This window comes from Aotus nancymaae, unplaced genomic scaffold, assembly GCF_030222135.1.
Source record: "Aotus nancymaae isolate 86718 unplaced genomic scaffold, 86718_ANA_hifiasm-v0.15.2.pri h1tg000004l, whole genome shotgun sequence".
Taxonomy (NCBI): Eukaryota; Metazoa; Chordata; class Mammalia; order Primates; family Aotidae; genus Aotus; species Aotus nancymaae.
Window position 1 is genome coordinate 50,724,140 of NW_026988415.1, and position 144,179 is coordinate 50,868,318.

General features: G+C 34.8%; 1 pseudogene; it reads left to right on the top strand.

Annotated features, from left to right (window-relative positions):
* Window positions 1–62,912: 62,912 nt before the first annotated feature.
* LOC105725082 (zinc finger Ran-binding domain-containing protein 2-like) lies at window positions 62,913–65,013 on the top strand (annotated as a pseudogene).
* The last annotated feature ends 79,166 nt before the right edge of the window (window positions 65,014–144,179 follow it).

Genomic DNA, 144,179 nt, shown 5'->3' on the forward strand with positions numbered 1-144,179 from the left:
TGACCAGGATGGTCTTGATCTCTTGACCTCGTGATTCACCTGCCTCAGCCTCCCAAAGTGCTGGGATTACAGCTATACACTTTTAAGCAAGCAGATCTCACGAGAACTCTCTCACTATCAGGAGAACAGCACCCAGGAATATGGTGTTAAACCGTTAGAAACCCAACTCATGATCCAATCATCTACCATCAGGCTCCTCCTCCAACATTGGGGATTACAATTTGACATATTGGGGCAGAGCTACAAATCCAAGCCATATCAGTCTGCATATGGAATTCTCCATAATGACATGAATATAACTGAACTTTGTGAAAAATTACTTTCAGCTGGTCATGAAAACAATGATACTGGGAGATCCTCATCAGAGTGAATGCATTAGCCACACAAGAAAAATGTTGTACAGGTTTCCTGGAAAAGTACTCTAAAAATATAAAGCAGCATATTCTGAAAATAATGTTGTTGAATTCAGTGTAATCTTCAGAAAAATAGATAAAGGATATGAAAGAAAAGAAGGAATAAAAGGAAATATAGATAATGAGACCTCTTTTGATCTTATTGCCAGTGATAAAGGTGATTCTTGCTTTAGTTTATTCATTAAGGTGTAAAATTTTTGAGTTGTTATCTTTTTACTTTCAACAAATGGATCTTAGTTTTTTTTTTCCTTGCACATGGGCTTATCCAGTGTAGAGACATATCTATATATCTATGTGATAGTAAATTATGTGCATAAAAAGTTAAAATTCTTGCCCATTTAGCCATAGTGTTTGGTCCATGAAACACCAAATCCATCTATTTGACAGTACCAGGGAAATGCTTCACTGTCTTCCACACTCTGTTCCTCCTGGCCTTCTAGGCTGGTTGCACATTGGAGTACCAGTTGCCCATATTGATATAACTTCAACTGCCAACCTTAGCAAAAAAGCAAGTGAAGGAGGCTCCTTGTTATAACTCTTGAGGTCCCTCTGTTAGTCTGTGGTTCTTCAAAACTTTCTACAAGTCACTTGGGGAAATGAGGAAAGTAATTTACGTTTGTTACGTTATCTCTAGATGCAGCTGGGCCAGGATTTGGCTAATTTAGATGAATTAGAACATTTGAGAAAGATGATTATGTGGACAAGGATGAAGCAAAGACTAGGGAGATTCAAGTAGTAGGAGAAAGACCATTTGTGTAGGTGATGTAGAGAGACAGCGTTACACTGTAGACAGTTAGACCATCCAGGGTTTTAATCTGGGATCTACTTGTTACTAGTTGTGTAACCTTGAGCAATGACTTAACCTCTTTTGAGTCCCATCTGTGTAAAATGAGGATACTATTATGTAACTCACAGGATGCTGTAACAAAGAAATAAGAAACATGGTATGAAGTGAGCATTAAAAGGGCACCTTAGCTTATCTTAGAACACAGTATCCATATGGCATGTAAGATGCTGGTGCAGATAAGCAGTTATCTTCATGGTTATTGGGTGCTTTGATAGGCTAAATTGAGTAAGTGGTGGGGAGTGAGGAGGCTTTGACAGTGGAAGAAACAGCACAAGCAAAGATATAATGGTATAATGAAAAGGAGTCACTTGAACCAGGAAAAAAAAGTATTTGCAAATAATTTCTGCTTCATGCAGGCAAATCACAAGAAAAATAAAGAGACTCTTTTAAAATCAGTTTTTAGACATTACTTTTTATGTTTACCATTTCTATTGCCAGAAGCCTGATTAAGTTGAAAGTACAATCAGTTTTTAGGAAATAGTGTGGGTGTTAATTAGCGTGGTGTGAAGCTAGTGGGTCTCATGTATCAGTGAGGTCAATGAAACTTTAGTTACTGCAACTTTGAGAGCATTCCTCAAACCATGAAGTTAGCAAGTTTTTGCACATATCTTAAATAAGGAAGCTTATTGGCTACAGAGCCAGCTATTAGCAGAATAACTGTTAATAAGCACTTTCAGAAGTGGGGGAAGAGTCGGGGAATAGAAACGCTTAAAGTCTACCTCTGCTTACCCCAAAGGATGAGCAGAAGGAATATATGACATATTTCATTGTTTGAATGTACCTGTGTAGTGTTAGTCCAGTCTTTAATTTAATTTCACTTTTTTATTATACTTTAAGTTCTGAGGTACAGTCTTTTATTACAGGTTGAGCATCTCTAATCCAATAATCCAAAATGCAAAATGTTCCATATCTAATATTTTTTGAATACTGACAGGATGCCACAAGGGGAAAATTCCACACCTGACCTCGTGTGATGGGTGCACAAAATTAATAAAAAGATTTTATAGAATGACCTTCAGTCTATGTGTATAGGGTGAGTATGAAACATAAATGAATTTTGTGTTTAGACTTGAGCCCCATCCCCAAGATGTCTCATTATGTATATACAAATATTCCCAAATTTGAAAAGAATCTGAAATCTAAAACACTTCTGGTCCCAAGCATTTTGGATTAGGGGTACTAAATCTGTACATCCTAAGATGCATATTTAATGTTTTAAAGGGCCTCTGGAATGTATTGCTGTCCATGAGCATAGATAGGGGAGTTCAGAATGATGTACCTTACAGTAACACAAGTATACTCCCAAAGAGCTCCCTACTGGTGTTTGCAGTAATCATTAATCACTCTTCTGATGTGGAATTTTGATGCTATCCTTTAAGGTGCTGATAGCTCCTGGAGGGATAATGCATTAAGTAATAAAGTTATTAATCCTTAAGGGAGAATTAATTGATCAGATCTTTTGCAACAACAACAACAACAAAAAAAACAATTGGAAAGAGATTTTCCAAGAAAGAATACAGGACATTATCTGGTGGGAATGAGTTTGATTAGCTGGAGAATGATAAGGGCATGCAGCATAAAGATACTATGGAGATACCTGGATGATGGTACAAAGATATCTGTTAATAACAAACAAACAAACACAAAACACTGAAAACATAGGAATAAAGAGCCAGGGGGAAATTTTAGCAAGTGATTACTATGTGCCAAGGATTGGGTTGGACACATTCACATTTACTTTTTAATGCTGAAATTAGGCGTCACTCACAATTTTGCCTTGGGCCAGCTATGTATATATCTCTAGCTATTATTTTAAGAATTCGTTCACTTCTGTCTGTAAGTTTTGGTTCAAGTTCTATCCATAGTTCTTTTACTTTTCAACTATAAGGATGAGTAAAAAATAAGACCATATTTCCTAATGAGCAGCAGTAGCTTTCCTTTAGGAAATGGATTAGAAAATATTTGATCAGTTATACCCTGATGAAAGAGAAGCATTGCTCTGTATTTTTTTTTTTTCTGGCTGTTTTAAAAAGATCTTTTTCAAACCCTTCAAATCCTCCTGCCTTATCTGTAAAGGGATGAAGATAATTATGGTTGTTACATTGCAACCTGGGCATACGTTTTTAGTGAAAATTTAGGTTTGATAATGAGTACTTACAGCAGAAATACTAATTCTACTCTTTCAACCTGTGTTTGTGTGTTTGCTGTTAGAGAAACAAGAAAGGAATAATATTTAGTTTTGTAAAATGGACAAATGGCAGATCCTATTAGGGGTATAGACTTCTTTTAATCTGAGTGCTTTAATGATAAGCATTGTATTCAGAGCAAGTGATTTTCACTTTATTTTCTTCTTTCTCTAGAGCATAACACCCCAGTAAATAAACATATAGAAAGATAATGATTTAGTTTTATATGCAAGAGAGTGGGACTTTAGCCAAAGAATTTCAGCCTTCTGGGCTGTTTTCTTACCTGAGCCTTTTCTATGAATTGTGATGCTAGTATACTATGAATTCACATATCCACAAGTCTCTGGATTAATTAGGATCTGCATATATGAGTTTATAGAAAATTTATAGAGAAAACACAGTAGAGTGTTCACTTACATGGGCAAGGTAGCTATGCATACTTGTAAGTAAATTATACTCATACCTCAAAACTTAACTATGACATCAGTTTGACAGTTGAAAGATAATAATTCTGTGCCGTTAGCAGCAAAAGAGCATTTTGTTGTTCTTCAGTGAATAGGGGGCTGGGGGAGTAAATATGTTGGTGCCAAGAATAATTTCAACCAAGTATGACTATGTTTCATGTGCATAGCATCATTTGGAAATGATTTTAAACATTTGTTTTCAAATCAATCAGGTTAATGAACTTGGTCAATCATGGTTAGTTTGGAATTCATAATTTTAATTGGAACTCAGAGTTGAAATTGTGCTTTTGTGCAATTAAAATCTCCATTAGCTGGACAAATTGGACATTGCAAACAGGCAAATCATGAGATGAAAAGAAAGAGGAAGGAAGGAAATGAAGGAAAAAGCAAAGCTTCCTAGTGTGGTGCAATAGTTGTCATCTTTGAAGTGCATACCTGGAGAAAAAGAGCAAAAGACCCCCAAAGGGATAAAAATGTGTAATCCTGATAAAAATGCTTTGAGTATTTTATGTATGAACAGTCACTTATTACAATGTGCTAGTATGCTGGAATTTGGGGAAAATATACAGTTTTTGAGGCCAAAATATATAGAAAAGTAATGATCATCAGGAGATAATTTTGATCCTAACCCTGTAGAAACACTCAATATCACCTTTATTTTTATTATGAGATATTGATAGAGAGACAAGAATCCAAGACTTTGATACAAGTATCTACTCTGGAGCCTATAAAGATAATGAATTACTGTTAGTTTTCTCTACTGCAGCAGAATCTCTGTGAAATACAGTGAATTGTGAAGCTGCTTGTTGCACATCTGAACCTGGGGGCTCCTGACAGTGAACTTGCCAAAACAAAAGCACCAACATGAAAACTTCACTATAACTACAATCAAAAGTGAATAAGCATACTTTTCTTTATGCAGATTTTAATATAATTTAACTGAATCAGTTTATATTAAAATAACTTTTTCTTAAAAGACTATTTGAGAGAAGAAAGACAATAATAGGAGAGGAATGTGTGTTACTGAAGTTTGCCAGGATGTAATTTCTGTTCAGAGATAAAAATTTATCATTTGGAGATTAATGGAGTTTCTATATTGGGTTTTGCTCTGTCACCCAGGCTGGAGTGCAGGGGTGCAATCTTGGCTCACTGCAAACTCAACTTCCTGGGTTCAAGGAAACACTCTGCCTTAGTCTTCTGAGTAGCTGGGACTAGAGGTGAGCACCACTACCATACCTGGCTAATTTTTGTATTTTTTGTAGAAATACGGTTTCACTATCTTGCTCAGTCTGGTCTTGAACTTCTGGGTTCAAGCCGTCCTCCCACCTTAGCCTCCCAAAGTGTTGGGAATAAGGCAGGAGCCACTACTCCTGGCCTACACTATTTTCTAATTGTATAATTTATATTTCTTCACTCTCAAACATGGCATATTATTTATAACAAAATAAACACTATTTTGAGCACATGAAAGTGCTTTATAACAATAATAAGTAAAACGGAAGAATCCACCCCCGCCAGAAAAATATGGAACTTGTTTATTGTTTCTGCTTGTAGGAAAAAAAGTTTTTTATAAGCATGGGAGAATGAGAATTTATACAGCATAAAAGATGTCTTTTTCGGAATCTTTCTAAACAATATTAGAGTAAAGATCAGTAGGACTATGCCATTATTTTACTGCCATAAAAAGATGGCATATAATCATAGTTAAATTTCAACTCGATTATTTATTTGAGTGAGGACTTATTTTTGGGAGAGACATATTTGGAGAAATGAGGAAGGAGGTGGACTGTACCTAGCAAGCAAGATGCCCAGAATCAAACTTGGTGATCAATGTCATGACAGACAGATTGTGTCCAACCCACCTAATTATAAAATATGTTGACAGTTGTATTAGATGATGTTGTTTATATACAAAATTCTGTGTGATAGAAATAATAATTTTATGTGCATTTGAGAATGCTTTCCTGAAATGATGGCGATATGCACATTATATAGGTGTGTATGTGTGTCACATTTCAGAAAGATCTAAAGTCACTGAACTCCAACAAAGATCTTATCTCTATTTGTAAAATATTTTTAGTATTAATTTGGAGGAAGTATGTTTCTGACAAGTTATAGCATATCTATTTGGAAATCTGTATTTCCAGCCTATACCTATCCACAGAATTTCAGTTAAGTGTAGTCAACTGTCGTCTACTGAGTGTTTCTAACTGTATACCTAAGCTTGTTTTCCCTTTACTAGTTCCATTGTCATGGAGATAAAAACTTTTACATTCATTTCAAACCACTGCCTAATGATTCTACCTCCTTAGCATTTTTCGTGTATGGCACCTCCTCCATATACTCACTGCTACAACTTTAGTTCAGTCTTTACTCATCTCTTCCAGCTGTTCTGCTTATCTCCAGCCTTGCCTTCCTGAAAATCATTCTGTCCATAACACTGCTTATCTTTTATGAAATGTATATCTGATGATATAACTCCCCTAACTGAAGTATTTCAATGGGAATTTTAGGTAAACACATGTGTTTCCCAAGCCACTTCTTGAAGCTCATAGAGTATGACAATAAAAGCAACTTAAGAGGTATAAAAACCACAAGGACAAAGAGAATGGAAGAGGAAACCCAGAAGACAAGACATATATACATATTTTAGAAGATAGAAAGTAAATGGATGTGTAGTAATTATGTAACAGAGTAGGAAAAGATAAAACTTAAATATCTGCAGAGGGAGAAGTAAATTCCTATAACACAGCAGAAAGACTTAGGAAGGCTTATGTTTAGGAACTGAAGAGACTAAGTAACTCTGAAGGCAGATTTTACTGATTTTGGGTAAATAGAAACAAGTTGGTTGAAAGTCTGGATATGTAGTAAGATCCCAAATCCCTTTACAAAACCCATTTCCCTTCTTTTAGGCAACAGTCATGGAATAGAAAGTATATATTTTTCAAAAGTTATTTTATACCATAAAATCAAATGACACACATGTGGATATGTTTGTATAATTTCATTACAATGCACACAAAACTTATAATCGTTTGATAGCTTGGGCAACTCTGATTATCCACCACTGTTCTTTTGTAAGCTTTTTGTGTGCTTTTCAGGCAACACAGTGTGCAAAAAGTAGATTTTCAATAAAAAATAATTGACCTTCAATGAACACTGTGTGCAAAATGTCTTTTTTTTTTTAACCAAAGCAGAGTTTATGGGATGGGGGGATTTCTAGAACCTATAGCTTCCAAAATCTTGGATCTTTATTGATGAGGTGTAAGGAGGAGCAGCAGATGGAAACCATACATAAAGGGTGAGGATGCAGAGACCTGGGAGAGGTGACAAATTGTGTAGGAATCATCAGCTGCAGAATTACATAGCAAAGGTATAACATGCTTTGTATTTTGGTGGGTTGCAGAGAATGACTAGTGCAGCATGGAAATAGGATGCAGAAAATCCAGTCTTTGGGGGAATGGAAAGATAATGAGGCTTAGATAAAAGATAGGTGGGTTATAAAATAGGATGAAATTATATTTTATATGAGCATGTTCTTTGTTGTGATTTTGAATCCTTTTCAATTTTCATATCTCTCTACTGCCAACTTGGGAGACATTATCATGACTGAATTGGAGAGTTGACAGCATACCAGAAAGTGTCATTGTATAGTTTGGAAGATGGAAATCATAATACTTTTTTCCCACATAAGCACTCCAGGAAATTAACCTCCAAATACAACTGAGGAATAGGCACTGTTATGGCTTTTTTACAGATCAGTAAGCTGATGAATTATGGTGAAGCTATGTAAGTAGACCAAAGATGTACAAGAAGACACACATTGAGCAGAAAATAAATTTGAGCCCTGCTTCTCAACTCTTGATTTAACCAGAAACACTTCTATCTCAAACACGAGGTTCTATATGAGAGCAGGAAGGAATTAGGAAGTAAAATCTGGTGAGCATTTTTCCTGAAATATTACAGCTGTCATTCTCAGGGCCCTTGTCCTGAGATAGTGGCAGGTTAAGATATTAAATTTATATTTTTCTGGGAACTCTTCATGGACTATTGCCATATCAATGACAATGCAGACAGAAGTGCAGGTGATTTTACAGAACAGACTGCTTGACATACCCCGTGTATAGTACGGTTATACCCTAGAGCAGTTAGCAGTGTTTATCTGAATTCTTTGTCATTTGTCAAAAAGATTATTGTTTTCTGACACAATCTTTCTTTTCTAAGAAAAAAAAAAAGCAGTTTTACATAATCTAACTATGTTTTAGAATTCTGTCTTAAAGATCAAAATATCAAGATGACTCCAAAAGAAAAAAAAAAGTGATATGGATATAAGTCAAATGTTTTTAAGTTTTAAAAATGTGATATCCTGTTTCTCTTTCTCTGTTTTTTCTTTGAATACATTAAGCCATCATCTCATACAACCAGGAATGTAAACCGTGACCGGTTTACCAAGAAAGGCTATACTCAAAAGAACATATAATGATATATTTGTCTTTCCTTTATTGTCTTTGCATTTAATTTTCATATATATCCATATTTGTGCAGTGACTTTGAATTTGTCTCGTGGAGGCAGATGCTCATGCAGGTTTAACTACTGAAAGCACTAGATGAAAATGTTGATGACTAGGAGAGAATACACTGGGACATGTGGACAGGGCCAGAATATTTTGCATGAGCAGGAAGCAGGATTCTGTTATCAAAAAGAACCTGAGTATGCACTTTTGTTTGGTGAGGAAACTAGCCATAGATAAGAAACTCTTTTGATTATCTCCACTATATATTTAAAGGATGTCCTTTCCAATGAATTGCTCTAAGGGCTTTTCAGTGTAGTTTTAATAATGGTCGTGTCAACATTGAATCTTTTAAGATTATTGAAAGAGACCAGTTTGGGAGACTGTGACCAGTATGAGTGTTCACTTAACTGAACTATCTCTGCTGAACTCTGGGGATCTGCAGGTTGGGGGATGAAATACTCTGAAGGTGACACTGGAGGCAAATATTTTCCTTGCTACTCTTTTCTCTCAGCAAAGTGACTATAAGGTGTTATAGTCCATTACATAAATTAAGTAGCTGGGCATGGTGGCTCACACCTGTAATTCCAGCACTTTGGAAGACAGAGGTGGGCAGATCACCTAAAGTCAGGAGTTTGAGACCAGCCTGACCAACATGGTGAAACCCTGTCTCTACTGAAAATACAAAATTAGCCAGTCATGGTGGCTCATGCCTGTAATCCCAGCTACTCGGGAGGCTGAGGCACGAGAATCACTTGAACCCAGGAGGCCAAGGTTGCAGTGAGCCGAGATCGCGCCATTGCACTCCAGCCTGGGCAACAAGAGCAAAACTCCATCTCAAATAAATATATAAATAAATAAATAAAAATAGATCTGTATCCTTATGAAATCAATAATTAGAAAAAATAAGTAAAAAGAATAGATACAATGAGTTTTAAAAATTTGCTTGGCAATGATAATAGCAATGAAACTACTAATTTAGAGTAAGTCCTATGTGCCAGGCACTCTTAGAAGTACTTTGCATTTATCATCTCATCTCAGTCACAAAACCCTGTATGATGGATACTAATATTATCTTTATTTTATAATAGAGGCAGATTTGAGATTCAATCCCTGGTAGTGTGGTTTCAGAATCTACACTCTTTATTATCGAGGTACTGCCTCTCATCAAACTATGTGTTTTTGACTTGGTTTGATGACAGGACCACAGATCAACGTGGGCTTATCTAAGTTTATGCCCTTCTCAGTTTTATCTCATCTTGCTCTACCATTTCTTACCTTTCCTAAATGTTCTCACCCTACTCCCCCAGCCCAGTATCTCATGCTTTACTGCTTCCCTGTACTTTTAGTCTAATAAAAAAAGCACCTGATGAAATATATTCTCTAAAGTGTATATTATGTTATTCCTCTCAGAAGTCTTTTTTCAGGTATGTAAAATATTAACCTTCTCAGAAATATTCGCATTTTTCAAAGAAGATGCATGGAGAGGAGATTGGGAGAATATTATTGAGTAGGTAAGATTTCTAAGGGCTTCTCAAATCGCAAAAAGGTACATAATTACATACTTTCCCTACCTTTATGGACAGCCTAGCTTTATGGTGCTATCAGCACTTCCTTACCAGAAGTACAGGTCATAAGAAATTGGATAGTTTTCATATTACTTCAGAGGCTCCTACCTCTTCTATTAACACTGAATTTATTATTGCTCTCTGGATTTCTTTGGAAAGGATGGATTCTTGCCATTTTTGATACAATAAAGATGAATTCCTGGCTCACTGACTTGCCAGGTTTAGCAAATATAAATGCATGATTCCAGTGCAAATTTGAATTTCATAGAATAAATACTTTTTAGTGTAAATATATCCCATGTAATATTTAGGACATACTGATAGAAAACTTATTTTTCATTTCTCTTAAATTCAGATTTAACTGGACATCTTGTATTTTATTAGATATCTAAACTCAAGGTGGATTTTAATTGTCTGTAGACCACAAGAAAATTTTAATTGTCAATATATTATAGCAATTAATTATGAGGTGATGAAAACATGAAGAAAAGGAGGCCACTATAGAGGAATGCTCTGAAGGGCAAATCCATGTGTACAATGGAAGAAGAATCAAAATGTGGTGATTGCTTACTTTTGAAGGGGCTGATGAACAATGTTGTTGAAAGAAATCCCGGGTGTCCTGAAAAGAAGTTATAGGTTATGTGTTACACAGCAAAAGTCATTACAAATGACTAAGGACAGAAACTCAGGGACTTAGGTTCAGTTTTTGGGAGCAAATAGGTTACATAAAATAATCAGACTAGAGAATAACTTGAGTCTTGAATGTCAAATAAGGCTTAGGGGATTAAACGCACCTTAAATTATATTTTATGCCATTACACAGAAATCACAAGGGCAGTTAGTTTGCTATTGAATATCTAACAACCAGAGATACCATACTAAAGAGACAATGTTAGTCTTTTGACATTATATCATCATACTTCTATGTAAGTAAAAAATATTTCTTCTATTTAACACTTCAGTTAGGATAACTGTACAATCAAGCATGATAATTTACAATGAAAACTAAAATTGCAAAATGCTATACACATAGTCTGTTCTGGAAACAGTGAAAAGTTATGAACACTTAATGCCTATTTTATGATGTCACAAAATATTTGAAGTATAAAGGATAATTTCATTTCCCATTGGGTTATGAGTTTCCACTTCCCTCAGGAGATGATTCCTCAAAGAGTAGATGACAACTAGTGGTTAAATTAGGAAATACAAGTTAGATTTATAGAACTGGTTGTAACGTGAAATCTTATTTTCTCTTCCAGCCAGAATGCCTATTAGCTATTTTGATTTATTTAATTTTAGTTGGATTTCAAAAATTAATAAATCATTGTTCATATTGCAAGGTGAATACTTAATCAGATACCTCTTGCAAGATTCTGATGCTGAGATTTAGAATACAGTATAAGAAAAGCATTTTAAATGTAAAGAGAGTGTTGTAGAGCATACACAACAAGAAAAAAGCAGGGTTACTGTGGGAACCATAATCCTGAATTTCATGACTTGTGAGATTACAAATTTAATGCTGTAGGAAGGATTGTGTAACTTTTTCCTTTATTTTGAGGATGAGTTATTTGTGAATAATCAGGAAAGGATAAGACTTTGATATAACCTGAATTTGTGCAAACAGGGTGGATACTACATCTTTTAGGAAGGTAAAAGTAAAAGTAAAACAAAACAAAACAAAACAATATGGGAGGGGAGCACTATACACTGGGGTCTGTTGGCGGGGAGTGGGGGGACAGCGGGGGGTGGGGAGTTGGGGAGAGATAGCATGGGGAGAAATGCCACATATAGGTGAAGGGGAGGAAGGCAGCAAATCACACTGCCACGTATGCACCTATGCAACAATCTTGCATGTTTTTCACATGTACCCCAAAACCTAAAATGCAATAAAAAAAAAATATGGGAAGGCAGTCTCTTCAAAGTACACGAGTTCAGCACACTGCAAGTTTTCACTGTAGAAAAATACAGAAAACAAGTTTACACTTCGACTTTATTTGCAGCTGAGGATTTCCAGAAGGATTTGAAATGGACACAGAAACTGTGCCATGTTTCTTGATACTCCAAGGGGTAGTTGTGACAGTGAATGAATTCCAGGGCATAGCATGCAGCTGGCAGCAGAAAGCAAGGGAAACTAGAGGAATTTACTTTTGCTTGGATTTAACTGAATCATATCTTGAAACAGTGAAATATGAATACAGTTGTCTGAGAAATAACAGCAGCAGACAGGCAAACTGTGTGGTAGTCAATATATGAGTTATCTTTTATTAGGAAAGATCTGGAGTCAAATATGTGTATGAGACTGCATCTGTACATAGAAATGTGTCAAACTGATTATATATCAGCCTGCTATGTATGTCTACAAATCATGCAATTTAATGGAAAGGGAAGGATGCAATCAATTAATAAGGTGTTTTTACTACGATACTGACCATATAGATTTCTCTAAAGAGTTGAGTTCTTGACTCATTTTATATTGATTAGCTTATTTTTCTTTGGATATTCCCAGAGGCAATAAATTTTGAGACTATGCCAATTTTGGCAATAGATATTCCAAATAACATTTTCTGTGTTCAGTGGGTACTAAACAATTGATATGGCACTAAAGACCCATGCATACATGCACATAAAAGTTTGGATCATATTTAGGTCAGGGTCCTTTTGCGTCACTTTGGAGAAAAATTTAATATAGGTGGTGCTGCCCAAACAAATTTAGCTGAACTTAAAACACTGATTATTACTATTTGTGCTAATACCTATAATAACATGAATATCCTCTGATTTCATTGTATTTTCAGCCTGAGATGTAATATTACTAAAGTTAATCAGCATAAGCACCAGAGGCCTAGAAATGCAGCATGTACTCTACGGAAAAAGAGATATTGCTATAGATGATAAATAGGGAAGAAAATAGTGAATGGAATACAGTTTTAGAATAAAAAAGGTATAAATGAATGAATGAAATGAGTGAATAAAATTTGCACTTCAAGTCATGGAATACCAAGCGCCTCACTAGAAAATAATTTGGTTATTGGGGGGATAAAACTATTAAAAGTTTGAAAGAATGCTTAACATCAGTATAAAGAAGCAAACAATAATGAATGAATTAAAATGTAGAATGTCAGTCAAAAACAATAACTCTAGTCTTTCATGAGGAAGTAGTGAGAAAACTAATCATCTTGGTTTTGATCAATTTATGATAAAAGTGGTTTATTCTAGAGTGGGAGACAAAGGAAGCTGAGTTTTAAGTTTTCACTGACTACAAATAGATTGAAATGAGTAAGAAATGAAAGAAACAAAGGATTGTAAGGTCTAAGCACAACAAAATTAAAAACAGTTTGAGTGTAATATCTTTTGCATAAATAGACTATACTAACAATGAAATTCTAAAAGCATTTGAATGTAAAAGATAGGATGTTAGAGCTTCGAAATTTGATAAATATTTAGCATAATACAGTAGTTTCTTTGCCTGAGTGCTTGCTGCTTTTTATCACCATTTTCTCATGAAATGCCTTACCTTGTAGTGGAAAGCAGTGTTTTAATAAGATAAGCCATGAGTATTTATATAATTGAAACAAAAAAGATTGAGCTGTATTTCATCAGATTGCTAGAAACCAGGAACTCTACAAAATGAAAAAGGAAAGGGAAAGAGAATTCTCAGAATAAGAATGACATAGAAATAAATGCAATGTCAAAATTGATCAAAGGGGAAGAGTTGCTTTTAAATGTAAGTTTGGATGAAAATGATACGAAGAGACACAGGTAAAAGGAAGATCACAGTGAAACTGAGTCATCTATAGATGAAGGAAAGAAAAGGAATTTATATTAACAATGAGCATTGATGTCCAGTTAGTTTAAGTTGTGTCAGAAATTCCCAGAATATCCTTATTTGCAGTGGGTTTTAGAACTTAAGTATAATACACAGACTATCTCTACCTGCACAAAGGGGATTTTTATAGCCTATTCATAATTTAGAAAAAAAATCAATTTGGCCCCTTTGGCTTATGAAACTACACTTTTATGGAAGCTCTAGTGGATTTTAGACATTCCTATTCACATTTGTTAACAAAACAAAACAAAAGAAAAAAAACCTTTTCAGATAATATGTAAATTTGTTTTGAGTTTTGGGGCCCAAATCAAAAATTTGACAACATATTCCTGAACTAAAAAGACCTTTTGTTTTATCTATAAACTAGTGTTGCAAAGAATATGAAGGTCAGAATGACACACATATGCCTATACTTACTTTTTCATTTTTATTGTTTTGATTTTTAAAAAAAATTTCAATAGTTTCTGAGGTACAGGTGGTTTTTGTTTACATGGATAAGTTCTTTAGTGGTGATTTCTGAGATTTTAATACTTCCATTGCCCAAGCAATATACACTGTACCCAATATGTAGTCTTTAATCCCTTACCCACTCCCAACCTTCCCCTGAGTCCCCAGAGTCCATTACATCTTTCTTATGCCTTTGCATCCTCATAGCCTAGCTCCCACTTATAAGTGAGAGCATACAATATTTGGTTTTCCATTCCTGAGTTACTTCACTTAGGATAATTATTTCCAGCTCCATCCAGGTTGCTGTGAATGCCATTATTTCATTTCTCTTTATGACTGAGTAGTATTCTATGGCATATACATACCACATTTTCTTCATATACATACCCACTCATTGGTTGATGGGCACTTGCGTTGGATAGATATCTTTGCAATTGCAAATTGTGCTGCTATAAACATGTATATGCATGTGTCTTTTTCATATAATGACTTATTTTCCTTTGGATAGATAGCCAGTAGTGGGATTGCTGGATTGAATGATAGTTCAACTTTTGTTCTTTAAGGAATCTCCATACTGTTTTCCATAATGGTTGTATGAATTTACATTCCCACCAGCAGTGTAAAAGTGTTCCCTCTTCCCCACATCCATGCAAACCTTTATTGTTTTATCACTTTTTAATAATAGGCATTCTTGCAGGAGTAAGGTAGTATCTCATTGTGGTTTTAATTTGCATTACTGATTACTGATGTTGAGAAGTTTTTCTTATGTTTGTTGGCTGTTTGTATATCTTCTTTTGAGAAATGTCTATTCATGTCCTTTGTCCACTTTCTGATGGAATTTTTTTTTCTTGCTCATTTGTTTGAGTTCCTTGTAGATTCTGGATACTAGTCCTTTGTTGGATGTATAGTTTGCAGATATTTTTTTCCACTCTGTAGTTGGCTCATTGTTTCTTTTGCTGTGCAGAAGTTTTTGGTTTAATTGGGTCTCATTTATTTATTTATTTTTGTTTTTATTGCATTTGCTTATGGGGTCTTAGTCATGAATTCTTTGCCTAAGCCAATGTCCTGAAGAGTTTTCCTAGGTTTTGTAATAGAATGGTTATGGTTTCAGGTCTTAGAATTAATTCTTTGATCCATCTTGAGTTGATTTTAGTATAAGGTGAGAGATGGAGATCCAGTTTTATTCTTCTACATGTAGCCTGCTGCTTTTCCCAGCATGATTTATTGAATAGGGTGTCCTTTCCCCAATTTATATTTTTGTATGCTTTGTCAAAGAGCAATTGGCTGTAAATATTTAGCTTCATTTCTGGATTCTTCATTTCTTCATTTCTGGATTCTGCTAAACTGGTCTACATGCCTATTTTTATATAACAGTACTATGCTCTTTTGATAAGTATAGCCTTGTAGTATAATTTGAAGTCAGGTAATGTGACACATCCAGATTTGTTTTTTACTTAGTATTGCTTTCAGTGTGTGGGCACTTCTTTTGTTCCATATGAATTTTGGGATTGTTTTTCTCTATTTCTGTGATGAATAATAATGGTATGTTGAAGGGAATTGCACTGAATTTTTAGATTGCTTTGGGCCATATGGTTTTTGTTCACAATATTGATTCTTTCCGTTTATTTCCCTTTATTTCTTTCTCTTGTCTGATTGCTCTGGCTAGGAAATGCAGCAATGTATTGAATAGGAGTGGTTAAAGTGTGCATCCTCATTTTGTTTATTTTTTGGGGGGATGCTTTCAACTTTACCTCATTCACTATGATGTTGTCTATGGGTTTGTAATACATAACTTTTAAAAAATTATTCTTAAATTCTGGGATGCATGTGCAGAATGTGAAGATTTGTTACATAGGTATACATGTCCCATGGTGGTTTGCTGCAACCATCAACCTGTTACGTACATTAGGTATTTCTCCTAATGCTATCCCTCCCCTAGCCCCAAACCCCTGACAGGCCCCAGTGTGTGATGTTCCCTTCCCTGTGTCCATGTGCTCTCACTTGTTCAACTCCCACTTACGAGTGAGAATATGCAGTGTTTGGTTTTCTGTTCCTATGTTAGTTTGCTGAAAATGATGGTTTCCTAGGCAATACCATTCAGGACATAGGCATGAGCAAATAATTCATGACTAAAACACCAAAAGCAAGCAACAAAAGCCAAAATTGACAAATGGGATCTAATTAAACTAAAGAGCTTCTGCACAGCAAAAGAAACTATCATTGGAGTGACCAGGCAATCTACAGAATGGGGAATAACCAACAGAATAGGGCAACCTACAGAATGGGCAGTCTACAGAATGGGAGATAGTTTTTGCAATCTGTCCATCTGATAAAGAGCTAATATCCAGAATCTACAAGGAACTTAATCAAATCTACAAGAAAAAAACAACCCCATCAAAAAGTGGGAGAAGGATATGAACATACACTTCTCAAAAGAAGACATTTATGTGGGCAACAAATATATAAAAAAAAAGCTCATCATCACTGGTAATTAGAGAAATGCAAATCAAAACCACAATGAGATACCATCTCACACCAGTTAGAATGGTGATCATTAAAAAGTCAGGAAACAACAATGCTGAATAGGATGTGGAGAAATAGGAACACTTTTACACTGTTGGTGGGAGTGTAAATTAGTTCAGCCATTGTAGAAGATGGTGTGGTGTGGTGGTTCCTCAAGGTCCTAGAACCAGAAATACCATTTGACCTAGCAATCCCATTACTTGATATATACCCAAAGGATTATAAATCATTGTACTCTAAAGACACCTGCACATGTATGTTTACTTCAATGCTATTCACAATAGCAAAGACTTGGAACCAACCCAGTTGCCCATTAGTGATAGACTGGATAAAGAAAATGTGGTACATATACACTGTGGAATACTATGTAGCCATAAAAAAGGATAAGTTCATGTCCTTTGCAGGGACATGGATGAAGTTGGAAACCATCATTCTCAGCAAACTAATATATGGCATTTATTATTTTGAGGTAAGTCACTTCTATGCTCATTGTGTTGAGGGTTTTTTTTTTATCATAAAGTGATTCTGGATTTTGTCAAATGCTTTTTCTGCATAGATTGAGATGATCATATGATTTTTGTTTGTAAGTCTGTTTTTGTGATGTATCATGTTTATTGACTTGCATATGTTAAACCATCCCTGCATCCCAGGGATGAAACCCACTTGATCATGATGTATTATCTTTTTCATGTGCTATTTCATTTGATTAGCTAGTATTTTTTGAGGATTTTTTCATTTATGTTCATCAGGGACATTGGTCTATAGTTTTTTTTTATTATGTCCTTTTTTGGTTGATACTGGTTTCGTAGAATAATTTAGGGAGGATTCCCTCTATATCTTTTGGAATAGTGTCAATAGTATTGGTACCAATTATTCTTTGAATGTCTGATATAATTCACCTGTGAATTTGTCTATCTGGACTTTTGTTTTTGTTGGTAACTTTTTAATTACCATTTCAATCTCACTGTTTGTTATTGGTCAGTTTAGGGTTTCTATTGCATCTTGATTTCATCTAGGAGGGCTGTATATTTCCAGGAATGTATCCATTTCTTCTAGATTTTCTAGTTTGTTCATATAAAGGTTTTCACAGTGGCCTTTAATGATCTTTTGTATTTCTGCGGTCTCAGTTATAATATATCTGGTTTCATTTGTAATTGAGCTTATTTAGTTCTCTCTTCTTTTCTTGCTTAATCTCATTAATGGTCTATCAATTTTTTTCATCTTTTGAAAGAACCAGCTTCCTGTTTAATTTATCTTTTGTATTTTTTTCTTTCAATTTCATTTAGTTCTTCTCTGATCTTTGTTATTTTTTTCTACTGGCTTTAGGTTTCATTTCTTTTTATTTCTCTAGTTCCTTGACGTGTGACATCATATTGTCAATTTTTACTCTTTCAGATTTTTTTTGATGTAGACATTTAAGGCTATGAACTTTCCTCTTAGCACTGCTTCTGTTGTATCCCAGAGGTTTTGGTAAGTTATGTCATTATTATCATTCATTTGAAAGAATTTTTAAATGTCTATATTGATTTTCTTATTAACCCCGAAATCATTCAACAGCACATTGTTTAATTTTCATGTATTCGTATAGTTTGAGGTTCCTTTTAGAGTTGATTTCCAGTTTTCTTCCACTGTGGTCTGAGAAGATACTTGATATGTTTTTGATTTTCTTAAATTTATTGAAACTTGTTTTGTGGCCTGTTACATGGTCTATCTTGGAGAACGTTCCCTGGGCTGATGAGAAGAATGTATATTTTGCAGTTGTGGAGACAAATATTCTGTAAATATTTTTTCTAGGGTATAGTTTAAGCCCATTTTTTCCTTTTTTGACTGTTGACTTTCTGTCTTGATGATCTAGCTAGTGCTATCAGTAGAGTATTGATGTCTCTCACTATTATGGTATTGTTGTCTATCTCATTTCTTAGATCTAGTAGTAATTATTTCATAAATCTGTGAGCTCCAGTGTTAAGTGCATATAGATTTAGGATTGCAATATCTTCTTTTTGGACCGATTCTTTCATCATTATATAATGCTCTTGTCTTTTTTTTTTTTTTTTTACTGTTGTTGCTTTAAATTCTGTTTTGTCTGTTATAACAATAGGTACTCCTGCTTGCTTTTGCTTTTCATTTGCATGAAGTATCTTTTTTTATCCCTCTACCTTAAGTTTATATGAGTTCTTATGTGTTATGGTTCCTTTTTTTATGCATTCTGTCATTTTGTATCTTAAATGGAGCATTTAGGCCATTTACATTCAACATTATTATTGCGATGTGAAGTACTGTTCTAGTCATCATGTTAGTTGTTACCTAGATACTTTGTTTTTCACATTGTGTTATTGTTTTACAGGCTTTGTGAGATTTATGCTTCAAGGAGGTTCTATTTGGATGCATATCCCTATATTTATTTATTTTTAAAATGCAATAGTTTTTACAAGTAATTTAACATTATACTGTACTTACACCAGACTCATCAAGCTGTATGCATTAAATATGCACTGCTATTTATATTTTAATCATACCTGACTAAAATTATTTTTAAGAATAAAATTAAAATAATGAAAAAGAATAACACCTGGCACAGAGTATATATCAATAAATATCCACTGAATAAAAAGGAATTTTAACAAGTTTTAATTAAATAATGATAAGCCATCTTTTAAACTCAGTACATTAGCCTTATTTATGATTTATGAGTTTATCTTTAAAACTCAGTACATTAGCCTTATTTATGATTTATGAGTTTGGAGTATGTTAATTTAGATTTAACATAATGTATAATGATCTTAGAATAAACCATAAAAATGAAGTCAAGAAAGATTTCTTTCACTTTTGTAAACCATTTCTTTTTTTTTTTTTTTTTAAGGGTATCTATAATATTATACTTTATTTTAAAGTTATTTGAAGGAAACAGATATGGTTAAAATGATTAATTCTTTTTTTTTTATTTTTTTTATTTTTTTTTTATTTTTTATTTTTTTAAATTCTTTTTTTTTTTTTTTTTTTTTAATTGCATTTTAGGTTTTGGGGTACATGTGAAAAACATGCAAGGTTGTTGCATAGGTGCATACGTGGCAGTGTGATTTGCTGCCTTCCTCCCCTTCACCCATATCTGGCATTTCTCCCCATGCTATCCCTCCCCAATTCCCCACCCCCCCGCTGTCCCCCCCACTCCCCCACAACAGACCCCCATGTATAGTGCTCCCCTCCCTGTGTCCATGTGTTCTCCTTGTTCAACACCCGCCTATGAGTGAGAACATGTGGTGTTTGATTTTGTGTTCTTGTGTCAGTTTGCTGAGAATGATGGTTTCCAGGTTCATCCATGTCCCTACAAAGGACGCGAACTCCTCGTTTTTAATGGCTGCATAATATTCCATGGTGTATATGTGCCACATTTTTCCTGTCCAGTCTATCATCGATGGGCATTTGGGTTGGTTCCAGGTCTTTGCTATTGTAAACTGTGCTGCTATGAACATTCGTGTGCATGTGTCCTTATAGTAGAACGATTTATAATCCTTTGGATATATGCCCAGTAATGGGATTGCTGGGTCAAATGGAATTTCTATTTCTAGGTCCTTGAGGAATCGCCACACTGTTTTCCACAATGGTTGAACTAATTTACACTCCCACCAACAGTGTAAAAGTGTTCCTATTTCTCCACATCCTCTCCAGCATCTGTTGTCTCCAGATTTTTTAATGATTGCCATTCTAACTGGTGTGAGATGGTATCTCAATGTAGTTTTGATTTGCATTTCTCTAATGGCCAGTGATGATGAGCAGTTTTTCATATGCTTGTTGGCCTCATGTATGTCTTCTTTTGTAAAGTATCTGTTCATATCCTTCGCCCACTTTTGAATGGGCTTGTTTGTTTTTTTCTTGTAAATCTTTTTTAGCTCGTTGTAAATTCTGGATATCAGCCCTTTGTCAGATGGGTAGGCTGCAAAAATTTTTTCCCATTCTGTTGGTTGCCGATTCACTCTATTGACTGTTTCTTTTGCTGTGCAGAAGCTGTGGAGTTTGATTAGGTCCCATTTGTCTATTTTGGCTTTTGTTGCCAATGCTTTTGGTGTTTTGGTCATGAAGTCCTTGCCTACGCCTATGTCCTGAATGGTTTTGCCTAGGTTTCCTTCTAGTGATTTTATGGTGTTAGGTCTTATGTTTAAGTCTTTAATCCATCTGGAGTCAATTTTAGTGTAAGGTGTCAGGAAGGGGTCCAGTTTCTGCTTTCTGCATATGGCTAGCCAGTTTTCCCAACACCACTTATTGAACAGGGAATCCTTTCCCCATTGCTTGTTTTTATCAGGTTTGTCAAAGATCGGGTGGTTGTAGATATGTTGTGTTGCCTCCGACGCCTCTGTTCTGTTCCATTGGTCTATATCTCTGTTTTGGTACCAGTACCATGCTGTTTTGATTACTGTAGCCTTGTAGTAGAGTTTGATGTCTGGTAGTGTGATGCCTCCCGCTTTGTTCTTTTTGCTTAGAATTGACTTGGCTATGCGGGCTCTCTTTTGGTTCCATATGAAGTTTAAGGTGGTTTTTTCCAGTTCTGTGAAGAAGGTCATTGGTAGCTTGATGGGGATAGCATTGAATCTGTATATTACTTTGGGCAGTATGGCCATTTTCACGATATTAATTCTTCCTAACCATGAACATGGAATGTTTCTCCATCTGTTTGTGTCCTCTCTTATTTCGTTGAGCAGTGATTTGTAGTTCTCCTTGAAGAGGTCCTTTACGTTCCTTGTTAGTTGTATTCCTAGGTATTTTATTCTCTTTGTAGCAATTGTGAATGGCAGTTCGTTCTTGATTTGGCTCTCTTTAAGTCTGTTATTGGTGTATAGGAATGCTTGTGATTTTTGCACATTGATTTTGTATCCTGAGACTTTGCTAAAGTTGCTTATCAGTTTCAGGAGCTTTTGGGCTGAGATGAGGGGGTCTTCTAGATATACAATCATGTCGTCTGCAAATAGAGACAATTTGACTTCCTCCTTTCCTAATTGAATACCCTTTATTTCTTTTTCTTGCCTGATTGCTCTGGCTAGAACTTCCAGTACTATATTGAATAGGAGTGGTGAGAGAGGGCTTCCTTGTCTAGTGCCAGATTTCTAAGGGAATGCTTCCAGTTTTTGCCCGTTCAGTATGATATTGGCTGTCGGTTTGTCGTAAATAGCTTTTATTATTTTGAGATACGTTCCATCGATACCTAGTTTATTGAGGGTTTTTAGCATAAAGGGCTGTTGAATTTTGTCGAAGGCCTTCTCTGCATCGATTGAGATAATCATGTGGTTTTTGTCTTTGGTTCTGTTTATGTGGTGAATTACATTTATAGACTTGCGTATATTGAACCAGTCTTGCATCCCCGGGATGAATCCTACTTGATCATGGTGGATAAGCTTTTTGATGTGCTGTTGTAATCGGCTTGCCATTATTTTATTGAAGATTTTTGCATCTATGTTCATCATGGATATTGGCCTGTAGTTTTCTTTTCTTGTTGAGTCTCTGCCAGGTTTTGGTATTAGGATGATGTTGGTCTCATAAAATGATTTGGGAAGGATTCCTTCTTTTTGGATTATTTGGAATAGTTTCAGTAGGAATGGTATCAGTTCCTCTTTGTATGTCTGGTAGAATTCGGCTGTGAACCCATCTGGACCTGGGCTTTTTTTGGGTGGTAGGCTCTTAATTGCTGCCTCGACTTCAGACCTTGTTATTGGTCTATTCAGGGTTTCGACTTCTTCCTGGTTTAGGCTTGGGAGGAGGCAGCTGTCCAGGAATTTATCCATTTCCTCCAGGTTTTCTAATTTATGTGCATAGAGTTGTTTGTAATAATCTCTGATGATGGTTTGAATTTCTGTGGAATCTGTGGTGATATCCCCTTTGTCATTTTTTATTGCATCTATTTGATTATTCTCTCTTTTCTTTTTTATTAGTCTGGCTAGTGGTCTGTCTATTTTGTTGATCTTTTCAAAAAACCAACTCCTGGATTTATTGATTTTTTGAAGGGTTTTTCGTGTCTCTATCTCCTTCAATTCTGCTTTGATCTTAGTTATTTCTTGTCTTCTGCTAGGTTTTGAGTTTTTTTGATCTTGCTCCTCTAGCTCTTTCAATTTTGACGATAGGGTGTCAATTTTAGATCTCTCCTTTCTTCTCATGTGGGCACTTATTGCTATATATTTTCCTCTAGAGACTGCTTTAAATGTGTCCCAGAGATTCTGGTATGTGGTGTCTTCATTCTCGTTGGTTTCGAAGAACGTCTTTATTTCTGCCTTCATTTCATTGTTTATCCAGTCAACATTCAGGAGAAAGTTGTTCATTTTCCATGAGGCTGTGCGGTTCTGGGTTGGTTTCTGAATTCTGAGTTCTAACTTGATTGCACTGTGGTCTGAGAGACTGTTTGTTATGGTTTCCGTTCTTTTGCATTTGCTGAGGAGTGATTTACTTCCAATTATGTGGTCAATTTTAGAGTAGGTGTGATGTGGTGCTGAGAAGAATGTATATTCTGTGGATTTGGGGTGGAGAGTTCTGTAAATGTCTATTAGGTTTGCTTGTTCCAGGTCTGAGTTCAAGTCCTGGATATCCTTGCTAATTTTCTGTCTCGTTGATCTGTCCAATATTGACAATGGTGTGTTGAAGTCTCCCACTATTATTGTGTGGGAGTCCAAGTCTCCCTGTAAGTCTTTAAGAACTTGCCTTATGTATCTGGGTGCTCCTGCATTAGGTGCATATATATTTAGGATCGTTAGCTCTTCTTGCTGCATTGATCCTTTTACCATTATGCAATGTCCTTCTTTGTCTCTTTTGATCTTTGTTGCTTTAAAGTCTATTTTATCAGAGATGAGAATTGCAACTCCTGCTTTTTTTTGCTCTCCATTTGCTTGGTAAATCTTCCTCCATCCCTTTATTCTGAGCCTTTGTGTATCCTTGCATGCGAGATGGGTTTCCTGGATACAGCACACTGATGGGTTTTGGCTTTTTATCCAATTTGCCAGTCTGTGTCTTTTGATTGGGGCATTTAGTCCGTTTACATTTAGGGTTAATATTGTTATGTGTGAATTCGATCCTGTCATTTTGGTGCTAGGTGGCTGTTTTGCCCTTTGGTTGATGCAGATTCTTCATTGTGTTGATGCTCTTTACCTTTTCGTGTGTTTTTGGAGTGGCTGGTAGTGGTTGTTCCTTTCTATGTGTAGTGCCTCCCTCAGGAGCTCCTGTAGAGCTGGTCTGGTGGTGATGAACTCTCTGAGTTCTTGCTTGTTCACAAAGGATTTCATTTTTCCTTCACTTATGAAGCTTAGTTTGGCTGGATACGAAATTCTGGGTTGAAAGTTCCTTTCCTTAAGGATGTTGAATATCGGCCCCCACTCTCTTCTGGCCTGTAGGGTTTCTGCTGAGAGATCTGCAGTGAGTCTGATGGGCTTCCCTTTGTGGGTAACCCGACCCTTCTCTCTGGCTGCCCTTAGTATTTTCTCCTTCATTTCAACCCTGGTGAATCTGATGATTATGTGTCTTGGGGTTGCTCTTCCAGAGGAGTATCTTTGTGGTGTTCTCTGTATTTCCTGGACTTGAATCTTGGCCTGCCTTGTTAGGTTGGGGAAGTTTTCCTGGATAATATCCTGAAGAGCATTTTCCAGCCTGGATGCATTCTCTTCGTCACATTCAGGTACACCTATCAAACGTAGATTAGGTCTTTTCACATAGTCCCATATTTCTTGTTGACCTTGTTCATTCCTTTTTACCCTGTTTTCTCTAATCTTGCCTTCTCGTTTTATTTCACTGAGTTGATCTTCGACCTCCGATATCCTTTCCTCCGCTTGGTCAATTCGGCTGTTGAAACTTGCGCATGCTTCACGAAGTTCTCGTGTTGTGTTTTTCAGCTCCATCAATTCGCTCATATTCCTCTCTAAGTTGTCCATTCTTGTTAGCATTTCGTCAAGTCTTTTTTCAAGGTTCTTAGTTTCTTTGCATTGGGTTAGAACATGTTCTTTTAGCTCACGGAAGTTTCTTATTATCCACTTTCTGAAAGCTGATTCTGTCATTTCATCACACTCATTCTCCATCCAGTCTTGTTCCCTTGCTGGTGAGGAGTTGTGATCCCTTGTAGGAGGAGAAGTGTTCTGGTTTTGGGTGTTTTCATCCTTTTTGTGCTGGTTTCTTCCCATCTTTGTGGATTTATCCACCTGTTGACTCTGTAGTTGTTCTCTTTCTGATTTTGGTAATTTTAAGTCTGCTGTGGCAGAACTCATAAACCCCCTGCTCTTCCCCCCAGGTGTTCTGTCCCAGGGAGTTACAGTTTTATGATGTTCCCCTGTGCGGTTGCTGTTTTCCCTGCCCACAAGGTGGCAGCCTAGTCACACTCAGGTTGCAGAGGCTTCCCTAAGCTGCTGTGGGCTCCACCCAGCTTCCGTGTGAACTTCTTGGTGTAGTTAGAACTGCTTCCGCTATGTTGGCCCGCCCCTGTAGTGACGGAGTCTCTGTAGTGGCGGATTGACTTGGTAGATTGCCCTGGGAACAGCAGGGTGCCTATGGAGAACGCCCCTCCTCCACAGAGCTGGACCGTCCCGGTTTCAGTTGTGTTTCAGGTCTTCTTGCTGGGTAAGAGGGGACACCGTCTCATCTGATCTGCCTCCGGAGCCGCTGCGTTGGCTAAAGCCGCGGCTCTGAGATTCGTGGCGCTGGCCTGGCTCCCCGTTTCAGCTCCCCTTGCTGGCTTATAGGGAACTCAGACTCTCTCACTTTGTACAGTGAGCCGTTGCCTCAGGGTGCCGGCCCAGCGGCTGCGCCGTTCAAGCCAGCGGCGCTGGTGACCCGTGTGGCTTCTCTGCGTGTGAATCTCCTGGTCTGTGGGCAGTAAAAATCAGTCTGGAAATACGGCGTCCACTCACCCTCTGTGCTTTCTCTCGGAGCTGCATTCCCGAGTTCCTCCGAAGCGGCCATCTTTAAAATGATTAATTCTTGTTGACAAGGTTATTTTTTCTGTTTATTGTCCTCCTTATCTTCTGTAATTTTGAAATTTTCTCCAAATAAGTTTATGAGAAAAGAAATAACTACTCAAGCAATCTGAAACATAAGATATAGGTGTCGTAGCAGCACAGGCATATGTGAAATCACTTGGCCTGTTGTTTCTCTCTGCTGCCCAGGATCAATTGTTACTTCCTTCTTTTTCTTCCAAAATGATGGTGACAGCTGGTCTATGTATCCATAGGGCAAAATCAAAAGAGATGCGTACTGGTGTGGACTAACCGGCTGCCCTTGGGCATTCACTTACCTTCTATTCTCTCAAATTCCCGAGAATTAAATACATCTCCAGTCATTAATAATGGAGTTTCCCTTAAGTAGAATCCAAAGTTTTACTGGGGCATGCAAAACTCTGAAGACTCAGCTTCCTGTCTGTCACAAAGTCCATCACCTCCAAGCTCTCTCTCCGCTTTCCCTCTCCTTCTCTATCCTTCGGATATTATCTCTGGGAACAAAACCTGGCCAAGCCTGTGGGGTGGAAAGGGTGAGCACTCCCCATTTTCTGCTCCTTGCTGGCGAGGAACAGCGCAGCCCCAGGGCTTGTAAACCATTTCTTCCACTATTTCTGCTTTATGAATCATATTGGATGTTATATAAGATTAGAAAACTAGAACTTTTCATAAGATATGTTTGAAATAATATATTCCAAGAAGCACTTTGATTTAATCTTAAATAAACAGCAATGAGGTTATATTTTCTATCTAAAAAAGTTATCTGCCCATAAATGCCTAGATCATTCCCTTCACCCAATTCATCCAAGACAGACTTGTATCAAAATCTCCCTCTATCGTAGAGTATCAAGATATCTGTCCCCAAACTGTATATCCATATTCAGAAGAATGAAACTAGACCCCTGTCTCTCACCATAAACGAAATTCAAATCAAAATGGATGAAAGACTTTAATCCTAGACCTCAAAATATGAAACTACTACAAGAATATTGGGGAAACTTTCCAGGACATTGGTCTAGGCAAAGATTTCTTAAACAATAAGCACAGGTAACCAAAGCAAAAACGGACAAATGGTATCATAGCAAGTTAAAAAGCTTCTGCACAACAAAGGAAACAATCAACAAAGTGAAGAGACAACCCACAAAATAACAGAAAATATTTGCAAACTGACAATTGACAAGAGATTATTAACCAGAATATATAAAAGAGTTAAAACAACTCTTTAGGACAAAAAAAACTAATAATCTTATTAAAGATTGGGTAAAGATTTCAATAGACATTTATCAAAAGAAGACATACAAGTGGGAAACAGACATTTGAAAAGGTGCTCAACATCATGGATCATCAGAGAAATGCAAATCAAAACAAAAATGTGATATCATCTTACCTCAGTTAAAAATGACTTTTATCCAAAAAACAGGCAATAAGAAATGCTGATGAGGATGTGGAGAAAAGGGAATGCTCATACGCTGTTAATGGGACTGTAAATTATTAATAGTACAACCACTATGAAGAACAGTTTCTCATTTCCTAAAAGAAATGAGAAATAGAGATACTATTTGATCCAGCAATCTCCCTCCTAGGTATATATCCAAAAGAAAGGAAATCAGTATATTAAAGGGATAACTCTATGTTTATTGCAACACTATTCACAATAGCCCAGATTTAGAAGTGACCTAGGTGTCCATCAACAGACAAATGGATAAAGAAAATGTGGTACATATACACAATGGAGTGCTATTCAGCCATAAAAAAGAATGAGATCTTGTCATTTGCAACAGCAGTGATAGAACTGGAGGTCATTATGTTAAGTGAAATAAGCTAGGCAAAGAAAGACAAACATTGCACGTTCTTACTTATTTGTGGGAGCTACAAATTAAAACGGTTGAATTCATGGAGACAGAGAGTGTTAAGATGGTTACCAGAGGCTGAGAGGTGTAGTTGTTGGCAGGGCAGGGGAAGTGTGAGTGGAAAGGGCCAATGGTTAATGAGTATAAAAAATAGGAATAATAAATAAGACCTAGTATTTGCTAGCACAACAGGGTGACTACAGTAAAAACAAGTGTTATTTTTCATCTTAAAAAATCTCACGCCAGTTAGAATGGCAATCATTAAAAATTCTGGAGACAACAGATGCTGGAGAGGATGTGGAGAAAAGGAACACTCTTACACAGTTGGTGGGAATGTAAATTAGTGCAACCATTGTGGAAGACAGTGTGATGATTTCTCAAGGATCTAGAAATAGAAATTCCATTTGACCTAGCAATCCCATTACTAGGTATATATCCAAAGGATTATAAAACATTCTGTTATAAAGACACATGCACATGTATGTTCATTGAATCCCTGTTTACAATAGCAAAGACCTGGAACCAACCCAAATGCCCATCAATGATAGACTGGACAAAGAAAATGTGGTACATATACACCATGGAATACTACACAGCCACAAAAAACAATGTTTGTGTCCTTTGTAGGGACTTGGATGATTCTGGAAACCATTATTCTCAGCAAACTGACACAAGAACAGAAAACCAAGCACCGCTTGTTCTCACTCATAGGTGGGTGTTGAACAATGAGAACACGTGGACTCAGGGAGGGGAGCATCACACACTGGGGACAGTTGGGGGGGTGACTAGGGGAGGGACAGTGGGGGATGGGAAGTGTATGGAGGTATAACATGGGGAGAAATGCCAGATATAGTATGTACCTATGCAACAACCCTGCATGACCTGCACATGTACCCGAGAACTTAAAGTAAAAAAAAAAAAAAAACTTAATGAGTATAATTGTATTGTTTGAAACAAAAAGGATAAATGCTTGAGGTGATTGATGCCTGTTTACCCTGATGTGATTATTATGTATTGCATGCCTGTGTCAAAATATCTTATGTACCCAAAAATCCCATGCTCAGAGAGTTCTAGACCTCTTTAGTTATCACTTTTTCCCCTTAGTTTGCCCTGTTTCCATCTGATAAGCTCCATTTCTATTCTGAATATTTGATAGTATCCTTTTTATTAACTTTTATTGAATATCTCATTATCTAGTTTATGGATGATCTGTTCTTTGTTAATATTCCTCTTCTTGGATGAATATTTTTTTACCATTTTACCCCTTTTAAAGTTGTTAAATTTTATCTTTAGCATTTATTTAATTCTCAAAAAGATATGAGATAAAAATAAGTACAAATCAGTGTATTATGAATATTTACATACTGACCCCCAAGATAGGATACTCCTATATAGGCCATAGTATTTCCTTCTGTTGACAGTGATAAATCATAAGTAAGGCTAATGTACTGAGTTTTAAAGATCACTTAAAATTATTTAATTAAAACTCATTAAAATTACTTTTTTATTCAATGAATATTTATTGATATGTACTCTGTGCCAGGCATTATTCCTTTTTATTATTTTATTGTTAAAAATTGTTTTATTGAGGTATGATTAAAATATAAACAGCAGTACATATTTAATGCATACAGCTGGGATATGAATATACCTGAGTCTGGGGTAAGTATATACCTGTAAAACCGTCACCACTATTGAGACCATAAACACATCCATCACCTCCCAGTGGTTTTTCCTGCCCCCTTATTATTATTTTTGTAGTAAGATCTTACTTAAGATCTACTCTCTTAGCAAATTTCAAGTACACAGCACAATATTGTTAGCTATAGGCACTAAGCTGCATAGTGGACATGTAGAACTTATTTATCGTGCATAATTGAAACTGTCTCTCCTTTGAACATCACCTCTCTATTTCTCTCTTTCCTCAGCCCCTGGTAACCACAATTTTACTCTCTGCTACTATGAGTTTGACAATTTTAGATTTAATATATAAGTGAGATCATAGTTATCTTTCTGTGTTCAGAATATTTTACTAATCATAATGGCCCCCAGCTTCATACATGTTGTCACAAATGGCAGGATCTCAATTTTTTATTTTTATTTATTGACACGGTCTCACTCTGTCACCCAGGTTAGAGTCCAGTGATGTAATCACAGTTCACTGCAACCTCAACCTCCAGGCTTAATCAATCCTCCCAGCTTAGCATCTGGAATAGTTGGAACCACAAGCACACACCACCAGGCCTCGCTAATTTCTATTTTTCATAGAAATGAAGGCTCGCTATGTTTCCTAGGTTGGTCTCAAAGTCCTGGGCTCAAGCAATCCTCCTACCTTGGCTTCTCAAAGTGCTAGAATTATAGGCATGAACCACCACACAAAGCCTAGGATTTCATTTTTTAAGGCTAAGTAATATTCCGTCTTATCTATATCTCTATCTATGTCTCTATCTCTCTATCTTACATTTCATTTATTAATGCATCAGTAGACACTTGGGTTGTTTTCATAGTTTTTCTATTGTGAATAATGCTACAATAAACAAGGGAGTACAGATTTTTCAAGATACTGATTTCAATTTCTTTGTATATATGCCCAGCTGAGGGATTTCTCGGTCATATGATAGTTTCATTTTTAATTTTTTGAAGAACCTTCATACTATTATCCATAATGGTTGTACCAGTTTACATTCTTACTAACAGTGTACAGGGGTTCCCTTTTCTCGACATCCTCACAACCCCTTATCCATTAAAAAAAAAATAGCCCCCTAACAGATGTAAGGTGATTTGCATTTCCCTGATGACTAATGAGGTCATGCACCTTTTTTAATACCTGCTGTCTATTTATATGTTTTCTTTGTAGAAATGTCTGTACAAGTCTTCTCTACACTTTAATTGGCTTGGATTATTATTATTTTTTTTGCTATGGAGTTGTGTAAGTTCCTTACATATTTTGGATATTAAATCCTTATCAAAGAAATGATTTGTAAAGATTTTCTCCGATTACATAGGCTGCCATTTTTGTTATTGTTGATCGTTGTGCAGAAGCTTTTTAGTTTGATGTAGTCTCACTTACTTATTTTTCCTTTTAATGCTATGCTTTTGGTGTCTTATCCAATAAATCATTGCTGAGACCAATGGCAAGAAGTTTTTTCCCTATGTTTACTTTTATGAATTTTATGGTTTCAGGTCTAATGTTTAGGCCTATTACCCATTTTAAGTTGAACTTTGGGTATGGTGTAAAATAAGGGTCCAATTTTATTCTTCTGCATGTAGAATACATTGAAGTAACTATCCTTTTCCCATTGTGTATTCTTAGTACCCTTGTCAAAGATTAGTAGATAGCTTTTTTCTTAGTTCTATTTCTGGGCTTTCTATTTTGTTCCATTGGTCATGTGACTGTTTTTATGGGAGTACCATACTGTTTTGATTAATATAACTTTGTAATTGAATTTAACATCAGGAAGATTGATAACTCCAGCTTTGTTTTTCTTTGTCAAGATTACACTGGCTATTTAAGGTCTTACGTGGTTCCATATAAATTTTAATTTTTTTTTTCTATTTCTGTAAAAAATGCCATTGGAACTTTGATAGAGATGTGTTGAATCTGTAGATCACTAAGGGTGTTATGGACACTAACAGTATTAATTCTTTCAATCTGTGAACACAGGGTATCTTTCCATTTATTTGTGTTTTTCTTCAATGTCTTTCAACAACGTTCTATGGTTTAAAATGTACAGAATTTTTGCCTCCTTGACTAAATTTATTTCTATGGAGTTTATTTTTTATGGTATTGTAAATGGGATTTATTTCTTAATTTATTTTTTGGCTAGAAGCACAACTTACATTTGTATGTTGCTTTTGTATCCTGCATACAACTTTACTGATTTTGCTTATTAGTTCTAACAGATTTTTGGTGGAATCATCAGGGTTTTGTGTAAATAAGATTATGTCATTCACAAATAGATACTGTTACTTCTTCCTTTCCAATTTACATGTTTTTCACTTCTTTTTCTTGCCTAATTGCTTTGGGTAGGACTTCCAGTGGTATGTTGAATAGAAGTGGCATGGGTAGGCACCCTTGTCTTCTTTGATCTTAGAGGAAAAGCTTTCACTTTTTGACCACTGAGTGTAATGTGAGCAATGGACTTCTTATGTATGGTGTTTACTGTCTTGAGGTACATTACTTTCCTACCTAATATATTGAATTTTTTTTTTTCATTATGAAAGGATATTTAATTATGTCAAATGCCTTTTCTGCATCTATTGAGAAAATCGTATGACTTTTATCCTTCAGTCTGTTAATGTGGTATATAGCATTTATTTTTTTGTGTGTGTGTTGAATCATTCTTACACTGCAGAAAGAAATACCATTTGGTGGCAGTGAATGATCCTTTTAATATGTAGTTGAATTCAATTTGCTACTATTTTGTTGAGGAACACAACTAAGCAACAAAATACACCTAAATATACCAAAACTTAAGGACTGCAGTAAAAGCAGTGACCAGTGGGAAAGTTAAAGTTGCCTCCGTTAAAAAAGAAAAAAATCTCAAGTCAATAATTTAACTTTACACTTTAATGAAGTAGAAAAAGAAGAGCAATGCAAATCCAAATTTAGCTGAAGGAAGAAAACAATAAAAGTTAGAGCTGAGATAAAGGAAATAGAGAGTGAAAAAATAGTAGAGAAATTCAGTGAGATCAAAAGTTGGTTGTTTGAAAAGACCAAAAAAATTGTCATGCCATTAGCTAAACTTACAAGGAAAAAAAAAAGATGTGAATAATGAAAATTAGAAATGAAATGGGAATATTACCACTGACCTTACAGAATTACAAATGATTATTAGAGAGTACTAGAACAATTGTACCTGAAACAATTATAAAGTCTAGGTGAAGCAGAAAACTTTGTAGAAACACATAAATTACCAAAATTAAAACAAGAAGAAATAGAAAATCTAAATATACCTATATATAATAAAGAGATTGAATTAACAACCAAAAATCTTTCAGCAGAGAGAAACCTGGGACCTGATTACCTCACTGGTGAATTCTACCAGAAATTTAAACTATTATTAATACCAATCTTTTCAATCACTTCCAAAAAATAGAAGGGTAAGAAACATTTTCTAACTTATTTTTTGAAGCCAACATTATCCTTATAGCAAGGTCAGACCGACACAACAGGAAAACTATAAGCAAATGTGCCTTATGAATATAGATGCCAAATTCTCAACAAACTATTTTCAAACAGAATCCAGCAGCATAGTGAAAGGCTTATATACCATGACCAAGTGAGACTTATCTCAGTAATGTAAGGGTAGTTCAACATGAGAAAATCAATCAATGTAATATACCACATCAATAGAATGAGGAAAAAATTAATTGTCCTAATTAATTGATACAATAAAAGCATCTGTCAACATTTGAAATCATTTCATGGTAGGGACACTCAACCCACTAAGAATAGAAGGGTACCTCTTCAACATGATAAGCAGCATTTATGAAAAACCCATAGCTAAAATAATAATTAACGGTAAAAGCCTGAAAATTTTCTTTTGAAAATTAAGAACAAGATGTGGCGCCCACTTTCAACACTACTGTTCAACATTGTACTGGAAGTTTTAGCTAGAGCAATTAGGCAATAAAAGAAATAAAAGGCACCCAAAGTGGAAGAAAAAAAAGTGAAACAGTATATATTTGAAGATAACATAATCCTATAAATATAAGGTCCCAAGGAATATATATACACCCACACGCACACAGCTCCATATATGTTATGGACTGAATTATGTCCCCCACAAGTACCTCAGAATGTAACATTTTTTTGAAACAAGACCATTGCAAATCTAATTAGTTAAGATGAGGTCATACTGGTGTAGGGTTGGCCTTTAATACAATATGCCTGATGTTCTTTTAAAGGAGGTAAAGTGATACAGATACAAAACAGAATGTCATGTGACAATGGACAGATAGACTGGAGATGCATCTATAAGGAAAAGAATGCCAAATTTTGCCAGGAACTACCAAAAGCTGGAAGGGACAAGGAAGAACTCTTCCCTAGGGCCTGTGGAGAAAGCATACCTTGCCAACACCTTAGTTTCAGAATTCTAGACTGCAGAACCATGACAGAATAAATCTCTATTGTTCTAAGCCACACAGTTAGTGGTAATTTGTTATAACAGCCATAGTCATCTAATGCAGATTTTGCTATTAGAGAGTAGGATGTTTCTGTAACATATGCAAAAAATGTGGAGTTGACTTTTGAATAAGTCAAAAGTATAGGTAGAGACTGGAAGAAGTTTGAAGTATTTTATAGAAAATTCACTGATTGCCTTGAAGAACTGGTAGAAATATGTGCATTAAATGTACTTCCGGTGAGGATTTGAAATAGTGAACATGTTATTTGACACTGGAGGAAAGATGATTCTGTTTTTTCTTCTTCAACTTTTAAGTTCTGGGATACATGTGCAGAATGTACATAGATAGGGAATGGTTTCTTAATATGACATTTAAGCACAGCAACAGAACAAAAAATAGATAAATTGTATTTCATCAAAATTAAAAACTTTTGTGCAATGGAAATGATCAAAAAATGAAATAAAATCCCACAGAATTGGAGACAGTATTTACAAGTTATGCATCTGAAAATTGTCTAGTATCTAGAATATATAAAGAAATCTTACAATGAAATTATAACAAGACAAATAACCCCACTGAAAAAATGGGCAATGCATCTGAATAGACATTTTTTTTTTCTAAAGAAGATAAACAGATGGCCAATAAGCACAAGATGCTCAACACTATAAGCCATCAGGGAAGTGCAACCAATTGCAAATCCAGTTTGCAATTGCAAATCCCAATGAGATACCACTTCACACCCACCAAGATGGCTATAATCAGAAAGAAAGACAACAGCAAATGTTGCTGAGTATGTGAAAGAATTGGAACCCTCACATATTGCTCCTGGGAATATAAAATGGTGCAGCCACTGTAGAAAACAGTTTGGTGGTTCCTCAAAAAGTTAGAATTATCATATGACTCAGCAATTCTCTTTCAATTAAGTTGATGCAAAAGTAATTGTGGTTTTTGCCATTACTTTTAATACATATATACCCAAGAGAAATGAAAGCACATGACCACACAAAAACATGCACACAAATATTCATGGCAGCATAATTTATAATGGCCCCAAAGTAGGAAAAAATCCAAATATCCATAAACTCCTAAGTCGATAAATGTATAAACAAAGCGTGGTATATCCCTATAATGGAATCTTCTTGGGCAATGAAATGAAGTAAGAATGCATGAAACAACATGGAAAATCTGTGAAAATACTATGCTAAGTGAAAGAAGGCAGTGACAAAAGAATATATATTATGTGGTTCCATTTATAATAAATGATCAGATTAGGCAAAGCTATACAGACAGATATTAGTGTATTGGTTGCCTAAGACTGAGTGCTGGGATGCTGTGAGGGAATGTAGAATGTCTACTAATAGGTACAGAGTTTCCTTTGTGGGTGATGAAAATGTTCTAAGTCCAGGAATAGTGGCTCATGCCTGTAATCCCAGCACTTTGGGAGGCCTAGGTAGGTGGATCACCTGAAGCCAGGAGTTCAAGAAAAGCTTGGCCAAAATGATGAGACCCTGTCTCTACCAAAAATACAAAAATTAGCCAGGCATGGTGGTGAGTCTGTAGTCCCAGCTACTTGGGTGGCTAAGGTGGAGGATCACTGGAGCTTAGAAGCTTAAGGCCACAGTGAGCCAAGATCATGCCACTGCACTGTATCCTGAGTGACAGAGTGAGATCCTGTTTCAAAAAAGAAAAGAAAAGAAAAAATGTTCTAAAATTAGATTGTGGTGATGATTGCACAACTGTGACTGTACTGTAAACCGTTGAACTGTACAGTTTAAAAGTATATGAATTATATGTCAACAAAGCTTTTTAAAAATGGAACTGCAATAATTTCAGGGGATCACTGTCAGTAAACAAGTCAAATTTGTGAATTTGAGGTCTCAGTTGAAAGCTAATAATTAGCAACCAAAATATAACTTTTCACTAAAATGTAAAAAATAAAACTAATACAATCTGAAAAATATACTTCATTAAGAATGGAAAATAGTTCTATGGCATTTCTAGCACATATTTCTAGGATATTTAATAGCCACTTCAGGCATCATGGAAATACTATGGCAGCACCAAAATTCCACTTCTAATACATCGACATACATATGCCCGCACAGACCTATGCATTCATGCATGCAGGTGGTATCTGAAACTTATCTGAGTAACTTCTCTGTTAGATATATTTAGTTGAGATTATTTTCAATACAAATAGGATATAGAGCTAAAAAGCCATTTTTGATTCATATAACCATGTTCATCTACAATCAGCCTTATGGGACAGAATTAATTAGGACTGATGCAGTGCCTGGTGACCCCATGTGTAGTATAATGTGAGAGGTATCCCAAACCTGTTTGTCCCACTGGCTACAATTCAGAGCCTTGAATTATCACCCCTATTTGGAGTTAGCCTTCCTGGCTTGTAGAGGAGCAATAGTGCCCTACATCTATACTAATGGTACTGCATTACCATTTTCAAAGCATAATACTTTTACATACATCCTCTCATGGAATTCTCACAACCTTAGGCTACAGGTACCGTTACACAGCTTTCATAGCTAGAGAAAATGAATGCTCAGTGAGGTTTATTTACTCATCTAAGAGCATATTAGTCATGAACAAGCTGAGGCTTTGATAGGCTAATGTTAAGTGCACTTTCCATGGTTTCTAAGGTTTGTCAAAAGTTGAATGCACCTAGAAACTCTATTCAAATTAGACTCCTATGTGGAGAATAGAGAGAAGGGGAAGAGTAACAAAGCATCCCATTAATAGCAGAAAACTGTAGGATGAATTACTATAGGACAGAGCAAGGGTCTGAGTTATGAAAATTTTTATGTGTAGGGAAACAGGACTTGAGGAACAGATTCAAATAATATGACAAATGTTAACTCAGAGTATGAAATAGACATTAGGGAATAAATGTTGATTAAATATAGTTAGTATCCTATGATTTTTTCTAGCATAGAAAGTAACTTTTAATTAGAAATAGACATTTATTTTTATTCTGTTTCAGTCATTTAAATGAACCTTGGTTATGTATAAACAGGATAGAAATATGCATTCTGTAAATGTGTATGTGTATGTTAGATGGTGTGTTTTGTTTCTGGAATTATCTTTCAGAGAGGATAGACTATTTATTTACATGTGCTGTCTTCCTGGGTAGAACTCTAAACTCGTCTATCCTGTTCTTACCACAGAGAGTTTAGGACTTTGAATTCTTTACTTCTGAATTTCTTTTGATGAAACATTGCTTTTCATTATGTTTGCCTTTTTCCATCTTTATCAACATAATCCTGCAATGTGGCTCTGTATCATCTTCTTCATCTATTTCTGCAAATAAAACTAGTTTGCCATATGTCCCACATAAATAAGTAAAATGCAATCGTTTAGTTATGAATTGTAACTCTTCCGTCTCTCAGCTGCTTACTTAGCCCATCGCTTAGAATACATTACTTTCTTAATTTTTAATGTACTGTTCAGGGGACACTTCAATGTTTAAAGGCTGATGATATTCAACCAGTTTATTTCCTACAACTGAAGAAGTACAATGCCCTCCTGCTTATCTGGCCTCATTTTCTTTGCTTTGGAGATACATATTAGAAAACAAACTGAGGTGTTTTTCACAGTTGCAATTAAACTAACCCTGCTCTTCAATGTATTGCATGTTGTCCTTTCTTTCTTTTCTGGAAAGTATGAAGTTTGGTATTTTTGTTAAAAAAAACTGAAGATCAATCCATGACTGAATTCTGATTCTAATTCTGTTCTCAATTCCATCTGGCTATTTCTATTAAATAATCTAGGGTGAATCACTTGATTGTTCTTTTTTTGTGACCTTCTCTGTTTACTCTTCCTGCAAAGCAGGTAGAATAATGTTTTTGTATATGTACCTCAGGGAGTATTTGAAACATAATGAGGATTATTATTATTTAACATAGCTAAATTTCACAAGTGCTACAAGAGGTCCATGTAGTTTATATTACTTATAATCAAAGTTGAAACTTTGTATCTCTGTCTACATATGCACAATCAAGTGACCACATACGTTCATTTAAACACTTTAGAAAGTTAAATGTAGCACTTATAATTAAGAAATTAATTTCACATATATTTAAAAATAATTTCATTAATGTATGCATTTCACATGTACTTTTATTTTTGCTCTCAATACCTACTCACATACAACTTACAGATTTTTCGCAAAAGGCTTAAGTAACTCAATAAAAGAAAAATTGTTTTTATGATTATCTCAATTTTCCATCTCAGATTGCCTGGGTGCACAAAGACTTAGCACAAAGTATTATTTTTCTTTTTATTTAAAATATGTTTTTGTCAAATGGAGACTATTTAGGTTCAGTCTACTTTAGAACTTTATAGTAGTTAATCTTCCATTCTTAACTTCATATCAGTAAATTTTTTTGAATTGTTTGCTGTATGGATACTTCCAGCCACTGAACTACCTGGTTATTCCTTAGTGAGTTCCTTCCCAAAGCTGTAGTAGCAGTGCCGTTATTAGTTGCAATGTCTTCATCTTCTTCAAGCCCCCCAAAACCTAGACAAAAGTGGCATAAACAGTGAAGAAATTTATTTTCCTCATTATAAGAAATTGAGAATAGGCATATCCTGTGTAGGTCATTTAATTGACTCAATATCATGTAGGATTCAGATTATTTTCCATTTTTCTGCTATGATACCGTCAGTGTAACAACTTTGACCTTGGGCTATTTTCCCTCGTGGCTACAATATGGCTGCCCAGAAAGGACAATGCTCAATGGAAAAAGAGGGATGTTTTTCTTCTTTATGTCTGTATAAGAAGAAAAATTTCTTTACATAAACCCCCAACAGACCTCTGTTTATGTCTCATTGGCTACAAATGAATCACATGTCCACTTATAAGCCAAGCATTGGCCATATTTAAGAGATCACCATGATTATATTGAAATACTCAGGAACTACCCTGAGTCCATGGTGGAGAGGTCAGATTCCTGAATAAATTCTGGTTCAAGCACTAAGTAATAAGGGATTAATAACTACTAGGTAGACAGTCAACGGTGTCTCCTCTAGGAACCAGCTTCCTCTAGACTTCTTCCTGAGAAATTTCCATGAAGATATTCCTGGCAGCTTCTTCACTTAATTTTTGCTGATGATGTTCTCTTTGAGAATTTCCTATATTACTTTGAAGGTAATAGGAACAGGGCATAGAGAAAGTTTGGGCAGAAAACAGTGGGTCCCTGACAAAACCCCACCTTCAAGCCAAAAAGCCTGACACCCACAGTCAAAAGTGAGAACTTCTATCCCCGTTTTCTCACTCAAATGTTGCCTTTTCCTAAACTATCCATGGCCTGTCCCACCCCCCTCCCCCATCCTGTGCCTATAAAAGCTCCAGACTCAGCAAGAAGAGTGGAGAAGCAGCTGAATGTCAGGGACTGTGGCTGGGTGTTGGAGAGAAATGACTTGACTTCAGAGGGACAGCTTGATGGCTGGAGATGGCTGGACTTTAGGGGAAGATTACCTACCTCCCTATCCCCTTGTCTGCTCACCTTCCCACCGAGAGCCACTTTCATTGGCAATAAAATCCCCTGTATTTACCATACTTCAATTTGTTCATGTGACCTCATTTTCCCTAGATGCTGGACAAGAGCTTGTGAGCCATGAGTGTGGATACAAAAGGCTGTCAAACTGGCTCTTTGCCCTTGCTGGCAGAGGGCAACCACCTCACGTGAAAAGGCAAAGGGCCCACTGAGCTGTTAACACTTAAACTGTCCCAGGATAGCAGACCTAAAAGAGCACTGTAACACACCCTCTGGGGATTCGGGGGTGGCAGGCACCACCATCTGGATGCTGCAGCGGAGCCCACACAGAGTTCATGCCTGCCCGTGCCTACCAGTTCCAGTGCTTGTGCACTCCAGTTCCCACCTCCTTTACTCATGTGCTCCCTCCCATGAGGAGTTTAGAGTTTCGGGCTGAGTAAATGAGGCACTCTTGTTGTGAGTCCTGTGAAGTCATCAGCAAAATAACCCACTTCAAAAGTAGGCCTAAAACAAGGCCCTGAAATTCTGTCTTTTTTACACCCATATTACTTTACTTGCATTGCTCATATGCATTTAAGTTAAAAGAATTATTGAGTTATAATTTATATACAATACAGTATATCTATTTTACATGACAGTTCAATGAGTTTTGATGTATGTGTATGCTTGTGTAACCATCACAATAATAAAAATGTACAATATTTCCATAACTCAAAGTATTCCCTTAAGCTCCCTTTGTAATCAGTTCTCTCCAAACCTGGCCACAGGCAACCAAATTTTTTTCCAAAGTTATATACCGTTTTACATCCCTAACAGCAGCATACAAAGGTTCTGATTGTATCACATCATCTCCAAGACTTGGGATTTCGAATCTTTTAAAAATCTTAGCCGTGATAAATTTCACCATTGTACATTTAATTTTCATTTCCTGAATGACTAATGATGGTTTACATCTTTTCATGAGCTTATTGTCTACACATATATCTTCTATTGTGAAATGTCTTCTCAAAACTCTTCCCAATATATTTGTTGTGTTTTTTAAATTATTGAATTGTAAGAAGAATTTATATACTCTGAAAAGAAGTCCCACAACAGGTATGTGAGTTGTGAATCTTTTCTCCCAATTGATTACTTGCTTTTTCATATTCTTAACAGTATTTCTAAGAGATGAAGTTAGTTTTTAATTTGTATGATGTACACTTTATTGATGTTTTCATTTATGATTTGTGCTTTTTGTGTATTATGTATGAACTCTTTGATCATCTATAGGTTGGAAAGAAGTCTGCCTTTGTTGCCTTCTGTAATTTGGTCAGAAAAAATTTTCTGTGAAGGACCAGATAACAAATATTTTAGGCTTTGAGGTTTACATATGGTCTCTGTTGCATATTTTTCTCTCCTCTTCTCTTTTAAAAATATAAAAAAATTCCTTAGCTTAAGTGCCTGCCAATACCTACAGTAGGCCACATGTGGTCTAGGGGCCATGTTTGGTTTATCTTCCCCTGTTCACAAGGACTTATAGTTTTAGCTTTTATCTTTAGCCCTCTGAGCCATTTCATGTTAATTTTTGTGTATGGTGTGAGGTAAGAGTTAGTGTTCATTTTTTTTCTATATGTACAGACATGTGTCCCTTAATGATGAGACTGTGCTCTGAGAAATGTGTCTTTAGGTGATTTCCTTGTTGTAAGAACATCATAGAGTGTGCTCTCACAATCCTAGATGGCATAGCCTACTACAATTATATTGCTGCAATTGCCTACAGTATTAAGTATGGCAAAACATAGAAATAATAGAATAAAAATATAATGTAAAAAATTAAATATAGTATGCCTGTATAAGGAAAACTTACCAGAAACAGAAGTTGCAAGGCAAGAAGTTGTGCTGGGTGAGTCAGAGTGAATGGTGAGTAAATGTAAAGGCCTCAGACATTACTGTATAGTACTGTAGACCTCATAAACACTGTACTCTTAAGCTATACTCAATTTATAAAAAATCCTCTTCCTTCAATAATAAATTAACATTAGCGTACTGTAACCCTTTTACTTTATGAACTTATAAATTTTTAACTGTTTGACTTTTTTTGTAATAATGCTTTTGCTTAAAACATAAAAACATTGTACAACTATACAAAATATTTTAAAATATCTTTATAAGGTTTTTTCTGTTTTAATTTTATTCTTTTAAAACTTTCTTGTTAAAAACTAAGATACAGACACACGTATTAGCTGAGGTCTATATCAGGTCAGGATTACCAATATCACTGCCTTACACCTCCACATCTTGATCCACTGGAGGACCTTCAGAGGCAAAATAACACAGATGGAGCTGTCTGTCATCTCCTATGATAACAGTGCTTTCTTCTGGAATTCTCCTAAATGACCTGCCTGAGGCTGTTTTACAATTAACTTTTTGTCTAATAAGTAGAAGGAATATCTCTAAAATAACAATAAAGTATGATATAGTAAATGCACAAACCTGTAACATAGCCATTTATTATCATCAAGTATGTACCCTACATAATTGTATGTGTTAGACTTTTATACGACTGGCAGCATAGTAGGTTCACCAACATCATCAAACACATGAGTAATGTATTACACTCTGATGTTACCATGGCTATAACATCACTAAGCTATATGAATTTTTCAGCTCCATTATAATCTTAATCATATATGCAGTTTGTCATTGATCGAAATGTCATTATGTGATGTTTGACTACATATCCAATTGTTTTAGCACCTGTATTGAAAAAATTATGGTTCTCTTGTCATCGTTGTAGAAAAATAATTGACCTTATTAATGTGAATCTCTTTCTGGGTTTTCAGAGCTGTGTAATTGATCTATATGTCTAGTCTGAGGTGTATAGCACACTGTGCTGATTGTTATCCTAACAATACTGAATCTTTCACACTGTATACTTAATGTATCTCTCTATTTTGGTTTTCTTTAATTTCTTTTAACATTGCTTTGTGCATATTTTGTTTTCAGAGTAGATATTCTTACCTTAATTTTCATTTTAGAGGGAAAGAATTCAAATATTAGCTGTAGATTTGTCCATAGTTGTCCTTCATAACTTAAGAAAATTCCCTTTTCTATTTTTCATCATGAGTGGACATTGAGTTGTTGTTTTTTGATTGTATTTGTTTTGCTTTGTTTTTGTTTTGCCTGCTCTTGAATTGCTGACTTTTTCTCACCCACAGTATACAGTGGCTGATATCTCTGCCCCATTCTTAAAGCCTTCCATGATTGCTTCTTTTCACCTTGGCCCCTCCAATTTGTCTTCTGTACATGGATGATTTTGCAGTAATTTCTTAATTTAGGCAGAGTTTTAACTCTTTTTCTCTGCAATTTCCTTGTTTTTAAGATTAGCTTCTAATTTCCAGCCACTCTGCTGGCCTCCAGCTCTGTCCTCTGACTTCTGAAGCCTGCAAAAATTTAGCTCTCTGCTGCTAGATGGACTGGGAATATATTTATGCTACTGATGTGTAGTTTAATTTTCGCATGGTCAGAAAACATTGTCTCTATGATTTCACTACTTTGTAATGAATTGAAGTTTTCTGACTCAATTTATGGCTATTTCATGTGAACTTGAAACAAATGTGTGTTCTCTTGTTGTGTAGTATTCTATACATTTTCACTTCAGTCAAGTTGATTTGTTGTATTGTTTAGGTCTTCTATAGTTTCCTTATTTTCTTTTTACTTATTCTATTGATTAAAAAGAAATGAATTTTGAAATTTTCAGTAACAATTTGGGATTTGTCTATCCATGCAGTTATATCAGTTTTTATATATATATTTAAAGCTCTATAGCTAGGTGCTCAGACATTTAGGATTATTATATACTCTGGATGAATTAACTTATAATTATTAGGAAATGTTATTCTTTTCCCTGGCAATATTTTTTGTCCTGAAATCTACTTTGTCTGATATTAATATACTCCATTTATGATGTTATCTTTTTCATTTTTTTACATTGGAGCTATATTTTCATCTTTAAAGTACATGTTTCAGTTCATATCATTAAGTATTTTAAAAAATCAATTCTGACTACCTCTTAATTAGAGTTTTTAGACTACCTTTAATGCAATTATTGATGTAGTTGGGTTTAAAACTACCACCATGTTTTTCTCAACATGTCCCATATATTTTGCTCTAGAGTATATGATATGTACATTTAGATTTTCAATAATCTACCTTCAAATACTATTATATAACAATGCATAATATAAGATTATTATAAGATTATGCTTCTCACTTCAATATACATTATAAATGGCACAATAGTCTGATATTATTTTTACTTTGAACAATTAGCTATATTGTAAATAAATTTAAAATTAGAAAATAGTCTTTTACATTTACCCATGTGTTTATTGTTGCTGTAGCTCTTCATTCCTTACTATGGAAAACAAATTTCCTTCAGATATTATTTTCTTCTGCTTGAAGAACTTCTTTTAACATTTTTTTAGTAAAGATTTGAGAGCTGCTAATTCTTTAAGCATTTTTTTCTTTGGCAGAGTATTTCATCTTCATATTTTTCACAGAATATAGATTCTTTTTGGTAAATGTTTTATCTTTCAGCACTGTGATGATACTATTCATTGTCTTCTGGATTGTGCATATTCTGAAGAACAATCTGGCATTATTTTTACCTTTGTCCCTCCGGACAGGTCTTTTCTACAAAAGTGCCAAAGCAAGTTCCAATTACATGTATGTTAGGTTGCTGAATATTTTTCCTTGTGTCACTAAGGCTCGGTTCAGATTTTTCCGTTTTTTTTCCTCTCTCCATGCTTCAATTTGAACGGTTTCTATTACTATGTCTTCAAAATCATTGAGCTTTTCTCCTATATTGTCTTTCTTTATTTAAGCCCATTCAATGCATCTTTATTTTAGATATTGTGTTTTTCGTCTATAAAGTCCCATTTAGTTCTTTTTCTATCTTCCATTTCTCTCCTAATGGTGTTTATGATTCTCTTTTATCATTGAGCATATTCATAATAGCCATTTTAAAATTTCTATTTGTTATCCCATTATGTCTGTGTTTTCAGGTTCTGTTGTTATTGACTGGTTTTTCTCCTGCTTATGGGCCATAATTTTTTCTTCTTCATGTCTATTATTTTTCATAGACATTATAATTTTACTTTGTTGAATGCTAGCTTTTGTTATGTTGTCTCAAAGCTTTTATACTTTATGACCGGCAATTATGTCACTAGTGCAACAACCTGATCCTTTTGAGTTTTCCTTTTAAGCTTACTGGAGTGGTTCTAGCATAGCCTTTTACTCTACTGCTAATTTAGTCTCCCTGCTAGAGCAAGACATTCCCTTGGTCTCTACTGAATGACGTGACTGTTCAATTAGAACTCTCTAATGTATGATCTCCAGCTTACAGCTCCTCAGTCATTATTTGCCTCACTTCATATTGTTTCATTCTATGCATAATGTTCAGCAACAAACACACATAGATCCCTATGCAGATATTTGGAGTTCTTTTCTGTGAATCTTCTTCCTTTCCAGCATGGAGCTCTGCAAGTTCTAGCTCCAGCAGTCTCCCAGGCCCTGATTTCAGTCTCCTGAAATCAGTGAATTTAGGCTATGCTCTGCTTGGGTTTTCCCTCTGTATATCCTGATCTGGAAAGTACTTCACTGATGTAGAGCCAAAGTGATTATAGATATCATCTCTTTTCTTTCCCTTGTCTCTTGAATCCTAGTCCTATGCGGCTGTTTGATCAGTTTCTAAAAATGGTTTCATACATTTTGTTCAGTTTTCTATTTGTGTATCTTGGGAGAGCATGTGTGGTTTCAGTTATTCCATTATGAATTGAAGCAGATTTTTCTTACATCCTTTTGGTTTGTGTTGGAGCTATATGCTATGGAGAAAAACATCATCTTTCAAAGCTGAAACTTAAGCCTCTGTATTAAGATTTCTTTTCACAACTATTGATAAGACCACTTGGAAAGGAAAATTGCCTCTATAAGAGATACTAACTTTATCATTGTAGTCAACAATGAAAGTGAAAAAGAAAGAAATTTTGGAGAAAGCATTAAAAAGTAAAGAGAACAAAGTATGCAGACATTTCAACTCCAAATACCACAGTGTCCAACGGAGGATGAAACTGATTCTGTTATATAAGAGGTAGAATTTAACTTGAGTTGAGTTTTTATATTTATGGATATTTTAAAATATAGCTAGTTTTGTTTCTTATCTTCTGTAATGTTATCATTAGAATTCTTGAATTATATGATTACCTATGTCATTTTGTATTTCTCATATTTTATGATTATGTGAAATAATCAAAGTGTTCATTATGTCCATGACACTGGACTAGGTGATTTGTAAGATAAATAAAAATACTCAGTGTGCATCTTCCATAAGATTATAAGCTTAATTGGGAAATAAGAAAAACACACACATACAAAAGAAAAGAAAGAGGTAGATTTTATGAGTGATTAATATACGAATAATGAAAGTGCCTTGGAAATTTATAAAGGTGACTTTTTTTGTGATGGAATCTGGGCAGGCTTCAGTGAGGATTTGGTTTTTGATGTGGGCCTTAAAGAATGGATGAACTGGGTTTTTCTTTTGTAGACCATTGTGAATAAAAGGGTGTTTGTGGTGAAAAATCTCTGTCAGAGCCTTTGATGCTATGGTATTTTGTACATATATTTCAAAGTTTATGGTTACATCTGTATATATGCATTTATACGTTTTTAATAAAATGATATTAGAAATTATTTGAGCTTACAGGTGAAATTGGACTATTAAAATATATCCTAAGGAATCTAATAATAAAGATGTTAGAACCTGGCAAATGTCAGAGCTCTTTGATCTTGTTCTTTGTTCATTCTCTTTTCACTCATTAAACTTTAGCTGGAAGACTTTCCATAGAAAATGATCTTTATAAAGTACACACATTTTTAGTTTTCTTAAAAATGTTGTTAACAGTTTGATTTGTCACAGTGAGAATTTTTCCATGTCATTAGGCTAGGTAGAGTCTGAGAGATTTTAAGAAACACACACACACACACACACACACACAAATTACTGTTAATTATGTCTCAGCCACTATATTAAACAGTTTACATGAATTATCTCATTCAAATTCACACAACAACCCTATGAGATAATTGATACTGTTATTTGCATTTATGTATGAAAAAAAATAAGGCACATAAAATTCCAGTAAGTTGCTCAAGATCACAGAAATAGTAACTGACAGAACAATCTTTCTTATACAATAATTCACATTTTTCACTGCCACACTACATAATAATATGCTTTTGTTAGGTAGCTAATATCAATAATATCTATTAAGAATATATCATGTAGCAGGCATTGTTCTAAGCACATCTAATGCATTATTTTATGTAATTCTCACATCTAGTGAAACAGACATTCTAATACCCATTTAAGAGATGAGGCAAATGAAAAATCAGAGAGATTAACTCACCCAAATAAGACTTGGGTTAACCTACCTAAGTTCACAGGGCTGGAGAGTTCTTGAATAGCATTAAAAACGAGATCAGTCTCATTCTAAGGCTAGTGTTCTAAAGAACTTTTATTTATTACCTTATATTCTATTATTTTTATTATCTTAAATATAACTTCTGATGGTGAATACTGTATAATATAAAACATTCTTATCACAATTAAAATATAAATAGACAAGAACTGGGAAACGTTGTAGAAGAAAGTTCAGCTATCAATATTTCAATCGCTACATCCTCCTTGTAGGAAGTCTAGGCATGTTAGACTCCTGCTGATTTGGTTATGATATAATTATTGCAGGAACAGCTCTGTAAAAACCCTCAAGTCTAGTCTTAGTAAATAAATAAGAGTCACTGATAGAAATCTTTTTAGTATTTTGCATTGTTGCACCAGGAGTATTACTAAAATTAATTACATTTTCCAAGGATAATAAATTGAGTAATCTTTCATTTACATCAGTAATTTGAAAACCAGGCTTCTGTTTATAAATAAACATTTCTTGCAAATTTTCCACAACAAAAAAATGAACTCATACAGTCAGACTGGTAATTCCCAGAAATCACAGCCCCTAAGTTTTAGGATATGCTGGACTACAATTTTCTTCAGCTGTCAGGTCAATTACATACATCTTTGGTACTTTCATTCAAATGTAAATTGATTTAGTATTTACAGAACATTATGAGAATTTTGTGTATAAAGAAGATTCCCAGATGCAAATTTACTAAGCAGAATGTCTCAGAAATTTCAAAAGGTTTTGAATAAACATAGTTTTTAGTGTCAGTTTTATTATGTTATATTAAAAAATTTTTATTTTTCTTCATTTTAGTTTTTAGGCTATTATGAAAATTAAAAGATTTTTTAAATAGGTTTGTTAAAATGAAACCACAGCAAGGAGAAATTTCACCATTAGGCATAGCAATTTCTTGAATATGCCTATCTTTTCTATTTTAAAAATGTGAATTTTATGTGTATCAGATAAAATATAAGTATGAATTAAAATTTTAGTGTGCCTTGAATGGATAATATTTAGTACATGTATGTATAAGATAAATATATATTGCAATTTTAATAAATTCTTATGGCACACCAGCTGGAAAAATAGAAAAGATCTAAAACAAGTAGCTGGCTTACATTTTAAAAATTAATATACTAGAATCAAATTTTAATGCAACCATTTTAAGACATTTTCATAATGTGAAATTTGAAAGACAAACAGATAAATATATATCAAAACTCCAGTGCAGTTCAATAATTCATCTATAGATTAAATTTGAAAAGGAAAAGCTGAATTTTACAGTAATCTTCCTACCTCTCCTTGCTTCTTACATGGTAAAAAATGTGAGTATTTTAAAATGATGATCACAAAGCTATGTAAAAGCTTTATATTCTCAGAGATTTTCCTTCCAGGTAGATATCAGTATGAAGAAACAAACTGACATTTTGTCATGATTTATGTAAAAGGTCATGAACGAAAATATACACAAATAAATTATCAAAATCAGTACTTCATAGATTTAGAATATGTAAGATTCCTTGTGTGTGCCTGTAAATGTCACGGTTTTAGAGTTAGTGCTAATGAGTGGGGTGGGGTGGGAGGAGCAGGAAGGAAAGGGAGGAATGAATTTGTACTCAATTTGCATTTAAGCTGAGAACGTTTTAAAGCCAGACAGTTAGTGTTATAGAGTTGTAATTTATGATCAGTTTGTTATCTTTACACATTCGAGCAAGACACCTTAAGTCTGATTGATGAGAACAGACTTTAAAAAAATCTTTGAAAAATTAAAGGATAAAAGCAAAAGTAATAATGAAATATTTGACTACTTTGGAATAAACTTTGTTCTGACCTCAAATACGCCATTTGGTACACAGGATATTATTACTGTGACTGGCAGATAGCCAATTTCACCTAGCAAGTTCACAGTGTATCATTTTAAAGCTCATTAGTGTCTCCATATTAATATGTTTTTGCAGATTCTCCCCTTCCCTCCATCATTTAATCTGGCACATTTCTGGTAAGTGAATATTGTTTTATTCACCAGTTTACATATTTATTTAGATGAGAGATGTATAGATTGAATATTAGCTTCAGAATAAAGAAATAGATGCAATCTTAGCATCTTTTGGGATGGCATATGTTGAGTTGTGACATAGTATATAAAGCCTGGTACATAAAGCCTGGCTAATGACTTCCAGAGAGTTGAAGAGGTCATTTTAGTAATGTTTCTCAATTCCTCAGTTTCTACTGCAATGGGTGGTAGGAAATTGAATCATTTTTGCTTTTATAACAGTCTATATTTTCAATCTCAGAAACCTATTTGCTTTCTTCATATGTAACTTGTTTTGTTCATATAAACTCATACTATTTATTATTTAGTTGTTTGTTGGCTTAGATGTTTATAGGGTATCTTTATCACAATATTTAAATTCTGTAAGATTAGAGATCTCTCTTGTTCACTGTTGTATTCTAGTTGAAGGAGTGAATCATGGATATAAGCTACATGAAAAAAAGAGGAAGATTGTCAATGAAAGAAATGTAACTAGTGTATAAATATGGATAAACAATTACATTTGGTTTATTATATATTTATTATATATATATTTCAATAGCTTTTGGAATACAAGCCATTTTTGGTTACGTAGATGAATTGTATAGTGGTAAAATATGAGATTTTAGTGCACCCATCAACCAAATAGTGTACATCGTATCCAATATGTAGTTTTTTATCCCTCAAACTTTTCCTACCCTCCTGCATTCTGAGTCTCCAAAGTCCATTATACCGTTCTATATGTCTTTGTATACCCATAGCTCAGCTCCCATTTATCAGTGAGAACATATGGTATTTGGTTTTTCATTCCTGAGTTACTTCACTTAGAATAGTCACCTCCAGTTCCATCCAAGTTGCTTCAAAAGGCATTATTTCATTCTTTTTTATGGCTCTGATATATATATGTCACATTTCCTTTATCCACTCATTGGTTGATGAGCACTTAGATTGTTTCCATATCTTTGCAATTGTGAATTTTACTGTGATAAACAAATGCATGCAGGTGTCTTTTTAATGTAAAGATTTCTTTTCCTTTGGGTAGATACCCAATAAAGGGATTACTTGTTTGAATGGTAGATCTACCTTTAGTTCTTTAAGAAATCTCCATACTGTTTTTTATAGGGGTTGTACTAATTTGCATTCCCACCAGCAGTGTAGAAGTGTTCTATTTTCACCACATCTACACCAACATCTATTGTTTTTTGACTTTTTATTAGTGGCTATGGTGGCCGGGGTAGAGTGGTATCTCATTGTGGTTTTAATTTGCATGATTAATGATGTTAAGCATTTTTCATATATGTTTTGGCCATTTGTATATCTTCTTTTGAGAATGTCTATTCATGTTATTTGCCCATTTTTGAAGGAATTATTTGCTTATTTCTTGCTGATTTGGTTGAGGTCCTTTTATATTCCAGCTACTAGCCTTTTGTCAGATGCATAGTTGGCAAATATTTTCTCCCATTCTGCGGGTTGTCTGTTTACTCTGATGATTACTTATTTTGCTGGGCAGAAGCTTTTTAATTTAATAAAGACCCATTTATTTATTTTTGTTATGTAGCTTTTAGGGTGTTAGTAGTAAATTCTGTGTATAGGCCAATGTCCCGAAATGTTTTTCCTAGTTTTTTTTTTCTAGAATGTTTATGGTTTCAGGCCTGAGATTTAAGTATTCGATACATCTTGAGTTGATTTTTGTATTAGGTGAGAAAGAGGGATCCAGTTTTGTTCTTTCATTCTTGAGTCCTTAGGAGTTTCTAGATATGCAATCATATCACTGGACAAGAGAGGTAATTTGACTTCCTCTTTTCCAATTTGGTTACACTTCCTTTCTCTTGCTTGATTTTTCTGGCTGGGACTTCCAGTATTTGTTGAATAGAAGCAGTAAAAGTGGGCACCCTTATCTTGTTCTAGTTCTTAGAGGGAATGCTTTCAACTTTTCCCCATTCAGTAAGTTGTTGGTTGTGGGTTTGTCATATACAGCTTTCATTATTTTGAGGTGTGTTCCTTTCATACCTAGTTTGTTGAGGGTTTTCTCATCAAGAAATTCTGGATTTTATTGAATGCTTTTTCTGCATCTATTGAGATGATTTTTGTTTTGTTTTGTTTTCATTGTTTGTGTGATATATCACATTTATTGACTTGTTTATGTTAAAACATTCCTGTGTCCCTAGGATGAAACCCACTTGAGCATGGTATATTATCTTTTTGATGTGCTTTTAGATTTTGTTTGCTAGTATTTTGTTGAGGATTTTTCCATCTATGTTCCTCAGGGATATTGGTCGGTAGTTTTCTTTTTTGCATATGTCCTTTCCTAGTTTTGGTATCAGAGTTCTACTGGCTTCATAGAATGTTTTAGGGAGGATTCCCTTTCTTAATTTTTTGGAATAGTTTTAGTAGGATAGGTACCAATTCTTTGAATGTCTGGAAGGATTTGGCTGTGAATTCATCTGGCTTTGGGCATTTTTTTTTGCTGGCAATTTAAAAAATTACTGAATCAATCTCACACTTGCTTTTGGTCTTTTCAGGATTTGTATTTCTTTCTGATTCAAGCTAGGAGGTTTCTGTATTTCTAAGAATTGGTCTATTTCCTCTACATTTTCTAGTTAGTGTGCATAGAGGTGTTCATAGTAGTCTCAAATGATCTTTTATATTTCTTTTGTCTTGGTTATAAAGTCTCCCTTTTCATTTCTAATTGAGCTTATTTGAATCTTCTCTCTTCTCATGCTGGTAAATCTAGCTATGGTCTATCAATTTGGTTTATCTTTTCAAATAACAAAACTTTTTGTTTCATCTATCTTTTGAATTTTTTGGTTCCAATTTTATTTAGATCTTCTATGATTTTTGTTATTTATTTTCTTCTGCTAGCTTTGGATTTAATTTGTTCTTGTTTCTCTAGTACCTTGAGGTGTGACATTAGGTTGTTATTAATAATGTGTGATTTTTCAGACTTTTTGATCTTGCCATTTAGTGCTATAAACTTTCCTTTTGCCACTGCTTTTGCTGTACCCTGAAGTTTTGATAAGTTGTGTCACTACTGTCATCCATTTCAAAGGATTTTTTAATTTCTGTTTTTATTTCATTTTTCACCCAGAGTCATTCAGGAGCAGATTGTGTAATTTCAATGTATTTATATAGTTTTGAGAGTTTGTTTTGAAGTTGATTTTCAATTTTATTCCACTGTGGTCTGAGAAGATACTTGATATGATTTTGATTTTATTAAGTTTATTGAGATTTGTTTTGTGGTCTATCATATGGCCTATCTTGGAGAATGTTCCATGTGCTAATGAAAAGGATGTATGTTCTGCAGTTTTAGGGTAGAATGTTCTGTAAATATCTGTTATGACCATTTGTTCTAGGGTATAGATTAACTTTAGTGTTTCTTTCTGGACTTTCTGCCTTGATGATCTTTCTAGTGATGTCAGTGGAGTGTTGAAGTCCCCCACTATTATTGTGTTGATGTCTATCTCCTTTCTTAGGTCTACTAGTAATTTATTCAAGAATCTGGGAACTCTAGAGTTAGATGTATATGTATTCACAATTGTAATGTCTTCCTGTTGGATTAAGCGTTTCATCTTACAATGCCCTTCTTTTTCTTTTTTTACTGTTGTTACTTTAAACTCTATTTTATAAAAGAACAGCTACTCCTGCCCACTTTTCATTTCCATTTACATATAATTTATTTTTTCCATCCCTGTACCTTGAGCTTATAAGAAGCTTTGCATGTTAGGTGAATATCTTGAAGACAGCAGATACTTGGTTTGTGACTTTTTATCCAATTTTCCAATGTGTATCTTTTAAGTGGAACATTTAGAGCATTTACATTCAATGTTAATATTTAGATGTGAGGTACTGGTATATTAATCACGTTGATTATTACTAGGTATTTTGTTTTCTTCATTGTGTTATTGTTCTTTAGGTCATGTGAGTTTTATGCTTTCAAGAGGTTCTATTCTGTTGCATGTCAACCTTTTGTTTCAAGATTGAGAACTCCTTTTAGTATTTCTTGTAAGGCTCATAGGATAGGGAAATATTTCCTCAGCATCTGCTTGTCTGAAAAAGAAAATTTCTTCTTTGGTTATGAAACTTAGTTTGGCTGGATACAAAATACTGGCTGACAGTTCTTCTGTTTAAGGAGGCTAAAGATAGGACCCAAATCCCTTCTGGCTTGTGAGGTTTCTTCTGAGAAGTCTGCTGTTAGGCTGGTAGGTTTTCCTTTATAGGTTACCTTATGCTTTTATCTCCCTACTCTTAGAATTCTTTTCTTCACATTGTCTTTAGATAGCTTGATGACTATATTCCTTGGTGATGTCAGTTTTGCAACAAATCTGCAAGGAATTCTTTTAGCTTCCTGTATTTGGGATGTCTATATGTCTAGCGAGGCCAGGGAATTTTTTCTCAATTATTCCCTCAAATAAGTTTTCCAAAATTTTGCTTTCTTTTCTCTCTCAGGAACACCAGTGATTCTTAGGTTTGGCTGTTATACATAATCCCATATTTCTTAGAGAGTTTGTTCATTTCTTTTCATTCTTTTTTCTTCATTGTTGTCTGATTGTGTTAATTCAAAAGCATTCTCCTCAAGCTCTGACATTCTTTCTTCTACTTGGGCTAGTCTATTGCTAAAACATTCCACTGAATTTTGTAAATCCCCAAATGTGCCTTTCATTTCCAGAAGTTCTGATTGTTTTTTCTTTATGATATCCAGCTCTCTACATTTTTAAATTCATATCATGAATTGTTTCCTAAGTTTCTTTATGTTGGCTTTCACCTTTGTCCTGTATCCCGTTGAGTAGCTTAATAATCAATCTTTTGAATTCCTTATCTGGCATTTCAAAGGTTTCATCTTGGTTTTGCCTATTGCTGGATAACTACTGTGATCTTTTGGGGATACTATAGAACCCTGTTTTGTCACATTGCTAAAATTGTTTGTCTGGTTCCTTCTCATTTGGGTACACTATATATTCTAATTACTCTTCAATTTGTTTTTGATTTGACTGTGCTTTTTAATTTCTTTTTTCCCCCTTGAGGATATGACTTTAATATTTACAGTTTATCGTAAGCTGATTTAGCATTTGTTGCTTTCATGGGTGAAGACTCTCTAGGAGTTACTTGTTTACAGAGAGTCTGATGGCTTTCTCAGATGCTGGATGTAGTAGCAATGTGCTCCTTGTGTGAGTAGATTCACTGTCTCCTGTGGAGTTGGAATGACAGAGATTTCTTGAAACTTATCTCATTCCCCAGTGGTGTGCACTTATTTATTCATTTGTTTGCTTGTTTATTTATTTATTACCCAGTATTTTACTTATTGGCTTGAGCAGTTCATGCTTCAGGCCAGTAGTGGACATTTCCACAGGTAAAAACTGGTCGTTGCTAAAGCAAGTGGGTAAATGCAAATACCCAACAGTTGGCAGTGGTTCCAGCCTTAACAGAGGTGTCTTGGGGAGCTCTTAGTGAAATGCACTGAGGTCTTTTCAGGGGTAAAGGAGGGAGCCACCTCAGCTCCCCTGCCAGGCAAGCAGGAAAGCGATCCTCCTCCCAGTCACACTTCTGACCCAGTGTTCCAGCTATTCAGATTATATAGGCACTGCTTTTCATCTGCAGAAATGCTGATGTATCATGGAGGGTGGGATTGTGACTCTGCCCCTCATACAGACCTGAATCGGAAGGGAACTCCTCCTCTGGGGATGCAGTCACCATGAAGTGTTCCAGAAGGGCTACTTACAGCTGCGCTCATGCCAAGCTCCCATGGGGGAAGCCCCAGCTGTGTATGCAGTGGTAGATGATGGGGAAAATAATTCCCCTTTTCCAAGACCATTCATGAGCACCAGGACTTCCTGACTGTTGAAGAAGAGCTACAGACTACCTGTTGAACCCAGCACTGCACCTGTGCCTCTGCTGAAGGAAACTTTCTGCAAGTGGAAAGTTCTGGGACTGCAGGCCTATTTGAATTCATTTTTCACACAGATTGTTCCCATTATGTGGTGCACTCTCCCTTTCCCTGGAGTAGCAGACTCTGGGAACCAAACTACTATGAATGCTGCTGCTCTTCTGGGTCTAGTCACCCAGTGTAGTTGCCACACTCCAGGCTGATGTTGGCAGATGTCTGCAAAGGATCCAGTGATGTGAGTTGTCCTCGAGTCTCATAGCAGTACGTACTAGCACAAGCTCTTATGGGGATAGCAGGACAGTGATGGAGACTGTGAAATTTCTTGGTTATAAATAGCCTTGGAGTTTTGAATTCTCAAATACTGGTTGTAGTATTAATGATCTAGTCACATGTGCAGACTCTGGATCTCGGTATTAGCCAGGGTGATGCAGGCAATGGTGTTAGGTGAAGTCACACACAAGTTTTCTCCTTTCTGGGCACTGCATTATTCTACCTGCAGATGTAGATGGTCTCAAACTCCTGGGCTCAAGTGATACTCCCACCTCAGCCTCCCAAAATGTTGGATTATAGGTATTAGCCACCATGGCCAGCCCCCTGTCTTTTTATAAAACCCATGTTTACTTAGGTGACATGATATCTCATTGTAGTTTTAATTTGCATATCTCCGATACTTAGTGATATTGAGCATTTTTCATGTACCTGTTGGCCATTTGTATAACTTCTTTTGAGAAATGTCTATTCAGCTCATTTGCCATTTTAAAAATTAGGTTGCTATTATTATTATTTTTGCAGTTGAGTTGTTTGAGGTCCTAGTATATTTTGGATATTGGTCCCTTTTCAGATGAATAGTTTTTCACTATTTTCTCCTATTCTGAGAGTTGCCTTTTCACTTTGTTGATTGCTTCCTTTGCTGTGCCAGTAGCTCTTTAGCTCAATGTAATCTCACTGGTCTATTCTTGCTTTTGTTGCCTGTGCATTTGACATCTTAGCCCCAAATCTTTGCATAGATTGATGTCCTGAAGTATTTCTCCAATCTTTTTATCTAATAGTTTTATAGTTTTAGATTTTACGTTTAAGTCTTCAATCCATTTTGATTTGATATTTGTATGTGGTGAGAGTTAAGAGCTAGTATCATTCTTCTGTGTACGGCTATTCAGTTTTCCCAGCACCATTATTGTATGTTCTTGGTAGCTTTGTTAAAAATGAGTTAGCTGAAAATGTGTGAATTTATATCTGGGTTCTCTATTCTGTTCCAGTGGCCTATGTGTCTGTTTTTCTGCCAGTACCATGCTGATTTGTTTACTATAACTTTGTAGTATATCTTGAAGCACTGTGATGTCTCCAGATCTGTTCTTTTTGCTCAGGATTGGTTTGGCTGTTTGGGGATCTTTTGCGGTCATACATAAATTTTGGAATTGCTTTTAAAAGAAATTCTGTGAAGAATGTCATTAGTATTTGACAAGGATTTCATTTAATCTGTAAACTGCTTTGGAAAGTATTGTCATTTTAACTATATTATTGCTTTCAATTAATGATCATGGAGTATCTTTCCATCGTTTTTGTGTCCTCTTCAATTTCTTGCATCACTATTTTACAATTTACTTTGTGTAGATCTTCCTCATGTTTTGTTAAATTGATTCCTATCCATTTTATACTTTTTGTAGCTATTATAGATGGGATTGGTTTTGTGATTTCCCTTTCAGATTGCTTGCATTGATGTATATAAATACTACTGATTTTTGTAGGTTCATTTTGTATCCTAGAACTTTAATGCATTTATCAGCTTTTTGGTGGAATCTTTAGGTTTTTCTAAGTATAAGATAATGCCATCTGCAAACAAGGCTATTTTGATTTTGTCCTTTTTCATTTGGATGCCCTCTATTTCTTATTCTTGCCTAATTTCTCTGGGTAAAATTCTAAGTATTCTGTTGAATAAAAGTGATTAAAATCGGAATCTTTCTCTTTTTCCAGATCTTAGGTGGAAGGCTTTCAATTTTTCCCCATTCGGTATGATGTTAGCTAGGAGTTTGTCATATATGTGTGTGTGTGTATATATATATATATATGACTTTATTGTTTTGAAGTATCTGCCTTCTATACCTAGTTTGTTGAGGGCTTTTATCAAAAAGAGATGTTGAATTTTATCAAATGTTTTTCAGCATGTATTAGAATAATCATGTTTTTTGTTCTTGATTCTGTTAATGTGATGTATCACATTTACTGTTTTGCATATGTTGAACTATTCTTATATCACCGGGATGAATCCCACTTGATTATGCTGAATGATGTTTTTAATATGCTGTTGAATTTGGTTGGCTGGTATTTTGTTGAGGATTTTTGTATCACTGTTCTTCAGGCTAATAGGTTTCTTGAGAGAGTGTGTGTGTGTGTGTGTGTATGTGTGTGTGTGTCCTCATCCTGTGTATCATTGTAATGCTGGCCTTGTAGAATGAATTTGGAAGTATTCCCTACTCTTCAATTTCTTTTGAAGAGTTTCAGTAGAATTGGTATTAGTGATTCTTTAAATATTTGGTGAATTCAGCAGTGAAACCATTAGGTTTTAAGCTTCTCTTTGATGGAATACTTTTTGTTATGGCTTTGATAATATTACTCATGTTTGGTTTGTTCAGGTTGTCTACTTCTTAATGATTCAATATTGATAGGCTGCATGTTTCTAGGAATTTGTACATTTCTTCTAGGTTTTCAAGTTTGTTGGAATATAGTTGTTTATAATAGTTTCTAATGATTCTTTGTACTTGCCAACATGGTCTCAGTTGTTATGTTTCCCTTTTTGTTTCTGATTTTATTTCTTTGGATTTCTCTATTTTTTCTTGGTTAATCTGGCTTGAAGAAAAGTTTGTAAATTTTCTTTATCTTTTCAAAATTAAAAAATTTCATTAATCTTTTGTATTTTTTAGTCTCCAATTGTATTTCTTTCTGCTTTGATTTTTTTTTTAATTATTACACTTTAAGTTCTGGGGTACATGTGCAGAATTGCAGGATTGTTGCATAGGTACACACATGCCATGGTGGTTTGTGGCCTCCATGCCCCCATCACCTACGTCAGGCATTTCTCCCAATGTTATCCCTCCCCAACCTCCCCACCCCCTGCTATCCCTCCCCAGACCCCCACCCCCACAACAGACCCCAGTGTGTGATGTTCCCCTCCCTGTGTCCATGTGTTCTCATTGTTCAACATCCACCTATGAGTGAGAACATGTGGTGTTTGGTTTTCTGTTCTTGTGTCAGTTTGCTGAGAATGATGGTTTCCAGATTCATCCATGTCCCTACAAAGGACATGAGCTCATATTTTTTATGGCTGAATAGTATTCCATGGTGTATATGTGCCACATTTTCTTTATCCAGTCTATCATTGATGGGCATTTGGGTTGGTTACAAGTCTTTGCTATTGTAAACAGTGCCACAATGAACATACATGTGCATGTATCTTTATAATAGAACAATTTATAATCTTTTGGGTATATACCCAGTAATGGGATTGCTGAGTTAAATGGTATTTCTATTTCTAGATCCTTGAGGAATTGCCACACTGTCTTCCACAATGGTTGAATTAATTTACACTCCCACCGTTAGTGTAAAAGTGTTCCTATTTCTTCATATCCTCTCCAGCATCTGTTGTCTCCAGATTTTTCGCCATTCTAACTGGCATGTAATTATATCTCAATGTGGTTTTGATTTGCATTTCTCTAATGACCAGTGAGGCTGAGCATTTTTCATATGTTTGTTGGCCTCATATATGTCTTCTTTTGAAAAGTATCTGTTCATATCCTTCTCCCACTTTTTGATAGGGTTGTTTGTTTTTTTCTTGTAAATCTGTTTTAGTTCTTTGTAGATTCTGGATATTAGCCCTTTGTCAGATGGGTAGCTTGTGAAAATTTTTTTCCTATTCTGTTGGTTGCTGGTTCACTCTAATGATTGTTTCTTTTGCTGTACAGAAGCTCTTAAGTTTAAATAGATCCCATTTTTCTATTTTGGCTTTTGTTGCCATTGCTTTTGGTGTTTTAGTCATGAAGTCTTTGCCTATGCCTATGTCCTGAATGGTGTTGCCTAGGTTTTCTTCTGGGGTTTTTATGGTGTTAGGTCTTATGTTTAAATCTTTAATTCAACTGGAGTTAATTTTAGTGTAAGGTGTAAGGAAGGGATCCAGTTTCTGCTTTCTGCACATTGCTAGCCAGTTTTCCCAACACCATTTATTAAACAGAGAATTCTTTTCCCATTGCTTGTTTTTGTCAGGTTTGTCAAAAATCAGATGATTGTAGATGTGTGGTGTTACTTCCAAGGCCTCTGTTCTGTTCCATTGGTCTATATCTCTGTTGTGGTACCAGTACCATGCTGTTTTGATTACTATAGCCTTTTAGTATAGTTTGAAGTAAGGTAGCGTGATGCCTCCAGCTTTGTTCTTTTTGCTTAGGATTGTCTTGGCTATGTAGGCTTTTTTGTTTCCACATGAAGTTTAAGGTGGTTGTTTTCCAGTTCTCTTCTACTAATTTTGGGTCTTTTTTTTCTTTTTTTCTAGTTCCTTGAGATACATTGTTAGTTTGTTTATTGGAAGTCATTCTACATTTTTTATATAGGCATTTATTGCTATATATATCCCTCTCAGTCCTGCTTTTGCTGTATCTCATAGATTTTGGTATGTTGTGTTTCCAATTTTATTTGTTTCAAGACATTTTATGTCTTCCTTCTTGATTTGTTTATTGTACTGTTTATCATTTCAGAGCATGTTGTTCAATTTTTATGTGTTAGCATTGTTTCAAAGTTCCTCTTGTTATTGATATCTAGTTTTATTCCATTGTGGTCAGAAAATATACTTGATATGATTCCAACTTTTTTGAACCTGTTGAGACTTGTTCTGTGGCCTAAGGTATGGTCTATTCTAGAGAATGTCCCATGTGCAGATAAAAAGAATATATATTCTGCAGCAATTAGGAGAAATGTTCTGTAAATGTCAGTTTGTACATTTTGGCCTAGTGCATAGTTTAATTTCAATGTTTTTTGGTTAATTTTCTGTCTGATCTATTACTGAGAGTGGGGTGTTGAAGGCCACACTACTATTGCATTGCAGTCTATCTTTCTGATTTAGACCTATTAATGTTTGCTTTATATACTTAAGATTGCCAGTTTTGAGCACACAGACATTTATAGTTGTTATATCCTCTTGCTGAATTGAACCCTTTATCTTTATATCATGACCATCTTTATCTCTTTTGCAATTTTTGATTTTTAATCTGTTTTTTTTTCTGATATAGTATAGCTACTCTTGCTCTTTTTTGGTGTCCAGTTGCATGGAATATCTTTTTCTACCTGTTCGTATTCAGTCTATGTGTGTCTTTATAGATCAAGTGGGTTTCTTATAGGAAGCATATTGCTGGGTCTTTTTTCTTTACCCATTCTTCCATTCTATACATTTTAATTGGGGAATTAAACAAATTTCCCTTCAGTGTTATTACTGATAAGTAAGGACTCACTACTGCTATTTTGTTGCTTGTTTTCTGGTTGTTATATAATTGTTTTTCTTATTGTCTTTCTTAGGGGTTAGGTGATTTTTTTCTTGTAGTAGGTTTTAATTTTTATTAAATCTATCACAGATTTTGCATTTTGCTTGCCATGAAGATTACAGAGAACATCTTATTAATATAAAAAGTTATATTGCTGGGTGTGGTGGCTCACTCCAATAATCCCAGCACTTTGCGAGACTGAGGTGGGAGGACTGCTTGCGCCCTGGAGTTTGAGACCAGCTTGGGCAACACAGTGAGACCCCATCTCTAAAAATATAGTTAGCTGAGTGTGGGGGCACATGCTTGTACTCCCATTTATTGGAAAGACTGATGGGGGAGGATCATTTGAATCCAGGAAGTTGAGGCTGCAGTGAGCCGTGTTCATGCCACTGCACTCCAGCCTGGGTGACAGAGTGAGATCCTGTCTTAAAAAAAACAAAGTTATTTTAAAGAGCTAACAATTTATCTTCATACCTCTTCATTGTTTTTTTTCTTTTTCTCCTCTGCCTATATTTTCAAATATCCTATCTTCAAGTTCACTGATTTTTTTTCTGCCTGATTCATTCTGCTGTTGAAAGCCTCTAATTTTCATTTCAGCAAATGCATATCTGATTTCCAAGATTTCTGTTTGATCTTTTAAAAATTATTTCTATCTCTGTTAAATTTCTTTGAAAAATTTTGGAATTACTTTTCTGTGTTATCTTGGAAATCACTTAGTTTCTTTAAAATTGCTTTTTTGAATTCTTCTTCAGAGAATTTACATATTGCCATCTCATTAGGGTCCGTCACTGATTCCTTGCACTTTCTGTTTGTTGAGGCCATAGTTCACTGTTTGCTGTTGTTTCTTGTGGCCATATATTTATGTCTTTGAATTGAAGGACTATTTATTCTAGTCTGTCTTGTTTTGGTATTTATTAGACATGTTTTCTTAGATAGTATTTATAATTTATCTGTTGCTTTCTTTTTTATTTTTCTATTTTTTTTTTTTGTTTTTTTGGCACTAGATGGTACTTGAATCCCAGGTTTTCCTTGGTTCTAGTAAACAGAATGCAGCAGCCTGTTCTGAATGGAATGAGTGTCATACTAAAGGAAATATAGTGGTATTGTGGGAAGATTGGCTTGGGGTTTTTGCCCAGGGGACCTGTAGAACAAAGCTTCTACAGCATGGTGCTGCTGAAAGCTACTGTAATTTAATATCTCCTCTGGCCAAGTTATAGAGCAGAGATTCCAAGCCTGGGGATGGTAGTCCTGACTTCCCTCTTTGTCTCTGGCTATCCTTGGGGATATTTCTCCCTTCTGGTACTCCCAAGTGCTATCTGTAAGTTGAGGCAGGGATCGGTCTCCTTCCATCGTATTCAAGATTTAGGAGGCTTGTTGTCCACTTTGATCTCACTTTTTCCAGTAGAGAAACAGTGAGTCAGAGGGAATTTTCCATGCACTTGCTGTTGGAAAGATTGGGAGGAAGGGCACTGAAGATGTGGAAATGTGATTATTTTACTGTCTGCTTGGATTTTTTTTTTTTTTTTTTTTTTTTTTACTTCTCTGTGACTTGAGGAGTTGCCTCATCTTCCTATTTGAGTTTTGAGCTATTGCTGGTGATAATATCAGCACTGATACTCACTTTTGCTTTTCTGTAGGGGGAGAGTGAAACCAGCTTACTTTTATGCTATCATTTTTTTATGATCCTTGAGTTTTTATAGAATTCACCTATAAAAATACCTGCCTAAAAAAGTGTAGTGGGTTGTTGGTTAGTTTGTTTTTGGTTAAATTTCAAAGTATAAATACAAGAGTTTTAGGTAGTTTTATGTCCAGTCATAGCTTCTTTTCTGTTGGTTTAGGAAAATTACATACTTTAAAAAACTGTTTTTTTTAATTAATTTTTTAAAATTTTGAGATGGAATCTCACTCTGTCACCCAGGCTGGAATGAACTGGTACAGTCTTGGCTCACTGCAACCATTGCCTTTCAGGCTCAAGTGATCTCCCACCTCAGCCTCCCAAGTAGTTGGGACCACAGACAGGCATCACCATGCCCGACTAATTTTTATTATTTTTGGTAGAGACAGGGTTTCACCATGTTGGCCAGGCTGGTCTCAAACTCCTGAGCTCAAGCAGTCTACCTGTCTTGGCAAAGTGCTGGGATTACAAGTATGAGCCTGTGTGTTTTAAAAGATTTTTGTTTGAAGTTGCTCATGCTCTCCTATAATTATGTTCTATTTTCTTTTATAATAGATTTTTATTTTGCCCTTTAATCCTCAAAATTATTAGAGATGTAGAAGAGTTAAAAATTAGCCCAACATTTAGTATGAAAGTATTTAAATATAAACCTAATAAAAGTAACAAATAATGCTATAGTACATTTATGAATTTCCACTCTTGATCTTTCTGTGTTGTCATTACTATAAAACACTGCATAAGGTTTTTTCTCCTTTTTGAAAACTATGTAGCACTTATAGCAATATGAGTATAACATGCCAAAAATTGCATATTTAAAAAATATCTATATTCTCTTGTGTGTTAGATGTTAAAAACAAATAACCAAAGAATTTATTCTTTATTCTAGAGAAGGGATTTATGAAATATGAATTAATTCAAGTTGACTTTATTTATTTTCTGTAAATCTTGATTACTAATTTATAAATTACAAATGGACTATGATATTTCTCATTCTATTATGGAGTAAAATAAAGTAAATTTAGTATCTTCTTGGGAAGAAAGAAAAGTTAAAGGTTTGTCTTCTTTTTTTCCAGTATTTACAATGAGTAAAGATACAAAGAAGGTAAGGTGGTAGTGTCTAAGAACATAAAAACAGGACTACCTGTGTTGTATTCCTGACTAGGTTACTTCTAGACTATTTTTCCTTGTGCAAGTTATTTAGTTGGACCTAATGTAATCAGAGAATGGGAATCTACACTACTTATTAATTTGCAAATTTTATTTATTTTTAAAATATCAGCTAGGATCCTTGGATTACCAAATCTAATCTCGGAAAGTCTCCTTCAGAATCAATTAATATTACAAAAGCTATAATATTAAATATTATGTGAACTTAATTAAAGAATTGCATCTAATTTCCTTTTGTTAGAAAAACATACATAAAATTAATTAAAAAGATTATATATTTTTTACTAACTAATTTCCTAAAAAATGCTGCTGTTAATAAGAGGACTTAAAATGGTTGATTCTCATTATTTAAAAGCATCAATTTAATGACAGCATGTGAATGTCATCAAATATTTCCACTTTATGCATTTCAATTCTGCATATGGAATATGTAAACTAACCACCTGATGCTCTACCTTTTAAGGGGAAGAGCACAGACTATGAATGGTAGGAAGAAAGTGAAATGGTCTAATCAAGCAGCAAGATTGTACCCAAATATCAAGTAAATTTAATATATCCCAATGGGAACTAATTTTTTAATGGAGAAAATTGTGTCAGAAGTATATTTAAAAGTGCATATGGTCAATTTAGTGCCAAAAGTTTAGATATTGTCTAGTTGTTGTAAAGATACCATTGATTCAATCGGAAGAGGTCTATCACAATCTATAAGATTATATTGTTAGCAAACATCCAAAATAAGGATCTAAGCAGAGCAAAGAGATAGGACAATATATTGTTTCATTTAAAATCAGAGTTTAAAAATATATAGTAGAAAAGCACAAAAATACAAATTATTACCTGGAGATCATAAGGAAAATAAAATGATGAATAATCATAATTATCTCCAGAAAGAGGAAGTTACGGTATAATTGTATGTGAGTGAGCACTGAAAATAGAAAAATACAGCTCCACCAGATTTTATGAATATCATTTCATGAACACAAAAACATAATTTGTAAAAGCAAGTATGAATAATATTAATAATAGTAATACTTAAAAGGAAAACAACAGGCCAAGATGATGAAAGCTGGGGGCACTGAAATACGAAAAATGCTTACAGAAAAGAGCTGATTCCTATTTAATGCTAATGACTGGCAAGGTAAAACTCACAGTAATGTGAATTGGGCCAGAAGATCAGAGTGTAACATGTAATACTCCAACGTATGCTAAATTAGAAAAAAAAAAACAGTTATATTGGTGGTTTTAATAAAAAATGACATTGAATATATAGAATGAGAAGAATCTGGAGGCAAATATGATGAGATTGGATATAAAAAGAAAAAATACAGAGGGAAGCCAGTTGGTCATGCATCTATATGCAAGGAGGTTGAAGATAAAGAATCGGAGGGAGAAGAAGAGGATGAGGATGAAGATCTTTCTAAATATAAATTAGATGAAGATGAGGATGAAGATGATGCTGATCTCTCAAAATATAATCTTGATGTCAGTGAAGAAGAAGACAGTAATAAAAAGAAATCTAACAGAAAAAGTCCTCAACATCTCAATCTTCACTTTCACTATCTTCATCATGTTCATTCTCCCTTTCAAGTTCAAGGTCTAGGTCCAGGTTCCTTTCAAGAAGTTCTGGTTCGCAGTCAAGATCTCATTCCACTTTCAGAGAATATTTAAGATCTTCTGGGTTGAAATCAAGATCCAACTCCAGGTCCCACAGGGGCTCTTCCACGCCCCCCCTCCAAAAAAATGATGTTATTCAAGTTCATCACTTTCTCCTAAGTGGAATAGAAAGAGAAATCATTCTAGATCTTCATCTGGTGATCACAGAAAAGGACGAATAAGATTATGGTCACCTGAAAGCCAGGTGATTGCTGAAAACAGTAAACAACTCTGAGCCCAGGGCCAACCCTTACAGAACACCATTACTTTACCTAAGCACTACAGGTCATCTTCTGGATCATCCCATTCTGGTTCCCATTCGAGTTCAAAAAAGAAATAAGGCATTAAAATTTATATCTTAATGAAATCTAATACAGTGCATGAGGCACATTTGTAAGGAAGTTGGTGTTTTTGTTGGTCAGAAGTGCTAAATCTGCTAGTAGAGGTGCATGCCTTTCATCATGTTTCAGAGCAATACAGCTGTTTATTTGCAAAGTTAAAAGTAAATAGCATTCTATTAATAAGTCACAGTGACCCAAAATAGATGTTCTCTCATTCATGGTTTACAATCATTTGCTTCATTTAAAATCATCTCAGCTGTAACAAAGTATTGTTTCCTGATTAAACTCATTTTTTCTCATTTCCCCATATATCCTGTCTACTGGCTAGGACAAGATTACCTGGGTTTGCCTGAACTTTTGGGCATGGAGGCAAAACTGGTAAACTAGTTGGAAACATGTTTATGTTACTCTGGGAAATGAAGTCAACCTGTTTATGCTGTTAACCTATGTCAAAGTGATTCTTACCAAAAAAAGGTTAAGCTAAGTTGTAAAGCAGCCAACTGGAAATGTGTTTATTTTGAAATTTCCTGTACTAAGGGTGCCATAGAATCATTGTCTTTCTTTTACCCAGCTTTACCTTTTTTTGCACCACCACATTTAATGGAAAAGAATCTTGTGAGTTGCAGAAGGAGAAAGGTGTGATTCATTCTCCTTTCTGGCGCATAGTTTGGGGTAAGAAAGGAAGTCTTGCAGTTTATCTCTTCTTTACTGATATGGTTGGTTGATAAGAAAAACATCTTCTCTAAACATGTTCAGCAATATTTTAAGAGCTTTGTGTAATACTCTTTAAAATATAGTTATCAAATATTATATGGTAGAAAAGGTGAAATCATAGTTAATGAGCAAATTAAAGTAAACTTTTGATATATATTTCTTTTTGGATGAAAGGCCAATGGAGACATCCTGAATTTAAGTGAAGATTTGCTTCAAGATGTTTAACTATAAACACACCACATAAAATTTTCTTCTGAATAACAAATGAATGCTTATCTCTGCATGATGTAAGCAAAAATTGTTATTTTTCCTATTCATTTGAGAATAACTTATGGCTTAAATGCTTTCAGAGTTTGTTTTATTTCTCAAAATTAGAATCTGATCACATGAAAAAAATGCATTTTTTAAATTTCCTTTTTAGTGTAATTTTAATGAAATTATGACTTGATGGCTATGGTGGCATTGCCACATTTTGTTAGCTCTATTCCAGGCCACTATGATCTTAAGCAAAATGCTTAAGATTGTCTAATACCTATGAAGAACATAATTTGGAGATGATAAATTTTGTTTATTATTTCAACTGATAGACTTCATGTCCTCACTGTTAATCACCGTTCTTACCCCAGAATGGTAGTACACATGTTGAATTCTGAATAAGTGAATTAACATATACTTGATATAATACTTTTTCATTTCATTTATGCACATATGTACACTTTGTTTTACAGTTATCCCCAGGTACTTGATTTTTGCTTTCCACTCAGCTGTGTTTGAGATTATTTCCTCTCAGCTAGTGGTATTGCTTGTTTACAGTCTTTTGGTATACACGTTCTCATTAGTGATTCTAGTTCTAGCTTGTTATATTACTGCATTCACAGCAAAGTATTCTTTACTGGAGATTTTTAATTCAAAGTCTCCTCTATCTTCCCTTTTCATTTAACTTTCCTGGAAAGGAATTGTCTATGATAGGGATATGTTTCAGTTCTCTCAGCTAAGAATTTGGCAGAACCATTTAGAATTTAATCAGAAATTCTAATTTTAACTGCATTGGAGTTATACAGTTAACTATACTACACTTAATGTTTTAGGGTCCTTATATTAAAGATATGATAATGGCATATTGCTTTGTTCTAAAGAGCTTATACTTTTATTCTACGAGTTTGAGTGGAAGCTGACACAGAATTGGGATTATGATTTAAAGTGGGGTTCATGGTACCCAAAAACTGTTATGACGTGGTACAATATACCTTTCTTTTGAAAAGGAATAATGACTTCATTTTTTGAAAATGATATGATATATAGGTAGTATTTAAACATTCAATCAATACAGAAGAGTATAAAAAGGAAAATGTGAACATTTTGCACAGAATTTCATCATCTAGCAATAACTATCATTAATAGTTGGTGAGAAATATTCCAGACATACAACTCATCCATGTAAATATACAGACAGGAAAGCAAATAAAATAAATCTAGATATAAAAGGATATAGAATGGGTGAATGGATTGATGGATAGACAAATGGAAATATATGTTTTTCCAAAAATGTATTTACATACATAATACTTATATATACATAAGGAAACTATATGTAGTTTATAAACTATAGTATGCAAGTAAACTATATATAATTTTAATTTAAAAAATCTTAAGCTTCCTTTACTTGAGTTTAAAAAGAGGAACATAAATGCAACTGAAGAAATAGCGATTTACTTAAGATAAATTTTTCTTTATTTCAAATGAGATTAGTATTTAAAACATACTCTAAATTTAAGAGAAATGATTTTGAAAGCCATTAAATTGATGTAACTACCTGATTATTTCATCTTGCCCACAGCCCAGACAGAGCCAATTTATCAAGACAGGGGAATTGGAATCAAGAGTTTAATGCATGAAGAGGTGGCTAGGTAAGAGACAGGAGTTTTACTGCTCAAATCAGTCTCCCTGAAAATTTGGAGACTGGGTTTTTGAAAGGTGGATAAGGGGTTAGGCAGTGAGGAGTGCTGATTGGTTAGGTCAGAGATGACATCATAGAGGGGTCAGAGCTGGTTCATCTTGCTGGCTTCTGTTCCTTGGTAGAATCACAGAACTAGCTTAACCACATTACCAGTCTGGGTGGCACCAGGTGATGCATCAGAATGCAGAGTTTGGAAAATATCTCCTAACACCTATATTAGGTTTTACCATAGTGATGTTATCACTGGGAGCAATTGGGGAGGTTCAGAATCTTATGGCCTCTGGTTATATAACTTCTAAACCATAATTTCTAATCCTGTGGCTAATTTGTAAGTCTTACAAAGGTGGTCTGGTCCCCAGGCAAGAAGGCAGTTTGTTTCAGGAAAGGGCTGTTATCATCTTTGTTTCAAAGTTCAACTGAAAACTAAATTCTTTCTATAGTTACCTCAGCCTAAGACCAGGATTGAACAAGGACAGTTTAGAGTTAAAGGCAGGATGGGGTTGGTTAGGTCGAGTCTCTTTCACTGTCATAATTTTCTCAATATTAGAATTTTTGCAAAGGTGATTTCTTTGAAGTTGTGTCTTTGACAACCAAAATGAGTGACTGAAGCTTAATTTTTAATCATCAAGGCTTATTTAGCTAGTATTATGGCACATCTGGGAAAAACATGAACCACAGATACATCTGTGGCTGCTATTCTGAAGAGGTTTTCAGGAGATTTGGTTTATATACATTTCATTAAAGGGACGGGGGGAGGCATGTAGAAAGAGGGACAGGTAGCCAGTTAGGTAAATACTTACATTCCTGTGAGGCTTTAGTTATAGCCCAGTAAATCTACATTTTATATAAGTTAAAGTGAATGTTTGATAAGAAAATGGGAGTAAAGAGTCAATTACGCAGATGTCTCTGGTAGGCAGAGGAATGAGTCTTGACTTAGTTCTGTACCCAGGAAGACAAACTTGTAATGACATTGTCAGTGTGAAATGGAACAGACTTTAGTTTTAGGAGCTACACTCAGATCTAAACTTACAATTAGCATGTCTTTGTTTGTGAGAAGCCAGCCAATAACTTACTTATGAATGATCAAGGAGGCAGTCCTTGCCTGATGCCTGAGATCTTTAACCTTTCCATGGTAATCTGGCTGATGCATAATGTTATAACAGCCATTTATTTGGAAGAGAGTGTTGCAATGATCTTCCCTTTTGCATAAGAACATTGGGAGAACCTGAGATTTTAAATTTTTTCTTTATATCGTTTTAAATAATTTCATGAATTTTAATCTTAGGGCACTTCTCTTGTCTACCTGTAAACTTGCCTCCTCTTAAATACTAACCTGTTATTTAAATGATTATTATTTTTACATTGTTAAGCATTATACGATTTACATTGTCTTCTGTGTTTTTAATTTTAACAAGTCTTAGTAGCAATACATAAGCAAAATAGATTTCAAGACAAAAACTGTAAGAAGAGACAAACATGGTCACTATACAATGATAAAGGAGTCAGTTCAGCAAGAGGATACAACAATTTATATATATATGCACCCAACATGGGAGCACCCAGATATATAAAGCAAATATTATTAGAGCTAAAGAGAGAGGTATAGGCACCAATAAAATCAGAGCTGGAGGTTTCAACACTCCCCTCTTAGCATTGGAAAGACCTTCCACACTGAAAATCGGCGAAGAAACATTGGACTTAATCTGCACTATAGACCAAATGGATCTAATAGATATTTACAGAACATTTAATCAAACAGCTGCAGAATACATATTCTTTTCCTCAGCACATGGATCATTCTTAAGGTCAATCTGTATGTTAGGCCACAAAGCTAGTTTTAAAATGTTCAAAAAATTGAAAGAATATTAACTCTTTTCTGAGCACAATGAAATAAAACTACAAATTAATAACGAGGAATTTTGAAAACTATACAAACATATGGAAATTAAACTTTATGTCTGAATGACCTGAATGACCTGAATGGCCAGTAGGTTAGGGAAGAAATTAAGAAAGAAATTGAAAAATATTTTTGAAACAAATAATAATTGAAACACAACATTCGAAAACCTATGGGATACAGCAAAAGCAGTACTGATATGGAAGTTTATAGCTATAAGTGCCTACATCAAAAAAGAGGGAATACTTCAGCTATACACTCTAATGATGCATCTTAAAGAACTAGAAAAGCAAGAGCAAACCAAATCATAATTAGTAGAAGAAAAGACATAATAAATATCAGAGAAAAAATAAATAAAATGGAAATAATATTACAAATATAAATGAAACAAAAAATTGTTTTGTTGCAAAGTTAAACAAAATTGACAAACCTTTAGCTAGACTAACTAAGAAAGTGAGAAGATAAAAATAAACTCAGAAATTAAAAATGTGACATTACAACTAATGCTGTAGAAATTCAAAAGATCTTTACTGGCTACTATGAGCAACTATAGGTCAATAAATTGGATAATCTGAAAGAAATGGACAAATTCCCAGACACATACAACCTACAAAGATTAAACCAGGAAGAAGTCTAAAACCTGAACAAACCAATACCAAGTAATGATATCAAAGCCATAGTAAAAGGTCTCCCAGTAAAGAAAAGACTGGGACCCAATGGCTTCACTGCTGAATTCTACCAAACATATGAAGAAGAACTAATATCAATCCTACTCAAGCTATTTTAAAAAGTACAGGAGGAAGGAATACTTCCAAACTCATTCTATGAAACCAGTATTACCCAGATACTGAAAACACAGAAAGACACATCAGAAAAGGAAAAAGACAGGCCAATATCTTTGATGAATATTGATGCAAATATCTTCAACCAAATACTAGCAAACCAAATTCAACAATACATTAGAAAGATCATTCATTATGACTAAGTGAAATTTATCACTGTGATGCAAGGATGGTTCAACATATTAAAATCAATCAGTGTGTTGCATCATATCAACAGAATGAAGAATAAAAACCATGTGATTATTTCAATTGATGCTGTAGATCATTTGCTAAACTTCAACATCCCATTCTGATAAAAATCCTAAAAAACTGGGTATAGAAGATCATACTTAAAAATAATAAAAGCTGTATATCACAGACCTACAGCTAGTATTATATTAAATGAAAAATAAACTGAAAGCCTTTCCACTAAGATCTGGAAAATGACAAGGATGCCTGCTGTCACCACTGTTATTCAACATAGTACTGGAAGTCCCAGCTAAAACTATCAGACAAGAGAAATAAATAAACGGTGTTCAAATTGGAATGGAAAAAATCAAATTATCTTTGTTTGCAGATGATATAATCTTTTGTTTGGAAAAATCTAAAGACTCCAAAAAAAAAAAAAACTGTTAGAACTCAAAAATTAAAGTTACAGGATACAAAATCAACGTACAAAATTAAGTAGCATTTGTATATGCCAATGGTGTGCAATGTGAAAAAGAAATACAAAATTATAATTTACAATAGCCACACATAAAATGAAATTCCTAGAAATTAAGAAGTGAAATATCTCTATAATGAAAAATATAAAACACTGTTGAAAGAAATTGAAGAGATCACCAAATAATGGAAAAATATTTCATGTTCATGGATTGGAAGAATAAATATTGTCAAAATGTCCATACTATCCAAAGCAATCTACAGATTCAATGCAATCCCTATCAAGATGCCAATGCCATTCTTCACGGAAATAGAAAACAAAATCCTAAAATTTATATGGAACCACAGAATACCCAGAAGAGGCAAAGCTATCATAAGCCAGAAGGACAAAACTGGAGGTATCACATTACCTGTCTTCAAATTATTGTGCAGAAGTATTTAGTAAGCAAAACAGCATGGTACTGGCATAAAAGCAGACACATACACCAATGAAACAGAATAGAGAACCGAAAAACAAATCCATATGCTCACAGCAAACTCATTTTTGACAAAGGTGCCAAGAACATACACTAGGGAAAAGACAATCTCTTCAATAAATGGTGTGGGGAAAACTGAATATCCATGTGCGGAAGAATGAAATTAGACCCCTATCTCTTGCCATATACAAAAATCAAATCAAAATGGTTAAAGACAAATCTCAGACCTCAAACTATGAAACTGACACAAGAAAACATTGGGTAAACTCTCCAGGGCTTTGGTCTGAGTAAGATTGCTTGAGTAATACCCTACAAATACAGGAAAGCAAAGCAAAAACACACTAATGGGATTACAGCAAGTTAAAAAGCTTCTGCACAGCAAAGGAAACATCAACAAAGTGAAAAGCCAACCCACAGAACAGAAGAAAATATTTGCACCCTACCCAGCTGACAAGGGATTCTACCAGAATATATAAGGAGCTCCAACAATTCTATTGGAAAAAATCTAATAATTCTGTCAAAAATGACAAAAGATTTGAATAGACATTTCTCAAAAGAAGACATACAAGTGACAAACAGGCACATGAAAAGGTGCTCAACATTGTTGATCATCAGAGAAATGCAAATCAAGACTACAATGAGATATCTCACCCCAATTAAAATGACTTATATCCAAAAGACAGGCAATAACAAATGCAGGTGAGGATATGGAAAAAGGGAAATGCTCATAGACTGTTGGTGGGAATGTAAATTAGTGCAGTCACTATGGACAACAGTTTGTAGGTTCCCAAAAAATGCAAAAAAATTGAGCTACCATGTGATACAGTAATCCTACTGCTTGGTATATCCCCTAAAGAAAGGAAATCAGTATATCAAAGAGGTATCTGTACTGCTATGTTTTTCCCAGCACTGTTTATAAGAGCTAAGAGTTGGAAACAACCTAAGTGTCCATCAGCAGATGAATGGATAAGGAAAATGTGGTACATATGCACAATGGAGTATATTCAGCCATAAAAAAAGAATGAGACCCGTTCACTTGCAACAATATGGATGGAAATGGAGGTCACTAAGTTAAGTGAAATAAGCAAGGCACAGAAAGACAAACATTCCTTGTTCTCACCTATTTGTGGGATCTAAAAATCAAAACAATTGAACTCATGGAGATAGAGTAGAAAGATGGTTACCAGAGACTGGGAAGGGTATTAGGGGGCTAGGGGACAGGTGAGGATGGTTAATGGGCATACAAAAAAAGCTAGAGAAAATGAGTAACACCTACTATTTGATAGCACAACAGGATGACTATAGTCAAAAATAACTTAATTGTACATTTAAAAATAACTAAAAGAATGTAATTGGATTGTTTGTATCTCAATGTGATAAGTGCTTGAGGAGACAGATACCCCATTCTTCATGATGTGATTGTCTCAAATTGCACGCCCGTATCAAAACTCTCATGCACTCCATAAATACATACACCTACTATGCACCCTAAAAATTAAAACTTGACAAAAATTCCCACAAGTCTTGATTGTATTTTGAAATAGCTTATGTGATCACTGGATACAGAAAATCTCCTAAGCAGCTGTATAACCTTCTCAACAGCCATTGCTGGGAAGGTAGACAAAGAATAGGGGAGGAATGAAGAGGAAGAGAGAGATGAGGAAAAACAGGTTACATGTTTTCAACATCCCTAGTAGGATGACTAATGCAGTTCTAGAGAGATCCAAAGAAGGAAGAGGAAGTTGATATAGATGATGATAGGTGATAATACCTAAAGTTATTAAACAATCTGAAATTGGACTTGTTTAATAATGAAAATGACTGAGAAGTTATGAAATTAGAATAAGTTATCCCCCAGTACCCAAGAGGTAGATGCTGCAGCGAAAAGTAGGTAACAGTTTTTGGAAAATAAGTTCCATATGTTTTCCATACTTTAGCGAGTTGAAACTTCTGAATCCAATTAATGATAGACTTTTATAATATTTATTGTTGAAAACTTCAAATATACACAAAAGGGAACAATCTAATGATATACATGAAGCTATCAGCTATCATCAATTGTCAATATTTTGCCACTTTTATCTATTTCTCCATTTTAAATACACTATAGTTTTTTCTTTTTAACTTTCAATTTTTAAATATTTTATATTCACACAGAAGTTGTGAGAATAGTACAAAAGATGTGTGAATACTCATTCACCCAAATTTTCCAAATGTTAACATAATACCAAATTTTACATGATCATCTTCTCTATAGATACATATTGTCTTTAAAAATTCTTTGATGATAAATTGACAGGATCCCCTCTGACTCCTAAATGCTGCAGTGTTTATTTCTTAAGAAGGACGTTCACTTATATAACTACAGTAGAATTGCCAAAATAAGGAAATTAATCTGATACAATGCTGGTGTCTAATCTTTACACTTTATTAAAATTTACCAATGCTATATATAGCAGCAGAAAAAAAGCATACCAATTCACATTGCATATTGCATTTAATTGTCTCTCTAGTTCTCTTTACTCCGAAGGTGTTCTTCAGTCATGGTGAAGACATTTTGTCCCGAGTTTTCCATTATCTTGATATTTTTGAAGAATGTTAGCCAGTCATTTTGTCTCTCAGTTTCGGTGTGTTTGTTGTTTCCTCATGATTATATTCAGTTTATGCATCTTTGGCAGGAATGCCAGAGAAGTGTTATTGTGTCTGTTTCAATGCATCCTATCAGATGGCACCATTAGAATGATGTTAACTTTGTTCACTTGGATAAGATGGTACCAGGCAAGTTTCCCAATTCTGATGTTACTATAGATTTTGTAATTAATATTTTGGGGAGATACTATGAGATGATTTAATATGCTGGTTTTCATTAAACATGTACCCACTAGATTTATAATCCAGTGATGATTCTTATCTTAATTATTACTCCCTAAGATGGATGACAAATGCTATTAATAATTGTTTAAATCTATACTTCCTTTTGCATTTACTAGTTGTCATTTACTATTTCAAGAACAGCTTTCCCTACTCATCCATTTATTCATTTTTATATATCAGCATTCTTATTTTAATCTATGGGTTATTAGCCATTGTTGTCATTATTTATTTAATGATCAAATTGTCCTGCATTAAGGAGTCTTGGAAAGTAACATTTAGTGACCAACATTTGGACGCTAGGTACTCATTGCTTCTGGGGTGTCATTGCTTTAGATTCTCCTGATAGATCTAGAAAGTGTGTGTATGTGTGTGTGTGTGTATACACACACACACACACATATATGCATATGTGCCTATCTATCTATCTGAAAAACCATTAGTTCATACTGTTATCTCCAATTCTGATATAAAACCACAAAACTCATTCTAACCTCCACTCTTTCCAGATTTGTAGCTCCCTTCTCCAAAAGTACAAAAATCTATCTCCATTTCTCTGCAATACATTCCACGTGTTGCTCATTCCTACGAGATACACACACACACACACACACACACACACACACACACAGACACACACACACACACCTGAGTTCCTGAGAGGCCGGCACATCTGCCGGGGACTCTTGGCCAGCAAGAGGGTTCCGACCTGAATAGGGGAGTGCGCAGAAAAAGAGAGGACAGGGAAGCGGGGTCTGGAGGACTGAGTAAGCAATGCTTAGACAGCAATTTTATTTTGCACATAGTTAGTATATATATCTTTGTCCTAGTTAGTATATATATCTTTGTCCTACTTCATTTGCAGGAACAGACACCATTATGTCATACATCAAAGGGAACAGAAGGTCCTCGGGATACAAGCTTAGGCAGCAGCTAACACAATAGTAAAATCAGATACATAATCAGATACAATCAAGTCGTGCAGGTGGGTCTCATTATCGGGTCATGCAGGTGGGTCTCATTATCAGGGTGGGGAACCCTATAGATAAAAAGTTAATGATCTATACAAGGCACCAGAGAGGCAGTAAACCTATTATCTTTGCAAACAGCAGTCACAAGAACAAGCACAGGACCCAACAATAGTGGGTAAACAAAGTCATAAATGCAAGAACAGAAAACAGATACAATGTCTTCTCAGACCACATAGGCATCACATCATTGTCTTAGTAAAGTTATTTTCATATATCCTTTGATTTCAGTTCAGCTTTCCCATAGCTCGACTGCCTCCAACGGGAAACTGTGTCTGGGCTCAAGCTCACCATATGGCAAGGCCCAATTCCGAGGGGCCTTACATGGGAATGTCCCCCCACACACACACACACTCACACACACACACAAATAGTTTCAGAATTGTTAACCCATAGCACTGGGGAAAACAACAACCTGTTTAGCGTTTAGTGTTCTCTGTGTGTGTGTGTGTGTGTGTGTGTGTGTGTGTGTGTATGTTTGCAGCCCAAAGGTGTATAGTCAAAATACTCAGTTAATAGGTTAATTGGTTTAGTTTTTTTCCTCTCCCCTTCAGTGTCATGATGTTATTTATTTGACATACCAGTAAGTTCTCTTTTATTTTCTGTTTGCTTATATCCCACTTTTGTTTTTATTTACCCCATCCTGATTGGTTTTACATCTTTAATATGTGAAACGTTGATTATGATTCCAGAGCCGTAAGCAAAAATATGTGGGAGAGAAGCATTATCTGCTATTCCATTCTAACTCTCCCATCTTTTACACTTGATTCTTATGCACTATCTAGAGGTAACAAATCCCATTTGTTTCTGATTCATCCTTCTTGTGTTTCTTTTTGTGTAACTGAGTAAATATACATTGTTTTATTTCCCTCTTTTCCTCAAGCAAAAATTAACACACCTTTGCACTTTACATAATATTCCATTATGTGGCTCTACCGTAGTTTTCTAGGTATAGCCATTTAGGTTGTCTCCAGTATTTTACAATTTCATATAACAGTGCAAGCAAGAACCTTAGGCATATGCATTTTCTTGTTTCTAGAATTATATATTTAGGGTAAAATTATAGGTGTTGGGTCACTGGATCCGAAGGTAAATGCATATGTAGCGCTCATTGGACATTACTGAATTCCCTTCCATAGACGTTGCATGAGTTTGCATTCCCACCCACAATATATGAGAATGACGGTTTTCTTGCAGTTCACCAGTAAAATGTATTATCGTAGTTTATAATTTTTGCCAGTGAGGTAGGTGAAGTATAATATAACAATGTACTTACAATTTGCATTTCTATAATGATGAATAAGGTTGAACTTTTTTTCATATGTTTAAGGGATATATGTGTATATGTATATATGTGTGTTTGTGTGTGTGTGTATATATATATACAGAGAGAGAGGAAGATAACAATGTACTTACAATTTGCATTTCTATAATGATGAATAAGGTTGAACTTCTTTTCATATGTTTAAGGGATATATGTATATATGTGTGTGGGTATATATATATATATAGAGAGAGAGAGAGAGAGAGAGAGAGAGGAAGATATAGTGACTTGTCTATTCATGACTTTTGCCCATTTTCTATTGGAGTTTTGGGTTTTGTTTTCAACTTTTAGGAGTTGTTATAAAGGTAGAGCTATTAGCCCTTTAATTGTGATATATGTTGAAAATTTTATCCTTGTTTGTGAGTTACTGTTTGACTCTGGGTATGGAGTTTGCATGATGACTTTAAAATTTTTGTATTATCAAATTTATTGATCTTTTATTCAATCTGGATTTTGGGTCATAGGTAGACATTTTTTCCCTGTATTCAGATTTTATTCTAGTACCTGTATAGTTTTATTTTTTATATTTAAACCCCTGATCCTTTCAGAATTTGTTGTTGTGAAACAGACTTTTTGTCTTCTCATAAAATGGTTAACTGGTTGTTCTCACACCATTAACAAAATAAGTCTGTCTTTATCCCAGTGACTTGAGATGCCTACATTATTATATACTAAATTTCCATGTGTACTTTGGTCTATTTCTGGACACCCAATTCTATTGCACTGGATTGTTGACTATTCGTGCATGAATACTGTACTGGTTTAATAATAGAAATCTGTGGTGTGTCTTAATGTATGGTAGGCTGATCTTACCTTGTAGCTTTCTATTTTCATTGTTTACCGTTTATATTTGGATTTTGTTTTTCCATATAAACTTTAGTATCAACATGTTTGGCTCCAGAAAAAAAAATGATGATATTTTTATTGGGATTGTTCTAAATGTATAAAGTAACTTAGAGAGAGAACTGATGTTTTATCATAGAGTCAACCTATCTGCAAAAAAGGGATCTTTATCCCTTTGTTTGAGGTATTTCACTGTATCTTTGAACATTTTAAAAATTTTCCTCATATAGGCTTTCCACATATTATATTAATCTTATTCCTGTTTCACCTTTTTATTTTCCTTGTAAATGGAGATGTTTCTACCATTACATTTTCTAGCTATTATTGTTACTATTTGTAAAGCTTAATGATTTCTATATAATGATTTTACATCTTGCTACCTTACTGAATTATTTTTAGTTACTTTTAGTTTTGAATCTCCAGGGTTTTTCCAGATATATTATCATATCATTGTTTTTATTTTTTTATTTCTCATTACCTTTAATTAATTTATCTTTTCTAATTGCGTTGAGTGACATCTCTGTCCAATACTGAATAATAGAGGAGATAGTGGGCATCTGTATTAGTCTGCTCTCACACTACTAATAAATGCATATCTGAGATTGGGTAGTTTATGAAGAAAAGAATTTTAATTGACTCACAGTTTTACATGGTTGGGTAGGCCTCAGGAAACTTACAATCATGGCAGAAGGGGAAGCAAACGTGTCCTTCATATGGCAGCAGGAGAGAGAAGTGCATTGCAAAAAGGGGGAAATCCCCCTATAGAACCATCAGATCTTGTGAGAGCTCACTCACTATCATGAGAATAGCAGCATGGGGGTAATCGCCCCATAATTCAATTACCTCCTACCAGGTCCCTCTCATGACACATGGGAATTATGGGAACTACAATTCATGCAGTTTGGGTGGGGACAGAGCCAAACCATGTCAGCATCTTTGCATTATTTTTTTTTTTAGTTGAAATGGCTCTAGTGTTTTCTCATTAAATAGGATGCTGACTTTTGGGCTAAAAAGACACAGGTAGAAACAAGGAGACTAGTTATAAGTCTACATCAGTAGATCAGATAGAGATCATTTGGTCAGAATGATGGTAGTGGAGACACAGAGAAGCAGACAGATTTGAGATATATATTCTAGATATCAGCAACTGCTAGGAGTAAGTGTATTATAGGATAGAAAAAACCCTTAAATTCAAGCAATTGGTGTGTGTATATATTGTCTGTCCATCTAGATTTTAGGATTCCTGGTAATAAGCAGCTGTAGTGTAGTAGTTAAAATATCATGCTTTGGAATAAGATTTCCTGGATTTGAATATAGGCTTCAGCATGTACTATATGGCTGTGAACAAGTTATTTCTGAATTTTCTATAATAATAGTAATACATATTAATAATCTAGGTATTATTATCTTTTATACAGATGTGGAAGAAAATAAAAGATTAAATGAAGTAACAACAAGCAAACACAAATAATAACAAAACACACAGCAGAGTACTTGTATATATAAAGACACAGTAAATGTTAGCTCTGATGATGACGATGATGATGATGATGATAGTTCTGTATTGTTAATACAGCCTGGTATCTATCAAGTACTCCAGAAATTTCATTCAACCAATGATTGAGTTTAAAAGTCCCTCTTTATTTAAGAAATCTATTTTCCATCATCGTCTCACATCACAAGTTCTTGCAAGTGTTCTGATATAAGTGTCAGGTTAACATTTAGGTTTTAGAATAAATATTTTTAAGGATAGAGTAAACTAAAAGTATCATAGAAAACCCCAGACTGTTTATCTTGACAGTGTACATATTTGATAAATATACCAAGTAAAACTGTAGTATTTAAACATAGCCAGTTTCATCAATTAAAATATTTTATTTGTGTCAATGTACAGCATTCTGCCCAAAGCAGACACCATTTGTACCTGAAAACTGGAAAAATTTCCTCTGACAGCAAATCAACAAGGTGACCACCTTTAAATGGGCTCTCATTTGTTTGGGTGACTAGGAGATAAGAGTGGAAATGATCATTATGTACTTTTTGTGAGCTTAAATACTATTTCCATTTCTGAATAAGTTATATTTCGTCATCATTTACAAGGTTAAATTCCCCCCCTTTTTTTTTGAGACAGAGTCTTACTTTGTCACCCAGACTAGAGGGCAGTGGCATGATCTTGGCTCACTGCAACCTCTGTCTTCTGGGTTCAAGCAGGTCTACTTCAGCTTCCCGAATAGCTGGGATTACAGGCGCTGCCACCATGCCCAGCTAATTTTTGCATTTCTAGTAGACATGGGGTTTCATCACGTTGTCCAGGCTGGTCTTGAACTCTTGACCTCAGGTGATCCACTTGCCTCGACCTCCCAAAGCACTGGGATTACAGTTGCGAGCCACCATGCCCAACCTAAATTCCCATTAAGTAAAGAAAAGTTTATTCAGGATGCCTTTGGTGGGAAGAATTTTAATTAGGAAATACCATGAAAAACTCTTTACTGTCTAGAAATTGCACATTACTTTTTAAAAAACTAAAGTAATGTGAAGTTATTGTTATTTAAATCTGGATATAGTTCTCTTAGCATGTTCTTCTCTTAGAGGATAGTGCTACTAAGATCACTGTTGTTCTCAAACATAAATTAATTCATGGTTATATTTAATGTTGCATTTTAAACATATTTGTACATTTTATATAGATATAAATATGCAAAATAATTTCAAAATTAGCGTGTCTTTACATATTTTCTATATTTTATAGCTATATATAGTATGATTATTTATTGCCTTTGAGTTAATAGTCATTAAATTTAATGTCAAGAAAAAAATGAGAGTCATCCTCCTCTAATTTTGACCATGATTATTCTGATTGAAGTTACTGGGTATTTGGTGCATGAAATGATGACAGTCTGTAAACTTTGAGGAGAATTTTCAACAAAAAAACACATTTGTAAAATAAATTTTAAAAATATACATCGTTAGAATATATCTTTAAAGATTATTATTCAGTAATCTTTTTTGATTAATCAGAAGTCCATTAGCAAAAGACATTGTTATTATTTGCTTCTCATATCATATTGTAAATAGATATTGAATTTCACTCTGCTTGTAATATAAATATTTTTATATTAGTCATTGAAAATATTATGTATCCTAGTTCAGAGTGGTTATCTCTAGCAAACAGAAAGCTATTTCCTTAGCTATGATTATGCTTAATGGTTCATAAATGCCTGCATAATAATGCTCTTGTTTACTTTTCTTTCCTGTTTATTTTCATCATGACTAGTTATTCTTTAAGGCCCCTCATATAATGCAAATTAGTCATTCTGTATCCGTAAACCAGAATGTTGAATTTATATTAGATGATCTTGCTGCCTATACTACAATCACTTTTTAAATACTATAAAATAAATTAGCCCAGGTTTTAATGGATTACGATATTGCAGTTAAAAAGAAGGGTATAGATGCATATTACCTTATTTACATCATTCTGATTATGCTAAAATTCAATTAAAAACAACCAATATTATTTTAAAATAAATAGAAAAGGCAATTATCTTTATGAAGGACTCTCACAAATGCTATCTTTCATGTCATTTTTTTTTTTTTTTTTTTGAGATGAGGTTTCTCTCTTGTTGCCCAGGCTATAGTGCTGTGGTGCAATCTTGGCTCACTGCAAACTCCACCTCCTGGGTTCAAGCAGTTCTCCAGCCTCAGCCTCCCAAGTAGCTGGGATTATAGGTACCCGCCACCATGCCCAGTTAATTTTTTTATTTTTGGTAGAAAGGGGCTTTCACCATGTTGGTCAGGCTGGTCTCGAACTCCTGACCTCAGGTGATCCACCCTCCTTGGCCTCCAAAAGTGCTGGGATTACAGGTGTGAGCCACTGTGCCTGGCCTCATGTCATTTTTAAAGCAACCATAATATATGTGATTACCCTGTAATCAAAACCTTTTTTTTTTGTCATTGATATGGCAGAAAGGATCCAGAAAACAATTACTCCTAAAAACAAAAATTGATGTTGTGACTCTGATTTTTCTGTTGGGTGTTGGAGGATGTTTGGCTTTTAAGAAAGGTCATTACAACAGAAAATAGATCCTAAGAAAGAATCAGAGTAAAAAAAGAAAGAGTGTCATCTTGTAGTTTGAACTATGATGATTTTGATTGAAATCAATGGATGTTTGGTGCCTCAAATAATGACAGTCTATAAAGTTTGAGGAAATTTTTGGTGAAAAATTAACCTGGGTAGGAATGGAATCAAGAAGAGAAACTTATGTAAAACTAGAATTCTATGTGAGGTTGACTTTCATACCAGACAGCTCAAGTATCGTGAATGCATTACTAGGAAATACATAGACACCCAGTTTGAATCAGTAAAACAGGACTCAGAATACAGATTTCTGGACCAAAACTCATTCCTCATGAAGTCTTTCTGCTTTCAGCAAAGCAGATCCCGTCTCTAGTTTAAGTCAATCACAATTTTTCTATCCCTCTTTCTAGTATGCTTGGTTCAGGGCATGTAACCTAAGTTGGCTCAATCAGGGTGAAATGCTGTGACAGAAGAGTATTTTGTTGCTGTTGTTGTTATGGAAAGCATGCTATGCATTGTGAAGCCTGAAATTACATTAGTCATCTCACCACCAAAGTAAGCCAGCAGCTGACAAAGGCAGCGTACCAAAAGGGGCAGAGCTGAGAGAGTCACTGACCAAATTATAGCTGAAGCTCATCCTACCTTTGGACTTTCCCTTACATGAATCAATAATTTTTTTGTCGTTTAAAGAATTTGAGTTGTTTTCTGTTGCTTACAGCAGTAAAAGTCCTAACTGATTCTAAAGGTGTGTACCTCATGAAGTTGGTAAATGATGATTTTTCTGATGATTGGATATGGGAAAACCTGAAGCCAACGGAAGTCTAGATTTAAGAAAAACTTCATTGTTATTTCATAAGGAAGCTCTCTGGGGGCATTTACACACCATTACCACAAATGACTGCAGGGATAAATTAGAAGAAAAGGAAGAACAAAAAACTAGAAATTCTTCTGAATCATGCAATCGTGTTTTATATATTTTTATTATTTATTTATATAATTGTTTATTTTTCTTTTTTCCTCAGTGGTCCTTGTTCTGAGCAACCATGTCTTAAAGTGAGGATCTCTCCCCTCCAATAGAAAATATTCTCTCTTTCTGGAGCCCTCTACCTGCTATGTTACCACAGCTATAGCTATATCCATTTCCTTGATTTTGCTTTCCATTCTTTGAGTTCTGTATATTGAGAGATTGAACAGTAACAAATAGTTATGTTATTATAACAGATAAGGAACTTAGAAATGGTATATAAGCAGCTGAATATATGCATCTTGAGCACATATTTCCAAGTGTTAATAAGAATGTTTTCAAATATTAAGAATCACCTCATATCTCATGCAAGTGGTCATTTCACATTTGAAAAGCAGATGTAAGTAAGCAACTCTCAATATATATTTTCTGGATTTAGATTGTAAAAACTAGACAATATTGACTCTAATAATGTAGTATTTATAATCACATAAAGGAATAAAATTACTATTTATAGTCTCATTTAAATCAGTTGGGAAACTGATTATATTAGGTCCTGATTTCATCAGCATGGCTTATAATACTATAAATTGACTTTTTAAAGCAGTATAGTATCATATTTTTTAAAAGGCAGTGATTTGACTTAAGATGGACCTGGATTCTAATCCCAGTTACTTAAGCAGTAATTTAACATAATTTTACCTGAATTTATTCACATATAATTTTTTTGTTTTTTTTTAAAGAGTCTTGCTCTGTCGCCAGGTGCCAGGCTGGAGTACAGTGGCGCAATCTCGGCTCACTGCAACCTCCGTCTACTGGGTTCAAGCAATACTTCTGTCTCAGCCTCTCAAGTAGCTGGGACTACAGGTGCGCGCTACCATGTCCAGCTAATTTTTGTATTTTTTAGTAGAGATGGGGTTTCACTATGTTGGCCAGGATGGTCTTGATCTCTTGACCTCATGATCCACCCGCCTCAGCCTCCCAAAGTGCTGGGATTACAGGCATGAGCCACTACACCCAACCTCACATATAAATTATAAATAATTATGTCTTCTTCAAAGGCCTTTTGTGAAAAAAAATAAAGGTATACAAAACACATAACATATAATTTTATTTGAAATAGAAGCTAGTAAATAATAGCTATTATTGTTTGAATTCCTTATTTAATTTTGTACATGTAATTAAAAATAAGGCCTATTATTTGTTTGATTAGGATGGTTGTAGAAAATGACCAATTTGGGGACAGTTGGCATAGCAATCATAGACCAATCAGTGCAGTTATTTGAGACCCAGATAGGTTGTGTATTGGAAGAAAAGCCAAACGTTCAGTGTCTTAAACCTCCTGAGAGTAGGACTGTTATCTGTAAAAACATATTGCCTGACATGATTAGTATGTATCCTGAAATAAAAAATATGTGAAAAAGAAAATGAGGAAAGATCATAGCTGTGCATTATGTGTATGTTGTTGACAAGGCACAAAATTACGCTTGAAGTGGAAGGACTATGGTTAGGACAATTATCAATTAAATAAAAGCGTAAGCATCAGTATAATAAAGGTCTAAAGATTCCAGGTAAAGTTGTATAATTAGATTTATTCTAATCTTTTTAATTATATAACTGTCATTCATGGCATAATTATATCACAGAGAACCTCAATTACAAAATTAGATATTAAATAGAAATGTGATATTAGACAAAATAAATACTATGACACAGTAACTTTTCACCACCTACCTGATAACTTGAAAACATCTAGAATGAGAACTAAATAGTATTATGCTCAGTGCAGTGTTTTTGAATTATTTTTAACTTTTTAAAAAATGCCGCTACTACCTGTTTACTATTTCTGAATTCACCCTAAATGTTGATGAGTTTTCTTAACAGAGGAAGATAAATAACTTGGGACCAAGTTATTTATAAATAAATAACAATAATATAAATATAAATAATATAAATAAATATAAATAATATAAATAAAGTTATTTATAAATAACTTGGTACCAAGAAGACAATGTACAAAATCATAGTATTAATTCAAGTCTAGTGGAAGGAAAGGAGAGACTCAGAGACTATGTCTTGTCACTATATGACCTTTCTACACACTTCTGCCATTGATTGAAATTTAAGAGAGACATTTATTGATTGCAGGATGGGCATAAATTCTAGTTCTTGTGAATGTAGTGAGAAATGAGCTTGAATAAAATTCAGCAAGAATAAGGCTTTTACTGTGAGGTGTTTCTCTTGACTTTTGAAGATCATCTTCTAAACAGTAGGATACCTGTCTGTTATAAGTGTAAAACTAAAGCTGTGCATTCAAAAAAATATGTCATTTATTCATGTTATATAAATGCTATAATTTTCCCTTGATGATCTAAAATAATATAGAACACTTCAAGTTGGAAAACATAAGTACATTTTTACTATTATCAATGTGTCCTAATAGTGTGAAAGAAGTATGTACTTATTTTGTCTTACTATGAATTTCTTCCTTATCCTCTTGTCATATAGTCTTATCTATTTTTTTGTATAAGTTTAAAAATTTTGCTTTTCACATTTAGATCTACGCTCTATCTGCAATTGATGTTTGTGTATTGTGGAGGGTAGTAGTGTTGTTCTAGTATCAGCTTGCTAGAAATAATTAAGTGCATCTGTTCCCAACTCTGCATTCCGTGACATCACATAGGTAGCTTGATTACCCATGGTGAGAGTCTTTACACCACAGAAACTGGCAAGTGCTGCAAATAAGGTTTCCAATCCTGTCCCAGGAAGCTGGTTATTAAACATTTCCTGGCCCATCACTTGAAGTAGAGATCTAATTTTGTCCCATTTCTCCTATGGAGAACCAATTGTCACAGCATCATTTAATGACTAATTCATCCTTCACTCATTGAGTTGTAATTTCACTTTAGTTATATACCAAGATAGGTATTATACACTTGTCTAGATCTTGTCATGACCTCAGCTGAGTTGGAGAAAGCTGAATTGTTAAGTGCTGGAGTAGCTGATTAAAACCCTAAGCCAAAACAAAAGTTAACAGTCAAGACTAGATAAGCAAGAGGCTAAACCAGAGAAAGTGCCCAGTTCTGTTTTTCACCATGTGATAGTGTGCTGGTTGAGCTTCAGATGGATCAGCACAGACATTGGGCTCCTCTCACTCTTAAGTGTGCCATGAACAAAAGGCTCCTGCAGCTTTCTGGAACCAAGGACTGGACAGAGGGCAAGAGAAAAGGGCTAGGAGTAGCAAAGTATTGAAAATTAAGTCAGAGTGGATAAAAACTCCATTTCCCCCGCAATAAAGAGGTTTTGGCAGAGGCTCCTGAAAAGAGGGTGTAGAGGAGGCTGAGTTGAGTCCTTTACTGCAGCTTCCTTCAGAGAATGCAATACATTTTGGTTGTGCTCTAAGTCGGGTGTAGGGAGGGCAGTTTTTCCTCATTAGGCCTGTCAAGTAAAGCCTCTGTGATTGCCAATAGTTGGGCCTAAAAAAAAATCACACATCAGATTTTTGGTCAACAGCCAGACTTCTCAGGTCTCTTTCTTTGCTTGTTATGATACCATTTTGTTCTATGATATTTTTCTATCCCTTGTATAGCTTTATAAGGCTGGATATCTTGTCAAGCAATTTCCTTCTCCTTCTCTTCTTATTCTTCATCATGTGAACACATTGTTGTTTGGACTTATTTTCTTCTGTAGGAATAACTTGAGAAAAATCCCTCAGAGCGCTTTATGCATTTTCATCTGCCATGTATCATTACCTGCCACGTATTACCCCAGACTAAGGTTATGTTGATTTCTCAGCTGATAAGTCCTTGGGCCATGCAGGTAACATGAATTTGGATTCTAAATTCATGTGAGGTAAAGTCCTAGGTGTTTTGATTTGCTAGTAGAAACTCTTTTTTTGTTACCCAAAGCACAGGCTTCCTGTTGTCTCCTTCTATTGGTGGGCAGGGTTTGTCTAGTCTAACTATTCTCTGAGGAAATGGCCTTTAAAGGGTCCCAGCTTTGTACTAGTGTCTCACTTTTAACTCCCTGTCTTGCATGGTCCCCAAGTCCTGTCTCCTGTCCCCGTAAGGATGACAGAACATGAATCTTTCTCTACAGACTATCATGTTCTACGTTCTATTTTAGTTTCTTGATTTCATGTGTGTTGTAGGTCAGCTTTCCTAAAAGCAGAGTCTTAAACAGGAATTTGGCATAAAAGTAATTTATTGAGCAAAAGCGCTTATGAAAAGCCTGAATAAAGAAAGCGAAGCAGGATAGGGAAGGGGGAAAAAAAACAAGCAAGGATGTGGTCTCAGGTGAAGTCTAGCTTTCAGTCGATCCTCAGGAGAGGGTTTTGGGAGTAGAGTGGGGTGAGCACAAAAGTTCTGGAGCATGAATCTCAGCACAGAATTATCTCTCTCTGAGACAAGGGTCTCAGACCTTTTATACCCCTGGGAGGTTATGCACTTTATGTGAATAACCTAGTGGGACAGAGTGCATAACCTCCCAGGTGGAGCCAAGGTAATTATCTCAAGAACAGAGGTAGCTATGGGCTATTAGCAGCCAATACTCACAACATGGTGGGGAGGGCGGGTATTGGGAAATAGGTGTAATGGCCAAGTCTCTTAATGGTTCAACCACAACGTTTGCACTAACATATGACCTGCTTTGCCAGTTTGGTGCACCAATACACTATGTATGTTTCACACATTTCTTTTTTATACTTAATTGTTTACCCGTCTTTATTTATACAAAGTTTATTATCTACTTCAAGAAGCCTCTTTCTCGGGTGAACCATCCATGAAGACTATGGACTAATCGAAGTACTCCTGCTTTCAACAGCCAAATACAGTCTTGTGCTGCATAATGACATTTTGGTCAATAACAGACCACATACACAACGGCGGTCTCATGAGATTATAACACCATATTTTTACTTTTTCTTTTCTATGTTTATATATTTTTAGACATACAAATACCGTTATGTTACAGTTGACTACAGTATTCAGTAAGTAACATTCTGTACAGGTTTGTAGCCCAGGAACAACAGGTTATACAATATAACCTAGATGTGTAGTAGTCTATGTTATTTAGATTTGTATAAGTACTTTCTGTGATGTTTGCACAATGACAGAATTTCCCAGCAATGCATTTGTATGATGTTCCTGCAGTGACTAATTCACCTAATGATGCATTTCTCAGAATGTATCCCTGTCATTAAATGATACATAACTGTAGATATAAAGAATTAGAAAATGTACTAGCCTTGCTGTTTTAGTACTGTCTATATATTGTCAGTCTGCATAATCCATTGGTCCTGCCAACCAATTCAATATCCGCTACTGCAGAGATGCCCTTTCTCAGTCATATGTTTGCTAGTGCTAACATCCCTTTTAGCCTCCCCTATGTGTTTCCTCATTGTTCTCAAAACATGTCATTCTATAGTGGTGACTAGATCCAAAGGTAATTCCAGATAGAGAATTTACATTGATATGTAGAACATGACATACTCAGCCTACTGATGTATCTACTGGCCTTATATTTATATGACTAAAGGAGGTAGCTCAACTGAGTTTTCCCTTAATAACAAGAATTTGATCCCAAAGTAATTTTCTGTCTCTGCCTCTAGATCTGGATTTTTCAACTTTCTTGATACTATTGATATTTTGGGCTTGATAATTATTTGCTGGTGGTAAGGCTGCTCTGTGCATTACCGAATGTTTAACAAAATTCTTGGTGTCTGCCTACTACATTGTAGTAGCAATACCCACCCATTCTCCAGTTGTAACAACTAAAAGTGTCTCCAGACATTGCCAAATGTCCCTGGGGTGGTAAAACTGGCCCTGGGTGAGAACCAGTGCTCTAGATATAAAAGAGTCTGCATAATAATAATCTCAAGCTGGGCATGGTGTCTCACGCCTGTAATCACAGCACTTTGGGAGGCTGAGGCGGGTGGATCACAAGGTCAAGAGATCGAGACCATCCTGGCCAACATGGTGAATCCCCGTCTCTACTAAAAATACAAAAACTAGTCAGGCGTGGTGGCACACACCTGTAATCCCAGCTACTCAGGAGGCTGAGGCAGGAGAATTGCTTGAACCCGGGATGCAGAAGTGAGCCAAGATCGTGCCACTGCACTACAGCCTGGCAACAGAGCAAGTCTTAGTCTCAAAAAAAAAAAAAATCTCTTAGCAGCATCCATCCCTTTATACATTTGTTATTTTTCTCTTAATTATTTAGGCACTTGGAAGCAAACGGCTGTGTATCCCTCATAGTACTTAGCATAATACCTTGTATATACTGGTTGATTATTTCTTTGCATATATTAATCAACTACCTATTATTGCTTATTCTTAACATCAAATCAATTTGCTTGATTTTAAAATTCATAAAACATGTGCTGCTTAATGAATTGAGAGCCTAGTTAAGTCTGTAGGAAATCTTTTATTTAAATATTCCAATCCCGACTTATTAAATGTAATATAATGTGTGTTTTTAAATTTCCTAGCACATGGATTTTTTAACAAATTAAATGTTTTTAAATCAAAATCTTATTTAATTTCTATATAGTTTTTCTTTCATGCAATGAAAATATGGTTGAGTGTGTTTGTCTATATAAGAATTTATTTTTAATTGGTTATACTCAGCCAATTAACTTGTTAGCAATCACAGAATATTTGAAATTATGGCCCATGCCCATAACATTCTAGCATCACTCTCTTGGCATTGTAAGGACGAGACCATCTTGTTGGTCATCATCAAGTAGGTGAGGGGTATGTTTATAAAGGGTAATGATATTAAGTGGAATGAATTAGAAGTGGGGAATTAGCTAATTAAAGGAGAGTAGGTAAAGAAGGACAGGTGTATATTCCATTTATAAAATGGTAACAATTTACTTTAGATCATAATCTAAATTGTTGTGGCATCATCTTCTTCTTCCGTTGAACAATGAGAGGCTGAGGCAGGAGAATCGCTTGAACCTGGGAGGTGGAGGTTGTGGTGAGACAAGATTGCGCCATTGCACTCCAGCCTGGGCAACAAGAGTGAAACTCAAAAAAAAAAAAATTACTAGTTAATATTAATAAATATTTTGGATAGGAAATAGAATATGAATATAAAAGTATCAGAGCAATTAAAAATAATGAATAGAGAAATAAAAATTCCCTATTCAAAATGCCTCTTCTTAAAGTAATCATCAAGAAGGAAAGGGTTAAAGTATAAAATACAGTTTTTTCAAATATTTTAAAATTTTATCAATTCTGTATTAAATATTGGAATATTTGGTATCATTGTAAAATATATTATGTATCTGGTTCTTGATAACAAGTTTAGGAGGGTTCTATGGTCAGTTTTAATCATTAAATTTTCCAAGGCTTCTCTACTCCCACTGCTTCACTTGACTAGAAAAAAAATAATTTTTTTCCAAGGGCAAATCTCACTAAATTATAGCAAAAATGTTTAATAGATGGCAGAGGTGAGGTAATTTACAGACCGTTTTAACCAAATGAAGCAACATTTGATGTGCCTGATAAATGATGGAGTTTTAGAGAGTATTTTTGAATTAATTATTTTATGTAGTCCTGTATTTCATTGGAATTCCACCATTGGCATTGAAAATCTACTGTGTTAGAAAGAGTATTTGGGTAGGATTAAGAAAATTTTTTATAGTTTCATATTTGACACTAGTTCACTAATTTTATGATGTTGAACAAAATACTTCACCTTTCCATGAGTTAGTTTTCTCATCTGTAAGATGAAATGTGAATTCATTCTATGAAACTATATTTGGTAAGGATTAAAACTTATACAGATTATACTTTACATTTCATCACTGGAGGAATAAACATTGATTTAGCCTGCTATATAATGATTCAGTCCATTCACATGCTAGGAATCATGGTACCATTCTCTCTCTTTTTTTTTTTTTTTGAGATGAAGTCTCACTCTGTTCCCCAGGCTGGAGTGCAGTGGCACCATCTTGGCTCACTGCAACTTCCGCCTCCCAGGTTCAGGCAATTCTCCTGCCTCAGCCTCCTGAGTAGCTGGGATTACAGGCGTGTGCCACTACGTCCAGCTAAGTTTTGTATTTTTAGTAGAGACAAAGTTTCACCGTGTTGGTCAGGCTGGTCTCAAACTCCTGACCTTGTGATCCACTCGCCTCGGCCTCCCAAAGCCATTCTCAATCTTGACTGCATATCAGAATCAGTGGTGAAATGTCTTAAAGTGAAGATTCTTGAGCTCTAGTATAGACCTTCTGAATAAGAAATTCTGGGTGTCAGTCTGTGGGATCTGTATTTTAAACAAGCATAAAACTCCTCAGGTACTTCTTTCAGATCTGTTACTGGGTTGAGAACAACTTCTGTATGGTATGAGTAAATTATACAAAATAAATCTAACAACCTACTTGGTGATGTGAGATCAGTACTAAATATAAAGCAAAGGCTAAAATATGTGTAAATATAAATATAACGCAAAGCCTAGAATAAGTAAGTACAGTAAGTTGAGGATGCAGGGTCTGAGTTGAAGTTGAAAAAGGTGGAGAAGGATTACTTGAGGGGTGGAGAGGGAAAGTGTTATTTTCAGGCAAGGAAAAATAAGAGCAGTAATGGCCTAAAGATGACGCAAGAGCAGTAGGCTTTTACTTCAGTGAAATTTGAACAAATTAGACTAGATAGATGGGTGAAAAATAGAATTCTACTTCCTGGCTTCTTAATTCTTTGTTTGATCAGACCTTTATTAACATCCATTTAATCTGTTATTTTGGTTAGACATGACTGTTAAAATCACGTTTCATATATAAGATATTAACATGCTTTCTACTTCATGAAATAATGTTGTAATTCTGCATATACATTTTTTATATCAGTCTATCATCATAACAGCCACTTTTTGGTCATTTAACAAGGTTTTCTAAAGCACTTCTGTTCTGCTAAATATTTCGAGATCCCACTTTCTGAATCTACGTATGCCACTGTCAATTTTTCCAAAACAAGTACCATTTATACTTGTAATTGTTTTAATTAATATAATTAAAAATCTTGTAGAAATATATTTATAACCTCCACAGTTTTCCAACTTACTAAATTGCCTTTTACCTTTTAAGCACATTTTATTGTGAAATATGATATACATATTAAAATTCCATAAAACATAAATGAATTTAGATGAGTAATCATAAAGTGAATTTCAATGTAACTACCACCAAAGTCAGGAAATAGAACATTGCCAGCCCCACAGAAAATCCGTTTTTGCCCCTTTCTGATTATAACTCCTTCCCTCCCCACAAGAAGCAATTGCTATTATGGTTTTCCTGATAGTTATTTCTTTGCTTTTATTTATAGATTTGCCACTAGTATATATGTCTCTGTAATTTTGTAGTTTAGATTTGCCTGTATAAAACTTTATGTGGGCGGGGCACAGAAACTCACACCTGTAATCTCAGTGTTTTGGGAGGCTCAGGTGGGAAGATCATTTGAGCCCAGGAGTTCAAAACTAGCCTGTGTTACATAGTGAGGCCCCTGCTCTACAAAAATATATAAAATAAATTAGCTGGGCATGATGGCACACACCTGTAGTCCCTGCTGCTTGGGACGCTGAGGTGAGAGGATTGCTTGATCCTGGGAGGTGGAGATTGCAGTATGCTGTGAACATACCACTGTACTCCAAACTGGGCAACAAAGTGAGACCCTGTCTTAAAAAAAAAAAAATTATATGAAAGTAATTGTATGTGCTCTTTTTTGTCTTGCTCCTTTTTTTTTTTTGTTCCACATTATGTTTATAAGACTAATCTATGTTGTTACAAATAGCTGTAGTTTCTTTTCATTGCTCAATACTATTCAATTTGGATGAATGCTCCACAGATTGTTTATCCATTTTGTTATCAGTGAACATTTGAATTGTTTTCCATCTTTGGCTATTTCAAACAATGCTATTCTTTATTTTATTAGGTTGGTACAAAAGTAATTTTGGCTTTTACCATTAAAAGTGGCATCAACCTCTTCCACAAAAATACAAGAAAATCAGGAATGGTCTAATTGCAATAACCACAATTACTTTTGCACCAACCTAATACATGTCTTTGGTGCATGAGTGGAATTGATGGGTCACAGAATACACAGTATCTTCAACTGTAATAGATAATGCCAATCTAGATTTTTAAATGTTTTTATACTCTCCCTAGCAGTGTGTGAAAATTCTGCAGCAATGCTTGGAATCTTTTTGGAGTCATTATACATTTTGCTGAGCAAGTGGGTTTGTTATGACTTGAATTTGTGGTATATATTTGCATTTCCCTGGTGACCAATAAGGTTGAACACCTTTTCCAGTGTTTATTGGCCATTTCAATATCAATTTTTGAAAAGTGCCTGTTCATGACTCTTACTCATTTTTCTGTTGAGTTGTCTTTTTTCTTATTTGTAAGTGTTTTGATATATCTTGAAAATGAGCCTCTTGTTAGTCATACATGTTGCAAATATATTTTCCGGTCTTGGTTTACATTTTTACTCTCTTAATAGTGTCTTTTGTTGAATGAAATTTCTTAATTATTACTATAATCCTATTTTATCCTTCTTACCACTTATGGTTAATGATTTATGATTTTTACTTAAGAAATTCTCTCCTATGCCAAGGTCATGCAGATAACCTCATATGTTTGTCATCTAAAAATTTCATTGTTTTATTCCTCACACAATTACTTCCTCATCTCTGGTTGTTGCTGTTTTTTAACTGTAGCTATTGAGTTCCTTCTCTTTGTACTAAATAATTACTTTTCTGGGAACTATTTCTGATTTTCTTGTATTTTTTTGTATTCTCACTTACCATCATTCTTTTATCACTATAAGGAATTTGATATGAAAGTAGTATTTGGGATAGTTATAAGTCTGAACAATCACAAACCTACATATCTGAATTTTAAGCAAAATTTTTCTCTTAGCTTTAATATTGAGCTATCATCCTAATGGCTTGTAGGTTCTGTGAACACTTTCAATGGATAAATGACAGTGTATAATCATTCTGTATGTTCCTACTTACCTACCCATTTAACAAATGGTTATTATATTACCACTGACTTTAACTTCGGCATGGCCTTTAACAGAGTTTATGAATATGTGGAAATATTTAAAGCATTTAGAATTGGGACAAATATATATTTTCAATTGCATACTTGAAGAGTGTTATCTTGATTAACTTTTTTGCTATGACTGTTCTGTTTTGATTCTGTAAAAGCTACTATCATCCAAACATCTATCCCATTGTATGAAGGGGCAGATATTCCCTGTAGCATCCTTTATACCGTTTGTGCATCCAATTGATTGCAGCTGTATCCAGAAGAAAGGGAACAAATGTTTTGCCGGTTCTGCTACCAAGAAGTAGATTAAATTTGGAAACATATCATTGATGGACAATTAAAACTCAAAAACATGGGATTTGCTATAAAGCCAGGAAGCAGAGATAAGAGATTTCACTGTTTTCAGTCATGTTTCTTGTTTAGGTGACTGGGGTCTGAATATTTAGATTGATCAGTTAATGAAAAAAGGCTTATTCTATGTCACTTTTGTTTATTTTCTAAAGATTTGGTTTCTTCTTATAGTAGCATTTTTAAATGCTCTGCTTTGTCAAAGCCATAATTTATACACTTTAACAGCAAGAACCATATGTTTGAAATAGGCTTACATCTGAAACCTACATGGACATACACACAGAATTGTATGTATATAGAAGTGTGTTTATAAAATGACAGTAATAAAGGGGGTTTTCTGAATCAGGTTTTGTGAAATAAGAATGAAAATCTATTCTATTTTAAGTGCTTATATCAAAATAAGTTCTGAAAACAAATAAAAACATTATTTAGTTTACTTGCTTTCTGTTTAAGAATTTTGAGTATCATTTATCTTAGAATAACTAGGTCTCAAACATAGAAAGAATCACTAAAGCTGCTTTTCAAATTCTGCTCTTGCCTTGGTTCTTTTCCTATGTTGTTGAGTTAGCCTAATTCAACAAAATGCCTTGATTATTGCTATTTGAGGGGTTTCTTCTCTAGTCAGAAGAAATCTGCTATGGATCACTGTGCTGTCAGAAATCCATGCCACTTGATGAAGTCACTGGCAACAAGACAACCTTGAATATCAGTTGAGGCTAGATGGATATTGTGGCGGTTTCTCAGAGAAATCTGACAAATAATTGGCAGAGAAGTCACAATTTTTAACAGATTTCATCAGCACCACTCTGTCAGATGGAGGAACATATAAACACCATCCAGATATATTGAACACTAGGGCTGCAGAACTGGCACTATCACATACATTTGTGAGAGAACATTGAGATGCACTTGTAACCATCATCAAACAGCTGCAATCAACACCCATGTCATGGGAACACATTTTTCTCCAGACTGCATCATGTCAAAACAAAACTGCATTGCTAGAGGCCAATGGGAAAACTCTATGAATGCCAGGATTTCGATAATTGGGTAAGGTTTTCAGAGTCCATTTGATAAAAAAAAAAAAGATATTGAATGTTGCACACATGCATGCCTGCAGTGCTTCGCGCTCCTACTTTACAGTTAGTGAATAGCTTTTTAGTAAATGCCTAATTTTGTTCTCTTAACAATTTACTTTTGACCTCTGCCTCCCTTCCCAATACTTTAGCTATTTTTCAAGGGCAGGATGGCATAACAGAACATAATTATATCTTTTCCCTGATATCTGTATTGTAATTTGACTTTTGTGGATTGACCCTGGTATCAGGGTCAAAGAATAGTATTATAGGGCTCTGAAGACACTGGGGCCTACTGCAGATAATAGCTCATTTCTGGAATGGGGTTCTTATATCTGTTGTATCATCCTTTAAAAACCTTATATCAAAGTGAGGAAAGGAACTTAAATGAATATTGAGATAATTAGGTAATACAACTCTAAACCTACTTCATCCTGAACTTCTAGAATAAATCAGGGAAATGATTTTTTTTATCTGTATTGTCCATCTAAGTGCTTTAATTCTACATCTAATTTATTTTTACTTCTAACAAAGATCTCTACCCTTTCTTTTTCTTCTTTTTACTCCCATTGATATCCTTGTTGCTATGCACTTTTTCTTCCCTAGTGACTCATATAAAAATACATATTGAAGATATTTAATTGTAAAAATTACTAGTTCTTGGTTGCTTGCATTGGAGTATTAAACAGCTTTTCAAAGTTAACTTTTCCTTTAACTCAATTTTTGTTTCTGGAGAAGGTTGTCTAATTTTGCAAAAATATTATATTTCATGTATGATATAACTTTTGTATATAAAGGATGTTTATTTGAAATGTAGTGTAATGTGTGTCAATAACAGTCCCATTTAAACAAGAAATAGCAGTAACTAAACCTAAGAATGTAAATACACTAAAGAATGTAAATACACTAAAATTTTCTACTTGTTGAATAATAATAAAGCTCTTTCACCAAGCTGTGGTATATCATGCCAATGACCAAGTTTTCCAAATTAATGCATGGTAGTAACATAGGAAACATTTGGATAAATGCACTAAAAAATTAAAAACATTTTAAGATTGAAAAAAAGTACACTTGTGTGGTACCCCTAAATTTCAAAAAAGGTGATCATATTCACAGTAAATACTTCAGGAAACCTTAATCATAAAAAATGAGAGATTATCTTTTAAAATAAGTAGAAAATAGATGCTGAATAAGTTAATTAGAAAATTGATTCATAAATAATTTTTATTTGTAGTGATGAGAAATAAAATATTAAAATGACAGGGGAAAATACACTAAGTTTTATCTGGACTTCATTCTATGCATATATATACACACAGATACATATATATATATGCGTGTGTACGCATACATACATACGTACACATACACACACATATTTAATAAGGAAAGTGTAGGACCTAGGTGAAATTCTAATGAAAAACATTTAGGGAGTATTGACACAATTGAACTTAGGCAATGCAAATAAATGAATGATAATGACAGATATAGAATTAGTTTCACAGAAATCTCAATGTTCTTTACCAGTAAAAATTGTTTCTAGATATCGACCATGGATATCACTGTTAATGTTAGGTAAAGACTTACATTAGATTTCTTTAAGTCAAAGGAGCTAGAATTCTCTTATTTAGTACATACATAATAAGCATAGATTAATTTGAAGAACTGAATTTTTGTCTCTAAAAAAGGAATTTATTAAATATTTAGTCAAACTATTAAACCAATTATTGACTAAACTGTGTATTCAGTAACTTTAGTGTGGTTGATAAATGATCTGATATAATAGTATGGCCAATGGTAAGTGATAAATAATAAAATCTAGAAATAATGATGATTCCTTAAAATCAGCACTTAAAAGTAGATCACTATTCAGTGGAATCAAAGCATATAGTACACAGAAGATGAAGAGTGGCTTTCACTCCCAACTCCTGGGCATGTTCTTATGTCAACACTATTGCCTAAATTGACTATTCTATGTATATATTCAATTAAGCTTGAGATTTGCAGGGATCTATATTCAAGGAATGAAAAATATAGGGAAAAGTTCTAGGCATTTAGTGTATCATAATAGATAGCTAAAAAGTAAGTATACAGCAAAGATAAAAATGATATAGTGTGTTCAAGTAGGAATTGGCAAGAAATTAGTTTAGAAACTCAGGCTATCTAACAAACACAATTCATTTAGCTGGTAATCAACTATCTAGGTTAGAGGCATGGTGGGAAGTTCTGCTCTTACTAGATGAATAGAAAAGAAAAGTCAGACTACCTTTTTAGGTGCTCTCAGTAATTTAGTCAACCATTAGTTCAGAATAGGAATTTATTTTAAGGAATTTAAAATTAGGCAGACAAATTCAGATCTATCTTTCTTTTACCATTTGTAAAAACTTGGACAATACACTTCCATAAATTTTAAGATTGAAAAGAATGTTTGCATAGTTATATTTTGAACAAAAATTGTAGGATATAATATAGTAAATGCTTATGTACTCTTCATCCATATTTGACAAATATTAAGGTTTTTAATATCTGATTCAGATTTATTTATAATAAATAAAGTGTTTCCCTGCCCTAATTTCATTCACATCATATCCTCCACTGAAAAAGCTACCCTGGAGTTGTTATATATTCATCCTATGCATGAGTTTATACTTTTTATTATGGTAAAAAACAAAAGTAGCAAAATTAACCATGTTTAACTGTATACTTCAGAAGTATTAAGTATATTCACATTGATGCAAAACAGATATCCATAACTTTTTCATATAGCATGTCTGAAATTCTGCACCCATTAAACAACTCACCTTTTTGCCTTTTCCTCAGCCCCTTGCAACCACCATTCTACATTTTGTTTATATAAATTTGATAACTTGAAATACCTCATGTAAGTGGAATTATACAGTATTTATGTTTTTGCGAATGGTTTATTTCACCTAGCATAATGTCCTCAAGTTTCATCCATGATATATATATCATGTGATATATTTTTTTTCATTTATAAGACTGAATAATATTCTATTCTAGATGTATATTGTGTTTTGTTTATTCATCCGTTGATGGACATTTGGGTTGCCTCTAGCTCAGCTTCTATGGATAGCACTGCTATAAACATGGGTATGCAAATACTGTTTTAAGATTCTTCTTTAATTTTTTTTTATTATATATCTAGTATTTGGATTGCTGGGTCATATGGTACTTGTATTTATAATTTTATGAGGAAACTCCTTACTGTTTTCCATAGCAATTGCATCATTTTACAATCCCACCAACAGTGAATAAGGGTACCAATTTTTCCACATCCTTGCCAACACATGATATCTTTTTGGTAATAGCTATTCTAAGCAGTGTGAGGTAATATCTCATTGTGGTTTTGGTTTGCATTTTTCTGATGATTAGTGAAGTTGAGCATCTTTTCATATGCTTATTGGCCATTTGTACATAGTCTTTGGAGATATTTTATTCAAGTTCTTCGCCCTTTTTTAAATCAGGTCATTTTACTTTTTTGTTATTAAGTTGTAGGAGTGAGTTGAATATATATATATATTCTGTATATTATCCCTTTATCAGATATACGGTTCACGAATAATTTCTCCTATTCTCCCGTTCTGTAGGTTGCCTTTCCACCCTGTTGATTGTGTCTTTTGTGTTTATTTTTCAATAGACCAGGTCTTGTTATCTTACCTCCGTTGGAGTGTAGTGGGGTGCAGTGGATATATGCAGGCACAATCCCACTACTGATCAGTGGGATCAAAAATCTCCCCAATGAATCTCCATCTTTGACTTAAGACACTTTGATTATAAACTATCTTAATGTGATTCTCTTTGTTTTATTCCAGTTTTGAACCTGTTGAATCTTTTTCATTTTTCAGATTTGGGAGGTTTTGGCCACTATGTCTTCTAATAAGCTCTATGCTTCTTTCTTTTTTCTCTCTCTCTTCTCCATCCACTGCCACTATAATGCATATATTTCTCAGCTTGATACTGTACCATAAGTCTCTTAGGCTATTTTGCTTTTCTTCATTCTCTTTTATCATTTGTTCTTTGGCTCAGTGATGTCAAATAACTTACCTTTAAGTTACTGGACTTGATTTTTCTTGATTATGTCTGCTGTTGAACTCTTGTAATAAATTTTTTAGTTTAGTTATTAAACTTTTCAACTTCAGAATTTCTATTTGGTCCTTTTTACAGTTTCTCTTTTTGGTATTTTTAGTTTGTTAATCATTTTTTCATTTCATTTAATTGTCTATCTGTTCTCTTTTAGCTCATTGAACATCTTTATGATAGTTGTTTTAAATTCTTTTTTTGAGTGGTCCATTGATATGCATTTCTTTAGTGTTGGTTTCTGGAGTTTTATTTTGTTCCTTTGATTGGGCCGTGTTTGTCTGTTTCTTTATATGCCTTATTTTTTGTTGAGATTGGGCATTTTGCAAAAAAAAAACCAAAAAACAAAAACAAAACACCTCTTCTAATCTTTGTGGTATTGACTTTGTGCAGGGAAAGCTCTTCACCAGTCAGCCTGGTTGGAGGTTCCAAGACCTCTCATAAATTTCTGAGGTCATAAATTTCCGACCTCTTGTATCTCCTGCCATTTAACTGTACAACTGCAGCTCTAATGCACTGCTTGCCCCTTTCTTCAGTGGCTTCCAAACTCTGCTGCTGTTTCATCAGCACTCTAAATCAGGTAAGACAGAAAACCTTCCCTTAGGAAGCCTCCAGGGAGGTTAAAACATTATAGAGACTTTTGTTTTTGACCTGAGGGAGGTGGCCAGGCATGGGGGCCTTTCTCCTTGTTGTTCTGTGCTATGCAACATAGGGCGAGGGACAGAAACAGGTACACCAAATGCAATAAATTTTTCTACTCCTTTCATTGGAATCTCTTCGTGGTTTTACAATGAACTGGGTTCCATAGCTTCCTAAGTCTCTAGAGTTCTCAGTTATTCTGGTCCCATATTGTTGTTAACTCAGGGTCTCTCTAAGTGAAAGAAGGTCTATAGCATCCTATTTTGCTATCTTGCTGATGTCACCTCACATTTATACATTTTTAAATTGACAAAAATATGTATAGTTATGATATACAACATGTCTTGATATAGATATGTGTGTATATATATATACACACACATAAATATATGCCTTGTGGAATGGCTACATCATGCTTTTAACATAGGTATTACCTAATATACTATTTTTGTGATGAATAAACTTAAAATCTACTTTTGAAACAATTTTAAGTATACTATATATTGTTCTAAACTGTAGTTACCATGATGTGTAATAGATCTCTTGAACTTATTTCTTTTGTCAAACTGAAATTTTGTTTCTTTTGACCAACATCTTCTCAATTTTCCTACTCACCCCCCCGCAGCCTGTGGTGACCACTATTTTACTTTCTATTTCTATGAGTTCAGCTTTCTCAGATTGCACATATAGGTGAGATCATGTGGTATTTGTTTTTCTACACCTTTATTATTTTACCCCAATTCACTCCAATTGATGCCTATTTTACTACAATTTATTGCTTATTTCACTTCAATTTATGCTCCAAGGAACAAGATTTATCGGTGTTGCTACAAATGACAGGATTTCCTTTTTTTGTTTAAGGCTGAATAGTATTTCATAGTGTATATATACCAATGGGATATTGATATATTTTCTTTATTTTTTCAGCATTAAAAAATGCTACAATAAGAATGGTTCATGTGTGTGACTGTTCTCTGAGTTGTACACTTTAAAAGTAGACTTGCAGAGTCTCAGATTATACGTATCTTCAAATATACTAGATACCCTCAAACTTGTCTCCCAAAGGGTGTACCAGTTTAAACTCCAAAAAACAGGTCTTCTTCTTCTACATCCTCACTTATATCTGGTATTTTGCATTTAATTTAGTAAACCTGAGAAATATAATATGGTATCTCAACTTGCATTCACATCATTAATAGTGAGAATGACACTTTACAAAAGAAGACATCTATGAGGCCAACAAACATATGAAAAAATGCTCATCATCACTGGTCATTAGAGAAATGCAAATCAAAACCACATTGAGATATCATCTCACACTAGTTAGAATGGCGATCATTAAAAAATCTGGAGACAACAGATGCTGGAGAGAATGTGGAAAAATAGGAACACTTTTACACTTGGTGGGAGTGCAAATTAGTGCAAACATTGTGGAAGACAGTGTGGCGATTCCTCAAGGACCTAGAAATAGAAATACCATTTGACCTAGCAATCCCATTACTGGGTATATATCCAAAGGATTATAAATTGTTCTATTATAAAGACACATGCACACGTATGTTATTGCATCACTGTTTACAATAGCAAAGACCTGGAACCAACCCAAATGTCCATCAACAATAGACTGGATAAAAAAAATGTGGCATATATACACCATGGAATACTACACCGTCATAAAAAATGATGAGTTCATGTCCTTCATAGGGACATGGATGAATCTGGAAACCATCATTCTCAGCAAACTGACACAGGAACAGAAAATCCAACACCACATGACATCACTCATAGGTGGGTGTTGAACAATTAGAACACGTGGACACAGGGAGGGGAGCATCACACACTGCAGTCAGTTGGGGGAGACTGGGGAGGGACAGTGGGGGGTGGGGAGAAATACCAGATATAGGTTATGCGGGGAGGAAGGCAGCAAACCACCTTGCCATGTATGTACCTATGCAATAATCCTGCATGATCTGTACATGTACCCCAGAACCTGAAGTACAATAAGGAAAAAAAAAATAGAATGAGCATATGTTTTTTGGCTATTTGCATTTCCTATTCTATAACCATTTTGTTAGCCCAAACTTTTAATATAGGAAATGTAGGATAAAAATGTCTTAATTAAAAGACTATATTGAGGCTGTATGAGATGATATATTCATAACCCCAAAATCTAAACATGCTCCAATTTTCTGGATTCACCCTTTCCTTTAATATTCAAGCAACTTGACTTTATTCTTCTATTTCCTGTATTGTTGGACCATCATCAGGTTCTGCAAATATTTCTGAGAATTTCTGAGAAGAGTATCTCTCTGTGTGTATATGTGTGTAGAAAGGGGGATGGGGATGCATGTGAAAGATTTTCTGTTCTCCTGATACCTACCACCCCCAAATTATTATTACAATTTGTTTCTTAATACCTGATGTCATCTTACTTTCTGCAACTGCTATGTTGTTGTTTAAATCATTCTAAGCATGGAAAATAATATCATCTTTATTCTTCAATGCTAATCTATTCAAAACACTGTTGTGTATAACCAAAATGTATGGGAAAATTTGGGAAAATGATGGGTGATTTCTGCCTAAAAGAAGAAATGTTTAATGCAAGTTAGTTATCACTATTTCATAAATTATATTTTCAGTTTCCTTTCATTGAGAAATATTTTGTATCTGCCCTTAGGTATATGTCATGACATTTTCTGCTCCTCCAGACTTACTTTCCTGGATATTTTTCTGGTTATCTTTGAGTCTCATTGCTGTGGTTTGACTATATCCCATAATGTTTATGTTTTGCAAATTTAATCCCAATGCAATAGTGTTGGGAGGTGAGGCCAAATAAGAAGTGATTAGGTAATGAGGGATCTGCCCCTATGAATGGATTAATGCTATTTTAGGAGTGGGTTATTACAGGAGTGGGTTATTACAGGAGTGGATTAGTTTTCAAGAAAGTGGTCTTGTTATAAAAGCAAGTTCAGCCCCCTCTTGCTCTTTTGCTCTCTTACAAGTGCTGTATTGTTAGTCTACAGATGACATACAAGAAGGCCTTCACCAGATATAAGCCCCTTGAGCTTGGACTTTCCAGTTCCAGAATTGTAAAATATATATATTTTTAATAAAGTACTCAGTTTGTGGTATTCCGTTATAGCAATACAAAATGAACTAACACATTCACTATCAAGATCCTGGTAACAAATCCCAGATTTCTGTTGTTCTGCAATGTACAGAAATAAATTTCTCAGTTTCTCAAAACTCTTATTCTGTAAGAAAGTATCTGGAGGGAAGGCAGGAATAGCTTGGGCCTTCAACTAAAAAGGCAAGTTAGGAAGTTTTTTAAAAAACAAATTGTGCAGTTTCATCTCACTTGAATATATACAGCACCAATCCCCAACACATTCAAAAAGTACTAGAAAAAATATAGAGATAGAATATTTTATGGTATGAGAATTCAAGGCAGTTTAATAAGGCAAAAAAGTATTACAAAGCATAAAAAGCAAAAGATAAAGCAGTTTTGATTAAAGGACATGAGTTTTTGATGTGAAAATTCCTACTAAGATATAATGTTTAAAATGTTAAAAGCATGACTCTAATACAAATAATAAATAAATAGAAGTTAAACATTTTATTTATCTCATTAATTAAAGACTGAGTAAGATGTTATCAGGGGCATGAAGGGAAAATTGAGGAACAAAGATTTGTGTAGTAAAAGCGCTGCTGAAACACTTTTGACAATAAAAGCATAACTAAGACACACAGATTCAAAATAAAGGGCTAGGAAAGATACCCGAGGCCGATGGAAACAAAAAACATGCAGGAGTCACTATAATTACATAAGAAAAAAATAGAGTTCAAGACAAATCTATAAGAAGAGACAAAAATGTTCACTATATAATGATAAAGTGGTCATTTTTTCTTTATTATACTTTAAGCTCTGGGATACCTGTGCAGAACTTGCAGGCTTGTTACATATGTAAACATGTGCCATGATGGTTTCCTGCACCCATCAACCCGTCATCTATATGAGATATTTCTCCTAATACTATCCCTTCCCTAGCCCCCCACCCCCTGACAGTCCCTGGTATATGATGTTCTCTTCTCTGTGTCCGTGTGTTCTCATCGTTCAACTCCCACTCATGAGTAAGAACATGTGGTGTTTGGATTTCTGTTCCAGTATTAGTTTGCTGAGAATTATGGTTTTCAACTTCATCAATGTCCCTGCAAAGGACATGAACTCATCTGTTTTAATGGCTGCATAGTCACATTTTCTTTATCCAGTCTATCGTTGATGGGCATTTGGGTTGGTTCCAAGTCTTTGTTACTGCAAACAGTGCCTCAGTAAACATGCATGTGCATGTGTCTTTATTGTAGAATGATTTATAATCCTTTGCGTATATACCAAGTAATGGAATTGCTGGGTCAAATGGTATTTCTAGGTCTAGATCCTTGAGGAATCACCACAATATCTACTACAATGGTTGAACTAATTTACACTCCCACCAACAATGAGAAAGCCTTCCTTTTTCTCCACACCATCTCCAGCATCTGTTGTTTCCTAACTTTTTAATGATCCCCATTCTAACTGGCGTGAGATGGTATCACATTGTGGCTTTGATTTGTGTTTCTCTAATGACCAGTGATGGTGAGCTTTTTTCATATGTTTGTTGGCTGCATAAGTGTCTTCTTTAGAGAAGTGTCTGTTCGTATCCTTCGCCCACTTTTTGATGGGATTGTTTGTTTTTTTTTTCTTGTAAATTTATTTAAGTTCTTTGTAGATTTTGGATATTAGCCCCTTGTCAGATGGATAGATGACAAAAGTTTTCTCCCATTCTTTAGGTTGCCTGTTTACTCTGATGACAGTTTCTGTTGCTGTACAGAAGCTCTTTAGTTTATTTAGATGCCATTTGTCTATTTTGGCTTTTGTTGCCATTGCTTTTGGTGTCTTAGTCATGAAGTCTTTGCCCATGCCTATGTCCTGAATGTTATTGCCTACATTTTCTTCTAGGGTTTTCATGGTTTTGGGTCTTATGTTTAAGTCTTAAATCCATATTGAATTAATTTTTGTATAAGGTGTAAGGAAGGGTTCCAGTTTCTGTTTTCTGCATATGGCTAGCCAGTTTTTCCAGCACCATTTATTAAATAGACAATAATTTCCCCCTTGCTTGTTTTTGTCAGGTTTATCAAAGATCAGATGGTTGTAGATGTGTGGCATTATTTCAGAGGCCTCTGTTCTGTTTCATTGGTCTATATATCTGTTTTGGTAGCAGTGCCATGCTGTTTTTGTTACTGTAGCCTTGTAGTATAGTTTGATGTCAGATAGCGTGATGCCTTCAGCTTTGTTCTTTTTGCTTAGGATTGTATTGTCTATATGGGCTCTTTGTTGGTTCCATATGAGATTTAAAGTAGTTTTTTCTAGTTATGTGAAGAAAGTCAGTGGTAGCTTGATGAGGATTGCATTGAATCTATAAATTACTTTTGGCAGTATGGCCATTTTAATGATATTAAATCTTCCTATCCATGAGCATGGAATATTTTTCCATTTGGTTCTGTCTTCTCTTATTTAGTTGAGCAGTGGTTTGTAGTTCTCCTTGAAGAGATCCTTTACATCCCTTGTAAATTATATTCCTAGGTATTTTATTCTCTTTGTAGCTATTGTGAATGGGAGTTCACTCATGATTTGGCTCTGTTTCTCTATTATTGGTGTATAGGAATGCTTGTAAATTTTACACATTGATTTTGTGTCCTGAGACTTTGCTGAAGTTGCTTATCAGCTTAAGGGAGAACTTGGGCTGATATGATGAGGTTTTCTAAGTATACAATTATGTCATCTGCTAACAGAGACAATTTGACTTCCTCCCTTCCTATTTGAATACCCTTTATTTCTTTCTCTTGCCTGATGGCCCTGGCCAGAACTTCCAATACTATGTTGAATAGGAGTGGTGAGAGAGGGCCTCCTTGTGCCAGTTTTCAAAGGAATGCTTCCAGGTTTTGCCCATTCAGTATGATATGGGCTGTGGGTTTGTCATAAATAGCTTATTTTTTTGAGATACATTCCATCAATACCTAGTTTATTGAGAGTTTTTAGCCTGAAGGGGTGTTGAGTTTTATTGAAGGCCTTTTCTGCATCTGTTGCAATAATCATGTGATTTTTGTCATCAGTTCTGTTTATGTGATGGATTATGTTTATTGATTTGCATATGTTAAGCCAGCCTTGCATTCCAGGGATGAAGCCGACGTGGTCATGGTGGATAAGGTTTTTGATGTGCTGCTGGATTCAGTTTGCCAGTATTTTATTGAGGATTTTCATATCAATGTTCATCAGAAATACTTGCTTGAAATTTTCCTTTTTGGTTGTGTCTTTGCCAGGTTTTGGTATCAGGATGATGCTGACCTCATAAAATAGGTTAGGGAGAAGTCCCTGTTTTTCTATGGTTTGGAAGAATTTCAGATGGAATAATACCATCTCCTCTTTGTACCTCTGGTATAATTCAGCTGTGAATCCTTCTGGTCCTGGGCTTTTTTGTGTTGGTAGGCTATTAGTTACTGCTGCAATTTCAGAAGTTATTATTGGTCTATTCAGGGATTCAACTTCTTCCTTGTTTAGTCTTGGGAGACTGTATTTGTCTAGGAATTTATCCATTTCTTCTAGATTTTCTAGTTTATTTCCATAGAGGTGTCTATAGTATTCTCTGATGGTAGTTTGTATTTCTGAGGGATCAGTGGCGATCTCCCCTTTATCATTTTTTATTGTGTTTATTTGTTTCTTCTCTGTTTTATTTTTTATTAGTCTGACTAGTGGTCTATTTTGTTAATATTTTCAAAAACCAGCTCGTGGATTTATTGATTTCTTGAAGACGTTTTCAGGTCTCTGTGTATCTCTTTCAGTTCTGCTCTGATCTTAGTTATTTCTTGTCTTCTGCTAGCTTTTAATTTGTTTGCTCTTGCTTCTCTAGTTCTTTTAATTGTGATGTCAGGGTGTCGATTATAGATCTTTCCCACTATCTCCTGTGGGCATTTAGTGTTATAAATTTCCCTCTAAACACTGCTGTAGATGTGCCCCAGAGATTCTGGTACATTGTTTCTTTGTTCTCATTGGTTTCAAAGAAGTTATTTATTTCTGCCTTAATTTCATCATTTACCCAGTAGTCATTCAGGAGCAGCTTGTTCAGTTTCCATGTAGTTGTGCAGTTTTGATTGAGTTTCTTAATCCTGAATTCTAATTTAATTGCACTGTGTTCTGAGAGACTGTTTGTTATGATTTCCATTCTTTGCATTTGCTGAGGTGTGTTTTACTACCAATTATGTTGTCTATCTTAGAATAAATGCTATGTGGTGCTGAGAAGAATGTATATTCTTTTGATTTGGGGTGGAGAGTTCTGTAAATGTCTATTAGATCTGCTTGGTCCAAGGCTGAATTTAAGACCTGAATATCCTTTTTAATTTTCTGTCTCGTTGATCTGTCTAATACTGACAGTGGGGGTATTAAAGTCTCCCACTACTGTTATGTGGGAGTCTAAGTGTCTTTATAGGTCTCTAAGGACTTGCTTTATTAATCTGGGTGCTCTTGTATTGGGTGCATACATATTTAGGATAGTTAGCTCTCTTGTTGCATTGATCCAGTTACCATTATGTAATGCCTTTTTTTTTTCTTTTCATTTGCTTGGTAAAGCACTCACACTGTGAGGGGATAACTGCCTACTCAAGCCTCAGTAATGGCAGATGCCCCTCCCCGCACCAAGCTCCAGTATCCCAGGTTCACTTCAGACTGCTGTGCTGGCAGAGAGAGCAGTTTATTGATTCACATATGGATTGATTCAAGCCAGTGGATCTTATCTTGCTTGGCTCTGTGTGGGTGGTATCCGCTGAGCTAGAACACATGACTTCCTGGCTTCAGCCCCCTTTCCAAGGGAGTGAACAGTTCTGTCTTGCTGGGGTTCCAGGTGCCACTGGGGTATGAAAAAAAAACTCCTGCAGCTAGCTTGGTGTCTGCCCAAATGGCTACCCAGTTTTGTGCTTGAAACCCAGGGCCCTGGTGGTTTAGGCACCCAAAGGAATCTCCTGGTCTGCAGATTGCAAAGAGCATGGGAAAAGCATAGTATCTGGGCTGAAATGCACCATTCCTCATTACACAATGCCTTAGGGCTTCTCTTGGCAAGGGGAGGGAGTTCCCTGACCAAAGGAGTCAATTTATCAGTAGGATAGAACAATTATAAATGTCTATGCCTTTAACATTGGAGAATGCAGATATGTAAACCAAATATTATTAAAGTTAAAGAGAGAGATAGGTCCAATAATATAATAGCTGGAGAATTCCACTCCACTTTCAGCATTGGCTAGATCTTCCAGACAGAAGATAAACAAATGATAGACTTGACCAGGCATGGTGGCTCATGCTTGTAATTCCAGCACTTCGGGAGGCTGAGGCAGGTGGATCACCTGAGGTTGGGAGTTCAAGACCAGCCAGACCATTGTGGAGAAACCCCATGTCTACTAAAATTACAAAATTAGCCTGGCATGATGGTGCATGCCTGTAATCCCAGGTACTCGGGAGGCTGAGGCAGGAGAATCGCTTGAACCTGGGATGCAGAGGTTGCAGTGAGCCAAAATTGCACCGTTGAACTCCAGCCTGGGCAATAAGACTTAATCTGCACCATAGACCAAATGGATCTAACAGATATTTACAGAACATTTTATCCAAAAGCTGCAGAATACACATTGACATATTCTTTTCCTCAGCAAAATAATCATTCTCAGTAATATAGCGTATGTTAAACAACAAGTCTTAAACATTCAAAAAATTGAAATAATATCAACAATCTCTGACTGCAATAGAATAAAACTAGAAGTTAATAACAAGAGGAATTTTGGAAACTGTACAAATACATAGAAATTAAGCAATGCTCCTGAATGACCAGTGGGTCAATGAAGAGATTAAGTTGAAAGTTTAAAAATTTTTTGAAACAAATAATAATGGAAGCACACCTTACCAAACTCTATGGGATACAGCAAAAGCAGTGCTAAGAGGGAAGTGTATATCGTTGAGTGCCTACATCAAAATAGACAAAAAACTTAAAATGAACAACCTAGTGATGTATCTTAAAGAACTATAAAAGCAAGAGCAAAACAAATCAAAAATTAGCACAAAAAAGAAATAATGAACATCAGAGCAAAAATAAAATTGAAATAAAAAATTGCAAAATGTCAATGAAACAAAATGATGGTTTTTTGACAAGTTAAAACTGATAAATCTTTAGCCAGAATGAGAAAAAAAAGAAAGAAAATCCAAATAAATAAAATTAGAGATGAAAAAGGAGACATTACAATGGACCCTGCAAAAATTCAAAGGATAATTAGTGGCTCCTATGAGCAACTATATACCAATAAATTGGAAACTCTAGAAGAAATTGACAAATTACTGGATACATACAACCTACCAAGATTGAACCAAGAAGAAATCCAAAACCTCAACATACCAATAACTAGTAGTGAGATTAAAGATGTAATAAAATGTCTCACAGTAAAAAAAAGCCTGGGACCCAATGGCTTCCCTGCTAAATTCTACCACACATTTGAAGAAGAATTAATACCAATCCTACTCAAACTATTCCGAAAAATACAGGAGAAAAGAATACTTCCAAACTCATTCTGAGGCCAGTATTAACATGGTAACAAAACAGATTTAAAAAAAAAAAAAAAAAAAGAAAACTATAGACCAATGTCTCTGATGGGTATTGATGCAAAAATTCTCAATGTAGGAGACAATATTCAACAATACCTTAGAGAGATCATTCATCATTACCAGGTGAAATTTATCCCTGGGTTGCAAGAATGGTTTGACATACTGAAATCAATCGACGTGATATATCATATCAACAGAATGAAGGATCAAAACCATATGATCATTTAAATTGATACTGAAAAAGCATTCGATAAAATCCAACATCCCTTCATAATAAAAGCATAAAAAACTGGGGATAGAAGGACATGCCTGAACATAATGAAAGCCATATACAACAGACCCATAGCTAGTATCATACTGAATTAGGAAAAACTAAATGTCTTTCATCTAAGACCTGGGACATGACAAGGATACCCACTGTCACCACTGTTATTCCACATAGTACTGAAAGTCCCTGCTAGAGCAATCAGACAAGAGAAAGAAATAAAAGGCATCCAAATTGGAATGGAAAAAGTCAAATTATCCTTGCCTTCAGATGTTATGATCTTATATTTGGGAAAACCTAAAGACTCCATTAAAAAATAATTAGAACTGAAACATTTATTAAAGTTGTAGGATAGAAAATCAACATACAAAACTCAGTAGCATTTCTATATGTTAACAGTTTCCAATGTGACAAAAAAATTAAAAATTTCCACTTGCAATAGCCACATTTAAAATTAAATACCTACAAATTAACTTAACCAAATAAGTGAAAGACGTCTATAAAGAAAACTGTAAAACATTGATGAATGAAATTAAAGAGGACACCAAAACATGGAAAAACATTTTATGTTTATGGATTGGAAGAATCAATATTGTTAAAATATCCATACTATCCAAAGCAGTCTAAAGATTCAATGCAATCCCTATCAACATATTAATACCAATGCCATTCTTCACAGAATAGAAAAACCAGTATTAAAATTTATATGGAACCACAAAAGACCCAGAAGAGACAAAGCTATTCTAAGCCAAAAGGACAAAACTGGATGAATCACACTACCCGACTTCAAATTATAGTACAGTGTGATAGTAATCAAACAGCATGGTACTAGCATAAAAACATATACATAGACCAATGGAACAGAATAGAGAACCCAGAAACAAATCCACACACCTACAGTGAACTCATTTTTGACAAAGGTGCCAAGACTTAAACCGGGTAAAAGTCAGTCTCTTAAATAAATAGTGCTGGAAAAACTGGATATCCATATGTAGAAGAATAAAACTAGACCCCTATCCCTCACCATATACAAAATCAAATGAAAATAGATTAAAGACTTAAATATAAGACCTCAAACTATGAAACTTCTACAAAGAAAACTTTGAGGAAACTCTCCAGGACATTGTTCTGGGTAAAGGCATCTTAAGCAATACCCCACAAGCACAGGCAACCAAAGCAAAAATGGACAAATGGGATCACAGCAATTTAAAAGGGTTCTTCACAGCAAAAAATACAATCAACAAAATGAACTGAGTTCACAGAATTGCAGAAAATATTTGCACCCTACCCATCTGACAAGGGATTAATAATCAGAATATATAAGGAAGTCAAACAACTCTATAGGGATAAACCTTATAATCCATTTGACAAATGGGCAAAATATTTTGACATTTCTCAAAAAAAGACATACAAATGGCAAACAGGCATATGATAAAGTGCTCAACATTATGATCGTCAGAGAAATGCAAGTCAAAACTACAATGAGATATCACCTCACCCCAATTAAAAATGGCTTATATCTAAAAAACAGTCAATAACAAATACTGGCAAGGATGTGGAGAAAAGGAAACCTTTGTACACTGTTGCTGGGAATGTAAATTATTACAACCACTATGGATAACAGTTTGGAGGTTCTGCAAAAAAAGTAAAAATTGAGTTACCATATGATACAACAATCTCACTGTTGAATATGTATCCAAAATAAAGGAAATCAACATATTGAAGACACATCTCCCCTTCTGTGTTTTTTGCAGCACTGTTCACAATAGCTAAGATTTGGAAGTAACCTGCATGCCCATCAACAGATAAAATGGATAAAGAAAATGTGGTACTTACATTCAATGGAGTACTGTTTAGCCATAGAAAGAATGAGATCCTGTCATTTGCAACAACATGAATGGAATTGGAGGTCATTATGCTATGTGAAATTAGTCAGGCACAGAAAAAAAGGCAAACATTATGTGTTCTACTTATCTGTGGGATATAAAAATCAAAACAATTGAACTCACGGAATATAGGGTGCAGAAGGATGGTTACCAGAGGCTTGAAAAGATAGTAGGGGGTTGGAGGGGGAGGAAGGGATGGCTAGTGGGTACAAAAAATAGTTGGAAAGAATGAATAAGACTTATTTTATGATAGCACAACAGAGTGACTTTGGTCAATAATAACTGTACGTTTGAAAATAAAGAGTATAATGTGATTGCAACTCAATGGATAATGCTTGATAGATACCCCATTTTCCATCATGTGCTAATTTCACATTGCATACCTGTATCAAAATATCTCATTTACCCCATAAATATATACATCTACTATGTACTCAAAAATTAAATAAATAAATAAATAAAAGCAGAACCAGTTAAAACCCTACACAAAAGAAAGTATGACATTTGTGTTTATTTTGTTACTGAACAGAAATCAATTTTATTTTATTGGACAAAAGTTAAGTTCATTACCATGGAAATAATTTGCATCACTTTCCAGAAAGTATTGTTTGCATTGTTAATAGTTTTCTGCACATTAACTTCTACATATACAGAGACATAAAATAGCTTATTCAACAACATCAGTCAGAGATACACCCTGAATAATTAGATAATCCCAAGAGTTTCTGCTAGACCAAAACTTTTCAAACTCTATCCTTTGGGCCAAATCTAGCCTAGTCTCTTTTTATAAAGTTTTACTGGAACATAGACACACTGTATGTTGTCCATAGCTGCTTTCACACTGTAGTGTCAGAGTTGAGTAGTTATGACAGATATTATATGGCTAAGAAATCTAAGATATTTACTATTTGATCTTGACCTTTTGCCAAAAAAAAAATTGCTGATCCCTGAACTGGACATTGCATAGCACTCCATAGGAAAGACATCCAGTAGTCTATTTTGCATATTTCTAAAATGTGAATTGATTTTTGGACAATTCTACCAATACTAAAGTTGAGTGAAATTAGCAATGTCACAATATACAAAAATAAGTTTTGTCTCTATGTAATAGTATATAGCCATTGGAAAATAAACATTAGCAACTGAAGGGTAGACATAGTTACAAAGGGTAAAACAAGGGGTTCTATGGTGATGGAATAGTTCTATATTTTCGTTGTGGTGGTGGTTACATGCATCTACATTTTTCATAAACCTGCATAGAGCTACACACACACACACACACACATGCACACACACACACACATTTAAAACTAGTGAAATATTTAATAAGCTTTGTGGAAGTGTTAACTTTGGGGAAAACAGAGAATTATACACAGGAACATACATTTGTTTGAAACTTTGTGTAAATGAATAATTATTTCAAGACAAAAGCTATGTAGACGGTCACAGCAATACTTGCTCTTTAAGAATGTTCATAGTAGCTTCACTAAAATAGTCCCAAACTGGAAACAAGCCAAATCATCTGTCAGTAAGAGAATGGGTAAAAAATTGTTGTATATTTATGTAATGGAATACTACTCAGTAATAAAAGGAAATAAACTACTAGTACATAAAACAATATTAATAAATCTCATAGATATCATGTTGGGGGAAAAGCTGAATACAAAAGAAAATATACAATATGTGAGTCATATGTAGTTCTTGTTTTAGATGAGGTCTTCCAGAGAAACAGAAGCAATAGGACATGATATAGATAGATAGATGATAGATAGATAGATAGATAGATAGAAAGAAAAACAGAGACAGGGAGATACATAATTAATCCTCTTATACATATATATGTATACATATATTTATTTATTGCAGGAATTGTCTAACATGATTCTGGAAGCTGAGCAGTCCCACAATATGTTGTCTATAAGATAGAGAACCAGGAAAGCTGGTGATAAAATTGTGTCTGGGTCTGAAGGCCTAAGAACTAGAGGAACTGATGTTGTACTTGCCAGTTTGTGGACAAAGACCTGAGGGCAGAAATGGACATGGATAGAACTTCTGGTATAAATATTGGAGTCCAAAGTTTAGAGAACCAGGGATCTTATGTCCAGGGACAGAAGAACATGGATGTCTCAGCTCAATGAGAGATGAGAGAGAATTCACTCCTTTTTTGCTGTTTTGTTCTATCTAGTAATTTGACAAGATTGGATGACGCTTACTCCCATTGGTGAGGACACTTACATTGGTGAGGAGGGCAGGCCTTCTTTACTCAGTCCACTGATTCAAATGCGATTGTCTTTCAGAAACATCCTCACAGACACACCCGGAAATGTTTTACTAGCTATCTTGTCATACCTTAACTTAGTCAAGTTAACACACAAAATTAACCATTATGGTTCTATAACTGGCCAGAAAAACAGGTAAAAAAAAATACATGTAGTTGCTTCGAGGTGGGAGTATGGTGGTGTGACTAACTGAGAGAAAGCACAAGGAACCCTCTGAGATGATAGAAATATTCTGTATCTTGTTACAGGCATAGGTTACATGGGTATAAATTTTACACACACACACACACACACACACACACACCCCCCACACACACAAAGTATAAATAACAATTATAGTTGGTAAGTTTGCATTGTTCTCTGGTATATTTTAGGCTCGAGCTGATAAGTGTATGCTTTGAGCATGAGAATCAGATTTCTTATTGTGAAGAAGAGAAATATTGCAGCAAGAGGAACGCTAAAATATACCTTGTGGTTTTAAATTTGGTTTGGCCATTTCAGAGCACATATATTTCTGTTACCTGTATGGGCCTGTAGGCAGTTCTATACCAGTGGCAGTAGGCACAACTAGGGTCTACATATTTATTTCTAAATACCATTCTCTATTGAAATGACCAGGGCTCCATGGAGAATGACTAATTACAGCACAGGGAAAGAGAAAGTACATGATGAGCTTGGAATATTTCATTGTTTCAGAAAGTAAGGAAGTACCCAAATAATTATGGAAACAAATGAGAATGACAAAGGAACTAGCTGGAACTGTTTCCACTGACCAAATCTGGAATGATTAAAAAATCAAAACTAATAATGAGGATGTTAGTTTTGAACCAGTTAAAAAATAAGAATTTATGAATCAATACTGATATAAATCAATCAATTAAGAAGTTAGTGAGAAAGAAAACCTCTTTATTTTATCAGAATGCCAACTACTAAATTCAAAAGAATGATTGAGAAAATCAATAGATGGTAAAATTATTGGGCTAAAGTTTGATAAGGAGCAGGGTATTGGCATGGTTTCAACAAATCCCCCATATATTATTCATTAATTTCAAATGAAAGAATATTAAATTTACATGGGAGAGGCTTGTCATTCAGTACCTTAACTAAGTGATAAAAGTTAATATCACTAATCGTGGGACATATCAACATTATACCTCCTATATGATACATTGGGGGTACATCACCCCTGTGGTATTGCTGTCAAGGTACGTAACTTGAATATATTCATGAGGAAACCTCAGACAATCTCAAATTTAGGAACATTCTTCAAAATAATTAGCTTGTACTGTTAAAAAATGCAAGGGTCAAGAAAGTCAAAGAAAGCCTGAGAGACTATTCCAAATTAAAGATTACATGACAAGTAAATATAATGCTTGATATTAAACTAGAAAAAATACATATAATGTAAATGTTCCTGGACTGGAAAAATTGACAAAATACATTGTAGTTATATAAAAGAATATTTGTATTTTTATTTATTTTTATTTCCAAATTTCATTTTAAGTTTGGGGTACATGTGCAGGATGTAAAGATTTGTTACAAAGGTAAACATGTACCATGGTAGTTTGCTGCACAGATCATCCCATCACCTAGGTATTTATTTTTTTGATTACCAACTTTTACTTTAAGTTCAAGCTGCATGTGCAGGATGTGCAGGTTTGTTACATAGGTAAAGGAGTGCCATGATGGTTTGCTGCACAGATTATTCCATCACCTAGTTACTAAGTCCAGCATCCATAAGCTATTCTTCTTGATGCACTCCCTCCTTCCCCACCCCACCCTCTGACAGGCCCCACTGTATATTCCCCCTCATGTGTCCGTGTGTTCTCAACATTCAGCTCCCACTTATATGTGAGAACATGCACTATTTGGTTTTCTGTTCCTGCTTTAGTTTGCTGAGGATAACATCTTCCAGCTCCATCCATGGCCCTGTGAAGGACGTGATCTCGCCGGGCGCGGTGGCTCACGCCTGTAATCCCAGCACTTTGGGAGGCCGAGGTGGGTGGATCACGAGGTCAAGAGATCGAGACCATCTTGGCCAACATGGTGAAACCCCGTCTCTCTAAAAAAAAAAAAAAAAGGACATGATCTCATTCCTTTTTATGGCTACATAGTATGCCATGATGTATACTTACCACATTTTCTTTATCCAGTGTATCATCGATGGGCATTTAGGTTGATTCCATGTCTTTGCTATTGTAAAGAGTGCTGCCATGCACATATGCATGCATGCATCTTTACAATAAAATTATTTATATTTTGGGGGGTATATACCTAGTAATTGCATTGCTAGGTAAAATGGTATTTCTGCCTCTAGGTGTTTAAGAAGTCACCACACTGTCTTTCACAATGATTGAACTAATTTCCACTCCCACCAATAATGTAAAAGTTTTCCTTTTTCTCCACAACCTCACCAGCATCTGTTGATTTTTTTGATTTTTTTAATAATATCTATTCTGACTGGCCTGACATGTATCTCATTTTGGTATTGATTTGCATTTCTCTAATGATCAGTGATACTGAGCTTTTTTTCCACGTGTTTTTTGGCCACATGTATGTCTTCTTTTGAGGAGTGTCTGTTCCCATCCTTTGCCCAGGTTTTTGATTTTTTTTTTTTTTTTTTTTTTTTTTGTAAATGTAAGTTCTTTGCAGATGCTGGATATTAGACCTCTGTCAGATGGGTAGATTGCAAAAATTTTCTCTCATTCTGTAGGTTGTCTGTTTACTCTGATGATAGTTTCTTTTGCTGTGCAGAAGCTCTTTAGTTTAATTACATCCCATTTGTCAATTTTGGCTTTTGTTGCAATTGCTTTTGTTGTATTCATCATGAAATGTTTGCCTATTCCTATGTCCTGAATGGTATTGCCTAGGTTTTCCTTTATGGGTTTTTAGTCTTGTGTTTTACATTTAAGTTTTTAATCCATATTGAGTTGATTTTTGTTTATGGTATAAGGAAGGGGTCCAGTTTCTATTTTCTGCATATGGCTAGCCAGTTATTCCAGTGCTATTTATTAAATAGAAAATTGTATTAGTTCGTTTTCATACTGCTATGAAGAAATACTGGAGACCAGGTAATTTATAAAGGAAAGAGGTTTAATAGACCCACAGTTCCACATGGCTGGGGAGGCCTCACAATCATGGCGGAAGGCAAAGGAGAAGCAAAGTCATGTCTTTCATGGTGGCAAGCAAGAGAGAATTTGTGCAGGGAAACTTCCCCTTTTAAAAACCATCAAATCTCATGAGACTTATTCACTATCATGAGAACAGGATAGGAGAGACCTGCCCCGAGGATTCAATTACTTCCCACCAGGTTTCTCCCACAACACATGGGAATTATGGGAACTACAATTCAAGATGAGATTTGGGTGGAGACACAGCCAAACCCTATCAGGAACCCTTTCCTCATTGTTTGTTGAATATCAGATGTTTGTAGGTGCACAGTCTTACTTCTGAGTTCTCTATTCTGTTCTATTGGTGTATGTGTCTGTTTTTGTACCAGTACCATGTACGGTAGCTTTGTAGTATAGTTTGAAATCAACTAGCATGATTCCTCCAGCTTTGTTCTTTTTTCTAAGGATTGTTTTGGCTATTTGAGCTCTGTTTTGGTTCCATATGACTTTTTCTTCTAATTCTATGAAGAAGGTCAATGGTAGTTTAATGGTAATAGCATTGAATCTATAAATTGCTTTGAGCAGTATGGACATTTTCAGTATTGATTCTTCCTATCCAAGAGCATGGAATGTTTTTCCATTTGTTTGTGTCATCTTTGATTTCTTTGAGCAGTGGTTTGTAGCTCTCCTTGAAGAGGACTTTCACTTTACTTTTTAGCTGTATCCCTAGGTATTTTATTCTTTTTGTGGCAATTGTGAATGGGAGTTTATTTATGATTTGGCTCTCTGGTTGTGTGTTGTGGATATATAGGAAAACTAGCAAATTTTGTACATTGACTTTGTATCCTGAGACATTGCTGAAGTTGCTTATCAGCTTAACAAGCTTTTGGGCTGAGGTGATGAGGTTTTCTAGGTATAGGATCATGTCATCAGAAAACAAAGGTAGTTTGACTTTCTCTCTTCCTGTTTGAATAAACTTTATTTCTCTTGCCTTATTTTCATGGCCAGAATTTCCAATAGTATGTTGAATAGGAGTGGTGAGAGAGGGCATCATTCTCTTGTGCCAGTTTTCATGGAGAATGCTTCCAGCTTTTCCCTATTCAGTATTATACTGGCTGTGGGTTTGTCATACATTTTGAGATATGTTCTTTCAATACCTAGTTCATTGAGAGTTTTTATCATGAAGTGATGTTGAATTGCATCAAAGGCCTTTTCTGCATCTATTGAGATAATCATGTGGTTTTATTTTTAGTCCTGTTTATGTGATTGATTACATTTATTGATTTGCATATGTTGAGCCAATTTTGCATGGAATGAAGCCTACTTAATCATGTTGAATTAGCTTTTTGATGTGCTGTTGGAGTCAGTTTGCAAGTATTTTGTTGAGGATTTTTTCATAGATGTTTATCATAAAAGCCTGAAGTTTTCTTTTGTGTGTGTGTCTTTACCAGATTTTGATATCAGGATGATGCTGGCCTCATATAATGAGTAAGGGAGGAATCCCTCCTTTTCAATTTTTTGCAATAGATTCAGTGGAAATGGTAGCAACACTTCTTTGTAACTCTAGTAGAATTCCGCTGTGAGTCTGTCTGGTCTTGAGCTTTTTGGTTGGCAGGTTATTTATTACTGCCTCAATTTAAGTTCTCATTATTGGTCTATTCAGGGATTCAATTTCTTCCTAGTTCAGTCTTAGGAGGGTATATTTGTCCAGAAATTTATTCATTTCTTCTAAGTTCTCTAGTTAATGTGCATAGATGTGTTTATAGTATTCTCTGATGCTTGTTTGTATTTCTATGGGTCCAGTGGTGATATTCCTCTTATCATTTCTGATTATCTTTATTTGAATCTTCTCTCTTTTCTTCTTTATTAGTCTAGCTAGCAGTCTATCTGTTTTATTAATATTTTTTCAGAAAAACATCTCCTGGATTCATTGATTTTTTTGAAGGGGTTTTTGTGTCTCTGTCTCTTTCACTTCTGCTCTGATCTTGGTTATTTCCTGTCTTCTGCTACCTATGTGGTTTGTTTGCTCTTGGTTCTCTAGTTCTTGTAGTTGTCAGGTTTTTAACTTGAGATCTTTCTACCTTTTTGATATAGGCAGTTAGTACTATAAACTTCCTTCTTAACACTGCTTTAGCTCCATCTCAGTGATTCTGTTACATTGTATCTTCATTCTCATTAGTTAAAAGATCTTCTTGATTTCTGCCTTAATATCATTATTTACCCAAGAGTCACTCAGGAATGGGTTGTTCAGTTTCCATGTAGTTTGTGGTTTTGAGTGAATTTCTTAATCTTGTGTCCTAACTGAATTGCACTGTGGTCTGAGACTGTTATAATTTCAGTTCTTTTGCATTTGCCAAGGAGTGATTTACTTTCAATTATGTGATCAATTTTAGAGCAACTGCCATGTGGCAATGAGAAGAATGTATATTCTGTTGTTTTGGGGTGGAGAGTTTGGTATATGTGTATCAGGCCCACTTGATCCAGAACTGAATTATTTTTCTGTCTCGATGATCTGTCTAATATTGTCAGTGATGTGTTAAAGTATTCCACTATCATTGCATGGGAGTCTATGTCTCTTTGAAGGTCCTAAGAAATTGCTTTATGAATCTAAGTGCTCCTGTATTGGGTGCACATATATTTAAGATATTTAGTTCTTTTTGTTGAATTGAACCCTTTACCATTATGTAATGTCCTTCTTTGTCTTTTTTGATCTTTGTTGGCTTAAAGTCTGTTTTGTAAGAAACTAGGATCACAATGCCTACTATTTTCTGTTTTCCATTTGCTTGGTAAATTTTCTTTATCCCTTAATTTCTAGCCTCTGTGTGCCTTTGCATGTGAGATGGGACTCTGGAAGACAGTATACAAATAGGTCTTTGTTCTTTGTCCAGTTTGCCATTCTGTGTATTTTAATTGGGGAATTTAGCCCATTTCAATTTAAGGTTACAATTCTTACATGTAGATTTGATCTTTTCATCATGATTCTAGCTATTTTTTGCATACCTGTTTATGTGGTTACTTCATAGTGTCACTGGTATGTGTACTTCAGTGTGTTTTTCTAGTGGCTGGTAATGGGTAAGGTGACAACCCAGCAGGGAGCGACACAGCCAAGGGAATCCCCACCCCCTGCCTTTTTAACAGAAGTATACAATACTACTGGTACTGTATAAATTCTGCAAAAATCAATTTCAAAATATTTGGTTACAGAGAGTGACCAAAAGAATTTAAATATACTGAGTGTATTCTGGGTATATTTTTAAAAATTGGAAATATATTCCCATTCTACTGAATAAAAATCTCTGGAATAGGACTTGTCAGTCTATAGTTTATTAACAGCCTTTCTAGTGTCACCTGGGAGCTTGTTGAAAATTCAGAATCTTAGGCCCCATCTTAGGCCTACTGTCTGCATTTTAACCAGATTTCCAGGTGATGATTATGTGCTTTAAAGTTTGAGAAGCTCTAGTTTAAGTGATTTTGATGTTCTTTCAGGTGTGAGAATCAATCCCTTTACAAATATTAAAAATAATGGCAAAAACCATAATTATGTTTGCACCAACCTAATAATATCATCAGAATGTGTTTGACTGTGTAGGTCCATCTGTAGCAGAATCATTTATTGAAGTGCTAGAAATTGAGACCCTAGAATCTACATTTTATTAAGCTTTCCATCTCAAATTATTATTTTGCAAGTTTTGGTTTGAAAACTCCTTCTCTAAAGCAGTGTGAATTATTGCATAACTCTAATCATTGTTCTTATCATTCCAGCACCATTAGTATCACCTAGAATCTTAGAAATGTACATTCTCCAATACTACTCTAGAGCTACTAAATGAAAAACTCTAGGAATGGGGCTTGGCAATCTTTGCTTTAGCAAGGTCTTCTGGTGATTCTGAAACGCACTAAAGTTTGAGAACTGCTGTGCTAACATATAGATGATGTACCTAGAAATAGCTAACCTAAAATTATTAGCTTACCAGACAGGGTTTGTTTTATTGCGATACCAAAGAATTTTACTCAATTTTCCAAACTGTGTTAACTATCTTAGATAAAATTATTTAAAAAAAAAAACTATTTTGAATCATGCCTGACTTTCATAAGAAAACACATTTATTGTCATGCTTACATTTTGGCAGACTACTTTTATTTAAATTTTACAGTATGTATCTTCATTTTTCTGATTTGTCACATGCATATCGATATTAAATAGCATAGAAAATTGCACACAATCCATTTCTACGGTACCATTTTACCACTAAGGATGAGTGACAAGAGTAACCCTTTCAACTCATATGTAAGTGACTGGTAGCCCAGCTGTACCTGTTTTCTACCAACTGTTTAGTTGTCATGGGTATAACAGCCTGTCTGACAGCCTGAATTGATGCAGTGTTAATGAAAAGGAACACCTGGGCAGAGCAGCGTATCAGACTCCTGCCCCATCAGATAAAACAGTTGTGGTCTACAGCGTGCGAAGAAAAGGTCAAGAAAGGTGAGCAAGCTGGGCAGAGAGAAAAAAATAAAAACAGAACAAACCTTATGTTTCTCTAAGAAATCTGGCCCCAATGAATGTGAGAGAATGAATGTAAAAGAACGCTAGAGATGTCCCTGGAGATCAGATTTAGAAAGAAATGCAACACTCTGAAGAAATAAAGTATAATTTTGAGCAGAGGAGGTCCTGCCTCTGTATACCCAGTGCATATGAAGCTGTTACATCATTACATTATTAATATTTATGCTGCACCATTTTCAAGATTTTATAGAATTCTTGCTTCTGCATTAACACCTAGATAAAAAGCTGTGAGTTTGCTTTATAGAATTATGTGGTTGATAGTATTGTACTCACATTTCTAAGTGAAGAGAGATTTGGAAATTTGATATAAAACTGTGCAAAAGCTTGGGGTGGTCTAGATATGGCTGATAAATCAAAAGATAATGAATGGCAAGATATCCATTAGGTAAAACTGGATGTATGTGCATTGAAGAAAGAGTGGAAGGATATACAGCCAGATGTTAATAATAGTTATATGTGGTTGGCAAGATTATGTTTATTTAGTTTTCCTACTTTTATGATTTTACATGTTGTCTATAATAATGTATGACTAAGTATTACTTTATTATTTAAAAAGGTAACTTAGTTTTGCTTTGTAAAAAAGGGGATTGAAAATGTTGACATTTCACTATTGCTAAATTAAGTATACTACCTTTGTTAGTGTAGTGGTTTCTTGGGCCAGCAGCATTGACATGACCTGGGATGTGAGAAATGCACCCAATACCTGCTGATTCAGAATGTTCATTTTTACAAGATTCTCAGGTGATATCTATGCAGACAAATTTTGGAGAAGCACTGAGATTAGTCTTAGAAAAGAGAATCATCCATGCTGAATTTCTTTAATTCCTATATTAGGTATTATATTCAACCAATTTCAGCATGCTCAAGATTGAAATAAAAATAGAATTTTCAAATAGGGCCAATCTTAATTTAAAAATTATCTACTCATTGAGATGCATTGGTAAAGAAAAGTTTATGCTAGAAAATGTATTCAGGAGGAAAAATTAGACCAAATGCAGATTGTTTCTTATTCAGTTTTCTTTTCAATAGCAATAATTTGGATGGCAGAGGTCTAGCACCTGGAAATAAAGTTTGCTGGCAAACAAAATTGATGGTGAATTTAAGTAAACAGGAAGAATTCCCGTGGTACCATTCTCTCTGCAATTTCAGGGTAAATAGCTCTATGAAAGCTTGGATTGCAATTATTGCAGACAGTGGGTTTTCTATAGCCACAGCCACTCATACATCATTTGTAATTGCTAGTGTACTTACTATCAAAGTGTGAACCACAGCAAGCCCAGACTCCTGTTTTTCCATATGACTCATGCCTTTATTCTCTCCCTTTTTATGCTCCTCTATAAACTCTTGTAAAATATGGTGTTTCATTTTTATCCAAAATGATTATATTCAGTAAACACTTCTGAATGCTAATAACAGCTGATATAATATATACGTTATTTTAAAGCATCCGATTAACAGATGTATTCAAAATGTGCAGAGGTTGTTAGAGAAGGTGTATTGGTATTTCTAACTTCGAAAGTAGGTAATGACTTGTACTACTTTCTCTCCCCATCCTCCATTCTCTTTGTGTTAGCGTGTGAGTGTGTGTGAGTGTTTGTGTATGACTGAGAGAAACAGCAGGAAAGTAGAATAATATGCAGTTGCTCCAATTTACTGTGCATGTAAACCACCTGCGAACCACGTTAAAATGCAGATTCTGAATATTTACTTAGAAAGATAGGAGTGGAAGGAACCCAGGCTTTAGAAGCAAAACAAACCTAGCCCAGCCAATTGGTCTTTAGTATGTTGCTTCAATTCTATGATCACTTTAATTACTGGATTTCATCATCTGTAAAATAGAGTTAAAAATTGTGAGCATTAAAAAAACAGGTTATGTTTATAAAGCACCTGATTGAGAAACTCAATAGATGGTACTCATTTTATTATTGCTATTAAGTTGTCCGGTATAGACAATAAATTTAAGAAAAAGAAGTGTCAAATGAAACAGCTAACATGTCACAATGTGAAATCTCAAGCTTGCTTATGTCTGGCCCTTTTGAGCTTCTTTGATGACAGGCATTTCCCCCTGGACCATGAACTGACACTGAAGAAAAATGGGACACTAATATTTTAGCATTCTCAACTTCAGGCTAGTATTACTTGCCTAGATTATGTCATTATCAGTTTTTGGTATCATTTTGTTCTCCACATTGCAAGGGACAGAAGTTCCTACCCTTTTGGACTTCACTGCCTTCTTATTTTCCTGGTTATAACCTCATATCTTTTTAAACAATTATTTTGATAAGAATTGAAATTCTCCCTCCAGCTGTCACTTGAAGCTGCCTTGAAGTTCCAACAATACTCCAGTTCTAACTCAGGTTAATCTTGTGAAAGTACTTGGGTTTATCACGGTTGTTAGAAAACCAGATTGTTTTAGGCTTATCAATAAAACTATTGGAATAAATTTTAACAGATTTATTAGTCAAATATTTCCATTCTTGGTTGCCCATATAGAGCTCCACACAAAAATCTCCTGTATATACACACAAAAAAATTCTCTCATGCACCCTCTGTTTATATTATTATTCTAGAGTGACACATTTAGCAGACAGGAAGGGGTAGAAAGGAAATTTTCGCTTTGTGAGTTGGTGGTTTATTTCTCAGGAGTTCCATCTCCTGGGGTACATTTTTACAATACAGAGTTAGTTCACAAGCACCCTTCATATGTCAAGGTGGTCTTAGTTAAAACTATACTTTTTTCTTAGTCAAAGTTGAATGTCTGATTTCTACATCAATGTTTTGACATCTCACCCTCAATAGGTGGTTTTGAAATCTAATCAATTGGGTATTCATTAGGTCCAGAATGACTAGTTGAACTTATTTTTCTTAACTCTCCTGAAATTATTCCTAAGTTCCATTAAAATTTTCTTATACCGGTTCTGTTTTCTGGCAAACTCTAAATAAAAAATTTCATTTTTTATTTTCCATAATTGCACCTAATAACTTAGTTTCATTTTATTTCTGATTGATTTACCGGTCCGAAGTTGTTATTCAGGTACGAAGCTGTTATTCTGGTATGAAGTTGTTATAGTATATCCATCCAAAATTTTTCAAGGCTTAATAATCATTGTAAACATCACTAATATTATCAGTACTAATGCAATTGCTATTGCCTTATTACTGATCATGAATACTATTGTTAATACACTGTTAGGGTTAGTAATAACTGTATGATACTTCATGGTGTAAAATATTCAAAACGTATATTTTAAATTATATTGTTAATATAGTTACTGTTTTCCAAAAACTGTCTCAAGCATTAGCACTTTTATTTCAGTATTGATATCAGGGTCTGTCTTGATCAAGAAATGTTTAATGAGCATCTACTATGTTTGAGATAAAGAAATATGTACCAAGGATGGAAATTGATATGATAATTGGGGTCTTTAAGAAATTTATAGAGTAGTTGAGAAGGCAAAGCATATTAAAAATTAGATAATCCCTGGATTGAAAAGGTTTCTAAATCTCATTTGGCTTATTTGATCCTTAAGTTTTCTCTTGAATTCTTCTCTAATTGAATATTTCTAATAGCAGAGACTTCATTATTGCCTGCGGCAGTAGCCCATCCTGTGTCAAATCAGTTCTGAGGATTGGGAAGTCATTCTTTGAACTGGGTTGAAAATAATATCTCAATAGTTTTTAACCATTGGCCCTGGTTTTATCTTTTGGAGCCCTGTAGAACCATCTTGTTTGCTACCCATATAGGAACACTTAGATTGGTCAAAGACAATTAGCATATCACCTCTTGCCCATCCTCAAAACTTCTATAAGATAAACATCTCTAATCTTCTCAGAAATTCATCCTGTGCAAGATCATGGTTTTGGTGTTTTTTTAATCTCTTGGATGCTGGACTTTCAACATGAATAAATGTTAAATAACGATACAGTACTGTACACATCAAGTGTCTAATAAGTAATAGAGGAAACGTAAGTTATAGGAGTTCAGAGAAGGGAGTATTAATCGAGGTCTAAGTAATTGGGCAGGGTTTAATGCATGAAGTCATACATGCATTGGGTCTTAGACACATGAAGAAGATGAAAAAAGGGCCTCGAACTTATGTTTTATGTGACAATTTTTGGAACTATGTTTAGATCATTTTAGCTCAATTACATGTCAAGTACAGGCATTGAATTACTCCATTGACATCCGTTTGAAAATATCTATGCCAAATTTTGATTAATCTTTGTCCCATATTCTTCCTAACAAATAATGGCCACTTTTAATGTATTTCCATGCAAAGCAAGTGGTATATTGAGTTTCAGTGACTATTTCAGTTTCACAAACACACCACGAAAGTTTTAGGCATATTATTTTGAGTGGGTTGCTTTCTTTGTGATGCGATTTTCTAGGGTAAGATTTCTTGCCATTAATTTGGTTTCCTGCCATTAATTTGGATGCTTCTAGACCAGAAGTTTCTCCTGATGAAAACACAAAATTGTCTAAGTTTTGGTTTCAATCAAGTCCACTCAATCCAAGACTCCAGCAAATATAACATTTTCTATGAAACATTCACTTATTCTTATAGGCTGGGAGTGACAAGGGCTAAGGAAAGAAAGGAGGACATGGGGGCAGTGTGAATAAGGACACATTCATGTACTTATGAGATAAGCTGTGGGAAGGGTACATGTATTGTGCTAAGATATGTAGTGCCCAAAAGATAAGCTGTGTTGAATGTAATGACTTGGTATGATTTATGTTGTATAACCTGTGTGTAATGACTTGTTTATGATATATGTTGTATAACCTATGTGGTGTAGGTGTGCATGTGGTAGTGCTTGTGTTAGTTTTCTCTGCTTACATCAGAGGATAACTGCCTGTTTTGGGATGAATTAACTATTTGAATGAAAATCCAAGAATAAGCTTCTCAAAAGGACAAAGTGGTAGATAATAATATTGTAGTGAAGTTTCCCATTATAACTCTCTTCCCATAGCTTGAAAACACATATTCCTTCATTCAATAGTCACTGAACAAGAACTGACTATCTGTTATGTGCCAGCACCATAATAGGCCCTGGAGATGGTGAACAAAAACAGACAAGCCCCTATCTTCCAGGTTTTCATAGTCTAGTCATAGAAACAGACATTAATGAAACAATCACACACGTAACTATCAGTTGGCATTACTGTTCCAAAGGAAAGGGACAGAGTGCTATACGAGAATAAGATGGTATGTGTCATTTTGTGTATTACGTGTATTCTCTACTATAACCAGCGATACCAGTCAATAACTGCTATAGGACTCAGTGATATCACCTCAAGAAGTTGCTTCTTCCTTTATTTCCTCGCAATGCTCAAATCATACTCAATTTATGACACTTGTCAGTGTGATCTGCCGTTTACACGTCTATTTCCCCAAGTAGAATGTGAGCTCCTGGAGAGCAGAAACCAATTTAACCCATCCCTGTACCTCTGATGAGTCCAATGCTTGGCACACAGTGAGTGTTCAATAAATGTTAACTGAATGACTAAATAAATCCTACTACAGTATAATACAGGTTAAAATTATACCTAAAGCCAACATTTTTCAGCAACGATGCGGGACCACAAGACCTCTTTACCTCAATTATTGTATCTTCGAAACTTCCTGCATGTCAGTTAGTATTATTTTATTATAGAATGAAATTTTGTACATTCCATTCTTTTTAACTATATGCTCAATTTCAAAGTATGCATTTCAAGTTCAGCTAGAGATTTGTAAATCAAGGTGTTTTTCTAATATTTAGAAAATAAACTTAGCATTAGAGACTCAAGTCCAATTAATTAGTGGTTTGAGAGCAAAACTTTAAACTGTCAAATAAATTCCACAGTGCTTCAATGAATGTATCAGGCAGATTGTAATGCTGCTAAATCTAAACTTGATTGAGACTATGGTAAGGGGTTTGGAAATTATACATCATTTTATCTCTTATTTGAGGAGGAGAGTTAATTGCTTTTAATATGCACCCACTTTACTGCTTCATCAGCCCTTTTGCTTCTTAGATTTACCACTAACATTTCAGTTAAAACCTTTTCCAGAGACTACAATATATCTGCATATATTGAGTATGTTTTACTTATATCTCAGAATCAAATAGGGATATTACAGAAGCAGGACTGTGAACAGAATTTAGGAAAGTAAGTTTTATTTTTCTGGTTGGATTGTCATAATACATGTGTATAATTCAATAGATGATTATAGAGGAATAAATATGCTAAAAGATAATCCTGAGTCAAACAGTGCCACAGACTTTGAGATACCCCTCACCCTCATTGTGGATGCCTCAATTTATTAACCAGCTTAAATTTGATCAAGGAAAGGATAGTCTCCCACAGAAGTAAAATTCTCCTTAATGAGCTGTTAATTGTTTACATGCAACCTAAAGTTGCCTGATGATATTTCTTCTAATTTTGCTAATGTATTCTGGCCCTGCTGCTATGATGGCCTCAGGCAAACTCTATCATAAAAATGCAGGTGTGCTTAGCAGGTATAATAAAAGTATAATAAAAGTGCAGATGCGCATAGCAGGTTTGTCAGTTGATCTGCCCATATCAGCTTAAAAGAACTTCACATTTCTATAAATTAAGAAATGAATCACTAGTGCACTGATTTTCTGATTGCCCTCTCTTCATCATTTTCTCCCCAGGCCCAGACTGACTAGGCTATTTTACAGGAGTTGGAGATGACTCATAACCCTACATTACTTTGTCTCACAGATGGCATCATTTTATCTTATGCACAAAGAGACTGACAAGTGACACTGTTGCATTGATTTTATTGTATTAGGCTATGAAGAGCACTGGCTGTGATGAATATATAATCTGGAATAGGAGTTTGCATTTGGGACTTGGAACTTTGGTAGGGTAGACAGAAAGATAAAAAGAAAGATTTTTTAAATGGCATATAGAGGGTGGAGAGAGAGAAGTGTTAAGAGAGAGTGCATTTTCTGTATAAGTGAGGGATTATTTTTTATACATCAGAGAATATTGAAGACCCATAGATGGTTTTCAGGCTAATCTAGTCATTTGTCACTAGAAAGTAGTTTCTAGACTGTGCTAAAACTATTGACCCAAGACCTTTCAATTCATGTCCGTAGTTACAGACTTGCTGGTAATTTTCATTAACCAAGGAGCCTAGGGATGCCATAGGAGTGAGTGAATAATTGGCTTATTGCCAATACCGAAATGATAGGGTAGCAATTTTCCCCATTAAGTAAAATATGAAAAAGAAGAATTCTTTAAAATGTGTGTGTGTGTATATGTGTGTGTGTGTGTGTGTGTGTGTGTGTGTGTGTGTATGCTTTCCTTTAGTAGTGGTCACTGAATGCAGATGTGGCAGGAGTGGGAATATGTAGAAATTCAATGGAAATGAAAGTTTTATCTTATTATGCAGGATGAGTCAAGAATAGCTTGCTTTTGACGTATTCGGGAAAAAACCCAAACCAACTGGGTAGAATCCTATGTCTATTTCTTCCTGCCATTGTGAGAATGGAATTATCAAAGCTCATTGTTATATAAAAAGGGATCACTGCACTCAGCAAAGCATGCAAATACCAGTGTAGTTTCCTATCATAGCTAAATAACAGTAGTGCTGCTTCTTAAGGAGCTTGATGATTTCTGTTAGAACTCAGGTTTTCTAGATCAAAACCAGAAACTTCTGCTAGTGTATCAGGTATTAATTTTACCCTATCATAAACTCTGAATAAAACCATCAATTTCTAAACCAAACTAAATCTGACCTGAAGTCCCCTTTAAGGATGCCATGCAGTCTGTTTTATTCACAACATCTCATTCTGTTAGTAGTAGCTTTCATTAACTTAAGAACAAATGTTCCTATCACTCCAAAGTGAATCTATGGTCCATGAAGTTGTAGTCTATTATTTATTAACAAATCATGAGTTCAGAAGGACAGACTGTGTCTTAAATAGAAACTCTTTTAGATTAATCTTTCCTAACTATTGGCTCCATTGCATCACTTCCTTCCTTAAAAAAATAGTGTTTTTTTCGTGGACTGTCAGATAAATCTCTTATGACTTCTAGTACATAGTTTTGACTTACCTTTTCACTTTTCTGTCTTGTAAATATCCAATGCTCATGCAAACCTGGACTGAGTTATTTGAACATTCTGTTATCTGCACATTATCATCTGCATACTTCCGATCTTGCTGTTCTGATTGGAATGCCCTCCCTACATATCTGCCTGTTGAGATCCTACTTAGTACTCAAAGTTCAACCTGAATGCTATTTCCTCTAGGAATTCTTTTACAGTTCCTTTTACTTCATTTCTTTCTCCTCAGAATATTTCATTTGTACTTTTCTTTTTGAAATCTTTGTATTCTTCTTTAGAGTATGATTATTTGTATTTTTGCTTTAGCTTTTCAACTAGATTGCACATTTCCTGAGGACAGGGACCATGACTGAAGGCTGAGAAATCTTGCATAATGACTCAACAGCTAGACATTCAACAATTAATTTTGGAATTAGTGGGTCATATCCTGAGCTATTTTTAGATTAGATGCTATTTTTTCTTCCCACAATGCCTCCAAATGTTTAGACTGTATCTCTTTTTATTCATATGAAGTTTGTTCTCCAGCAGTTCTTAAGGTTTGGCTTCCTGCGGAGTAAACACATACCTACCCACTTGTTCGTGGTTGCTTTAGTTTGAGCTTTCCTTATAGTGTATTTTCTGATTTATCACTGGCTAACCATTTCTTTGTTCCCTTATGTTTCTGTTGGGATTACAGTAAGCTGTATTGGGATAGACGTGGTAACTCTAGACTCTGCATTTGTCTAACTTAAGAAAGTTGATAAACCTCTAGACAACACAAGAATAATTCTGTAAAACAAACAAAAACTTTGTAAGTTTTTTATTGGGATGTGCGTATATGAGGGGCTATTCCAAACTGGAAGGAGCTTTTTTTGGCCTTTGTAAATGCTAGTCTTTAATGCTTTTTTTCTCCTCTACCTTACAAATTCCTATATACCTTTTATGTCCCAGCTTATGTAGCTTTTTTTTTTTTTTTGAGATAGGGTCTCACTCTGTCTTCCATGTTAGAGTGCAGTGGCGTGATCATAATTATTGTAACCTCGAACTCCTGGACTCAAGCAACCCTCCCACCTAAGATTCCTGAGTAGCTAGGACCACAGGTGCACACCGCCATGCCCAGCTATTTTTTTAAAAAAATTTCTTTTAAAGATGAGGTTTACCCATGTTTCCCAGGCTAGTCTCAAACTCCTGGTATCAAGCAAAGCTCCCACCTCTGCCTCTCAAAGTATTCGGATTATAGGGATAAGCCACCATGCCCAGCCCCTCAAATAGTTTTGTAAGTGAAGTTAGTTCCACTTAATTTGTGCCACTACTCTGCCTTATATTAATATCAAATACAGTACAAACCATATTGCACTGTTCCTTTTAAACACTCCTCACTATTGTAATTATTTTGTAAATATTATTTAAATGCTGATATTGTCACTAGACTGATTCCATAGGGCAGGTAACTGTTCTATTTTTTTTCATAGTTAATATCCCGAATGCTTACCATTTAGTAACTAGTCATGACACTTTGTTGTGTGCTATGTGTAGTTCTTTTTCTGTTTCTATGGTTTTCTTCTCCATTCAGCTATGCAGTGACTGTATATTTATTTTTCGTTATATATCTGGAACCTGTTATAGCACCTAAAATACAGAAAACACTCATTGGCACCAGATTCTCTGATTTTTGAGAGTAGTGGTTAGATATTATTCCTTTTTGTTTCTCCCCAGAACTTGACATAGTACCTAATGAATTGAAGGTAATCAATAAGGTGAAAGAAGTCCTAATTTTAATTTTAACATTGACCTGCTTTATACCTCAATAAGTCTTTTGCTTAGTCAACATGTATCAATTGAGTGTTTTCTGGGTGGAAGGAATTTTACTATCTTTTAAAGTTTCCCATGTGCCAAAAAGGGAGAGATTTTCTAGGTTTTGTATAGTCTGGAATATTGGGAAATACCAAAGTGTATATTAGCAATATTTTCAAGATGAAGAAACAGTAGTTGATAATAAATTTGCAGAAGCTTGCGTTTCTTGGTTTTGTCTTCTTGTTAATTAAATGTTGCTATATACACAACATATAGATTTCATTTTTCAAAGCATTGAAATAAAATGAAATGTAACTTAGCCCTAATACAATGGTGAATGAATTTTTCAAGTTATTGATTTGGAAGGTTTTCTGGATCTTGAAGTAGCTCTGAGTCTTGATGAAACTGAAAAATGACTCTTCACCTTGATTCTCAGACCTAGCATGTATAATCTTGCAAATACTTACAAATCTGTACTATTTTTGGAGCCAGAACAAAAATGCCTTGACTCGATTTACTGATATAAGGCCCTCCATGCAGCAACCTTCCCTAGACATGTTATCTGAAAGAAAACCAATCTATATTCTTGGCCAACGCATGCTCTTCGACTACTCGGCTAGATTGCTAAACATCTTATTAGGCCCTACATAATAGAGAGGGAGAAGAGGGGCAGGATGTTGAATAATGGAAGACCTTCTGTGTAAAGAGAACTGTTACTGTTTAAAATTCACACTGCAGCAAGCTGAAGAGGAATCAAAAAAATGTATAAAGAAAAGGTAGGCTTACATAACAAAAGAGAAGTTCTGTTTGTACGCTATAAAACATTCAATGTTGTGCCACTAACCATTCCAACAGTTTGCTTTATACAAAACGAAAAGTCACATGTCTCAATCCTAATAGGCTGAAGAGGGAGGAAGGCAGAGAAAAGTCTACAGGTACTCATTATGCAAAAACTCACTTCATAGACCAGGATAATGAACATTTATGATCATCTGGAGATAGAACCCCTGGTGAGAATAAGACAGTGCTAAATGCATACTGAGCAAATAATAGGTACCAAATATTGATTTAATATCATTTAAAAATGTACCTCTGTGATGCTAAATGAGAATTTAAATGTGAAATATTGTTAATATGCAATGCAGAGAGTGAGAAGCTTTTTTTGCATCACATTTATATTGCAAACACAGAGGCCCAGTATTTTAATAATGAAAAACTTGTTTACCTGCCTGGATAATATACCCATTATAATTAAATATATTTCAGAAAATTATTAATATCTATAAAATATTAAAAATCATTAAATGTACCAAAAGAAGTTAATTTTTATTGGTCTCTATCTAATCCAAGAGCAGATTTTTCTTTCTGTTCTAATTCCTTAGAAGTTGAAGCAATGAAGTGTATAATATATACTACTTCCATAAGTGATCATGCCTCTATTGACCTTATAGTAGAACTAGATATTATAATGCAGACATTCTCACTGAGGAGATTAAAAAGTGCTTTTATTGTAAGATTATAGTGAAAGTAATCAGAGTTTAAATCTCATTCTGACTTTGATATGATGATAGTATCCGAGCACAATATAAGCTATCAACATTTCTTTCATTTAAAAATTTTTTTAGTTTCTTATTATTGAATGAAAAAAATAAAATTTGCAGTTAAAGCAATGTGCTAGTAAAGCTATTCCTGGTGAGAGGGCCAAGATATATAGCTCCAGGTTCTGCTATTAACTAGTATGTGGTTTTAACTGCGTTCCTTCTGGTCTTCATTTTTTTTCATTTATAAATTTACTTTTGAAATAGTAATATTTTATAATTTTAGATAAATGAGGAGACTAGTGTTTTGTTTTACTGGCATTATTTAAATAGGTATAGGCATGGCTTATACAGAAAGGTAGGAAGGTACTTTAGCTGACTGAATTATTCTTAATGAAAGTGAAGTTAGAGCTGTGTGTGGCCTGTGTTTAGCCTCTATCTTGCAAAAAGATGGTCCCTGTTACAGTATGGACCACCAGATTATTAACTTTCAAGTCCATTAAAGCTTCTTCTAAATGCTTAATTGTTTTGATAAACAAGACTCCTAGAAGTCAAGAGTTCACCCTGTGGAGTCTGAGAAGGCCTTTGTGTCATTATGCGGCCAATGCTTAATACATAAGGACAGTTTTATGCTCTCTTGGTGCAAGACACATTTCTTTAGGATAGCACTGGGGTTTCTCAGATAAAACTTCACACACACACACACACACACACACGGACACACACAAACACACAATTTTTTCAATATATTGCTTTTCTGAAACTATTTGGAAGATGTATAAACTACCTGTCAATATATACAATAGAAATATAAAAATGTCATTGTGAATCTCTTAAAGACATTGTCTTCCTGGATGTGGTATTATTTAAAGCCTGCTGGTCCTCACTTGCTACAATTGTACTGATGCTTCTTTTAAATAATGTATGTATTACCTAAACAAAGTGACTTACTTCCTGTGATTACAATTAGAAACAAATGCATTAATGAAATACTAATATGACATTTAAAATGGGATTTTCCTTAATATAGCTTAAGATGGTTTCTTTAAAATATCGTATGATAGTTTATTTGGTACAAAGAAACCAAGGAGTTTATAATAAGCAGGAGATAGAGTGATTTGACAAATTATTCGTATTGCATATTATAGGATAAAAGTATGACAACTGTAATTAAATCCCTTCAGGTTAAAAAGATATTAATTGCATCCAATGTGATTAGCTGATATATTCTTGAAGATTTTGATTCTACCATCACATTTGGTCAATTGATTGAGATAATTTATTCCAATCTAAGAGCAAGTGTAGGAACAAATTATTTCAAAGAGTACATTTGGAAGAAACAGCCAGGATAAGGAGATGGGTTCTCTAGAGTTTCATCTATCTGACAGTCATCGAATCTCATGATAGGAATGTCACAAGGAAAAATTATAGAGAGCTTGGATGAAAACGGTCTCGTTTAGAAAGAAGAATAATTCTGAAAAATACTAGTCTGCTATATGATGGTGACATTTTGAAAACTTATCTAAATATTTTATCCTTTTTTGTGTGATTAATATTCTAGGGAGCATAGCATTAACATCTTTAAGTGATATTCCATAATAATCTTAAATATTGTTAATTACTTTTGCTTTGTTTCTTGGGTAAGGAAAAAATGAACTTCATCATATGAAATATATTTTTAAAACTACTTAAAGATATTTTAAAGTTTCTGTGTTTATTAAATATCATCAGTTGACATTCAGCGTTTGCAAATGTAACAATTTCTTCAGAAACTAGAAGATAGTTCCATTTACTGAGTTGAATTTAACAGTGGCATAACTAAGCTGCAGCAAAGCAGGAGCGCCTACTAATTAGGACAGATTCCTGACCATCATTCCACTGTGCAGCTCCCACTGAAGTGAACATGAATCTTGCAGCAACTTTATTTTCTCATGTAGCTCTCAGTTCTTAAATGCACTGAAGACCTTAAAGAGTCTTAAATAGCAAATACTGTGTTTTCATAGAAAATAGAAGAATTTGTGCATTTCAAAATAATTTTATATGTGCTTTTGCATGAGAAACCACCTATGTTATTTAACAAGATTGAAGACTGCAACCTAGACAAAATGAAAGTACAGGCTCATCTCTGCCTTGGCATCAGATCAGGTCGCTATTGGCAAAGTTAAGTAAAGGATTAGATGTTTTTCATCGACACCTTCAAGTTTGAAGCAGGAGTAAAATAAGTGATCTATGTTATTTAAATAATTATCAAGTCATTTAGAATGAGAAGACATGTAGTCATTGTGAATTAGAACATAACAAAATTAAGCATGTCTTTGTTGAATTATATATATGTACATGCTCACATGTATATATATAATTTTAAAATTCAAGTCCCAATTATGCTTTCTTTATAGAAGACAAGCTTTCTCAAAAAAGTTTATGGGAAATTTTCTTATTGAGTTATTTTAACAAGTAGCAGGTTACAATGCCTTTCCAAGGAATCATTAAATTAAATTGTTTCTATATAAAGCATTGTCCCTAAACTCCCAGCTACTTGGCTGATAGGGAAATAATTTTGATCTTCTTTTAAAATTAGATGAATATTTACTTCTTCCTGATTAATTGAGAAAAAAATATAATTTCTCAAGATACAAACACTATAGAACTTTTGCTACATTTATGTCATCGGAAAAGATGCTGTATTAGTTTCTTAAGGCTGCGGTAAAAAGGTACCTAAAACTGAGTGGCTTAAAATAACAGAAATGTATTATTTCACAGTTCTGGAGGCTAACATTCTAATATTAAGATGTCAGCAGAATTGGTTCTTTCTGGGGGCTGTTAGGGATAATCTGATCCACACCTCTTTCCTAGTTTCTGGAGGTTCGCTGGCATCACTTTACTCTCTGCCTTTACCTTTACATAGCATTCTCTCTGTGTCTCTGCATCTTCACATCCTCTTCCCACTGTAGAAGTCTGCATGTCACTGTGTTTAAATTTGTCCTTATTATAAGGACATGGTCATATTGGATTAGGACTCATTCTAATGACCTCATCTTAACTTGATTAATTGCAAAGACCTTACTTCCAAGGAAGGTCACATTCACAGGAGTTGTGTGGTTAAGACTTGAACATCTTATTTTTGGAGGGAGAGCAAACGCAATTCAACTCATAACAGATGGATCTGAAATCAAGAGCAAAAACAAAAAAAAAAAAGGAAAAGCAAACATCTTGGTGACAGATTTACATTGGTGGAACAGAGATAACCAGAATGTGCCACTGAGGAGTTGAACTACCCTATTACATTTCTAACATGTTTAGATAAGATAGGTAGGAGCATGTAGCTACTGAAGGTTTTGCTAGATTGATGGGTCTTTGTTGCAAAAGGTCAGAGTCAACACAGCATTCATGGACAGAATGATCATAAGGTGCAGATTATTTGTTCTCTGCCTTATTTTGTTTGGTCTGTTGTCTTAGTCCGTTTTGTGTTGCTATCACAGATACAACACACTGGTAACTTATAAAGAAAAGAAATTTATTTCTTCCAGTTCTGGAGGCTGAGAAGTCCAAGAAAATTGAGGGGCCACATCTGCTGAGAACCTTCTTATTGCATCATCCCATGGTAGAAGATGGAAGAGCCAGAAAGTGTGAGAGAACAAGAGATGGCCAAACTCACTTTTATAGCAAATATACTCTTATGATAATGAACCCACTCATGAGATAACAAAATTAATCCATTGACTTAATCACCTCTTAAAAATCCTCTTCTTAACTCTGTTATATTGAAGAACAATGAACATGAATTTTGGAGGATACATGGATACCATAGAACCTGTTTTGAACACAGTTGTCCATGGTGACTGAAAGGAGATCAGATACCTATAGTGGCTCCTATTTATTAAGACTAGAATATAAATGATAGAGTAGATGTTAGATTACTCCATGTAGGCTTTTTTTTTTTTAAAGCATACTGCAATAAATTACCCAGATAAAAGAAGTTACCCAAAATCTCCCCTCACTTGAATTGGACTGCTATTATGCAGTGACGTACTAGTACTGGATTTAGAGCATACTGAAAAAAAAAAAAAAAAAAAAAGATATTCTAATGAATTGGTAAATGAATTCAGCAAAGGTTCAGGATACAAAATTAATGTACACAAATAAGTAGCTCTGCTATACACCAACAGCAACCAAGTTGAGAATCAAATCAAGAACTCAATTCCTTTCACAATAGCTGCAAAAAATAAAATACTTAGAAATATACGTAACCACAGACATGAGAGACCTCTACAAGGATAACTACAGAACTCTGCTGAAAGAAATAATAGATCACACAAACAAATGGAAATACATCCCACGCTCATGGATGAATAGAATCAACATTGTAAAAATTATGATACTTCCAAAAGCAATTTACAGATTCAAAGCAACTCCCATCAAAATGCCATTATCATTCTTCACAGAATTATGAAAAAAAATTCCTAAAATTCATATGAAACCAAAAAAGATTCCACATAGCCAAAGCAAGACTAAGCAAGAAGAACAAGTTTGGAAGAATCACATTAATGGACTTCAAACTATACTATAAGGGCATAGTTACCAAAACAGCATGGGACTGGTATAAAATTAGGCACAGAGGCCAGTGGAAAGGAATAGAGAACCCAGAAACAAAGTCAAATACTTACAGCTACCTGATTTTTTTACGAAACAAAAGTCAGCTCAAGATGGATCAAAGACTTAAATCTAAGATCTGAAACCATAAAAACTCTAGAAGGTAGCATTGGAAAAACCCTTCTAGACATTGGCTCAGGCAAAGCCTTCTTTATTGCTTTTCATTGGTATGGACTATCTTTTTCCAACCCTTTGTTTTCAATCCATGTGTGTCTTTATAGGTGAAGTATGTTTCTTGTAGGCAACGAATCAATAGGTCTTATTTTTTAATTCATTAAGGCAACGTATGTCTTTTGATTGGAGAGTTTAGTCCATTTACGTTGGATGTTGTTGTTGATAAGTAGAGACTTACACCTGCCATTCTGTTATTTGTTTTCTGGTTGTTTTGTTTTCTTCCTTCCTTCTTTCGTTCCTGTCTTCATCTAGTGAAAGCGATCTCTGGTGATATGCTTTTATTTCTTCATTCTTAGTTTTTGTTCATCTATTGCATGTTTTTTGGTTTGAGGGTACTATGAGGCTTACAAATACTATCTTATAACTCATTAGTTTAACCTGATAACAACATAGCAATGTGCATAAACAAAGAAAAAAGCAAAAATAAAGTAATAAAAACTCTACGCCCTGACTTTGTTCGCCCTTCTTTTAACTTTTTGTTGTTTCTATTTACATCTTATTGTAGTGTCTATGCCTTGAAAAGTTATAGTAATTATTTTTTATTGGTTTACTGTTTCTTCTTAAGAGCAGTTACACACTGCAGTTACAGTGTTATAATATTCTGTGGGTTTTTGTGTATTTACTATTACTGGTGAGTTTTCTACTTTTAGATGATTACTTATTGCTTATTAACATCTTTTTCTTTCATATTCAAATACTCCTTTTAGCAGTTCTTGTAGAACAGGTCTGGTGTTGATAAAATCCCTCAGGTTTTGTTAGTCTGAAAAGGTCTTTATTTCTCTTTCATATTTGAAGGATATTTTTGCTGGATGTACTATTCTAAAGTAAAAGCCTTTTCCTTTAGCACTTTAAATATATCTTGCTGCTCTCTCCTGGCCTATAAGGTTTCTACTAAGGGGTCTTCTGCCAGACATATTGAAGATCCATTGTATGTTGTTTCATTTCTTTTGCTTCTCTTAGGATCCTTTCTTTATTCTTGATTTTTGGGAGTTTGATAATTGAATGCCTTGAGTTAGTCTTCTTTGTGTCAAACCTGTTTGGTGTTCTATAACCTTCTTGTACTTGAATATTGACATCTTTCTTTAGGCTTGGGAAGTTCTCTTTTATTATCACTTAAATAAACTTTATACTCCTACCTCTTTCTCAACTTCTTTAAGACCAATGCTTCCTAAATTTGCCCTTGTGAGGCTATTTTCTGTGTCCTGTGTGCTTCATTTTTTCATTCTTTTTCCTTTGTCTCCTCTGACTTGTATTTTCAAATAGCCTGTCCTCAAGCTGATTAATTATTTCTTCTGCTTTATCAATTCTGCCCTTAAAAGACTGATGCATTCTTTAGTGTGCCAAATTTGTTTTTTAGTTCCAGAATTTCCACTTTATTCTTTTGAATTATTTTATCTCTTTATTAAAATATCTTACAGAATTCTAAATTCCTTATCTGGATTATCTTGATTTTTTTGTGTGTTTTCTTAACACGACTGTTTTGAATTCTCTTCCTGAAAGGTAACATATCTCTGTTTCTGCAGGTTTGGTCCCTGGTGCCTTAGTTAGTTTATTTGGTAAGGTCATGTTTTCCTGGATGGTGTTTCTGCTAGTATATATATATATATATATATATATATTTTTTTTTTTTTTTTTTTTTTTGGGTGTCTGGGCATTTAAGAGTTGTTTGTATTACAGTCTTCATTGTCTGGACTTGTTTGTACTTGCCCTTATCGGAAAGGCCTTTCAGCTATTTTGTAGGAATTGGGTGTTGTAATCTAAGCTGTATGTGTTTTAGGGAGCACCACAAGCCAAGTGATGCTGTCTGTGGTTTTGCAGACTCATAGAGGTACTGCCTTGATGGTCTTCAACAAGATCCAAGAGAATTCTCAGGATTACTAGGCAGAGACTCTTGTTATCTTCCCTTACATTCTCCCAAATGAACAGAGTATTTCTGTTCTGAGCCACCTAAAGCTTGGCGTGGAGTGGCACTAACACCCCTTTTGCCACCACTACTATGACTGCACTGGGTCACACCTGAAGCCTACATAACACTGGGTCTCAAGCAAGGCCTGCTGTAACCACTCCATGGCTACTACATATTTTCACTCAGGGCTCTGAGGATCTTCATAAGTGCTTGGTAAAGTTGTCCAGGCCTATGTCCTTCCTTCAGGTCCATGCATTCCCCTAGGTTTTAAGTGGGTCCAGAAGTCTACTTTGTATTTTATTGTGCTGCAGCTGAGCTGGCTCTCAAACCATAAGACACAGTCCTTTCCACTCTTCCCTCCCCTGTCCAAAGACAGAAGAGCCTCACCCCATAGCCACCACTACCACAGGCCACAGGAAGTACAGCCAGAATATTGCTGATGTTCTCTCAAGGCCCAAGGCTCTTAGTCAGCTTGTTGTGAAAACTGCCTGGCCTGGGACTCACCCTTCAGGGAAATTGCCTCCTTTCTGGCCAAGTGCCAGTCCAGAAAAGCCATCCAAGATTCAAGTCCTTCAATTGGGAACTTTAATAGCCCCATCGGTGCTCTACCCACCTGTTGCTATGCTGGTACTTAAGGTTCAAAACAAAGTTTACTTTTTTCTCTGCTTTTTTCAAGCAGGACTTTCACCCTATAGCCACCACAGCTGGTAATATTCTGGGTCTCACCTGAAGCCAGCAAGTCTCAGAGGCTCATCCATGGTCCTTGACTTAGTGCCTGGGTATCTCTGCTGGTTATTCAGGACCCAATGGTTCTTCAGTTAGCAGGGGATGAATGGCTCCAGGACTGGGTCCTTCTCCCCTTCAAGGCAGGAGATACCCTTTTTTCTCAGCTTGTATCTAGAAATGTCATCCGGGGTCTAGGGCTTATAACAGGAGTCTCACAATTCTGAGCAGTGCCCTATCCTACTGTGACTAAGCTGGCATCCAAGATGCAAGAAAAGATCTCCCCATTCCTTTCTCTCCTCTCCTTAAGTGGAAAGAAGTGGACATTTTTGGAGCTGTGAGCTTTGCAGCTTGGGGTTAGGTGAGGAATGAGGTCATCACTCCCTTAGCTGCCTCAGCTTCTGTCTCAGTAGGTCGATTCTCCTCCCTACTCTTTTCCAGTCCACTGTTTCTTGGACCAGTTCAGCACTAGGACTTGCTTAAGAGTTGCAGTGTTTATAGCCTAAACTGCCTTTAAAGTTTATTTAGAGCATAGAGCACTTTAACCCATGGTGGTGAGGTTTGTGGGAACTCAAGTTCTGACAGCTGGGATGGACAATTACCCTCTTGCTAAGGCTAGTTTAAATGTTCCCTGCTTGGGTAGATGTCAACTGAGTCTGGTTGGGTTTTCCTTTCTGCCCTGACAGGATAATACTGACTTTGGTGCCTCACAATTGCTGTGTTCTTCCTCCTCCATCACCCAGAGATGGTCTCTACAGCATGCTATTGTTGTCAGTGGGGTGGGGAGTAGGGGGAGGGGTGCCATTAGTGACTCATGACTGGTTTTTTGTTTGTTTGTTTCTTTAGTATCTTTTTCAGCGATACAAAGATAAAACCAGGTACTATAAGGGCTCACTGGATTTTTGGTTCTTATAAAGGTGATGGTGTGTTTTCTGTGTTGATAGTTGTTAAATTTATGTTCTTGTGGGGGCAAGGTGGAGAGAATTAATAAAACCTTCTATTCTGCCATCTTGCTCCACCTCTCATCGTATTTCTTAACTGCAAGCAAATATTATAAGAAAGGTAAAAACAAATGTTTCACATTAGGTACAACATAAAATACAGGAAGCATTTGAGATAAGGCTGGAAAACTATTTGAGGCTATATTGTGAAGAGCTTTGGCTACCATGGTAAGATATTTCCTTTATTTCTAAGTACTAGGACATCTTTCCAGATTTTTGGACAGTAGAGTGATGTGATTATAATTATACTCTAGGAAGATTCATCTGTTGGCAGTGCATAGGGTATATCAGCATGGTATATGAAACAGTAAGGAGACAATTATAGTGGTACAAACTTGAAGTGATGAGGGACAGAACCAAGTGGTTATAGTAGGAGGAGACATTGTGAAGGCAGACTCTACAGACCATTGTTCCTACCATAAATGAGCCTTCTCCATTGAATGGTCAATTTGTTTTAACTGGATGAATGCTGGATAAAGCTATTAAAATTTTGCTGATGCAGTAGTTTTTCAGCTATAATATAATATCGTGTATATCTATTTTTCAAGTAAAATCTTAGCATTATCCTAGATATATATGTCACAGAGGTACAGCATTACACTCTTGCAGAATCCTCAGGGATTAGGTAACACAGTGATAAATCCTGAAAATTCTTCATATGTTTGCCAAAATTTTGAGGTGTAGCATTTCAGAAATTTATCTCCCCATCTCCACAAACTTTTTATTCCAATCTTGTAAAATCTAGATAAGATACCTAACCAATATGAACCTCTCATTTTGAATTTTCATTTGTGAAATTTGGATGATAGTTTCTACCTTATAGAGCTATTACACAGATTTGTAGAATTATTTTTCTAAAGTGCTTATCAGCATGTAGGAGAAGCCCAGTAAATCTTAAATACTATCAGTATAATTATTGTTACAATCATTATTATCTTCCTAGCAAAAATAATTCACACAACTTCTATTAGTTTGGGCATAACAAGTAAACAATCTGACATAGGTAATCCAGTGTTTTGGGTCTCGATTTTTAAATTACCACCATCTGTTGAGCTACAATATATCTCATAACACTCATTGTAATTTCTTTAGAAAAAATAAATTGGGATTACTAGTCATGGCTATTTTTAAAAAACATGGTTTATAAAAGAATGATAAAATGATAATGATTATGTTTTTTTTTTCTTTCCTCTGTGCTGCTAGTTCTCTGATTGTCATCTCTTTACCCTACTATTTTGTAACAAAAATGTTGATGGCAGGTTGGAAACCAACCTGCTACAGTCATTTTTTACACTGTTGATTTTACATGACCAATGTGGTGATGAACTGGCTCACTCTGGCTCATGAAATATGTAAAGTGGTCAATTAGATTTTCTTGTGATATATAGATATGTTTTATGATGGATTAGATATTTTCCAATCTATATTTGTTATATTGTCTATAAACCAGAGATAGTTATCATCATTTATAATAGAAAATCATAGTTTGGGTTCATGCCATATAAAGAAAAAAGAGAAACAAATAAAAATAGGGGAATCCTTTACTTGTTAGAGACAGTCATTACATTGAGATAATTAAATTACGAGGGACATCAGCAAGATTGCCAACTAGGAGTTTCTAACACTTGTCTTTTCCAACCAAACAGCTAAAACAATATATAAAATGACTATATTCTGACAAAAATATCTAAGTGAGAATGCCAGGGTACAGCAAAGGAAGAGCAGAAATTCTGTAGCACACAAAAACCCAGGATGGCAGCAAAGCAAAAGGAAGGAAACATCTTGACTCTGCTACCTCATCCTCAGGTTGGGAACAGCTTAGAACAAGGAAGAACATCAGTGGAAAAAAAATGGTAAGCAGGAGATTGCCAACAGCCGCCATCACCACCAGGAATGTCAGCTATCTTTGCACTGGGAATTCCTATAGTTCTTGGAAGTGTTGAGCCCAGTTCAAGGAGCTGCATGGAATCTGCACAATTGCACTCCACTCAGAGAAGTATCCTACCTGATGCTTTACTCCCCACTATATGGTCCAAAATGGACAAACCTTTAGCTAGATTAACTAAGAGAAAGAGAGAGAGAGAAAAAAAGACTCAAATAAATAAAATAAGAAATGAGAATGGAGGCATTACAACAGACGCATCAGAAATAAAAAGGATTATAAGGGATGGTTATGACTAATTATATGCCAACAAATGGGGTAGCATAAGAAAATAGATAAATTTCTAGAAAAATACAACCTACCAAGACTGAATCAGGAAGAAAGAAATAGCCTGTGAAGATGAAAAACAAATGAAGAATTTGAGGTAATTAAAAATCTTCCAAAAAAGGAAAGCTCGTGACCAAATGGCTTCATGGCTCAATTTTGTCAAATATTCAAAGAAGAATTAATACCAATTCTTCTTAAACTCTTCCAAAAATAAAACTATAGGAAATACTTTGAGAAATATTATATAAGACCATGATCACCTTGATACCAAAGCCAGATAAAGACATTGGAAGAAAAGTAAACAACAGGCCAACATCTCTGATGAACATTCATGTAAAAATTCTTAACAAAATGTTAGGAATTTGAACTCAATAATGTATCAAAATGATTATGCATTTTGATCAAGTAGAATTTATGGCATAAAATGCTAGTTTAGCTTACATTAATCAATGTAATATATCACATTAACAGAATGAAAGATAAAAACCACATGATCATCTCCATTAAT